Genomic DNA, 144,179 nt, shown 5'->3' on the forward strand with positions numbered 1-144,179 from the left:
AGTCTATGAAGGTTGAGGGATGAAGAGACCTTGGTCAATGCAAGTAAAAAGGTATGATGGATTTACATTTAAATTGTTCAGGTGAGAGGCTTTTGAAAAAGTGGATATCCACCCCATTACAAGTAAATTATTTTCCATAGAATCATTCCCACCTTCATTATTCAAGGTGGTGACTTCACTCTTGGAAATGGAAGAGGGTGAGAGTCAATCTACAAAACTAAATTTGCTGACAAGATCTTCAAACTTAAGCACATAGGACCAAGTATGCTAATTTATATTTTCTTTTTATTTTGAAATCTATCTGTTACTAAATGTGTGTACAATTACTCATGATCCAGGTGGATATTGGTGACCACCCGCCTATTCCACTTAGACCCCCACTGTTGTTACTTTTCAGTTTCCTTAATTGTAGCACAACTTACTATTTTTGGCATTTTTTTAGTTCCTAAAATTCTAGAGTTGTTTGAGGGACTAAAAGACATTTTTAGGGAAAATGGAGAGGCCGAAAAAGTCCCAAACCTATCTATTGTTTATTTTCAGCCTCCTATTTGAGATATTCAAAACTAGGTATTATGATAGCCCAATGGAGATCGTATGCCAAAGTTACGACCCCAAGAAGTTGATGTACTAATTTACCCAAACGGGGCCCACAGTTTTGGTGCTTCATCTCCTAGGGTTAGGTTTTTGGATGTTTAGGGTTTTCCATTGTTTCTCAATAATAAATAGGCCTTTGAGCCTCATTGTAACATAGTTCATAGGCATGTAGCCGCCACATCTCTTCTCGGAGATAAGATACCATCCCTTAAGCTAGTTTATTTCCATTTCTATATGTAAGCATATTTTAGTTCTTTGATATTAATGAAATGAAGTTTAATTTCTGATGCATCTTTATGTTTATGTGTATATCTGTATTTTGTTGCATTCCTGAATAAGTCTATATCAGTTGTATCAGAGCAGTCTGCTCTTTCTCTGCTTTTATTTGCATGTCCTCGACGAGGTCAGGGTATAAATATTTATGGCTCGAACTGGTTGAACCTTTGCAATAACGACCTCTTAAACCCTGACAACCTCCCATGGCGGAAGAAAAGAAAGAAGGGGGGTAGGAGATCCTTTCAAAATATTGCTCCAGGAAGTAGTCAAGTGACAAAGGAACACGATGATGGATAACTTTTACCAAATCCTTCAGCGACTACCCATAGACTATGCATCTTCATCCTGCAGCCACTCTGGAGGCGCCACTCCTTTTAAGGTACAAGTTAACTTTAACATTCCCACATTTGAAGGTCAAATAGATGTAAACGTCGGAGATAGATGGTTAAATCTATTGGAAGGATATTTTTCAGTTCATGACTTTTCTAATCGGGAAAATATTACTTTTTCACTCCTCAAAGCCACCCAACATTTCAAGGACTCGTGGGAAACTTACTATGAACAAAAGGACGAGAGGGAATCCTCACTTTTTTCAGCTGCACCCACTTGGAATTATTAATTCTTAGACGCCATCAAGGAGCAATATTACCCTTTCAGGAGCTATAAAGAAAAATACATAAAGTGGACTACGCTGCGGTAGGGAAGGGATGAAGATGTGTCGTAGTTCACAAATTTTTTCCATACCCTTCGAACAAAGTTGGGTATCAAGGATTCTTAGCGACCTTGGGTACTCAATTACCGCGGATACCTACACAAGTTCATCCAAGACAAGATGGAGTTCCTAGACATCTCCTCGCTTGGCTCTACCTATCGATATGTTGTCAAGATCGAATAGAAATTTAAACAGAAGAAGCGAGACTTTGGATCTCGGAATCTGAAGCAAGGGAAAGGTGCCCCCCAAACCGTAGAACAAAGGACAAAGCCAAGGTGGGGAAACCTAGGACAACCCTTCGAAGCCACAAGAAAATAACAACACCACGAAGACAAAGAAGGACACAGGGAAATGGTGTGAGTTCCATAAGAGCCCCACTCACAACACAAGTGAGTCTCGAGCCAAGCAGTCACTGGTGGTCGAGCTAATGGCTTCTGAATCAGATGCATGTTTTGACTTTGAGTCAGAAACCGACAAGGGAAATTACAAAGGGAAGCATATTATCGATGCGGAGCTTAGTGCCACCATTTCCACCGCCAAGATCGAGAAGGGTGAGCCTGAAGATCCAGAGGAGGGGGAGAAACTCTTACACTCATAGATGTGGGTGAAGGGTTCTCTGTTGCAGTTCATTTTGGAGAGCAGGAGAAAAAAAACTCATTTCAATAGAGGTTGTAAAGTGGTTGGGCCTACTGTGTTGATATTGCAACAAGATGATGGAGCTTAGTGAAAAGAGTCGCCTTCACTAAGTGGGCCCACAGGCTATTTTTGGCGCAAGTCTATTTTTTAGACTATGTCTATTTTTAGACATATGGATCATGTCTATGGATTGCAGGTTGCTGTTTATGGATGATTGATCAAGTTGGGAAAAATAGATGGACTTCTATTTTTTGATGAAAGTGTGAGTGATCACAGTGTGAGTGATCAAAGTCTATTTTTAGACTGGCTGTCAAAAATAGAAAAGTCAAATATTATTATCTCACAATAATATTTGGACTATAAACTTAATCTTATTCTCTTGGAGCACTTTAGTTTGAGCTACAGAGGTGGCACATGCAGCTGTCAGAAGGAAATACGCTTTTCTTATGAGTCAGTTGAGTTGTTGCATGCATGACTTCAGTTAGAACTCAATCAGTTGAGTTTGGTGGAGTTGATTGTGGAGTTGATGGAGTTGTGTTCAGTTTAGCTTTGTTAAACTGGTTGTATTTAGTCTAACTGGCAAATAGACTAGAGATGAGTTGGGTGAATTAGTTATTAATTAATTCACAAGTTATTAACTCATAATACAACTAATGAATACATCAGTTAACTCAGTTGCATGTCAGTGCATGTTCAGTTCAATAGGGGCAAGTGGTAGAGAATCAGATTGTGATCAGTTATGACTATAGTTGTGCACCAGATCTTGCACAATAAAGGGATTGAGTATGCCAATGAGTTTTCTCACGTATTTGCCCACATTATAGCTTGTGCTCACGTCCAACAAAGAGTGAGTGACTATTTTTCAGGTGAAAAACGAGTTTGGTAAGCCATTCTCATCAGTTCTTGAGCAGGTATTGAGCAGTGGAGGCAGGCAAGCAGTGGAAGAGATTTGGAGATCAGATCTGAGTTGTATTGTGTGTAACAGAGGTGGAGATACTTGTGAGAAGTATTATGCTGTGTAATGTTACATGAATCAATCATTAATATACAGATAGTTGGGGTTTTTAGCGAGATGCTTTCCCCGGGATACATACTGTGTTAATGTGTGAATGCTCTTGATGTTTTATTGTTATTGATGCTGCTATATTGATGATCAACGTAGAGGAGCTTATGTATTGTGTATGTTTTCCGTAATAGTACATGATCAGGATAATCTCTGTTGAATATGTGTTAAATTATTCAAAATTTCTACATGGTATCGGAGTTGTTGATCATCAGACCTACTATTCAGGAAGTGTTTACATTCTATTTCTTCAGGCAAAGTCTGTAATCGGGCCAGGTAGCCTCTGGATTCATCCTTCCTTTGGAAGGTGAGATATCCGGTGAATGCCCATACAGTCAATCTCTGTACGAGAAATATTGTGTTCTCACGAATCTTAGATCCGAGGCGGTTGAGTTGGTTGCTGGTGGAATTCGAATTTGCAGCAGTGTTTTCTTGGTGACAATGCAGCAATGTCTTTCAACGGATTGCGATTGGAGTATGCTCTTGAGGGCAGCTCAAACTATATTGCATGGAATGACAGGATGGAGGCAGTATTGGATGATAACGGGCTGAAGGAGTTCATAGATACCGATATCCCAAAGCCTACTGATGCTGCTGAGGCGGAAGTTTGGCAAAAGATGACCGCAAAATGTCGAAGGATTCTGTTGGAGGGCGTGAAGGATCACATTGTGTCCAGCCTCCATGGAAATGCTACTCCATATTTGATGTGGAAATCATTAACAGAATTATTCCAAAGCAAGAGTGATCAGAGGAAGCTGGCGCTCAAAGTAAACTCAGAAACATCAAATGCGAGAAGGGTGACAGTATTCCCAAGTATCTCACGAAGTTCACTCAGTGTCGAGATGAGCTGGGAGGTGAGGGGGTTACTGTCGATGATGAGGACTTGGTGAGCTTGGCTCTCCTTGGTCTTCCGAAGAGTTGGAATTCCTATCAGGACTCTGTCAATGGTCGGGAGAAGTTGCCAGGATGGGAAAGACTATGGTCAGATCTTGTGCAGGAGGAGATCAGGCGGAGTACCAGGGACGGATCTTTGTCAAAGGGAGCTAATGAAGAGAATTGTGCTTTGGCTGCCAAAGCAAAGAAAGGTATGAGCAAGAAAGCTTTTCAGTCTGGTGCGAAAGGCAAGAAGCAGGATATGTCCAAGGTGAAGTGTTTTCACTGTCACCAACACGGACACTATGCCACAAATTGTCCGCAGAAGAAGAAGAACAAGCAAGCTGCTGGATCTGCAGGGGGAGAGGCCTTAGCTTCTCAGTTTGAGCTTGATTTTTCGTTGATCGCATGCTTGGTTTCAAGTGTTATGGGATCAGTGTGGCTCTTGGACAGTGGTGCATCTTTTCACATGACAGGAGATAGAGATTTGTTCTCTGATCTGGAGGACAAGGATCTTGGAGTGCACATCGAGATGGGCGATGATGGTAGATACAGTGCGATCGGTATCGGTACCATTTCCTTTGAGAGGGAGTCTGGTAAACCCTTTGTATTGAAGGAAGTCATGCATGTTCCAGGATTGAAGAAGAATCTCATCTCAGTGGCGATGTTAGAAGACAAGGGGTATGATGTTGTTTTCAGCGAGGGAAAGGCCTTCTTGCGCATCAAGACAACCGGTGAGACCGGGAAGATAGGGGTTCGAGTGAGGAACCTTTATCAGTTGCATGTAGATGGATGCGTAGCAATGGCAGGCAAGGCAGAAGGATTGGTGAGCCGGGATGATGGCGAGTTGTGGCACGAGAGATTGGGTCACCTTCACCATGGAGCCTTGAAGATACTGCAGCAGATCACTACAGGGCTTCCTAAAGGCACACTTGCGCAGTCAGATTAGTGCAAGGGGTGTACTTTGGGGAAGTTTGTGAAAGCCACCTTTCACGAGAAGGATAGTCGCGCCACGACGATCCTTGAGAGAATTCACACAGACTTGTGTGGACCTTTCTCAGTTGCTTCGACAACAAAACACAGGTATTATGTGATTTTTGTTGATGATTTCTCTCGTAAGTGCTAGATCTTCTTCATGCAGAAGAAGAGCGAGACATATTCAAAGTTCTGTGAATTCAAAGCACTGGTCGAGAAGGAGTCAGGGAAGAAGGTGAAGGCTCTTACGAGAGATAATGGTGGTGAATACATCTCGGATGAGTTCAAGGATTTCTACAAGACAAAAGGGATTCGTAGAGAGCTCATAGCTCCCCATAACCCACAGCAGAACGGGGTAGCTGAGCGGAAGAACAGAACGATTGTGGGTGCTGCAGGGGCAATGTTGCATGATCAGGGCCTACCCCTTCACTTGTGGGCGGAAGCATGCAATACAGCAGTTTATGTGCAGAACCGTTGTCCTCATAGGATACTTGGCCTGAGTACACCTGAGGAGGCTTATTCTGGTAAGAAGCCTGATCTTTCTCATTTGAGGATTTTTAGTGCTAACGTTTACATGCATGTGACGAAGGATGCCAGGAAGAAGTTGGAGCCGACCGCAGAGGTTGGGATATTTGTGGGGTACACTGATACGCCCCACAACTATCGTGTGTATTTGCCAGACAGTGGTAAAACTGTTGTGCGACAGGATATAAAATTTCAGGAGGAGAAAGCCATGAAGTGTTCGCTTGAGAGGGAGCTACACTTGCATGCAGATGAGGAGCTATTAGTTCCTAAGGATGAGCTTCAGGACATGGATCAGCCACAGGACGAGGTTCATGGAGTGGAAGAGACCACTCATGCAGCGCCAACCATCAGAGGGCGAAAGCGCTTAACAGAAGCTGAGCGACTGGCTCAAGATGCAGAGAAAGTTGTAGGACCACCTACAGCTCAACGCAGGCAGAGACAGTCACCTGATCGGTACACTGGATACATGGCTCTTATGAGCAAGTGTGTTGTGACTGAGCCATCCTCTTTCGAGGAAGCTGTGGAGGATCCCGCATGGGTAGACGCCATGGTGGAAGAGTATGATTCTATTGTCAGAAACAGTGCATGGGAGATTGTTCCTAGACCGGAAGGGAAATCAGTGGTGGGTTCGAGATGGATCTACAAAGTTAAGCAGGCAGCTGACGGGAGTGTGGAGAAGTACAAGGCAAGATTTGTTGCCCGAGGCTTTTCACAGATTGAGGGGATCGATTATGAGGAGACCTTTGCACCTGTCGCAAGGTATTCTTCCATACGGACGATTCTTGCTCTCTCAGCGCAGATGGGATGGCACATTCATCAGATGGATGTGAAGACTGCGTTCCTCAACGGAGTCATTGAGGAGGAGGTGTACATTGAGCAACCCGAAGGATTTGAAGTCTTCAGCAGCGAGTCGCATGTGTGCAAGCTCAAGAGAGCGCTGTATGGGTTGAAGCAAGCACCACGTGCTTGGTACACACGGATATACAGCTATTTCACAGGACTTGGATTCTCCAAGAGCAAGGCGGATCCGAACCTATACCAGATTGTGGTGGAGGGTAAGTTGCTTATCATTGTACTGTATGTTGATGATTTGATTCTAACGGGTGATGAGCTGTTGATACTGTCATGAAAGAAGGATCTTGCTACAGAGTTTGAGATGAAGGATTTGGGCCTCCTTCACTATTTCCTGGGATTGGAAATATGGCAGCGCAGTGGTGGACTGTTTGTTTCTCAGGGCAAGTATGCTCGGGAGATACTGGAGAAGTTCAACATGCATGGCTGCAAGCCTGTTGATACTCCTCTTCCTGGAGGTTGGAGGAAGGAGGATGCCACTTCGGAAGAAGAAGTGGATGCCACTGTTTATCGACAGTTGGTGGGGTCGCTGATGTATTTGGTCAGTACACGACCTGATATATGCTATGCAGTTAACCAGCTTTCACAAGCTACGGTTAAGCCTACCAAGCTCTTCTGGAAGGCGGGCAAGCATGTATTGCGCTACTTGAGAGGCACATCGGGATATGGTTTGTGGTACAAACAGGAGGATGAGGTGAAGCTATGTGGCTTCACGGATGCAGATTGGGCAGGGAGCCCAACAGATAGAAAGAGAACATCAGGAGGGGTCTTCAGTATTGGATCGACAGTAGTTTCTTGGTACAGCAGGAAACAAATATCCGTGGCACTCAGTTCAGCGGAGGCGGAGTATATGGCAGCAAGTTTGGCTGCATGCGAGGCTATATGGATGAGGAAGATCCTAGTTGGTTTGTTCGGTTCTCATTTGGATCCTACTGTGATTTACTGTGATAACCAGAGTTGCATTAAACTCTCGGCTAATCCTGTATTTCATGATATATCTAAACATATTGACATCAGGTACCATCATATCAGAGATTGTGTGCAGCGGAGGATCATGTTACTTTCGTACATTCCAACGGAGGATCAGGATGCTGATATTCTGACGAAGGCTCTCACCAGGAGCAAATTCGAGTACCATCGAGGCAGGATAGGGGTTGCTGATAATCCATATCTTGTCGAGAGGGAGTGTTGAGATTGCAACAAGATGATGGAGCTTAGTGAAAAGAGTCGCCTTCACTAAGTGGGCCCACAGGCTATTTTTGGCGCAAGTCTATTTTTTAGACTATGTCTATTTTTAGACATATGGATCATGTCTATGGATTGCAGGTTGCTGTTTATGGATGATTGATCAAGTTGGGAAAAATAGATGGACTTCTATTTTTTGATTAAAGTGTGAGTGATCACAGTGTGAGTGATCAAAGTCTATTTTTAGACTGGTTGTCAAAAATAGAAAAGTCAAATATTATTATCTCACAATAATATTTGGACTATAAACTTAATCTTATTCTCTTGGAGCACTTCAGTTTGAGCTACAGAGGTGGCACATGCAGCTGTCAGAAGGAAATACGCTTTTCTTATGAGTCAGTTGAGTTGTTGCATGCATGACTTCAGTTAGAACTCAATCAGTTGAGTTTGGTGGAGTTGATTGTGGAGTTGATGGAGTTGTGTTCAGATTAGCTTTGTTAAACCGGTTGTATTTAGTCTAACTGGCAAATAGACTAGAGATGAGTTGGGTGAATTAGTTATTAATTAATTCACAAGTTATTAACTCATAATACAACTAATGAATACATCAGTTAACTCAGTTGCATGTCAGTGCATGTTTAGTTCAACAGGGACAGGTGGTAGAGAATCAGATTGCTATCAGTTGCGACTATAGTTGTGCACTAGATCTTGCACAATAAAGGGATTGAGTATGCCAATGAGTTTGCTCACGTATTTTCCCACATTATAGCTTGTGCTCACGTCCAAAAAAGAGTGAGTGACTATTTTGCAGGTGAAAAACGAGTTTGGTAAGCCATTCTCATCAGTTCTTGAGCAGGTATTGAGCAGTGGAGGCAGGCAAGCAGTGGAAGAGATTTGGAGATTAGATCTGAGCTGTATTTTGTGTAACAGAGGTGGAGATACTTGTGAGAAGTATTATGCTGTGTAATGTTACATGACACAATCATTAATATACAGATAGTTGGGGTTTTTAGCGAGATGCTTTCCCTGGGATACATATTGTGTTAATGTGTGAATGCTCTTGATGTTTTATTGTTATTGATGCTGCTATATTGATGATCAACGTAGAGGAGCTTATGTATTGTGTATGTTTTCCACAATAGTACATGATCAGGATAATCTCTGTTGAATATGTGTTAAATCATTCAAAATTTCTACATATTGACCATGCAAAAACTGTAGTCGTACACCATAGGGTGGCTCACCAAGGGCGATATATCTGCATCAGCCAACAGTGTCACCTTCCCTACAACATCAAGCCCTTCATAGATGAGGTACTATGTGATGTTGCTCCTCTTGAAGTTTGTGATGTATTATTAGGGAAACCATACTTGTGAAAGCGACATGTTTTGTATGAGTCTAGGCCTCACAATGTTATTATTACTTTGGGTAATAAGTTGTACATGATACTAGAGGCAACACCTCCTATCATCATTTCTTTGATCACTGCGAAGTAATGCAATAAGATAATTTCCCAAACTACAAAATTTATTTTCCTTATGATTCGCCCTCAGGGCAAGAAGAGGATTGTGGCCACAACCTCTAGATAGGGCTCCTCCGCACGATAGCAACAGATGGACAAGGTTGTGGATGAGTACAGGGACATTTTCACCTCACCCATAGGGGTACCTCTACACTATCAGGTCAAGAACTCCATCATATGACCCCGAGTGCACCGCTACCTAATGGACGGATCTATCGATGCTATGTTCTAGTGAATGATGAAATCAAGAGGCTAAATCAGGAGCTATTGCAGAAAGGGCACATCAGGCCAAGTTCAATTCCCTATGGGAGCCGATCATGTTAGTACAAAAGAAGGACGGGACCTGGAGACTCTGTATTGACTATTGGGTGTTGAACAAGATCACTTTTCACAATAGGGACAATCCCATGGATTGATGACTTTCTGGACCAACTTAAGGGGGCCAAATGTTTCAGCAAGATTGACTTGAAGTCTCGTTATCACCAAGTACTGATCGAACACTTTGAGGTGTGGAAGAATACCTTCAATTCCAAGGAGGGACTTTTCGAATGGATGGTCATGCCTTTCATGTTGACGAATGCCCCTGAAACCTTCATGAGGCTGACATAAGACATCTTGCGACCCTTCACTAACTCATTCATGGTGGTGTATTTGGATGACATTATGATCTTTAGCTATAGTTGGGAACATAAGCTCCACCATATTCGACAGGTCCTCCAAACCCCGCGACAACAAAAGCTATGTGCCAATTTGGATAAATGCACTTTTGGTATGACCTAGGTTCAATATATGGGGTACATTATTGATAAGTGGGTTGTGCATGTGGACCTAGCCAAGATACAAGTCATTTGGGATTAGAAAGCCCCAACCACTCTAATAGAGCTCCGAAACTTTCTGGGTCTTTCCAACTTCTACCGTAGGTTTGTGTTGGGGTTGTCTCATATCACTTGGCCTTTGATTCAAGTCACCAAGGGAGGAGCGAAAGAAAATTTCTTTTAGTCTGAATCCCAACATAAGCCATTTTTTGAGTTGAAGCATCGCCTCTAATTTGAACCAGTGCTCACATTACCTTACCTGTATCAACCATTTGAGATCGAGATAGATGCCTCTGACTATGCTATTGGTGTAGTTCTTACTCAGCAGGGGATTCCCATGGCATATCACAGTGAGACACTTTTAGACACAGTCTAAAAAGATCTCACCTATGACAAAGAGATGTATTCCATTGTGCAGGCCTACCAACAATGGAAGCATTACATTTTGGGAAAGGAAATGGTCATCCACACAACCCACCGATCCTTGTAGTTCATACAGACAAAGGGGAAGTTGCAAAACGATCACCATAAAAAATCGTCCACATACCTACAAAAATTCCTTTTGAACATTAAGTACAAGAAGGGCAGCGCCAAAAATGTTACAGATTGCCTCAACCAACCACCGGTCATGGTGCTGACCACTGTGATCGACTCTTGTGTGCATGAGACTTGGGGGTGGCCGCATGTTTACAAGAGTGATCCAGAATTCGGCAACACATACCAGACGCTCTTGGAAGGCAAGAAAGTTCCAAAATTTCACCTCCAGGATGCACTATTATACCACCTTGGACACCTTTATGTTCCTTCAAGCATGCATGCCAAGATGATTTTGGAGGCACACTACAGTCGATTCATTGGACATTTCGGGCTAGAGAAAACATTGGCAGTGCTACATAAGTATTTTTGTTGGCCGAACCTTCGGCAAGATGTTGGGACGTACATCAGATCCTGCACTACATGCGCCATTTCCAAACCAACCATCAAGAAGCAAGGCCTATACACTCTGCCTACTCCTAGTCGACCTTAGGAATCCATCTCCATGGATTACATGTTAGGCCTTCCTTATAATAAGCATGGAAATGACTGTGCTTTTGTGGTCATCAACAAATTCTCTAAGATGGCCATTCTGGTGGCCTGCAAGAAGAGTATCACAATAGAAGCCATTGCTAAGCTATTCTTTGAATGAGTGTGGGTACACTTTGGGATCCCATAGTCCATTATTTCATATTGGGACAACAGTTTCCTAAGTAAATTTTGGTGAAGTCCTTGGTCGATGTTGGATACCAAGCTCACTCAGTCCACGACTTTCCACCCCCAAACTGATGGCCAAATAGAGGTTGTCAACAGGATGATCATAACATTCTTCGTATGTAAAACTCAAAGCATCCACTGACATGGGATGATAACCTCCCTTATGTCCAACACAGCTACAATGGAGCTCTCCATAGCTCAAATGGCCACAACCCCTTTCAGGTGGGGTTGGGATTCCAACCACTATGTCCCATTGATGTGGCCATACAATTTGTAGCTACTCAGGTAGATTCAGCTCATGTCCAATCCAAAGCTGAAAAAGCTAACAACTTCATTGAGTGCATTCAACACATCCGCCAATAGGTCCATGACATATTGGACAAAGCCAATGTTAAGTACAAGCAACATCATGATCAACATCAGGTTCCACACAAGTTCTAGGTGGGAGACAAAGTTTGGTTACATTTGCAGAAGGAGATTATCGTTGGGTCCCACCACAAGATTCACCCACTCCGATATGGGACTTACACCAACACTTATGTTGTAGGTAAAAATTATTTCGAGCTCAGCATTCCACCATTGCTTGGCTTGCACCCAATGTTCAATGTGGACTGCCTTCAACCATACTTTCCACCATTACTAGACACATCATACATTCCAAAACAACTCACCCAATAGAATTAAACCCATACTGCATGGAACATGCCACAACTGATCAGATCATGGAAACGCAGATCAAGAACACTCACCAACAGAAGATCCAACTATATCGGGTTGTCAAAGCTAGCCAACTCCTAGGCAAGTGGCTCTCTAGGGGCCAAGTTCAACAAAAGTTTCACCATCCTGTGGAGGTACTCAACGCAATGGGAACCATTGCTTCCTAAGGGGGGAGGACTGATCCAGGTGGATATTGGTGGCCACCCCTCTATTCCACTTGGACCCCCACTGTTGTTACTTTTCAGTTTCTTTAATTATAGCATAACTTACCATTTTTGGTAATTTTTCGGGTCCTAAACTTCTGAAGTTGTTTTGAGGGACTAAAAGACATTTTTAGGGAAAATTAAGAGACTGGAAAAGTCCCCAAATGGTTTACCTAATTTGTTTTTACCTCCTCTTATATATCTTCGAAACGAGGTATTATGATAGCCAAATAGAGATCGTATGCCAAAGTTATGACCCTGGGAAGTTGATGTACCAATTTACCCAAATGGGGCCCACAATTTTGGCACTTCATCTCCTAGGGTTAGGTTTTTGGATGTTTATGGTTTTCCATTGTTTCTCAATAATAAATAGGCCTTTGAGCCTCATTGTAACATAGTTAAGACACATGTATCTGCCACATCTCTTCTTAGAGACAAGCTACCATTGCCCGAGCTAGTTTATTTCCATTTCTGTATGTAAGCATATTTTAGTTCCTTGATATTAATGAAATGAAGTTTTATTTTTGTTGCATCTCTGTGTTTATGTTCATTTCTGCATAAGCCTAGATCAAGTAAGTACATGATGTATGCAAATCATAGATACCAAAAATAGTGAAGGAAATATGCTTGAAAATTTTTGATAAAAAAATATGCCATTTTACATAAAAATGGTTGAAACACAAAGAATGTGAGATTTCACTCTAGGGAAATTAGAAAATTGCCTTTGTATATTTATTTATAAATTTGACATGAAAATGAATTAATGTCTATTTTGATACTCTAGAATTGACCAATCTCTAATGTCATACTAAAGTAGAACATAACCTCATCTAAACAAAACATCTAAAATGTGAACATTAATGAATTAAGTAATTAATTTTACATTAATAAATACCCACCCAAAACAAAATTAAACCTCTTACCTTAATTGCATGATATGAAATAATAGAATAAACAATATCTAGCATATTATTGATGATGATGATGATGATGATGATGATGGTTAACGTCCGCTAAGACCAAATAATGATCTATCGGACCTAAAAAGACAAATTATTTATTTTGATTTAAGATTTTATTCCTATGCTCAAAAAGCTTGGAGAGAAGCCTCCCGAGTTCATTATAATTTTGGCATTGTAAAAGGCTAGGAAGGTCAGTATTGTAACAAAGGTTGTGAAATTGAGATCTAATGTGGTTGTATGCAGGGCACTCTAAGAGGAAGTGGTTTTCATCCTCGATGCTCCTATTCTCACAAATATGACAGATCCTTTCCATCCATGGCATTTTAGGAACTACCCAGCGGCCAGTTTCACTATGGAGCTCATGAGAATTCGTTCTAATCTTTGCTATATTAATTTTCTTTTTTGAGCTAGTTAGAATAGAGAGATACTTTTGATCTTCAAGGGTGGGGTTGATGACCTTCTTATAATAACTTAATTTTCTTTTAGACGCTAAATATTTCTCACACCACAATTTTTCTATGATCTTAGAAGTAATAATATCTTTAATGTTATTTACGTTTTGCAAAGCATCATTCTCATTGATCTCCCAATAGTTTAACCAGGCCCTTGTGTCCTTATGCCATCCTCGGTTAAGCCTTAGGTGATTTTGACTGGAATTTAAAGCTAGCTTAGGAAGTCTATGATTGTCTATGTTATTGAGCTTGTGCTTGTACATCAGAAACCTGAGCATAGCTAGGCTCTCAATAGAAGAAAGACCTGCTTCTATAAGGAGAATAGGATAGGGTGTATTACTTTTAATTTTCAGGTTATAAGTTATAAAACGCTTCTGGATTTGCTCAATCTTCCTCCATGATTCTCTGGAGATGCTGCAGCCCCAAACTTCACAGCCATATAAGATAATAGGAGTGACTAAAGTTTCAAAGAGGAACTTCTTTTTATCCCACATTACGAGGTTTGCTGTTTTACAATTATTTTCAAGACCAAAGTAAGCTTTCCATCCCCCATTGATCCTTTTCTCAATGCTATGGTTCCAGTTGAGCTTGTGATGGATATCAATTCCTAGGTACTTGTAGGAATACACTTCCTCCAAGTTATTATTGTCACACGTAAAATTAGCGCAAGTGTCCTTCTTAGATTTGATAATCATAACTTTTGTTTTGTCTGTGTTAACAGTCATACCCATGGTAGAGAAGAAATCCTTAAGAAGCTTGAGTTGCTTATCAAGATCAGAAGGGCACCTTGCCAGAAGAACAATATCATCAGCATAGAGAAGAAGGATAATGACTATCCCAGCTAAGATTGTGCCACCACATCCTGCTTCTTCTAAATAACCTTCGAGCTTATCGATGCAAATTCCAAATAGAGTAGGGGAGAGGGGGCAACCTTGTTTAACTCCGATGTTACACTTAATATCTTTTGACCACCCCTCATCGTTCTTTAGCTTGGCAATTACATTCTCGTATAGCCTTATAGCAGCAGCTCTTAACTCAAGAGGAACCTTTAGCTCTTCTAGCCTATTCCAAAGGTTGTATCTAGGAACCATATCGAAAGCCTTTCTAAAGTCTACAAAGCAGCAAAATAAATTGGATTTATCATTACGACATTCCTCCGCAATGATCCTTAGCGTAACAAGGTGGTCTGTTGTTGAGTGATGCCTTCTGAAACCTGCTTGGCCTTTAGCCCGCTTACCTTCACTTTCAAGCCATATGCTTAACTTTTTTTCCAGAATACTACCATATAATTTGGCTAAGAGAGGGCTGATCATAATTGTTCGATAATTAGAGGGGTTATTTGTATCTCCACTTTTAAAAATAGGGATAATGAGGCTCTCAGTCCAGGGTTTAGGGAACCCTTGCCTAACAGCTTGATTGAAAAGCTTGTGGATGTGGGGGATGAGGACAGGGCCTCCAATTTTTAAGATTTCTGCCTGGTAACCTTCAATGTCCTTAGCTTTCCCATTCGCGAGGCGATTAACCCCAAACTTAATGTCTTCTAAAGAGAAGACTTCTTTCGTTGTGAGCAGGGTTTCCAAATTATCCGTGACATTAGGAGATTCATAAAGCTTTTTAAGATAAGAATTCCAATCGTGAAGAGCAATTTTATTATTATCCTTAGTCTTCCTAGTCAGAATCTGCCTCCAAAATTTCTTAGGAGCTACCTTAGAGAGGTGTAAGAGATTCTCCTGTTTTTGACGAATGTACTGCCTCTTTTTCCTTTTAATTAGGGCTTTGTATATTCTTATCTTGTCCATTTTAAGAGAATCATCAACAGCTTCCTTAATTGCTCTCCTCGCATTTTTACAATCTTTGTCATACCAAGGATTGGTTTTGCTATTTCTTTTATTATTTGAGACTTCAATTGAGAACTTTTTAATAGAATATGAGAGGGTTGTAGTAAAATTATGGTATAAGTCTTCTATGTTATCTATACTAGATAAAGGAGGCAAATTAGTTTTTAATTCATTTAGAAAAAGGTCCTTTTTATTTTTATCAAATATTAAGTTCTTTTGGTTGTAAGTATTATTTTCTATGGGAACTCTATGCATGACAAAATTGAGGGTTATAAGTAAAGGCCTATGATTGGAGTCAGGCTCGTGGTCGTTTAAGATGTCAAAGTTTATCATTTCGTTGTATAATGGAAGATCGGAAATAACGTAGTCTACCACACTGCTACCAAGTCCATGGATGCAGGTCATCTTGCTGGAATTGGGCCACTTTTTTAGACCGTTGCAAATTATTGAATAGAAATATGTGGAAAACTACAACCATGATGGATCTCATAGAAAGAGACCTAGTGGTGTCCCACTTAGATATAGAGAAATAGTATAGAATGTTCCTTGTATTTGAGAATGAAAAAGTTGAAGTGACTTGCAAGTGAGTTGCAAGTTAGAAGAAACATAGTGTATGGTGAGTGAGGAAAACAAACTAGAGGAGAATTGAGAATCTCAATCCTAGAACTTCATACATGAGGAAAATTCTTATGGCCATAAAATATATGAAGAGAAGGAAAGTAAACCTCTTTTTTTATTTAGTGTAGAGAAGGGCATGTCTTGGAGTGTGTCATAGAGAAATCCACTGATCTTGAATCACATGTTTTTATAGAGAATGATAAGATTGGAATGGTGTGTTTTCCAAATGGGGATGGTGAGATGGAACCTCATTTTGGTTTAAATCATGACAAGGTGCTTGAAGTAGGGTGTTTTGATAATGGGAATATTGGTATTCTCATTGAATACATGGATGGACAACAAGTTAAGGAGGCACATTAGGAAAGATGAAATATCTTATCGAGAATGAAATGAATGTGTTATGTTTAACATTGTATTGAGCCCTCAAGAACTCCCCTTAAATTTTTAGAAAAAAAGGTCCCCCATTAAACTAAAAAAATTTGTGATTTTTGTTATCATTTGATCCTACCTTTCATGATTTTCAATTCTTTTTTATTTTTTAGCTCTTTTTATTCGCTTTGATTCTCCATCATTTTATGATTGATTCTTTTATTCTTCGTAATTTCTCATTTTTAAGGTTTCCATCATCTTCAACTCTTTGAATATTTTCTAATGATATAAAATCTCCCTCATTTCGAGTTGCGGATGAAAAGTTATAGCCCTCAGGATTTTTTCATTATTGTCTTTGATGATGTGGCATGCTGACATGAGAAGTAACGTGGCTTCTAATGTGGATGATGAAGTGGCATGCTAGCTTGGAATGTTGACTAAGTAAGATTATGTGTCCCCAAATCCACATAGAAAATCATTCTAATGAACGATTTGACATGGAAAATGATGTAGACTGATGACAATTACTTTCATTTATTATTATTATTATATAAATTGGTAGAGATCCATTCAGACATCCGACATTCAGGGTCTCAAGTTTAACTTTTTTTAGATTTCACCTAGATTGTTTTTCACCTAGTTAGGGTGGTTTCATACCTTGATACACTCAGATGTCTTATTTATGGATTTTTATTTTATTATTATTATTATTTATTTATTTTTCTTCTCTGTATATATATATATATATATATATATATATATATATATATTTAATTTTTTTTTATTTTTTTTATTAAATTTACTTGAATTTATTTAGATTTATCTACATATATTTTATCTCGGTTTGGTTCACACATGTGTGTGTATTTTATTTTAATTAATTTATTGTTGAAATGCTTAGAAAAATTGACAAAGATAAATGAACAATTTGGATTTTATTTTCATAGTTTTGTTTATTTTTAATTTTCTTGTTTGTTTTATGGAAGTACAAGTAATCATTTGAAAAGCCAAAAGAAGCATACAAAGTGAGATGATCAGAAAACTTAGAAGAGGGGTTTGCAAAAAAATAATGAGACATGCAAATAAAGTTACGTAGGTAGCGAATTCAATTTTTTTATGCAACAAAAACCTATAAGTTGGGGGAAGATATGGAAATGAAATAGGAGCAGAATAAGTAACAAAAAGGAGATAAAGGAAAATATCAGATTTTGATATTCAAATGCAAAAAAAAAAATCTAAGAATTTAACATCTTTGTATATTTATAAATCGGTTTGAGGAAAATGCGAAGAATATATTTTTTGTTTTTTTTTCCTATTCTCTATTATTTATATAACTCTTTTCAATAAGGAAGGGATTGGAAATTATTCAACTATAATCAAAACTGGTATTTTTAATCAGAAGTTGTAGAAGAATTTTTGAAGAACTGGAAAATGCGTTGGAGAATTCCATCATACAATTTGAGGAATGCATGCAATATAATTGTTTATGTGAATGCTTATTTCTTAATTTTTCTTACATTTGTCTTTTTCCAATACTTTCCTTTTATGAATATCATAAAGAATATTTCCTTTCTATAAAACGAATTATATACACTTTTTCTTGACTTATTCAATTCCAACTTTGGTCTGAATCCCTGAGTACATTTATTTTTTCAAAATATGATATTCACCATGTAGTATTGGGACTTGCTCTAACTTATGAGATAGGCTATTTAGTTTATTTTTTACAAGTTAAATTAGCATTGCATGCAAATAGACAAAAAAACCCCAAAAGAAAATATTGATTGCTAAGCTCTCTCAATAGAGCACACACTATTCAAGTGGCTAAGTAATCCCACATTTCAGTTAGAAAAAGTTACAATCCCAAATAGTTGCAGTTCTCATACAGGTCTGCATATGGGTAATTTTCCCCTTTTGTGTTGTTGGTATAAGCAAGTTTTCCAAACACTAGCAATTGGATAATAAATAGATAATACTAATTATTAAATATTTGAAATAACTAGATTAGTGTCAGGTAATATATATATATATATATATATATATATATATATATATATATATATATATATATATATATATATATATATATATATTAGTTTTTCATTTTACTAGATTATAGTAGTGTAGGGGATCAAGCCTTTATACCAGTGAGTATCGCCACACCAAATGAATAGGGGTCTAGTTGGGACCCACATAGAGTGATATTTTTCTATCTATCAACACATGGATAATCTTTATGACATGTTAGATAAAAATTGTGGAGGCTATAATGACATAACACATCTAAACATGCAAGAGGTTGTTGAAGTTAGTGCCATTGATTAGGTATATACAAGTGTTTTGATTGGTTCAAATGGTTTGTTTAATCTTGTTTCAGTAAATGAGAAAAATCCTTAACCATATGCCATTAAGAAGAAGCCATGTTGCTTAGTGAAAATACTAAGGAACTTGTAGAACCAAATTAGGGCTCAAATTTGACTTGCTCAACTACAAGTGGATGAGAAAACCCAAAGTAAGGACTTCATCAAAACATGCATATAGATGAAGCAGGTAACATGCTTATATTTCCCCATAAACATTATAACCAAATATTCTTTAATTGTTTGAGCATAAACTATGTACCAATGCAAGACCTCATTCTAAGCTTTAAGAGGAATTAACCATATTGGTAAAATTTAATAATGTAGTAAGGTAATTCGTTAAAGATTAATCGCCTTTGGCTTTTTCAATCATCAAGGCCCCATAACTTGTTTTCTATCTTTGTGCAATTTCTGAGTCAATAATTGATCTGCTTGAAAACACAATCTTTTCAAGCATAAAAGAATGTGTAGAACATTGAGAACAAATTTGGTGTCGTGAACATTAATTTGAGGAAATTGCAAGATCAATGGGTAAGAGATCATGTTTTCCTACATTAACTAGCTGAACATTGTATGATAATGTAAGTTACTTTTAGGATTTTCTTTATACTTATTTTATTGTACAAAAAACTTGAATCACATCAAAAAGAATGAAATTGCTCATTTGTAGGTTCTTTCTTTCTTCTGGTCATAGTGGAAATTATATTTGCACTATCAAAATGTATAAAGTTGGAATTCCTATTGTGGTCTTCTTTTACTACTTCAAATTGAGTTATATTCAATGAATATATTATGTATCTATGCCATTTCTCTCCAACCAATATCAATATTTGAAACTACTAGGAACCTCGGCGACAAGTGTAGGCCACATATCAAAATGTATAAATTTGAAAGTGATGTTGTGGTGTTATTTTACCAATTAAAACTAAGTTATATTAAATGACTCTTCAAAGATCTTCTTTGCTTAATTTGAAATTATTCATTCTGCTAATAGATAAATCCATTTCGAAATAGGTTCAACTTTTCCTCTTTTCGATGATTTAGGTAAGGGTTCCCAGGGTAGTCGAAAGAGTTCATGTTCCAATTCCTGCCAATGATCAGAGATATGGCACCCATAGTTCTCTCCAACCAATATCAAGATTTGAAAGTAATAGGAATCTTGGTGATAGGTGTAGACCACATATCGAAAGTAGTTTATGAATAATTAATGGTCTTGTTGGGATTTTTGATCTACTTTCCATGAGCACAACACCAGTAATAATGGATATTGCAACAATTTTATTTTCATTCAATTGTCTTCTATGATAGGCTCCATCATTTAACATATAATAAATCGGCTTATGTGCACAATACGAATGAGTGTTTCTATTCTTGATTATTGAAAACATGGTAGTCACTTATATCATGGTCACTAGTAATACCTTAAGGTGCCAAATTTACTGAAGTTTCATAAATATCTTGCTCATCTACCACTTACATCTTTTCATTTATTTATTTCTTGTAGTCAATAATTTAATATCTTTGAAATTCAAGAACCTACCATGAGCACATTACTTTTGCAGCAAAGGGCATTGCAACATTTACATTTTAATTGATTTCTCTTGTCATTAGAGGATTATGCAATCAATAGGATTTAAAAAATTTGTTAATATATAAATATTGAGATGTTGACAACCCCTAATAAATGGCAACACTATTTTCTTAAAATGCCAAATAATTAGCATGTTATAGTTGCTCTGATTTCTTTTCCATTTGATGTTTATGTAAATATTGACATCTAATAATATGAAAGACAATATGTCATTAACATTTAAGCCAAATTTCCATGTTGTTGACAAGGTTACATATTGCACGACATGTTTCTCTCACTATGACTAGATGTATCAACAATTGAATGTGAAATATCATTTATTCTAATTTCAATTTGCATGGAGACAATCATATTATATTTGTTCAGAACATATTTATAATGGAAATAGATTTCATGTTGTTACATTGGTCATATGAAATATAAATTTAAGCATGTAATTTGGAAGTCATTGGATGTAGAAGTGTATATATAACCACCATTAGATCAAATCTTAAGTTTGATCTAGAATTTTATTTACAGATTTTACCTTGTTCATTGGAATTATGATGTATGGTTCATTAGCTTTACGACCACTCTTCCAAAAACATGGGGTGTAAACTTTGTTGCACTTGCATGATCTGGATTGGACAATTATATTATTTTTCATCCATCTTGATTCTTTAAAAATAGAAAAATACGAGGAATTAGCTCAAGAAAATTTTTATTAGCAGGTCTTAATTTGGTGAATTGTGGTATGAAACCATTTGGAATAAGTTTGAGGAATTAAATGGAAATTTTAGGGGGTAAATTTTTTTTGCTTCAGAGTTGCACTCCCTAGTGCTATTCTACTCTCAGATACATTTCCAACAGTTCAGAAACATCTTAAAAAAATTCCCTATGCAAAAGGTATGCCACCTGGAAGTTGACCTTCTTATTTTGACCACCATGATTCAAGAGGATGGCATGTCAACCCCTATTATTCATTAAAAATAGATTAGCCATCTGATCATGATGAAAAAGGATCTAGAAGAGTCGATATTGTAACTCCATTTAAGGTTCAAAGGATTCAAACTTAACCACTGGTAGGCTATCAATTTGTGATGTAACCAAGCCACTAGGAGAAAAAGGGGTTCCATTCTATTGGAGTGCATTTTGTTCCATAGATGAGGAAAATAGTGGAAAGTGGAAAAACCTCACCTTCCAACTATGTTTTCTCCCAGAAGGGTTTCCCAGATAATATTTTTCTTTCATTGTGGTTTGTAAGTTTTTTTTGTTGTTCTCTACTTTCCATATTTTATCTATTGCATGCTTAAGCATAACATAATAATTAATGAATCTATAAATATAAGGATAAATTTAACCCTCATAGTGTAGATTTCAGTTTTTCAATTTTTATTTTTATTTTTAGTAGTGTTGGCATTGATGTCAAATGGTTATGAAGAATAGTACATGGAAGAAGAAGTGATTTTCTCCAATGAAGAAGTGACAATGACTTAAAAACAATTTAAACTCATATCAACAATATTTTAACTCAGATAAGCAAAGTGAATACATGGAAACTGAAGATTTTTTTATGTCCATTGTATATAAATGTTATTATCATCCTTCAGTATGATGTATGTTGAGTTTAAATGTTCAAGAAGGCATTATATGGTGCAATAATATATGTTGAATTTACATTTCCAAGTTATTTCAACTTTTCAAATATTATTTGTCTTGACTTGATCCTCAAATTTGAAAATGAAGAGGTAGACCACAAAGAGCCTTGGAATACAAAGAGAAATCCATTCACTTCAAATTCTTGCATTGGAATACAAACCGTCAACAAACTATGTATATAGAAAGATGTGTTTTAAATGAATATGCTGCTAGTAAATTTGAATTTCTATGAAAACAAGTTCATTCATTTCTTGGTAAAGAGAGAAAGATGAAGAGGAGAAGAAGTAAATAAGAATTGAGGAAGAGGAGTGAAGGAGATAAACAACTGAAAAGAGGATAGAGATTATGTTCATATCAAAGACAAAGACTAGGGAAATCAACAAATTTGATTTATAATCTTATCAGGACATTGGTTTTTCCTTTCAGGTAGTAGTTTGATAAAGAGAAAGTTTGAGCCTGTAGAAGAGGGAGTGGGTGCTCCCAGCAAGTTGTATCTTGTAGTATAAAATCGAGGTAGAATCCTCTAGAAAATTGATGTAAAATAAGGAGTGGGTGATTTCCTTTACATCAACAAACAAAATACATGGTTTTTTCTTTATGGGTTTCCATATATATATGGTCTCTCAATGTGTCGCATGAACTATTTGTATGTATTCTTGTGAATTTTTTTATTTTTATTTTTATTTTTTATTTTATTTATTTTTTTATTTTATTATTATTATTATTATTATTTATTATATATATATATATATATATATATATATATATATATATAGATATATATATATTTTTGCTGAAGCAAGATTCATACCTTATATTCTATTGAAACATAGAAACAAATTACATAAATTACAACAAACCCAAAGGACCTGGGGTACATAGAGTTAACTATCCACTCAAGGCTCGGGGCACTGAGCCAAAGGCTTAACAACTGGGCCATGGGCCCACAAACCTAGCTACGAGTCTTTCAAAATACAAATACACATCTGGACCGTCCGATCCGTCTTTGAAGATCTGACGGATGAGGTTATATCGGAGTGAAAAAAGGCATATTCTTTGATTCTAAAAACGGACCCGATGAGGAATTAGAAACCAAACTATGTGGATTTCGGGTCCGAAAGGGGGAATAAACTTTGCGCACGTAGTCCGCCCGAAATCCATTGATTCCAGCCTAGAAGCTAAACATGCATGGACGATAACATTGAATCCGGACCCGAAATCAAATACCGCCATAATTTAAGTTTAGTTTAGGTCCGATGTGCAAGGTAACCACCTTGCAAGTTGCCTTGCGAAATCCATAGGATTGTCGCGAATCTACTAAACTGCAAGTACTTTAAATCAACACCTTACAGAGAAAAATCTTCGGTAGAGAATTCAGTTTTAAATAAGAGTGCAAGGTGCAAATTGACTTTCGCCTGATGACGAGTCTTGATAGCTCCCTTTCACAGCCTCAATACCCATGCATCTCTTCTCCATAAAAGATCAAACTTCCTCTGAAATCTTTAGTCAACATGCTGTCAGTTTCCCCTACTTTGATGGAGCTCCTTGTCCTCATTCACCTATCTGAGACACTCTTCCCTCAATCTGCCTTGGGTATTTCTATCCAATCATAAATTTTATTTCTCTTGGTCCAGCGCACACCCTCATTAGCAAGTAAGTCTGCTACTTTGTTGGCAGTATGACGCACATGGGTAAAACTTATGGTTCTCATGTTCTGTAGGTGAGAATGAATCCATTGATATACTTGCAGAAGTCACCAATGTTTCGAGACATTGTCTGAAGCAGACCCATAGCAAATTCTCTTAACTGAATTAATAATTAATTTAGAATTAGCCTCAATTATGATATTTTGAAGATTCGAGTTCTTCGAGATTTCTAGACTTTGCTCAAAGGGCCATAAGATCTGCCATATTGTTGGTGGCTTTACCCAAATGGCTATGAACGAGGGTTTTTATGTACCCATTTTCATCTCTTATTACTCCTCCATATCCCGCCATACCCAGATTTTCTTTAGAGGCCACATCTATATTGCATTTTAGGAATCCCTGAGGGGGTGGCTGCCAGAAATCCTTATCATAAATTATATGACTTACATTCCTTTTTTTGTCCTGTGGGGTAAGCCCCTGAAGACCCAACCGCAGAAGAATATGTACATCATTATCTTTAGGTCAATCTTCAAGGGGTTTTTTAATGAGGGTCCCTACTGTATCCTTGAGTTGTCTTAAAATCTGAGCCATGATGTTCTAGGGAGAGACTTTCATGTTCTTGAATATTCTGTTTTTGAGCTCTTTCCAGACATCCCATATTAGAAATCTTGGAACTAATTCCTAATATTTGTTGATTGTTTCATTGTCAGAGAAATTTCTCCTCCACTTCTTCAGAGTGCTCGTAATGTTGCCCAAGTCCCTATCTGTTTTTCTGAATATAGAAGCTACTCCATTCCACAAGGTGGAAGTGAAAGGGTAGATGTTGAGTAGGTGATCCATGGTTTCTTCTTGTGATTCACATAGTTGACATTTGGATGGACCATATACCCCTCTTTTCCTTAGATTCTCCCAGGTCAGAATTTTTTTATGCTGCACTAACCACGTGAACAGTTTCATTTTCATCCAACTTTGGTTTTGCCATAGGTCCTTCCATACTCCCTCAGGGTTTGGGAACTCAAGTCCTAGGGCTGTACACTTGGCCTCTTTGAGGTTAAAGTTACCTTCATTGTTATTGCCCCATCCTAGCTGGTTTGAATCTGTTGAAGTCAAAAATTTTCTTTGTTCCAGGATGTCCAATAAAGCCTCTGTCTGTGCCTTTAACAGGGAGTCCTTACTGTAAACCAGGGTCTTCCATGATCTCCATTTTCATTCCCTTATTTCCAGATCCCAGAAGTCCTTTACCCTGTGTAACCCCTTGTTGTCAGTATCGTTCTTAAGACTGGCAAATTATTCTTTTAACAATTTAGGTTCCTGTTGCCAGTTATCTTCCCAGAACCAAGCAAGGGTTCCATCTTTGATTTCCCAGAAACTATGTTTCTGCACAATGGCTCTATTTTCCCACGCTTTGTTCCATATGTGGGAGCCTTTCATGATTCTAGACATTCTAATGTGGTCCTTATCTTGCCAATTGTTTGCATATTTCTGTTTCCAAATTTGTGCCCAAGGGGAATCTGAATCTTTTAGCCATCTCCACCATAGCTTAACCCCTAGAACCTTGTTTAGCATTTCAGGATCGTCCAGCCCCAAACCACCATGGGTCTTGGGTTTACAGATTTTTTCTCAGACCACCAAGGCCCATTTTTGTTTTTCCTCCCCTTTGCCCCAAATAAAGTCTCTTTGGATATTTCTGCATTGTTGCATGATTCCTTTAGGAGCTGGAAGGGCTGAAAACATAAAATAAAGAGTGGGTGCTTTCCTTTACATCAACAAACAAAAGACAAGGTTTTTCTCTTTATGGGTTTCCATATATATATTGTCTCTCAAGGTGTCACATGAACTACTTGTATGTATTCTTGTGAATTCATTTTTTTTTCTTTTTTTCTTTTTTTCCTGAGTAAGACTAATTCTATTAACAAGGAGGAGAAATATTTACATAGAGACCGAAGTCAGTACACTGCTCTGATAAGAGGCAGAATTTCCAAGAAAAAACAAGTAAGAAGACCAAGTTCAGAACCCACGCAAGGGACCGGGATGATACTCTTCTGGTTCTTCATAGTGAACAAAACAACAAAAAAACACAGGAAATCCACAACATAGTTAACATAGCAAACTTGCCCGGTGATAGCCATAGCATAACCAAAAAGACCATCGCCAAAGAGAGCATGCTAGTCAGCTTGTGGTTCTTCCACAATTTGGCACCATCCGAATTCTGGCTCACCCATAGCTGGAGCAGCGTTCTGATCAAAGGGTATGGGATTGACAGGCAGCATCTCTGCATCCTGAGTGCTGCAACCAGGAGCATTCTGAACTTGCTGAGGCACCGTACCAATTCCAAGATGAATCGAAGGAGAAGGACCAGAGACTGCCCCCGAGCCTCCCGGATGAGAGTCTGAGTCCTCCATCTGTGTAGTCTCATGGAAAACCACTGTTATGTGGGCTGTTATCCGAGGCCGATGCAGGGAACTGTTAAAAGAGAAAATTGCAGAGCCGGTCGAGGAAGGAGGCCCACGGTAGTGACTGGAGGCACGACGCCGCCCTCTCCCGCTTCGAGTGTCAGGGTATCGACCAGTAAACAATTCACTAGAGGGGGCAGGCGAATCCGAAGACGAGCTTGTCGGAGCGCGCTGGGGTTGGCCTCTACGGCACCCCATTCTTTGTCAAAGTCGAGCCATCTTTGAGGGAGCGTTAGAAAGGTTGCGGACAGGCTGGGCAATTATAAGGTGAGCGGAGCAACAAAGACACAGAGACTTGGGTGAGAGAACCTACGAAAGCCTTTCGCCGCGGGAACCAATTGAGCACAGAGTGATATTTTCCAGAGTGAAAACAAGCGACCTTTGAATTAACAGGACCAATCTCCCACCCCTCAGTATCAAAGACTAGGCCTAAGACCAAACGATTGGTGTGAAGGAACTACTTAGAGACCACCCACCAAAGCCAAAGGTAAGACCTGGGACTAGGTGATGAAAATCTGACACAAAGACCGCCAGACTATAGCCCACAACCCCCTAGAGGAGAGAGAGGAACAGCAGGAGCTGCCCCTGGATGGCCGAGCTAAGCTTCAGAAAGGCTTTCCTCGGCAAGGGCCAAGAAACTACAGAGAGAACCATAATTTGAGCAGAAGTGAGGGGATGAGCCCAAAGAGACAGCTTGAAAGGTTTCAACGCAAACCTAGAGCAGTGCCTCGCCTTAAACTTGCCAGACCTTTCTCGAAAAACCACTTCCATAACTGCAGCATTGATGATCGTCGTCATCTCTTGCAGGTTGTAGCGTGCAGAGGGAAGAGCCGTTGTAGAGGACAGGAAGAATGAACCAGGGCCACCTGAATGAGAGCTGTTATGACTTGCCTTGCGCGCATGCCAAGCGCTCTCCCATTTACAAGTATTTAACGCTACGTACTGGGTGGGCAGGTGTCGAGCTGCCTCGCCCCACCCCAGTCTTTTCACTTTGAATGCCGCATCAGTCACCCGCATCCGGGGGAGCTGCATCCTTTTGGACCAAAATGGTGCATTCCTGGGCTTGATCATGATTCTGAATGATGTCTATAGTTCTTGTGAGTATAGTGTGCTCCGCGTCCACTCCCAAATTGGCAAGAAGATCAGCAACCTTGTTGCCATCCCTCTTGACATGATTGAAGATGATGGCTAGATTATTATGGAGCAGTTGTTCTATGGCTTCCAGTCTAGCCTCAAGCCTCCAGTTATTGGCTATTTTCCTTGCATGAGTCCCATTTTGAAGTTGATTATCCATGTTGATAAGAATTTGGGAATCGCCTTCAATTTCTAGGGGCTGTAAATTGAGTTCCTTGGAAAGGAGAAGCCCTTGCCAGAGACCCTCTAGTTCCGCTGAGTTGTTAGTATCCCAGCCTATATTCCCAAAGTAAATATGGAGAGGTGTGCTTTCATGGTTTCTGAATATACCCCCTAATCCTGCATTTCCGAGATTACCCTTAGAAGCGCCATGAAAACTGAGCTTGATTGTGTTCTTTGGGGGAGGAGTCCAGGAGTCCATTTTACTGTTGTTGCGCACGTACAAGGCTTGAATTTGAGTTCCCTGCGGGAGTTGCAGATTCCATTTTTCCCAAATGGCCTTCTCGTTTGCGGTGGAGGGAAAGTCGTCCTGAGCCCAGTTGAGAAGCGCCAAGGTCTCTTTGAGGTTATGGCAGAAGTTGCCCCATATGTTCTCTTGCAGAGTACTTTGATCCTTAAATATGCGCTTATTCCTCTCCTTCCAGATAGTCGAGAGGAGGAGACCAGGAATTATTCTCCATAAATGGTTGAGAATTTCACTTTTGTAAGGTTCTGTTGCTACTGGTGCAAGGAGTCGAGAATGTCTTCCGACCCTCTGCATTTTCTTTGACATCGAAAGCTCGCCTTCTCCCACAATTGATTGGCAAGAGAACATGAATCTAGGAGGTGCTGGATAGTTTCCTCCTGGGATTTACAGTTGACGCACATTGAGGGTCCATGAAAGTTCCTACGTCTGAGATTGTCCCAAGTGAGGATTTTCCGGTGCCCGACTAGCCAGAGGAAAAGGGAGACTTTGGGCCAAATGCCTGAAGATGAAATTCTACTCCATATGGGATCCAGGGGCTCCGGATTGGTGCAGATGATTTTGTAGGCCTCTTTTGTGGTAAAGGATCCTCTGGGTGAGTAGACCCGTCGAAGAATGTCCTTGTCCTCCGAGTATCTGATCCTTCAATTTTGGAGCTCCCTCTCCAGATGCTGCTGAGTTTGGTGATTCGCATTCTCAATTATTCTATTACTGTGCTTCCATTGTCTATACCCCTGTTCTGTCTCCTGAATCCAATTCTGCCATACCTTCCTGTAGCTGCCCTTCCCTGTAGTGGTCTGGAGGCTGTTGTAGTGTGTTGTAGAGGTTCGGTAGCTGATTCCATGCGTCCATCCAGAACCGCACTGATCGACCATTTCTCACTTCCCAGAAACTGTGTTGTTGGATCATTAGGTAATGTTGTTTAGCGGCGTTCCATATAAGTGAACCTTTTTCAGTGGGTGTGTATCTGATCAGTTCTTCCTGTGGTCTATGGTTGGCGTATTTGGCGGTCCAAATGGTTGCCCAAGGCTTGTTGGGAGCAGATAGCCATTGCCACCAAATTTTCGCGCACATGATTGTGTTGCTGTGACTGGGGTCCCTTAAACCTATGCCCCCTTTTTCTTTAGGCTTACAAACTGTGGTCCACCTTACCAAGGCCCATTTGCGATTAGTACCTGTTGCGCCCCAAAGGAAGTTGCGCTGAAGGGCCTTTATTTTTTTGATAACCCATTTGGGCGCAGCCAAGATTGAGAATAGGTAGAGCGGCATAGCCTGTAGGACAGCTTTGATTAGCACCAAACGACTAGCAATGTTCAGGGTTCTATGAGTCCAGAGATTGAGGCGAGATTCAAGCTTCTCAAGGAGCATACGCCAAGAAGCATGCTTAAGGGCAGAATCAATGAGGGGGGCTCCAAGGTATTTAGAAGGAAGAGAGTCTATGGAGAAGCCCAGGATTCGAGCAATGGCAAATTGGGTGACAGGGGGAGTGTGGAAGAAGAAGATCTGTGATTTAGCCTTATTGATACTGGTGCCTGAAGCCTCAGAGAAGTCATTCAGTAGGGATTTGAAAAGAGAAGCTTCCTGAACTGAAGGGTACCCAAAGAGCATATTGTCATCCACGAATTGTTGATGAGAGACAGCAAGTAAGTTGTGAATGGATAAACCTTTGAGTTGCTGGGAGAGGAGGACTTGCTTGATGTGGTGACCCAGGCCTTCTGCCATTAGCACAAAAAGGAAAGGGGATAGAGGATCTCCTTGCCTGATTCCTCTAGATGGACTAAAAGGACGGGAAGGGATGCCATTTATAAGGATGGAGAAGAAAGTTGAAGAGATAAGGCTCATAACCCATCGCACCCACATAGGCGAGAAACCAAAAGCTGTTAACATTTTTTGTATGTATGTCCAATTGAGCTTATCAAAAGCTTTTGAGAGGTCAAGCTTGAGAATCATACCTGCTTGTTTGGAATGCTTGAGGGAGTGTATGATTTCATGTGTGAGGATGATGCCATCCAGAATCTGTCGTCCTTCCACGTAGCTCGATTGTTCCGGCGAGATGAGCATGGGTAGTAGCAGCTTTAACCTGTTGGCGATGACCTTGGATATCACTTTGTATATTACATTGCAGAGTACAATTGGAAGAAATTTGTCCGGGGTTCTAGTGATTTCTTCTTTAGGGACAAGCACAATGAAGGTAGAGTTGAGTGAGGGTAAAAGCCAATGAAGAGTGCGCGATTCCTCCACCACAAGCCAGACTTCTTCTTTTATCAGCTCCCAGAAAGTGTGGAAGAACGTAGTGGTAAAGCCATCCGGGCCAGAGGCTTTGCCCTCCTTGAGCTGGTTCATAGCTGCATCCACCTCCTGTTGCGTAGTTGGGTACAGAAGGAGTTCATTATGCTCTGCTGTAATGATTTTAGGCACATTTTGAATGATTTTTCCTATAGCTTGCCACCTATCCGCATGCAGCTCTTGATGAACCTGCTGGAAATGTCTTAGGAACTCCTGCTCAATCTCTGAATGGTTTTCCACTCTCTCCCCTTTTGAATTCTGAATGAAAGAAATGGTATTGTGCATTCTTCACTGGATTGTGGTTCTATGGAAGAATTTGGTGTTCCTCTTGCCTTCTTTCAGCCATCTAATCCGAGACTTTTGCTTCCACAGTATTTCCTCCTGCTTCCTTCTCTCCTTCAATTGATTATGAATATGTTGTTCCTGAGCCAGGGTCTCTTCATTGTGTCCCTCTGTGATGATTTTTTGCTGGAGCTCTTTCATTTCCTTCTTTAAATCCTGCTGTGCTTGAAATATGTTGCCGAATGTCTCTTTGTTCCAGCGCTTGATTTGAGCTTTAAGAAATTTGAGCTTTTGCTGAAACTGAAACATTTTTGTGCCTTCTGGCTGAGGGAAGGAGGTCCATGTGGATCTGATGAAGTCTTTGAAAGCGGGGTGGGAGAGCCAAAATGCTTCGAAGCGAAATGGTCGCCTAGTGGCATTACCCGGTCTTTGCCACTGGAGGGAGATAGGCCAATGATCCGAGCCTGAGTAAGGGAGAATTGATGCAGAAAGATCTCCTCCAAGATGCACCGCATTGTCAGAAATGAGGAATCTATCAAGTTTGGATGCGATTTGTTGCCTCCCTGTTCTTCGATTACTCCATGTATGCGTGCCGTTGCAGAATTGCATGTCAATTAGAGAATTATTTTGGATGAATTCTTTGAAGTGGGCATCTTCCTGCTCCAGCCTAGCTCGCCCTCCTTGCTTTTCTTCTAGCCTGGTTATCATGTTATAATCGCCCCCCATGATCCAAAGAGGGTGGACTCTGTTGAGATTGAGCGCTTCTATTGTATTTAGAACCGCGATTTTGTTGCTAGCTTCCTGTGGGAAATAAACGTTGGTTAGATGACCATGAATGTTGGTACCTATAATGTGAAAGGTGGCTTGAATAATGTGATGAGAAGCATGGATGTCTGTCAGCACTATCGCTTGAGTGTTCCATGCGATAGCCAGTCCACCCGAGGCCCCTGAGGCATCCACTGCAACCGAGTGACAATCTGGCCATGCCCTGGAAAGAATGTTTCCAAGAGTGATACTGTTACACTTCGTTTCTTGGAGAAAGAAAATCTGCGGCTGCTCCTGCTTTATCATGTTTTTTATTAATCTGAGTTTCCCCGGGCTATTGAGCCCTCTTATATTCCATGAAATAAGTTTCATGATTCACTACTGGGGGAGGGCTTGTAGTACTTAGTTAACTTAGCATACCTGCCTGAATCTACCAGGATTTTCCCTATAGCAATAGTTCGTTGGAGATTTGTTCTTCTCCCTCGCTTTTTAGAATCTTTAGGGGGAAAGCCATTGTTATGAAACCAGCTCAAGAAAAGATAGAAAAGATAGATCAACGCCTTAGAATTCAGCCTCTTCGAGGGGGCAACCTTCTTTACATTATGTTAGTGTCGGTCTTGAGCCCTCCATCAGTGATCAATAACTCTTTGCATATGCATTTATAGGTGTCTCATCAGTGTCAGTTTTGCATCCCACTAGGCATGCCATAACACTGAATGGAGGAGCTGGTCTTTGTTCCCTTCTTGGCTTTGCTGGATCAGGTCATACAACAATGTAATTGAGTCATACTTGTTTTTGTTTTTGTCTTGAGGTCCCATGGTCTTAGGTCTAGGGTTTTGAGTCAAAATCTTTTCAAGGTCATGAGTCATGGTCAGCAAGTGCCCAGCAAGCCGGAAGGAGTTTTGTACATATGTTTCATTATCATTTTCTTCAGCTACAGTTCATTTTATGCCTTGGATTTAAAAACCCTGTTTTTAAGTCCAAGGCCATGTGGAATTTGAAAAAATAAAGAAATTCTCAAAAATTTGTAAAAGTGCCGGCAGTAACCCTGGTTCCTTCGCTACAGTCCCTCAGGCGGTCAACCTGCAAAAAGAACGGAGTCAAACGCATCAAGAGAGCTCATTTCAGGACAAAAAGACTCTAAACAGTGTTAAAAAGCAAAGCAAGTTGAAAACATTAGAAAGTGGGTTCTAAAGTTAATTTTTTTTTAAAGTGACCCTATAAAAGCTAATTTCCCTCTCAATTCACTCTTATTGTGCATTTGAAAGTCAAAAAATTTGTGTTAGAGGCAAAAGGAGGCAATTCGGGCAAGTTTCTGCAAGTTCCAAGGTTAGAAGTGGTGCGCGACCATTCTGGACAGGTGCGCAACCACCTGGGTGCGCGCGACCAAACGGAGGCCAAAGCGCAGTGTTAAATAACACGGGCGCGACCAAACGAAGGGGCGCGACCATTCTGAGGGCGTGCGCGACCAAAATTCTGCCCGCCTTGAAACTCTCCCAAACGCTCAAATTCACTCAAATTTACTCAAATTTTTAAAGGTATGCCTATTCCACGTGTTGTGTGATGGTGTTGAGGTTACAAAAGAAGATTATGATGATGATTTTATGCCAAGAATCCATAGAAGATAGGTTGAATTGACTTGATGTTTTGCATGCATATGTTTGACTGTTTGTTGTTTTTCAAGGCAACTTTTTCCTAGTCCCTCCATTCATTTTCCCAAAGTTAAATTACATATGTTAACATGTCATTTTCATTAATCTCATTTGCAAGAAAAGCTCAAACCCTACCCCCAATCCTATGAAACCCTAACCCCTTCTAAACCATTTCAAAACCCTAGTTTCCCCCCATGTGTCATGTTCAAACCCTACACTAGTATATACAACAAATTTACATATGTAAATACACAGCAGAATGAAAAGAAACAATATAAAAACAAAAAGAAAAAATGATAGCAAGGCATGCTTATGAATATCACACAAAAAACAGTGAAAAATGTAACTTGCATAGCCTTATAAAAACAAAAGAAAAATGACCTCTTGCTGTGTAAATGTCAAAGATTAGTAGCTGTATGGTGCTCATGACAAAAATTCATTAAATATACAGCTGCATAGTTATCAAAAGAGCAGTTTTGCTGTGCTAGGGTTTGCAAAGTGACATGGTATTTATCTCCCTATCCCTAAACTCTGTTTTCCCTTACCTTTCCCCTCATAAAAACCTTGATTCAATTGCTCATTAATCCCCTAAAATCCCTATGCAATTGATACCCTTCCCTTTTGACAAAGTATGTAATTGAAGACCCTAATTCACATATGACAAAAGTATGAAAGCTGCCAGCATTGTAAAGGACTGCTGTTATGAAATATGGTTGGCAGCATTGTTGATGGGTTCCTACTCCCTAACCCTAATTCCCATATCCCTCCATCTCCCTAATTCCCTTGATACAGTCCCTTTCCCATTTCCTTTTCAAATTGTCATAAAAACCCTTCTCTTCCCCTTGTAATCAAAATAACAAAATCCTGTTTCCCATTTAGTATCAATGACCATTTCAAAAGCTATGAAAAAACAGAGTATGCTCTTAAAAGACATTCAAAGTCAAAATTTAAGGAGAGCGGCCTGTTAATGGTTTATAAATGATGCTGCCCTATTCCCCTATGCCCATGACATCATTCCCTCCATGATGAAGATTTTCATTGTCCTTTCCCTTGGTGCTTAAAAAACACAAATTTTCCCTAATAAAGTATTAATTCGCAAATGACGAAAGATGGAATGACATGTTTAGCATTGGGTGATGATTTCCTTCAGAATTCCCTGCTTATATATATATTTTTCCCTTTCCAATATGTAAATTCCCTCCCCTAACATGTCCCTCATGATGTTTCCCCTTGAAAACAGCATACTTCACAGCATTTTGCAGGCAGGGCAGCGGTCATCTTGACTTGTTTATTCCACCTTGCTCAATAACACCATGTCAACCACTGAGACTAATGAGCAAGGTGATGACCGGTCTTCTTCTACAGAGGTTGAGACACAGCAGAGGCCTCGTAAGGGTGGCAAAGGTGGTCATCATAGTGGTTACATGTTTGCAAGGCTAAAATGAAAATTCTCCAAAGGAAGCTGTCTGAGGCCCGGAAGAGGAAGAAAAGGACAAACCCACTCCGTATCTTGGCTGAAGCCTCCCTCACTCATCATGGTACTGATCAGCCTTGATCTAGCATCAAAATGTGAAAATTTTGAGAATTTTGGAGCATTTTGGAAATTTTTGGTAAAATTACAGGTTTTGCCCACGGTTTGGTCTCACCCGGGTGAGACCATTTTGGAGGACTGCTCGGAATTTTGAAAACTTGGCATTTTTGGAAAGGGCATGCAAAAAGAAAAATTACCAATGCTTGGGAGAAGCCTGGTTTTGAGTTTTGAGCCTCCAAAAGCTCAAAATACATCAAAAAAATGACTTTCTGCCCACTTTTTGAGTTGCAGAAAGTGACCTTGGGAGAAATGGTTTTTGAGGGGTCAAATCAACACCAAATTCAGAAATTCCACTTGGGATGGAAAGTAGACAGGCCAAGCTTTCCAATGAGCCATCTTGCACCTGATTTGGACCAGTGGAACCCACTCAAAAACAGCTGTGAAGGGGCGCGACCAGAACTTCCAGATTTGCCAGAATTCACATTTTTGGTCAAAAAACACTGTTTTGACTATGGTTGACTATTTTTACTTGTAGATGATGGATAAATGTAATATTTTCATGGCACTTTGGTAGATTTTATCTTTCTTTACCCTTCTAGAAGCTTCCATGATGTAAAAAGTGAAAAATTAATGCATGGATGAGTTAGCTAAGTAATAGAGGCAAGTTGTTTGGCTGCCTATTTTCTAGTTCTTAGTTTAGAATTTGTTCAAACTGCTCCTAGAAAGCTGAGCTTGACCCCTAGAGGTGGGGAAAGGAGTTAGATGGTCTAGATGGTCTATATTATGCTCTCTCCTTCTCATTTTGATGGTTGGACTCTTGTGTAAGGAAGCTTTATTGTATATTGTGCATCTATTTCTGCAATTGAAGGCAAGGAAAGGCAGGGTTTTACAAACATCTTTGAGGATTCTTGTGGATCTGATTGTTGATGGTGTGTTCTCTACATGTTCTTGTAAGTTTGTTTATGTGTTTCACATCTCTCTTATGCTTCTAAATTGGACAGATGAAGTGGTAAAGTTTGAACTCATGTTTTGACATGCTCAGCTTTTTAGTTTGTTCAATTTTAATGTTTTCTACTGTCTAGAGAGGATTCGAATTGTGTGTTTGCCCTCTTTAGCTTCTCCTCTATCATCTCTGATCATCCATCTCAGATTAAGACATCAGCACTCATTCCTACCTTGCCCCTTAGATCCCCCTGTGAAAACTGTGCTCAATCCCCGCACCTTGAATTGCACTTCCACCAATTGCCACCAAAACCCCCACAAATCATCAAATCAAACCCCCTATCAATTTACTAGCCTAAAATCTTTATTTTTAATTGGTCAACCTAAACATATTGAAAGATCTATCAAATCTGACCCGAGCGAGCCTTCTCATACCTCGTAGGGCTAGCTACGAGGTGAAATGGTTTGATGTAGCCTTGAAGATTTACTTTTCTCAGCCTAGGGTGAAATCTCAAGCGCTAACACATTACATAAATGAACAATTCTTTGATGATACAAATGACAAAACCTCCTTTCTATATATAGAAGTCTAAGGAGTCACAATATAATCCAGTCGACCTAACAATAATAATATAAAGCCACAAAAATAACAATAGAGGGATTCTATGGGGCACATAAATAACAATATGGGGTAATAGGGGCACAACAATATAAATAAGGGGTATAACTACAATAGTAATGGGGTAATCACTAGTATTATAGGGACCCAACATGCCCCTCTCCTTCAAAAAAGTGTTGTCCTCAACGCTTGAGTAGTTTTGGATACTTCTGCATAAAATTCTCATCCTCCCATGTGGAATCTTCAGCGGATAAGTTCTTCCACTTGATAAGATACTCTGAAATTGATCGATTTCGTAGCTGTCGAGTTCTTGTTTCTGTGACTGCTTCCGGTTCCAATATAATTTTTCCTTCCTCGTCAAGTTCTGGCAATATTGTTTGAACTGGGAGCTTGTCGCCTATAACCTTCTTTAAACATGAAACATGGAAAACTGGGTGCAATCGAGAAGCTGCAGGAAGCTCCAATTTGTATGCCATAGTACCAATCTTTTGCAACACCTTGTACGGACCATAATACTTTGGTGATAATTTATTATCCTTCTTAGCTTGCTTTAGGGACATTTGCTTATATGGTTGTAGCCGTAGGAATACCCAATCACCTACATCAAAACTTCTTTCACTGCGATGTTGATCTGCCTGTTGTTTCATTCTATTTTGTGCCAACACGAGGTTATCCTTTAAGAGTTGGAGGACTTGTTGTTGATGTTCGATGTGATGTTCCACTGCCTGAACCTTAGAATTTTCTCTTAAATATGATGTGATGGATGGTGGTTGATACCCATAAAGTGCCATAAATGGGGTCATTTTTGTTGCTGTATGGAAGGAAGTGTTATACCACCATTCAGCCAGAGGCAACCATTTGACCCATTGTGTCTGTTTATCAGATACAAAGCAACGAAGATATCCTTCCAAACATTTGTTTACTATCTCAGTTTTCCCATCAGATTGAGGATGATAAGATGAGCTATGAGCTAACTGAGTACCAAGACAAGAAAATAATTCTGTCCAAAAATTTCCAGTGAAAATGGGATCTCTGTCACTTACAATAATCTTTGGGTTTCCATGTAGCTTTTGAATTGTTTCCATAAATGCAGTAGAAACTGTACTGGCTTTAAATGGATGTGATAATGCACAAAAGTGTGCATACTTGGTAAGTCTGTCAACTACCACCATGATGACACTCTTTCCCTCAGACTTGGGTAAACCTGTGATAAAATCCATTGAAACCTCCTCCCAACGTTGGCTTGGAATGGATAAAGGTTGTAATAGACCCGGTGTCTTAATTGTTTCAACTTTATTTTGTTGGCAAACCAAACATTCCGCCACAAACTTTTGAATATCTGATTTAAGGCCATCCCAAAAAAATTCCTTCTTAACCCTGTGGTAAGTTTTTAAAAATCCTGAGTGCCCTCCTAAGGGAGAAGTGTGCAATTCCATAAGAATCTTTTGTTTTAGCTGGGAATTCTTACAGAGGTATAAGCGATCTTTGTACCATAACGAATCATTTTTCCAGCTAAATGTATCAGACGTACTGGAATCTTGTTGTAGCTTTCGAATAAGTGCCCACACTTCTTCGTCATTCTTCCATTCCTCCCTTGCTTCGTTTATCCAATCTGGTTGGATAATAGAAATGGCACACAACAATGCTTCCACATCCTCATCCTTTCTTGAGAGTGCATCTGCCACCACATTTTGCTTCCCTTTTTTGTAGATGATTTCAAAGTCATAACCCAACATCTTTGTGACCCACTTTTGTTGCTCTTCAGAGGATAATCTTTGTTCTAAAAAGTATTTAAGGCTATCATGATCCGTTTTTACCTTGAAGTGTCTTCCCATTAGGTAGGGTCGCCATTTCTTAAGTGCATGGAGTATTGCCAACATTTCCTTCTCATAAATAGCTTTGCTTAAAAACTTTCCCTTGATTGGACGACTTTCAAAAGCAATGGGTCTTTCATCTTGCATTAGAACAACACCAATTCCATTTCCTGAAGCATCACATTCCACAATAAAGGTTTTTGTGAAGTCCGGTGTAGCTAAGACCGGTGCTTGGCACATTGCCTCTTTAAGATGTTCAAAGGCCTTTGTTGCTTCGGAGTCCATGAAAATGCATCTTTCTTCAATAATGTTGTTAGAGGTGCTGCTATTCTCCCATAATTCTTAACAAACTTGCGATAATACCCTGTCAACCCAAGAAATCCTCGCAGATGCTTTATGGATGTGGGGATTTTCCATTCCTTAATGGCTTTAATTTTGCTAGGGTCTACCTTAACTCCTTCATGAGATACAATATGACCCAAATATTCCACCTCCTGGACTCCAAAGAAACATTTGGATCTTTTTGCATATAATTGTTTCTCCTCCAATAGTTGTAGCACCCTGTCAACATGTTCAACATGATCCTTCCAAGACTTGCTGTAGATTAGTATATCATCAAAAAATACTAACACAAATTTTCTAAGGAATGGTTTGAAAATTGAATTCATCAAACCTTGAAATGTTGAAGGTGCATTGGTAAGGCCAAAAGGCATGACCAAAAATTCATAATGACCCTCATGAGTTCTAAATGCCGTTTTCGGAATGTCTTCAATCTTCATTCTGATTTGATGATATCCCGAACGAAGATCCAACTTGGTGAAGTAAATTGATCCATGCAATTCATCCAGTAATTCATCAATGACAGGAATGGGGAACTTATCTTTAATAGTGAGCTTGTTGAGCTCCCTATAATCCGGACACATGCGCCATGATCCATCCTTCTTGTGCACCAATACTACTGGAGCAGAGAAAGAACTTTGACTTGGTTGAATTATACCAGCCTCTAGCATTTCTGCAACCATACGTTCAATTTCACTTTTTTGGACATAGGGATATCTGTACGGCCTGATGTTTGGAGGAACACTTCCTGGAATCAGATGAATAGCATGATCATGATCACGCATAGGTGGGAGACCTTTGGGAGTCTCAAATACCTTGGAATGATTGTCCAGGACTTTTTGGAGATCTGGAGAAATAGATGATTCCAATGTGGAAACATCTAGCGAACATAATTGTGCAATTACACCTCTTTGCTCCTTTTTTAGAAGCTTTGTCATACCATTAGAGCTGATTATCTTTCCTGGTTTCCCTGCAATACCCCTTAATTCAACTTCCTTTCCTTCCGTAGAAAATTTGATGAAAAGTTCTTGAAAATTAAAAGCTATTGTACCCAAGGATTGTAGCCATTGGACTCCTAGTACAACATCAGCACCTCCCATTGGAATGGAAAGCATTGGGCTAGTCAATACATATTCTCCCATGGATAGCTTGATATTATGGCACTTTCCAGAGCAATTTATTGTTCCTCCATTTGCAATCATCACTTGACACTCTGGTGCTGGATATAGGAAGCAATTCAATTCTTTTGCTACCCTACAATGAATAAAATTGTGGGTGCTTCCTGAATCAATCAACACTATTACCTTTTTCTTCTTGATTTGTCCTTCTATCTTGATGGTTTGAGGAGTGGTAATTCCCGCCAATGCATTACAAGATATGGTCGGATTTATTTGTTCTTCATCTAGGCTTTGTTCCTGGAGTATATCTTCTTCTTTTGACCTTTCTTGCTCCTTTTCTTCTTCCTCTTCACAATCTATGTAGAATAATTTCTTCTCAGCACACTTATGACCTTTAGTGTATTTGCTATCACAACTGTAACAAAGCCCTTTTGCTCTTTTTTCTTCCAATTGTTGTGGTGTCAACCTTATAGGTTGTGGAAGACTAGGGCAACAACACTTCCGTCTTTATAGTTGTGAGTGGTATGCTTCCTGGTTGCCATAATTTTGCTTTCCATTTTTCTTGCTAACCTGAATGCCTTCTCTAATGAATCAGGTTCCCAAAGGCGAACATCATGTTGGATATTATCCTTTAAAGACCCTATGAACACATCAATCCTATGCTCCTCTGGAATATCTTTTACCCTTATGTTCAATTTTTGGAACTCCTCAATGTGCTCCATTACTGAACCCTTTTGTTTGAGACTTATCAATTGGCTAAAAAAAGTGTTGCTTTTTGTATCTCATAATGTGCTATCAATTCTTCCGTAAAAATTGCCCAAGTGATAAATTTTTTACGAGAGCAAAGCCATTGATACCATACAAACTGATTTGGTTCCAAATATACAGTTGCCATACGTACCTTTTGTGTGTTTTGCACATTATTGAGATCGAAGAACTGCTCCATTTGTAATATCCATGTGGCGGGATCCTTGCCATCAAACTTCCTCATATCGATTTTTGGAATATGGTGGGTCTTCGATCCAACATTAGCATCTATGGAATCATGATTAACATTTCTTTTGTTCACATCATGAGTTTCCTTTACAACCTTTTCACCATTAGTAAGTATTTCTTGTAGAAAATTTGTCAAATCTGTCTTCAATTTTGCCATGTCTGTCTTCAAATCTGCCATGTCTCTCTTCAAATTCATCTTCGAATCATCCATCTTAGCTTCCATGCCCTTTATCTTAGATTCTACGCCATTTATCTTAGATTCCACGCCACTTACTTAGCTTCTGTTAGCTTTTGTGAGCGTGACATTTGTTGCACTTGTTCTTGTAATTTTGATATATCATGTAGCATTTCTTCCTCTTCTTCATGAGTCATGCTAGAGCTTTCAGGTTCCTTACTAGGTGTTTGCATTTTCTTTCCTCGGGGCATCAGTTACCGATAATAATGCTTTACTATGCCCTTTGAATTTCGTTAAACCAAGCTTACACAAAAATTTAAAAAAAAAACTACACACCTTTTTTCACTTTATAGAAGCCTGATATTGAATCTGATGTATCTCTGTAATTTCGGATCATCCAGTTCTGAAATTATGACCTGTAGTAGCCTTCTGCGTCCTCTTTCCAATGCCACAAGTCTGACCCAAATTGGATTCTCCAAGGAAGAGTTATGTGAAATCTCCCACAGTGACTTGCTTTTAGACTAGTTCAGTAGAGCGAACTTGTACGACGTGCCACGAGTCACTGTTTCAACCTTTGAATCTGAAACACATATAAAAGAAACTACAGTCCGTCCTCTTTCTGTACCTTCTTACGAAATTTCAATCCGATCCCCAGAGAGAAAGTTATGACGATTTTCCCCAGGTCACCTGTTTTGAATGTAATTCAGGAGTCTGCAAAAAGACCAACTTCCTCAGATCATATCTCCACAAATATCGCGCGAAAAGCTCTGAAATTCGGACCCAAGGTTCAGCGCAATTTTTTCTCAAATGGGTTTTTTTTGTGACTTCTGAAACGTCACAGAAAAAAAAGTTATAGCGAAAATTCCACGATGACCTGTTTGGAGCAGCGAAACCCTAGAATCCAAAGCTCTGATACCAAATGTTATGAAACCAGCTCAAGAAAAGATAGATCAACGCCTTAGAATTCAGCCTCTTCGAGGGGGAAACCTCCTTTACATTACATAAATGAACAATTCTTTGATGATACAAATGACAAAACCTCCTTTCTATATATAGGAGTCTAAGGAGTCACAATATAATCCAGCCGACCTAACAATAATAATATAAAGCCACAAAAATAACAATAGAGGGATTCTATGGGGCACAGAAATAACAACATGGGGGTAATAGGGGCACAACAATATAAATAAGGGGTATAACTACAATAGTAATGGGGTAATCACTAGTATTATAGGGACCCAACAGCCACCATCCCAGTGACTGCCCGGTTGGATGCCAAGTTGTTGTTGCTGGTAGGCCCTAGATATAATGACTTCCAATTTGCTGATCTGGTGCTCTAGAATCTTATCATAGTCCTTTTTTTTGCAGACCTGCTCGAGCTCCAGAATGTCAAGACCACTTAGGTCAATGCTCTCAGGTTCTTCATCCATTTGTTGTGCCTGGTTCTTTTCATCTGCAATGATTGCTAAGCTTAAGGACTGACTGGGATCACCGTCAACATCCATTTCTTTTGCTTTCCAATCTGAGATCTTGCTGGCCTCCTTTGGGGTGTCAGTGGTAATAATAGGGGAGCGGGATATGGAGGGGGAGCCGGAGGGATGAGGGATAGCGAAAGAAGAGGAGGGCTTAGGGTTGGGCGTCGAATGCAGAGAATGGTCAGCTGAGGTTTTAGCAAGGACCTCAAAACTATTGCTTGTTGAGGGAAAGGAGGCAGTGTCCTGCTGGGGTTTCTTCCCTGTGGAGGGTTTCTTGTGTGTTCTTTTATGATTAGCAACTTTGATGAAGCCATCTTGGTCCGGTTTGTCTGAGGGAGCAGAATTTTGGGCCTTGGCATTTAGAGGACAGTCTCTAAAGAGGTGCCCCAAAGCATGACACCTTCGACAGCGAAAGGGAACATGTTCATAATCCAAAGGTTGAACCCATTCATAGTCATCATGGAAAAGACTTACCGAGTCCGGGAGGGGTCTGTCCAGCCACATGAAGACGCAGATACGGGCATAGGAGGTGTATCTGCGCAGCTTCGTCTCTTCCGCCGATTTTATGAACTCCCCCAACCCATTTCCTATGTCTTTGAGTGAATCTTCATCCCAGTATTCCATTGGAAGTGAGTACATCCTGATCCATACTGGAGCCCAACTGAGGTCCTCCTTGTCCGGGTTAAATCTCTCCACCCACTCTCTTAAGTACAGGCCCACTGAGTTGAAGAAGTAGGGTCCTTCATCCATGATTTGATTTCTATCTTCTATGCAAATGAAGATCGCAGTAAAGAACCCCTTCGGTCCTAGTTGCAGGGTAACATGGCCTTTAGGCTTCCATTTGGCTGAGATCCAACCTTGCAATGCCTTTTCTGTTGGCCAGAAGCCGATAAATTTTCCAATAAGCGCGTGGTCCTTCATAAACTGGATTTGCCCATTGATCCTGTGGCTTGGAAGTTCTATCTTGGGCCTTTCAGCAGCCACTGGTTTGCATGTCTTCGATGTGACCCTAGGCCGTTCCTCTGACTCTGGTTTCCCATCTGGTTTCTCTTTGCTCTCTTCTGTCTGGTGCGTGGACGCATTTGTCTTGTTTTGCAGTGGAGAATCTTTGTTGACCTCATCTTCTTGTACTGGCTCAGAAGGCAGAGTTCTTGGTTGCGCTGGATGCTCACGAATGGACCAAGGGAAAACTCCATTACCGCGTTGGTGAACCAAGGGAGAGTTGTTACTTTTTGGCAGGCGATCATTCTGAAGGGGGCAGGGTATGTGCAGGTCGCGCAGTCTGCGCCGTCGCAGGGTTTTTCAGAACCCTAGATCCAGAGCTCCTTGTGAATTCATTTTTATGTGTTGAACTCATATATAAATCTTTCAATACATAAAATAAAGTGTTAAAAGGCTAAATACATATATAAATATGCTAAGTGATTAAATAAAGAGATATAAGGCTGCTAAAATATTTTGAAATTGGTCATTTAAAAATATATAATCATTGATTCACCCCTATCAATAATTACCTATTTTCAACAATTGGTATCAGAGCCAATGCCTTTTGTATCAGCCTAACAATTGTAAGTTCAAGATCTAAGCTATAAGAATGTCTAGTTAGGAAGGGTGTTCAACAAATAAATATCCTTTGTTCAATGGTATTAATGATACCTTCTGGAAAATAAGAATGAAGACATATCTAATGTCCCTTGATGTAGATTTTTAGGTTGTAGTGGAGAATGGCTATGAAGAGATACCTATAATAGGTAACCAAGAAGGAAAGCTTGGTTTTATGTTCAATCAAAAGTTGTGAATGTCATCCTTAGTGGGCTAACTGAATGAGAATTTATAAAAGTAATGTTGTGTAAGACTTCCAAAGAAATGTGGGATAAAATGAAAAACATCATGAAGGAGATGGTAAAGTAAAAATGTCTAAATTACAAGTCTACAAAATGAAATTTGAGTCATTGAGAATGAACGATGATGAAGACATATTAAAATTATTTCTTTGATTTGATGAAATTGTTAATGTTATGAAAGGTATAGGTGAAAAAATGGAGTCTACCATAGTCCAAAAGGTGCTAAGATCACTCCGTGCCAAGTTCAATCCTAAAGTGTCAGTTATTGAAGAAATGTGTAACATTAAACAAATAACAATGGATCAATTTCTTGGCTCCCTAACAGCATACAAAATGAGAATTAAAAAAGGAAAATAAACCACACAAGATGCAACATTCAAGGCATATAAGAAATCTACAAAAGATCGGGAATTCTCACGCTGAGACTCAGATGAAGAAGAAGCGAATTTGATAATAAGATTGAAGGAAGGGATAGGTAAGTATAAAGGAAAATTTCCTTTTAAGTTCTTTAATTATGGAAGAGTAGGGCATTATGCCTCAAAATTTCCATATAAGAAGGAAGAGAATAATTTTAAAGGGAAAGAAAATAAAAAATAGAGTGAAGAAAGAGAAAAAAAATTAAAAAGAAAAGATTTTCTATAGAAGGAGAACATAATGAGTGTGAATAAGGTGAAGTAGACCTTGAGGGGGAGCTTATTAGCGCCCTAGAATAAATTTATAGACTCAAGAAGAAGAATAAGAAACAAAGAAATATTGTTAAAAGATGTTAAAGAATAGCCTAAGTTCGAAGAACTTATTTAGTTAAAAGTTGAATTGGAGGAGGCCAAAAAGGTGGAAGACATCCTACTAAAATAGTTAAAAGAGAAAAGAAAAGAGTGTGAGAAGTTGGAAGAAGAAGTAATTACCTTGAGAAAGAATCTAGAGAAAGCACAAGCTGAATTGAATATGAAGCTTAAACATATAAAGGGGTCTGAAAAGTTGGACATGATACTTGATGCTTAAAGATATCCACTTATGAAAGTTTATTTAGGATATGAAATAGAAACCAATTAGAAGAAGAAAAAAGATTAAAAAAACCATGAAATTTGCCAAATTTGTCATAAGAGACATGTGAAAATTCCCTTGAAACACAACAATTGGAATTAATTCTCCTAAATGATTAACAATTTATTAATTTTAGATTAATATCAAATTAATCACACTACAATTTCTTCACAAAAAATAAAACACCGCGGAAGAAAAATTACGAGCTCATAAATGTTATCGCACACAAAAAATTAACACCATTGTGTTTGGACAAAATTCCTCGAAAAAACCCAATGTGGGAAAACTGGTGAAACAGATGCGGGTTTATTTTACTATGCAACAATTAATTCTGAGTACAATCATAGGAAGCCCAACTGGCTATCCAAACAACAAGATCTGATATAAAATACTTAGAGAGAAGAGTTATCTCCCTCCATAGGAAAACCCCAACCTCTTAAAACTAATCATCTAACCTTTGTGTAGGCCAATTTTGCTTATGCCGATCTATGTGGCTATGCTAGGAAAACTCGCACGATACTCTTGATTTTTCAGGAAAAAATCGCTTGACCATATTTGCGACCCGTCAGAAAATTTCGCGCGACTCTTGCAGCTAATTTGGGCTAGCTGTGTCTTGGAATACTTCAGTCACTCGCCTTCTACCTCTCCGTAACTGGAAATCTTCCTCTAGATCACTACCTGTGCTCCTCTAAGACTTTCCACTCGATCTATCAAACTGTCTAGATCACTTAGTGTCTGCAAAATCTCACTTGTGCATCCTTCTAGCTCAAAATTTTCTCCCTTGCTCAATCTCTACAACTGGGTAGCTTGATCTGCCAAGGATCTCGCACATTAACTATATTCTCCATCTACCCATCGACCTCTTCTTATAATCTCTAGTTGAGACTTCAACGAACAAGATTAAAACTTAATCAATTGTTGAGATTATTTCTTAGTCGATCTGTGTGAGTTTCTAGAGGATTCACACTTTTCTCAATTAATTTTTATTAATTAACCCCTTTTCTTATGTTAGACTTAGGAAAAATTAAATAATGGTTAATTAATTTAATTGACCCATTTCTAGGTGGAATTTCCAGAAACACTTCTTGGGTTTTCGAAATCGCATGTGTTTTAGCCTCTCCACAAAGTTTGGAGACTAGAACACCTCCGATGCTACAAATACTAACACTCCCTCTTAGCGAGGAAGGTGTTCTAGTGTTGCACAACTACTACAACACCATGTCTTTATACCACCATCTGTCATGCTGTTGATGCTTGACCATTGTGACTTCCTACCACTACCCACCAACTACTGCACAACTCTAATGTTGCATCTGTGTTTTTTCTAACACTACTATATCATTTCCAACTCTGCATCTGCACTACAACTCCCTCTCAACTGTTGTTGCTGCTACTGCAACTACTACAACTCAGAATCATCCAAAATACAGAATCAACTATGATCAGTAATGCATATGTCTCCCGAGTCCTTAATGTTACTAGCTCATTCACTACCTACTCGGGAATATGTGCTACTACTGAGCCTCCTTCTTTGTTGTTAACATTGCTCTACGCTCCTCCACATCTGGTTGCTACTAATCTACAACCATCACTCTGGAGTCTGATTGCATCATTAACACTGATCCATCGTGCTATTTAATACGGTAGGCCCTTGTAGAAAGGTAATGATCCATGAGGTGGACCCCTAAATGGACCCTACCCATATCTCTATAACATTGGGGCTATAGTTCAAAATCACCCCACCTATTCCCTAGATCTATAGTTGTAAACGTGGCAAACTGTCACTGTTAATTGAAAACTGAAGGTGATATAGAAATTGTAAGTGAAATTTTATATGTGTTTCGGGTAATGGATCATGTTACTAAACACTTAAACAAGTAATTTTTAAACAGAATTAACAGTCAAATAGAGACAATAAACCATTTCAGAAACACATAACAAAAAAACATGATAAAGGAGTTCACCCCTCTTCTAGGCTACATCTCCTGGTCCAACTTCCAATGCAGCGCCTCTTTCATGATGCTCAAAAATACGTGTTTACATGAATTTGTAGTGCTTAGAATGCAAAACAAATGTCTCCAATGGATACAAAACTGTAAAAAATCCTCATCTAGGTTCTTTATGCACCTCATTTGGCCAAAAATTGAGAAATTTATGCCTGTTACAAGTTTTTACCCAATTCCATAGCTAATCATCCTCCAATTTGACCCAAACCTGGCTTGGGCACCCCAAACCCGGAACCAGCGCGCAAATCTGGCCTACAATCCCACCTGATGGGAAAAAATTTCGGACAGTTAAACTATCCACTAATGCCCAGTTTTTCGAAAATTAAGGTCATATAAGGGCCACATGTCCAAGTTTCGGGGCTAACAGCCTACTCCTGTCGGCTGGGCCCCCAACTACTTGACACGCAGTCATATTGGCCCCATAAAATGTGGAGGTGGTCATTATTTTCCAGTGCTAAAGGCTTTAATTATCAGGTGCTCCTTTCTGTTTGGTAGTGTGATCATGTGATGACCATGTGGCCCAAGGTTGGCCCCCTCCATTCTCCATGCACCCGATCCTATAGAGGGTCATGTGACCCTGGGGCTGGTCCCTTTACTCCTCCGCCCGAGGTTCTTTTGTAAGGGCTCTCGGTCGATGTTTCGTGGGCGGTGACCACAGGGTTGGGGCTAAGCCCTGGCCCACGGTCCTACCCCTGGATCCTTGTGGGTGCGGTGACCAGGGTTGGGGCTTAGCTCTAGCCCTACCTCCAAATCGCCAACATTAACAATTAAATTAAAGTCGTGAACATAGATTATCAAGTGCCATGGTGATGGTGTAGTGGTGTGGCATGTGGTTGGTTGATGCTAGGTCGTGGGTTCAACTCTGGTGGGTTGCTTGGCCCAATCCATAACAAAATTTTAATACCCTTTCTAGAGGCCATGTGGTAGCCAACCATTAGCCCACATGGCCCTCCTTCATTGGCCCACATAAACGAACCTCTAACCAATAGAATTTCACCATTCACAAGTCAATCAACAAGAGACACTTGTCAACATACCATTGGCTTAACTATACATAGCCAACTGCCCAGTCACCTGCTTAGTTAATGTATGGACTGCTGGCTGGGTGTACCTTAAACCCAACTTTTAAAATTTTAGTTGTTTGGCAATTCGATCATAACACGACATCGGAAGCATACAATATCGGTTTTGAGTGAAATGAGTTGTGTTGGATTCATATCACCGAGATCTATCCAATCGTATAGGTTTCGAGCATTTTTTTAACACTTTGAATTTTGAGCACTAAATTGATCCCTTGGATCACTCCTCCCCATTGGAAGCTTTTGTACCTCCAAAAGACTACTTTCATTCAACAAATAGATGAGGATATAGTTCCCTAACCCTTCTAACCTCAATTGATTTAGTTTTTCTTGGATTTATGCCTTTGAGACCAACACGAAGGTACTCCACATTCCCTTGTTTTGAAGTCCTTGTCCTTCTGTCAAGGATGGTATCCTATTGAAATTATTTAAGAAGTTCTAGTGAGAAATTTTCTATCGAAGGAATTTGAACATGTTCTCCTTGATCATCAATCAAAGGAGGATCATATAATCTCAAATTCTCAACATTAACAACTACATACATTTTCATATAAGGAGGCAAATCCAAACGGAAGGCATTGTTACCAATATTTTATAGAATCTTAAAAGGTCCATACCTTATTGGTTTCAACTTTTTACCTTCTCCTTTAAGCCTCTCTTTTCTAATGTAAAGCCAAACTTCATCTCCAACTTGAAAATGATGGTCAACATGATGCTTATCATGCCTTGTATTGTACTTGGCTTGGCTTTTTTCCAGCCATTCTTGAACCATTTGATGCACCAATTGAACTTGTTCAATGAACCGCTTGGCCTTATCAATGTCACTATGACCATCAATAGCAACATCCTTCCCAAAGATAAAATCTAAAGGATATTTTCGTAAGTAACCAAATCATGCCTCAAATGGAGATGTTTGAGTCGATGAATGATTTTCCTAGTTATAAGAATGTTGAATGTAGTGTAAATGTTCATCCCAAATCTTAGGATGTTTGCTGCAATAACCATGAAGAAGATGTACTACCATTATGTTCACCACTTCTGCTTGACCATCATTTTTTTGATGGAATGTTGTGCTCTTTTTCAACTTCGTGTCCATGAGTTCCCATAATCTTGAACAAAAATTCCCAACAAATCGATAATCTCGATCAGAAATAATGGATTTCGGCAATCAAAAATGTAGCCATACACGTTGAAAGAACATTTGTGTAGTCTGTTCAGTCGTAACCTGCTTCTTACAAGACATCAAAATACACATCTTGTTTAAACGATCCACCACAACATAAAGATAATTATGGGTTTTTTTAGACATGTGCACTCCTCCTACAAATTCCATACACTACAACAAAACCAGCGATTAGCGTCCCTTTTTACTTCTTTTTTTGCATCTAGAGCCCATTTTTGGTGCTATTTGCATCCATTTATCAAATATGGTGCAAAACTTGAAAAGTTTGCATCAAGTTTTGCACCAAATCTTACACCAAGTTTAGCACCAGGTATTGCAATAGGTTTTGCACCACGTTTTGCACCAAATTTTATGCCAAGTTTTTTGTCATCCTTTACACCAGGTTTTGTTCCAGGTTTTGCATCAAGTTTGGCACCTAATTTTGTTTGACATACTTTTGCATCCTCATTTGCATCCACTTTTTGCACATACACTTGCATCAAATTTTGCATCGACTTTTTCATCCTTTTTTGCATCCTTTTTTAAATCATTTTTTGCATCCATTTTTGCATCCATTTGTGCATCCCTTTTGCGCCAAGTTTTACATCGAGTTTTGTGTCTAGTTTTGCATAAAATTTTGCATCTACTTTTGTTGCATCCACTTTTCCCTCTTGTTTGGCATCCATATTTACATCCTCTTTTGCATCTATTATTGTACCCACTATTGCATCTAATATTTTTGTGCCACAATTAGTGCCTAGTTTGGCACCTCCTTTTGCACCCACTTTTGATTATAATTTTGCATCCACGTTTGCATCATCATTTGCGTCTAGGTTTTCATCAACTACTACATCTATTTTTGCATCCTTTTTTGTATCCAATTTTGGACCGGGATTTGCATCGGGTTTTGTGTCTCGTTTTGCATCTACTTTTGCATCGACTTCTATTGCATCCACTTTTGCACACAATTTTGCATCCACTGTTGCACCCATTTTAAATTTCACTTTTTGCATCCCTTTTTACATCTTCATTTGCATCATACTTTGATTCTTTTTTTGCATCTATCATTACATCCACTTTTGTTATGCCACAATTTGCACCATGTTTTGCACTCACTGTTGTATCCACGTTTGCTTCCAATTTTGCATCCATGTTCACATCCTCTTTTGCATCAAATATTGCATCTATTTTTGCATCCACTTTTATGTCAGGTTTATGCATTGGGTTTTGCATCTCGTTTTGTATCTACTTTTGCATCTATTTACATTATATCCATTTTTTGCATCCAATTTTGTTTTGCATGTTGCATCAATGTTTGCTTCCACTTTTACATCCATTTTTGCATCTTATTTTGCATGTTTTTTGTCTATTGTTACATCCACTTTTGTTGCACCATATCTTATGCCTACCATTGCAACCACATTTGCTTCCACGTTTGCATCCCCTATTGCATCCACTTTTGTTTCATCCATTTTTGCATATACTTTTGTTTCCATTGTTGCATCCACATTTGTTTCACCACAATTTGTGCCAAGTTTCACACCTACCATTGGACCCATGTTTGCTTCCACTTTTGCCTTCATGGTTGCATCCAAGTTTGCATTGACAACTGCATCTACTTTTGCATCCACTTTTGTGTCAGGTTTTTCATGTTGTTGTGCATCTACTTATGTTGTATCCACTTTTCATCCAATTTTACTTCTATTGTTGCCCCCATTTCTATGTTCGCTTTTGCATCCCTTTTCCAACACTCATCATATTTTCTGCATTGATGATATTCCTTATGGCATTGACAATTATGAACAATTGATGACAATGTCAATAATATTGACAATGATGAAAATGAAGATGATGGCGATGACATGAATTGTGATTGTGATGATAAAGACGATAGTGGTTACAATGACAATGATGATGATGGCAATGATTATGATGATGACGATGCTAATGACGTTGGCGAATCTTCCCAATTTTAGATGTTGTCATTGTCATAATCATAAGCATTATCTTTGGTGTCATGATCATCATTTTCATCTAGGTCATCATCAAAAACAATAATGGCATGAATGATGATGATGCATGATTACAACAATGTCGATAGAAATTACATTAATGATGATGATGGGGATGATAAAAATGACAATGACGATGATAACGGTGGTGATGATGATCATCATCGATCATCTGTCAAAAATAGAGTTGTTATTTCTCTTACGTATATCAATGTGTCCTAAACAACCCTTTTCTAGCACTGATCACATTTTTTTGGTTGATGATATTTCTTACAACATCTACAATTATGAACAATTGCAAACAATGTCCATAATGATGATGATGATGGCATGAATGGTGATTATGATGATAATGTAATGATGGCAATAACAATGACAAGGATGATGGTGATGATGATGACAATGATTATGATAATGAGAATGACCTTACAATCTTATGGATTCGTGAACAATTACTAGTTTCAATACCATCTTCTGGATACGTATTACTATCATTCTTCATGCATTACATTTCCATCGACATCTCTACTCTGAGTAGTGGATGGCATGTCATCAATGTATGCTAATTTCATCAATTCCTCAAATTTTTCACGTGGTAGTGCTCTCTTCAATTCTTCTCTTCTTCTCCTAGTATGGTTTAAAGGATGAATTGGATCATCTCGTTGAATTCTTAATGGTCTAGTTGGATATTGATCATTAATAGGTGTATCATCAACATCGTTTACCTATAATTAAATGCAACCATTATTTAATGTTAGATAGCAATTACTGTATAGAACATGGATCCATTTCAAAGATATACGCAATAAATTACTCAACAAAACAACATTATACATGTATACAATAAATTAAAAATATTATTTTTGAACACATTATTTTAAAAACAAGCCACATTAATTTCATATTCTTAGATTTTCTATCTTAGGAAAATCCAAAAAAACAATTGTCTCAAATTATTCATCTATGCATGTAGTATCATCATGACCAACCTCTTGTTCATTGTGTTGATTTTCTATTTCATTTACAAACTCCATTGTCATATCCTCTTCCACCCATTTCTTTTTGCGTGATTTAATTGTACGGCGTAGGCCACGTCCATATGCAGGTATTTGTATTGGTCTATCAAAATGATTAAACTCCTCATTTTTTCTGATTCCATTGCCAACCTAAAATAATTGATACATGCATTATTTTTTCCAAGGTTAGAGATTAGACTATATGATGTACTTATATCGTCCATTAATTTATAACTGAACTTATTTATAACACCCACAAAGTATAACAATTGTATCAAAGTATTCATTCCATGTATTATCATCATGACTAACCTCTTGTTCATTCCCAACTTTGGTTGAAGATTAAGATGTCATCTAAATACACCACCACAAATGCATTGGTGAAGGGTCACAAGATGTCATCCATCAACTTCATGAAGGTTGCAGTAACATTCGTCAACTTGAAAGGCATGACCAACCATTTGAAAAGTCCCTCCTTAGATTTGAAGGCAGTCTTCCACAAATCAGAATTAACCAAACTTCAAGTTAATATTGCTGGAATATTTTCCCCCCTTGAGCTGGTTCAGAAGGTCATCAATCCATGGGATTGGGTACCTATTATAGACAATGATTTTGTTTGGCACCCGATAGTCAATATAGAGTCTCCAGGTCCCATCCTTCTTATGTACCAATACAATCAGACTCCCACAAGGTGATGAGCTTTTCCTAATGTGCCCTTTCTGCAACAACTCCTGAATTTGCCTCTTGATCTCATTCTTCTCCAGAACACAACGTCGATATATTTATCCATTGGGAATGACGTGCTTGGGGTCAGATCGATGGAGTGCTTGACCTGACAATGGAGAGGTACCCCCGCAGGTGAGGTGAAAATGTCCTTGTACTCCTCCATGACCTTGTCCATCTGCTACTACTGTGCGGAGGAGCCATGTTTGGAATTTGTGGCCACAATCTTCTTCTTGTCCTGAGGGTGAATCATAACGAAAACAAATTTCCTAGTCTGTGAAATGATCTTACTACATTTCTTTGCAGAGATCAAATATATGGTGGTAGGCGGGGCTACTCGAGCTAAAGGAGTTGGAGACTTTTGGCTAGTCTAGAGAATATCACAAAACAACTCCTAAACTTCAATGCACTCGCTTTCCAACACATAATAAGAAAGGGCAACAAGTTGGTAAACATGCTTGCCAATGAAGGGCTCAACTTCACTTTAGAGGTCATGGAATCTCTATGGGAACAAATTTTTGTTGCTCAATGGAAGCATGAATGTCAGGACATTGTTGAACAAGACAAAGTTCCCTAAGGTGGGTGCACAACATTAATTTTCCTGATTGACCATGATCTGTAGTAATCATATGAGAGGGAGGCAAGATGCCCACACCTAGCGACCTGCATGGCATATCTGCCACCACCATCACAATTCTCAGTAGAGGATGATATTTATGGTATTAGAGGCATTTGTACGAAAGGAGGTGGGCTACTATCATTTCGTAGATCTCACACTCTTCGAATCGAGCACACATTCATGTTTTTGTGTAGGTGAGTACACCACTGTCATTTAAAGAAGAAAAGCATATCATGTTGGATCATTAAGAGAAAAATACAGCCAATTCTCGAAGCCTTTAAAATAGGGCATATGGTCATGGGGTCCTGCAACACTCTATCAATGACTCTAGCTTGCAAGCGCCATGTAATCGTCGACGTTTGCACTTGCAATCAACCCCTTAGGATCTCCACTTTCGGTTATCATCCATGCCTCTCCTTTACAAGGATCTCTATCAATCAAGTTTGGTCTTCTCCTTTACTCCCCTTGCAACTCACTTCAGGATTGGTTCTTTTCCACAACCTCCCTTCTTGCTCCGATTTGGAATTTCGGATCTTGTCTCTCTGTCCCCATGCTTGGCTTTATTTTTGTTGCAGGTTTCCTCACCTGAGCCTCCTCACAATTTTAACCCCCCCCCCACTTTCAGTTAGAAAGGTTAACCTCTATCTAGTTTATTTTTACCCACCATCGACTTGTTCCTCCTTTCAATCGACTTTCTGCCGCCCCTACCTCTCACTCAGTCATGGTTCGATGTTGCACCACCATCTCCACAGAGGCAGAACATAGGGGCAGATCGAGTCAACCCCCCTCTCCTACTCCTCCCTCCCTGCATGCCTCCCATGCTCAAGATTCCACCGGAGCCATCGTGGACCATTATCAACGTCTCGTTCTTGAGGTCATGTAGTGAGCTATCGCTTACATCAAAGGGCAAGTTCGTTGGGCTAGAAGATACGTGCCAAATCATCATGTGGAGCGAGAAACACAAGATTATATGCATGATAACAGAAACTCCACCAGGGCGAGGGCCTCTGCTTAAGAATATTAACCTGTAATGGCATACTGAGACACTCATGGGCCGGGTACTTACTGACAGGGTTGACACCTAACAAGAGCTCCTTATTTGATGTTAGAACTCCTGGACAGAATGAACAACATGGAGAACATGTTGAATGACATGGATGACAACCTCAACCAAATTCTATCTACTACCCAGGCTCCAGCAACCACAGAGATGAATCTGACCCTCGAGCTCATACTTAACACCCTGTAGAATGACAACTCAAGTGCAACTCTAGGAAAAATGATAACTCTCTCTATATCGTCTCTATTCTTCTACTTGTTTCAGAATGTATTTTGGTCTCTTAGTTTATGTAATTTTGTCTATGTATATCCTTGTTTTTGGTTTAAATTCCCAGACTCTCAGGTCAGAAAGAATGCGAGCAATATGAAAATTGTGTTTATGTGCTATTGCTTTGACCTCCCTAACGATAGACCAAACCAATCCATCTATGTTATAATCACGTTTTTTCTCGCAGTAATATAATCTAAATCCTCTAATCTTACAAAAATATGTCATTATTAGCTCAAGGCTGAACTCTTATGGGATTAATACCCTTACTTACCGGATTTTATTTTAAAATACTCGTTTATCTAACTTACTTGCTACATTAACCCAACTACCTTGTTATTTACTGCGCTAAGCGCATGAAATAACTCCATTCTTTCAAACAATTCTATCTCTTTATTTATCCTGTAAACTATTTATAACAACATTCTTTAACCCTACCTTATACCTTTATAAAAAGATTTAATTATCATTATAAATCTCCATCAACAATTATATTTTTATAATATCTTTCCTCAATGATCTTATTACCTTGAAATAAAAATTAAAAACTATCCTAATCCCTAAATATAAACCTTTCCCTTTCCCTAGAATGGAAAATGGTCCTTCACACTCTTATAACCCCTAAAAACATATTCTTTTAAAATATATAGCTATCTCAATTATCACTCCCTTTTAAAAAACACCCTAACATCATATTCACCACTTTTAAAGATTCTCTGCAAAGATTCACCACTTTCGAGGATTCCTTGGGATTGGACTATTCGACATACATAACAAACAACTAAAATGGTCCAATATCAATCAAAATATCCACAATATGACATATTCCATAAATAACTAACACCCCTGAAAAAAAACACTTTCCTTTTAAACACACCGAGATTTGCAATGTTTAAATACATTGTAAACTAGTCTGACCCCTAACCAGAGTTTGATAAAAGTCTCCTAATATTATTAAATTTATTTAAAAAAAATAAAATAAAAAATATCTCTATTTTATAATAACTTAATTAACATTTGACCAACTGAAAATTTCGATCACATGATGTTCCATTCCCGAACCTCGTCCCCCCAAAAGAGGGATTTCTATCACGAGTTGTCTGATTGTCAATAACTAAGAATTTCGCAATAAAATAGATTAAACCAAAGCCCTGCATAGTACCGTGAGGCTTTAAAATCCCTTTTAACAAAGTCGTATCCACACATCTCCATTGATTCAGCCTTTAAGCTCTGGAATCTCCCCCTTCTTCTTCATCTGCCTTCAGCTTGCATTCTTTCAGTGTTACCAGCGGCAAAAATGAGTTTTGCAATGCGACGATTGGTGGGATCTGCACTGAAGAATGTATCATCTTCTTCTTTCAAAACTAATGTTATGCCGAGAAGGTTTTATTCGAGTGGTGGAAGTCCGCCACGCAAGGTTGTTGTGTTGGGAGCTGCTGGGGGTATCGGGCAGCCATTGGCTCTTCTGATGAAACTCAATCCTCTGGTGTCAAAGTTGGCACTCTATGATATCACTGGCACTCCAGGTGTGACTACAGATGTTGGCCACATCAACAACCGTGCTGAGGTGGGTTCCTCTTTTCCTACCGCGTTTTTTTCGTTCTCTATATGCTGGATCTGTTCTCTCTGCGAACGATAGAGATGTTTTGATTTTAGTTTCAAGGGATCTCCATTGGGATCGATCGTACGATGACCCACTTGGTAGGATCTACTTTTCGTTAGTGTTTTACCTGTTATTAGTTCTTTGATTTTACGTTTCTGATATTGTCCATGGTCAGATAATTTATTTATTTTGGTAAGCGCCTATTTTTTTAAAGGAACCAGGCCTTATACCAGGCTTAGACTCCACTGCTATAACCTGTCAAGGTCTCTGGGATTCTTCGAATGTGGAATTTATTCTTTTGGCCACATTTTTGCAGGAAATATGCCTTCTGGGGCTTTTGAACGTGGGTTTGAGCCCTGAAAGCGCAATGATTTAATTTCTTAAACACAACCCAATTCACGTTAATGGTCAACTCAATTCACTTTCATGGTCAGTTTGTAAATGTGTTTGTGCATATTTTGATTGATGAAAAAAAGCACCTAGATATTTATTTCGTGGAAATCCATGGCTGCATCATGTGCACCTACTCGATTAGGGTTTTTAATTTTATGGATCTAGGTGACATTTGGCCCAACAATCCATTGAAGCAACGCCCATCGCATTGTCATTCTAAAACGATTGTATTGTACACCGTGAATATTGGATTTGACTATACCTGACATTCTTTGGTCCATTTCAAAAGAGGCAGATATTGAGGGCTACATTATTATTATTTTTGATTGTTTTCTTGTTGGAAAATGTCTTTCTGTTAACATAGTGGGTTTTGCCCTCATTGTAGATGCTACAAACATAGAATCTCTATTCCACCAATTTCATGCAGGATTTGCACCTGACCTTGTCTGTTGAATCTCAATATGGTAGTTAACTCCGATGGTGAGATAATTCCGCAACATACTTCTAAGAGGGCACTGAAAGTGCTATGATTTAACTACTTGACTACAATCTGCCTGACATTTATGGCTAGATTGAAATTTGGGTTGTGCTTATTATTATTATTAGCAGTAGTAGTATTTGTTATTGATAGGAGAAGGTTGAAATTGAGGTTGGGCTCACTATTATTGTTTTTGTTTGGTCAAGGCCTTTTGACTGGCGTGGGTGAAACACCTTAATTGCATCTATTCATCAAAGTCACGCATGACTTGCAGGTGGGCTCATCTGTGCAAACCTCAATAGCACAGGGGTCATCATTAACAGCACCTCTGCATTATCATTGAACTGGTGTTTATCACGTTGACCCGACTTCATATTTTGGAATGACATGGGCAGCCGCATTATCATGGGAATATGCCTCCTGGGTTTTGAACCTGGGTCATCCTCATGACAAGCACCCTACAACTTGCCACTAAACCATAGCCTAATGGACGAGGTAGTTCATATTTTTTTGATGAAAAGTGTTGAGCCTCAGACCTGCACTTCTTTTCACATCCTCTCAGCCTCCTTTTCCATTCATTTCCTTCCTTTGTCACTCATTTCCTCCATCAAATTGCTTAAATCATTGTATTTTAGGACTTTTACATGGTTTATTAATTATGCTAATGACTGTGTTGTTGGATTAGAATTTTGGTTCAAGACCTGCACTTTCCGCATCTCACACAGGGTTTCCGCAGCTGATCCCGGTTTCCATAGCCAATCCCGGATTCCGCAGCTGTTTTATTAAACGGCATGATCCAGGTGTCCTCCGGTCAGAAGAGCCACATGGGCAAGTGCGTGGAACCAAGGACATGGTGTGTGTCCTTCCAGCTCAGCCAAACCAGTCATAAACACCCATGGTCAACGAGGGGGCAACTACAGTCAACAAAGGTCATTGGCGGTGGCACGGCTCTGCGTGTTTGGTTTTAGAGCACGTGAAGCACAACTGGCCTCTTCCTCATCCACGAAGATGATGGGGAACACAAATCCAACAAGAGATTTAATGCCCACCACGACTGTTGCCTAAATCCGTGGACTGTACTAGATTACGTGTTTTTCACACAGCTGATAGAATAGCGTAGTTTGTGTTAAGTTAGTTTTGTTTTCTCTGCTATAAATAAAGCGTCTCTGAACGCTGATTAGCTAGCTGCTGATATGTAATTTTGAACCCCACTGTACTTTCCATTTTGCTACGTAATATATGAGAAGACTGTTCTCCATTTGAGCGTGTAATTGATCTTTTGAGCTGGCTGGAGTAGGCAGAGGGCCCCTGTTTACTTAAGGCCTGTACAGTGCTTTTCATTTCTTGAATTTATTCTTATCAGTTTATGTATAATAGTTGTACAGAATTCTTTTGATTGCTATGTTTTGATCATGTACAATAGCTGTATATAACTTTGAATTCTGCTCATTTATATTTCTGCACTTTTCCATGACTGATCAGTGTGTTTTTGCAGATTTCTTAGGTGCCCGGGACAGTTTCTTTTCTTTCTTTTTTACAGCTAGTGGCATTTGTGATCGTCTTATCTAGACTGCTGATCTTTATTTTTTATTTCCATTAGTATCATTGCTTTAGTTTGCACTTTATTTTCTGCTCATAGCTTATCAAGTTGTTTATCTTTTAATGGCTCTTTTTATCATATTCAACTAATTTTTCGTGGAGCCAGAACACCAATTAGTGCAGCTTGGTTTATTTTGTTTTAAGACTCACATTGCTAACTTGCTCATAACTCTTTCTTATATGATCAATCCAGCTGAAGGCAGAAAAAAAATACTTGGATGCAACAAAATAACAAATGGATTAGTAAATGGGGTATTTGCTTGAACGCATGTCCCATAAACAACAAAGAGATAAAAGCTTTTGTTATGGAAAAGTTACACAAGCGTACTTGAGATAAGGAGTTAGGAAGAAAGAAAAGGTACTATATTGAAGTGTTTAATCCCACTCATAGTTGTCAACCAAAAGCATACATAGAGGCCAATATCTATTGGAGAGCCAAAATTCTTATTGCTCAGTTAAGCACTGATTCTCATCAACTCCGTTGTGAAATAGGGCGTTGGAAAAGGCCAAAATAAGTGTGTGAGGAAAGAGTATGCATTTTTTGTTCTTCCGGAAAAGTGGAAATAGAAACACACTTCATTTTAGAATGCGAGGCCTTCAAAGACAACATGGAAAATTATGCAGATATGCTTGCAACTAGACCTTGGGATATTCTATTTAGCGAGGGGTTTGTCGAGAAGCTAGGAGCATTTATTTTGAAGCTTCAAAGAAAAAGGCCGAATACATCAAGCAGATGAAGAAACAATTTGTCCTATAGGCTATTTTTAGCCTTGTGGACGTTAAAATAATTTCTTCTTCTTCTTCTATACATACAAACGTTTTTATGAATAAATTTCATTATTAACATTTTTCATATATTTACAAATGTTTTTATAAATACTTTTCTTTTATTTTTTTATTTAAATTTTTTATTAATTAGAAAAATTGCATTTTCTTAAATTTATAGTGGGTGGACTGTAGAGGTCATCATTTGATGTTTTGAGCCATTTTAATACAATTAAAGATTCAATGCGATTTTTCCGGAAAATCTAAGCATTATATCATGAATCACAGAAGCATAAAATCTGAGATAATAATTATTAATTAATAATAATTAAATTAGTTTAGATTTATTTTAACTAATTAAGCCAGTTTAAATCTATTTTAATTTTGGATCTATTAAGCGTTGGGAGGGATAAAATCTCTTTTCACTCGAAAAGAGATTTTCACCTCAAGAGATTTGATCCCTCTCGGCACTTGGTAGATTCAGAGTCAAGATGGATTTAAGCTGACTAATATGATGAAGAGGTTTCAAACTTGTCATCAAGAAAAAGTATAGAAATTTGTTATTGGTACGTTGTTAATATTAGTTGTTGTGGTGATAACGATGTACGCAACTTTGATAACATTTTAATTATTCTCACACCTCTCCTTCCATAATATAATCATTAGCATTTGCTTAACCTGAAGAATAAATAAGATCATTGTTATTATTTATTTAAAGTTTTTACAACTCTATTTTCATGGTGGATAAAATGTTTAGTTATCATTTTTATTTGGTTTTAATTTTCATAAAGGAACATCGTTATGTAGTGATAAGGTTTGAAGAGTAGGCACTCTATGAGATAAAGTTTACTCTAATGAGGTTCAGATGTTTTGACTCTTGTTAAGTCATAAGTTATTAGTATATGTGGGTTGTGAGTTGTTGGATATAATATTGGTGTTATAGTGGTGGCCTTAAAATTTGATTGTGGGCCTTGTCGATATTCCTCCACCAAGTTACATATTCACCATGGTTAAAAAACACACACATATACACACATTTCTTATTTGGGTTTAAATTGCTCATAAGATTTGTTTTTTTAATTGTATTAGGAGAATTAATAGAGATGTCGTCTATCATTGAGGCCAAAAGTTGGACGTGTTGCTCCTATACTCCTATGCCCAACACAATCATCCATAAACCATGCTAGGTGGGCTAACCGAGCTTTGAACTTGGGCGAGGCCCTAACATTAAATTCCCAATAAGATTATGGCCCATTATGCTAAGGCTATAAGGGTAGGTGATCCCCATGAGTGAGACTGTCAACTCATGTGTGTCTTGACCCTTGTTAAGTCATAAGTTGAGGAGAATCAATAGACCTATTGCCTGTTAATTAGGAGGCATGGAGTCGTGCTAAAAGCCCTGCCCCTATACTCTCGATCCTAATGCAATCGCCCACAAACCACATTAGATAAACTAACTGAATTTTGAACATGAATGGGGTCCCAATATTAATCAACAAATACTTTTCAGTGTGGAATGTACACCTTTCAACTGTATACATTTACTTAATAATGACAATCAACTCAATTTAAACATACATTTCATTTGTCCATAGGGTCTTAGTTAGACAATGATTGAGTGCGTTGTTAAGGCACTCCTAGATGTTAAGTCATTGACTCAATTCCCCACCCTATTGAAGTGTTATTCTTAGACATAACCATGATGTAACCTCATCGATGCCAAACTTAAAAAAAAAAAAAAAAAAACGTACACTTCATCCATATAATTCCTGCTAATTACCCATCCACATATATATGAATGAATGAAATTTTAACGTCCACAAGACTAGATATAGTCTATGGGACCACTAGCTTCCTTGCTTTTTCCTTTTGCAATTCAGTCATCTTATTATTCAAATTAATGATGAGCTGACCCAACCTTCTAACAGTCCCCTCACTGAAAAGACAATGCTAAGGAACCGATGTTAACATACTGTTGTAACTGTCTCTGATGTCTTTGAAAGCATCACATTCCAAAATGAAATGTTTTTCCGATTCCACTGCCCCATAAGTGCAAAAAGTACACACCCACTCTTCCCAAACTTCTTTAGGTCTCTTTTCCACTGATCCGTTTTGCATCGTAATTGATGCGAGTTAGTTCTTAATTGAGCAATAAGAATCTTTGCTCTCCATGTAATGCTAACTCTGATGTACTCTTTTTGTTGGAGGTCACACGCGGGGTTGAATTCTTGATCATAGTACTTCTTCTTTCTACCCAACTCTTTTCCCCATATATACTTACAAAACTTCTCCATAACATAACTCTTTAAATCCTTACTATTTGTGGGACATGCATTGAGGTAAATATTCCATTTTTGCATCCATTTGTTGTTTTGTCTCATCCATGATTTCTTTCTTTCACTCATTCCTTCATTGAAGATAACTTTAGGCCATCTACCTTCTCCCATTTGCTCAATTCTTTGAAGATACCTTATGAGATGCACCATAGCAATTGCTTCGATGGAAGTTGCTCCTGTTTCACTCAACATTATCTCATAAGAAACCGAATTTTTTATTTTAAACTTGCTCATGATCAAGCGTTTTTGGATTTTCTCAATTTGATTCCATTTTGAGACAGGGATGTTGCTAGCCCACAATTCACACCCATAAAATATCACTAGACAAACTAAGAGCCCAAAAAGCACTTTAATTGTTTTCCAATCTCATAACTCTGCTTTTCTACATCTGTTTTAAAGAGCATATAATGCTTTCCACCCTCCTAAAATTCTCTTCTTTATGTAGTGCTCCCAATTAAACTTGTCGTTGAAATCCATCCCTAGATACTTGTATTCATTTACTTCTTCAAGAATATTGCCTTCACAACACAAACAAATCATAATATTGAATTAAAACTTCTGTGATCTATATCAAATTTTTAAACAATATTTTCAGTGATAATGACATCAAAATTAATTTATCTACAAATAAATTTATGAATTTTGATGTAATTATGACCAAAAACAATGCTCAAATCATAATATCTTGAATTCCACAACGTAAACGAATGATAGAATAGCCCAAGAAAAACGTTTGACTCATCTTGAATTTCATAACTTCAACAAAATTAATAGCGGAAAGAAATGTTGACGAACCCCGTCGCTTCAAAATCAATCGCGACCACAGCATAAAACTTGTTCCTGAAGGTTTCATCGCGATTAGAAGAAACAAAAGAAAAATTACAAATCACATAAAAACAGGGAGATTCGGAAGACGGTTTTCACATTGTTGTTGGCACCATTGGAAAATTGAGCCAGGGTTCGAACAAGGGTTTGTAGGTTTCTCATCTCTTTAAGAGTCGTTTTATACCAGACTTTGCCAATTTAAACAGCAGATCTCTGGAGCTTTCAGGCACGGAATTGTCCCAGCAACTTGTGCTCTGCCTAATGAAAAATGAGGTAACATAGATTTTGGTCGTAATTGAAAGATTTATTTTCACAATTTTGAAGGAATAATATCCTATTTTGTGTCTTAGTTCTGGGAATTTCTACTGTTGCTATGAATATTCTATCAATGTAGTTTTCGGGATGAATAATTTGAGCTCCGTTGACAAGTTTTCGGTTGTTTTCTCTGTCTGCGGATTTAATGCCTTATTTCGTTGTCTAGCTGGTCGAAAGCCTTAAATTTGGTGGCATCACATGTTAACCTGTAGCTTTTTTCCAAGGGAAAAGAGCGCGTAATTTATATTCATAAAATGAAAAAAATTACATGTTGTAGATGCTTGTAAGCATATGCAGATAGCTGTCCATGAGAATGACTGATACAATAAAAAGAAAAATAAATAAAAAATACCGCAAGCCTATACTTTTCTACCCTTTTTCTTCTCCACCCTACGCCAACCCTGAGAGTCAGGAGAGGGAACAATGATAGCCTGCATGGACTCCAGAGTGTTCACTGGTGGATCCTTGTCGGATTCAGAGCCTTCAGATCCATAAGATCTTTTGATGCCACTTACATCCAGCGGAGGATTTTGCTGCATTTGATTATGGGGTGCTTCCATATGAGGGACTGGAGTATTATCATTTTGTGTACCCTTCTGTTCCATATTTGTATCAGGTTCCTCTTGGTTTACTGCCTGTTCTGACAGTATGTCCTCTCGGTTCCGTATGCTGCCACCCATTGGGCTTTTTTTTTCTGTTCTTGTTTCCTTTAGGATTCTTTTTGACCAGGGGACAAGAATATTGGAGGTGTCCTGTTTGCCTGCAACTGCGGCATCTGAATGCGGTGTTTTCATAGTCAAGGGGCTGAATCCGCTGAGTGTTGTTGAAGTTTAGAGAAATATGATCAGGCAACCCCTGACTCAGGTCCACTTGACTCAGGTCCACTTCAACGCAAATTCTGGGGAAGGAGAAGATTCCTCTGCTAACTCTGTCCTCATCCACTTTTAGGAATTTCCCTAAGGTATTCCCAATGGCAGTTAAAACTAAATGATGCCAGAAGTGTAATGGGAGATTATGAAGCCTCACCCATACAGGCATTGTTGAGATTTTCATAGTGTTTGCATCAAAATCAGCGAACCAAGGGGTAACAAAAAGACCAGCATTACCCCAAAACCAAGGCCCCTCAATGATGATACTATCCCTTTCTTCTTCTGTATGGAAGCTAACTATGAAGAAACCTTTTGAACATAGATGTATATCGCAGTCTGGTGTCCAATTGGAGTAAATCCACTGATGTAAAGCATCGGATTTTGGCCAGAATCCATTGAATCTACATATTACAGCAGTTTTAGTGAGGTCAGAGTGTAGTTCTGTTACCTCTGGCATTGTAACTTGGAGCATTGGGGATTCCAGTTTTTGATCTACTATATATGGACCTGGTTGCTCTGTTGGTATCACTGGTTTGTTCTGCATTTTTTCTTTTCCCTTGACTGCATCACGGAAGGAAGCTGGCGTCTTTGATCCGGATCCGTTGCATCCACCGCGCAGCCTTAGGTTAAGAAATATGGTTGTATCTTGACAGATCCCATATTCCTGAAGAGTAAGATGGTCCTGTAGGCTACGACCTGCACAAATCAGGTTCTGGTGATTTGAGGGTATTCCAAGTTGATGTTGTATTTCTTTTTTAAGCTCTTGTATGTTTGATCCCATACTGAGTCTCATGCAACGGTGGCTGCCCCCAGTTGATTTTATAAAGATTTGGATCCTATTTTCATCCTGGCAGTATGGTTCAGCCACTTTGTGGGAGAGCTTCTGTGGATTGGATGTGTTCTGTATAATATCCATCGCTCCCCTGTGTTTTTTATTTTGTCCGCCCCCTAGGGTCACCAGATCTTGTTTATTCGAGTCATTTTTGGCATACCCTGTCTCAGCTCCCCGCTCTAAGGAAGCCTCTGTGGTCAGCCCCCTTACTATTTTACTGGGTTTCCTCTGTCCAGATGATAGCCAAGATGTCGTCCGGCCCACCTCGCTTTTCCCCTCACACGCCTGCTTGAGTGAGGACGCAGCCGAGCCAGGCCAAAACATATACCGAACAGTCCGAGCTGACAGTTTTGTTCTGGGCGGGCAGAAGAACCAAGCATCCGCCTCTCTGCTCCGAGACTGTGGGTTAATGCGAGACAGAGGGCTCCGGAGGATAATGATCCGGCCGAGAAACCCAACATCACGCTGGTAAAAATGAGGAAGGAAAAACCCAAAATGTGGAAGCGGATATTTTAAACTTACCTCAGCCGGCCGAGGATAACAGTTCAGCTTATAGGGCACAACCGGCCAGCACAAGTCCTCTTTCAAACTATCGAGGTCCTTTGGAAGGGGCTCTGCGAACAGGAGGGAGAATGGCGCCATCGATGCAGAGCTCTGCTGAAAGGGTTCCCGCTCCAATTTCTTTCTCAGAACTAGCCAAAAAATTCTTATATCATGTTAACCTGTAGCTGCTAGAACCGGGTTGTTATAATATTATAAATCTTCTCGTTTTTTTGTTTTTTTTTTGGTTTTTTATGTTTTCGGTTTCACAGTGGATTTACTCAAATTTCATGCTTTAGTTCGAGCCTATTTGTGAAGAGTTCCTTCTATACAGTTATTACTCTGTTAAATATTGCTTATCCAAGCTTTCTGGCAAGGTTATAATTACAATTTTACAACTATATTCACTTGGTTTATCAGAGGATCTACTATTCCAGTGCCCATCTGGAAGCAAATTGACACATGCCCCCTTATAGGAAGTTGCACTGTGTCCAAGTAATGATTAGCGATGTTATTCTGTTACACGATCTAAATTACATGGATTTCCATTCCGAGCAATGATGTTGTGGGTACAATCAAGCTCACAAAGGGATAATTTATAGTCAGAAATATTGCATAATTTCAATAACATTAATATGGCATTCAAAGCAAGGTTTCTTTGCAGAGCCATATTCAAATAATTCAGAGAAAGGTCAATAGGTCTTCAATCGAAAGTCTCACAAAGTTTTGAATCCCCAAGGATTCGTTCCTCGTGGGTTGTCTCACCTTTGCTACTGAGCCATATCATATGGTTAGGGCTAAGTGCAAGTCGTGGGCGACTTCGGTGGAATAGATGCCCCACCTGTAACATCTCCCCCGAAGATTCTCTTGAATGTTGTCAGCCAGCAACATTTTGTTATAATACTCCAAAAACGAGAAAGGGCATGAACTCAGAGAGGCCTCTTTTTCATCCTTTCGAAAAAATAGACTGAGAACAAATTTGTTCTAAACTACACTAAATTTAGAGTTTTAATTTAGAGCGAATTATTAACAGTGAGGCTGTCCATGATACAATAATCTGTATCCATCACTACACAAAATAATCTTTATTCCTTTCTATGCAGAATATAGTAGTCGAGGCCTTCTGGTACATACAAGATCAAAGAGGAAAAGCAAAAATAAGCTCCCAATATATCTTTAACTAATATCCTCAATTGTAGATTGATCGATAACAATGGACCAAAGAAGTTTTGTAGAACACACAGTGGAGGAAGATCTCAGAGTTTTGTTTTTATTGTTCTCTTACCCATATGATACTCTGTTTATAAATTCATGGTAGGTTTCCTGAGCATGAAATTATTGCCCTGCCAGTGTTATAAGTATTGGGTTATTCAATCATTTTTTGCTTTCAAGTTTCCTCTTTCTTTCAGGTAATATATTCTGGGGAAACCTCTTGGCGCTTCCACTCACTTTGAGGATGGTACTCAGGGTAAACCCTGGATTCTTCAAGGCATAAAGCCAGGCCAACAACCCATAAATAGATAATATATATCTCATCAGCAATCAGCTCACTAAGAGCAACATGTCACAAATCTGGATTTGAACAATGTGGGGAGTAACAACTTTTTCTCCCAACCACTCAAGCTACACCCAATCGACTTGTTTTTAAGTTTCTATGGCAGCTTCATCCATTTCAGTAATTTATGTATAAATTTTCACTTTTCTGTTCTTGATTTAAATTGGGATAGGTTTATTCTGTCATTTCGAAAAATCTGCAAGTGTAAACGGACAGCAGGTATTCAGGATTTTGGATATCCTTGGTTGCTTAGTTTTTGAAGTGTTAACTTTTAAAGCGTTTTCAGAAATATTCGCTTGATACGATTAGATGAACTAGCTCCTTCTTGGCCGTTGCTTTATTTGTTTGTCTATGCACTAAAATTAAAATACCCTTCAGTGATGTATATGATATTTTTGATATCTTTTGTTGGTTACGCCAGGATTCTGCTAAGTTCTTTTAGATCATGTTTATGCTTCATTTACTTTAGATTCTATTATAATATATTAATGCCCATTCTTGTCTGTTGCTTCTCCTCTATAGTTACAGTTGAGAATTACAATAACGCAATCTTAATTTAAATAAGAGTATTGCTGATTTGTTAATCAGGAATCTTCTCCTAGACCAATGAGGAGAGACAACGCCAGGCCATAATTTGGCAATACGTTCGACATAGTTTGCAGTACATTACCAGTTCCGTCGATTCCAGAATTTATATTGTTGGTTGCCTTTCACCAGTTGGCCTTTTCTACTCTGGTAATTCTTGAAATATTTGGTGCAACATTGGCTTTCATGTTGTATATGATCTACGACTTTTGAAATATGCCATGTAGATTCCTTCGGAAGAAATTTTATGGTTGAGCCTCTGTTCTAACAGGGGTTCCAGATTTTTATCCACTAAAGATCTTCTGGGTTTTGGTGTTTTCAGTTGACAAAATCAAGAACTAACTCCCAAAGGCAATTGCATGGTTTGATTCTGGGACAGTAGTTCTCCAACTCCATCAGAACTGAACACTAAATATAACCACAAAAGTCAAAAGTCATGGCACAGCAATCCTTAATATACAGTTTTGTGGCCAGGGGAACATTGTACTTGCAGAGCATACATCATTTTCGGGGAATTTTAGTATTATTGCTGTCCAGTGCCTGCAAAAGCTGCCCTCAAACAGCAACAAGTTCACATACACATGCGATAACCACACATTCAATTACCTCGTGGATGATGGATTTGGTATATAACTTCCCATGCGTATTTCAAAATTATTTTTATGAGAAGCATTATTTTGCACATTGTGTTTTGGTTTTATCTGTTGATCTTTGTATCGAGAATGTATCATGCATGGGAGGAGTGGATGCATTGTATAACGTAGTGTATTTGCATTATGATTGTATCGTACATGCTGATAGGTAGCTGCTTCACATCACCTATCTTATGGTAGCAGTCAAATTGCTGCGCAGAGGTGGGCCCCTTGTCCCACAAACAAGGGGTTTCAATGTTTCATACACCAATTTGGTGTCTGGCTTAGTTTTTTCGTTTGTGCATAGTTTATGATATATACACAGTAACTTCTATGTTGTCTTCTGGTTAGTTCTGATTGTCTCGGTAGTGAGAAAGGTTTATAATTATTAATTTCTGATGAAGTGCCATTGTATTTTGCAGTGTTTCTTGTTGTTGCAGATGAAGCTGCAGGAAGGCAGGTGCCTTTTCTTTTCTTGGAGAGAGTAAAGGAAGATTTTAAGCGGCGGTATGGAGGAAGGGCTGAGACAAGCATGGCGCACAGCCTTGATAAGGACTACGGGTATGAAGACAAATTTAGTGTTGCGTACAACCTTGACAGGGAATTCGGGTATGGATAAACGGTTTAACGTGTGCATCATTTTTACTGTTTTTTCATCTTTATGTAACCTCTTTTGGTTTCTCTAACGCAATTGCAGGCCAATACTGAGAGACCACATGCAATATTGCATGGACCATCCAGAGGAACTAAGCAAGTTTTTTAAAATAAAGGCTCAGGTTTCAGAAGTGAAAGGAATTATGATGGACAATATTGAGAAGGTATGGATAATTGGAACCCTGAGCAAAATGGCAAACTGTTATTTGTCAGTGATAAACAAAACTGTTAGTATATCAATAGCTCTAGCTTATGATTCTGAAATATGGGTCCCATGTTGCTCTTGATCCTGCATCATCTTATTCCCTCCCTCATCCAATTCCCGCCCATGCAACGTGTAACATAGGGCCTCCACTATATGCTATTAGCCTATTTTCCAATTTGGTTTCTTTGATTACATTAGAATCTAGTATATTGTTACATATTATATAGATAGAGATATGGAGAGGGGGGAGAGTGTACTGGATAATGTTTTCCTTCTATCAGGAATGGTATATTTGGATTCAATAAATCATCTAGAATTGGTTTTTATGGCATTGTTGAGGACTTGATATCCATGGCAGGCAATTGTAAATATCATCAGCAATCCTGTAAATTCTACTGTACCAATAGCTGCTGAGGTTTTTAAGAAGGCAGGGACCTATAATGAAGAGAAACTCTTTGGTGTTACTACTCTTGATGTTGTCCACGCAAAGACGTTCTATGCTTCAAAAGCAGGAGTTCCTGTTGAAGATATTTAAAATTCTGGCTTGTTATGCTTAGCTACTCTCAAATATTTAGTATTCTGTAAAATATTTTTATTTTTTATAATTTAATCATGAAATATGCATCCTGGGCAAACATGCCAGGCACTTTCCTCGTTTCAAGGATGGTATCATAGGGCTCAAGGCCATCAGAAATATAGTCAGCTCAAGATGTCACTTGAGGGAATTGAACCCGGGTGGGAAGGATAACAGTCTTTGCACACAACCATCTGGGCTAGACCCAATACATGATATGCTGCAGGATCTTACCAACATCATGCTTTTTTTAACATTAGATACAATTCTCAGTTTTATGTTTGTTGTTGATGTCATCCTATGTTGTCTGCAGAAGTTGATGTTCCTGTTGTAGGTGGACATGCGGGTGTTACAATTCTTCCACTTTTTTCACATGTATATGACTTTGTTGGATCCTCATCTTGAGTTTGTTCTTTACTCTTGGATATTAGAAGATTAATTTATCAAAGATAAAATGAGATCATAATTACCTACCCTTCAATACAGTTAAAAAGGGAACTAACACTTTTTTGTTTTGATAATTTTTTTTTAGGCAACACCAAAGCCAAACTCTGTATTGTCTGAGGAGGACATTAAAGCCTTGACAAAGCGCACACAGGATGGAGGAACTGAAGTTGTTGAAGCAAAAGCAGGGAAAGGTTCAGCCACACTGTCTATGGCGTAAGTTTATGTTTTGGTCCTCTATAGTGGCTAATATGCATTCATATCTTTTGAATGTTTTTTTATTCTTATGTGACTGTCTAGAGTGCTGAATTTTTCATCTTGATGCAGTAGTTGGAGTCAGATAATATTATCATGGTGTGTGCTTCATGATTTCATGCTTGGCATGCAACATGATTTCATGCTTGATAAGTACCTAATCTGAGATTCACTGTCAGTGAGAATATGGCATGAAGGAGCTTCTTTCTCTTTATCTGAATCTTGTACTTCATACATTTGCATGTCTCAAATCTTTTGCCTTAAGCTTAGGTACTTATCCTACATGAAATCATGTAGCATGCATGTCTCAAATCTTTTCCCTTAGGCTTTCTCATTTGTGTGAAACTCAGCGGGTGCTTTTAACCTGTGAGGTTTGACCGATGGATTGTTGCCTTTCATTTACCTTAGTTTGATTGAAATGTTCAGAGTTAATCTAGATTCTGCATACAAAGATCCTTCCCTAAGAAAAGCCATGAGTCTCTTCAAGGATGTTATTCCTTCTTAAACATAAGATATGTCAAATGGATCCCGCAAAAGTTGTGTGCTTGATGATGGGTAAATCTGGGTATGAGATTTACAAATTTGCACTTACATGTATGCCTGTGGTTGCAATTCACAGATAGGCGCATAGCATCCATTCATTACCTCATCTTGAGCATTTGAGCATGGTTCATGCAAAAAACATTGCTGGTCAGTTAAATCCATTAGTTGAAAACTTGGAAGTGAAGAGTAGTGTTGTAGTCTTCTCTATGTTGATGAATGCTTTGTGAGACTTCAAAATGTTTAGACATGCAATTCCTTTTTCATCTTGCTCCTGTGTTCTCAAATTTTTTTTTTCTACTGTTTTTTAAGGCCAAATATAAACCATGGGATATATATTTTTCCTACCGTGTTTGTTTCGTTCTCTGTATGCTGGATCTGTTCTCTCTGCGAACGATAGAGATGTTTTGATTTTAGTTTCAAGGGATCTCCATTGGGATCGACCGTACGACGACCCACTTGGTAGGATCTACTTTTCGTTAGTGTTTTACCTGTTATTAGTTCTTTGATTTTACGTTTCTGATATTGTCCATGGTCAGATAATTTATTTATTTTGGTAAGCGCCTATTTTTTTAAAGGAACCAGGCCTTATACCAGGCTTAGACTCCACTGCTATAACCTGTCAAGGTCTCTGGGATTCTTCGAATGTGGAATTTATTCTTTTGGCCACATTTTTGCAGGAAATATGCCTTCCGGGGCTTTTGAACGTGGGTTTGAGCCCTGAAAGCGCAATGATTTAATTTCTTAAACACAACCCAATTCACGTTAATGGTCAACTCAATTCACTTTCATGGTCAGTTTGTAAATGTGTTTGTGCATATTTTGATTGATGAAAAAAATCACCTAGATATTTATTTCGTGGAAATCCATGGCTGCATCATGTGCACCTACTCAATTAGGGTTTTTAATTTTATGGATCTAGGTGACATTTGGCCCAACAATCCATTGAAGCAACGGCCATCGCATTGTCATTCTAAAACGATTGTATTGTACACCGTGAATATTGGATTTGACTATACCTGACATTCTTTGGGCCATTTCAAAAGAGGCAGATATTGAGGGCTACATTATTATTATTTTTGATTGTTTTCTTGTTGGCAAATGTCTTTCTGTTAACATAGTGGGTTTTGCCCTCATTGTAGATGCTACAAACATAGAATCTCTATTCCACCAATTTCATGCAGGATTTGCACCTGATCTTGTCTGTTGAATCTCAATATGGTAGTTAACTCCAATGGTGAGATAATGCCGCAACATACTTCTAAGAGGGCACTGAAAGTGCTATGATTTAACTACTTGACTACAATCTGCCTGACATTTATGGCTAGATTGAAATTTGGGCTGTGCTTATTATTATTATTAGCAGTAGTAGTATTTTCTATTGATAGGAGAAGGTTGAAATTGAGGTTGGGCTCACTATTATTGTTTTTGTTTGGCCAAGGCCTTTTGACTGGCGTGGGTGAAACACCTTAATTGCATCTATTCATCAAAGTCACGCATGACTTGCAGGTGGGCTCATCTGTGCAAACCTCAATAGCACAGGGGTCATCATTAACAGCACCTCTGCATTATCATTGAACTGGTGTTTATCACGTTAACCCGACTTCATATTTTGGAATGACATGGGCAGCCGCATTATCATGGGAATATGCCTCCTGGGTTTTGAACCTGGGTCATCCTCATGACAAGCACCCTACAACTTGCCACTAAACCACAGCCCAGTGGACGAGGTAGTTCATATTTTTTTGATGAAAAGTGCATCTATATTTTTAGCAGAATCCACCGCTGGATCATATGCCTCTGCTTAATAGGACTTTTTGATCTGATGGATCTAAGTCATACTTGGCCTAATTACTACTTAGAAGTTAGAATAGTCTCATTGCATTGTCAATTTGTTATTTTGTGAGGATTGAATTGATGACCCTCTGCATATTGGATTTGCCTCTATATCCAACCTTTTTGGGGTCGTTTAGATTTGCCTCTTTATCCATGAGTAGATTAAATCAAAATAGTCTTCGCAGCGTAAATTAAACTAAGGTTGAATAAACTCCCTAAATTGGCTTGTGAGATGCTAATTATTTATCACAGCATCACTTTTATACCTGGATTGGATAAGACTATACCCTGATTGAAATGTCGTATACCTGGATTGGACAATATTATACCTTGATTGAAACGTGGGTTGGTATAGGTCTTCAATCTCCTACGAGCATAATCATTGCTTTTGGTGCTCTATCTCCTCGGTAAAAGCCAAAAGGTGGATTTTACTATAGAATACAAATAATCCTATTCTTGTTCACTATGAGGAGGACATACCATTGCTTGGGTCATGGAACAAGGATAACAAGTTTTACTTCTTTTGGAACTTTGCGATAATAATTTCTTTTCTTATTTTTTGATCTACATATTTATCATTTAATTTGGTACTGCCATATTGATTTTATCATGCTTGTGTCACGACCTTGTCAGTAATTCACAGCAGTGTGACCTGGGTGCAGGTTGCAGGATATATGGGAGAGGAACAACTTGGCACGGCATTGGAGAATGCAGATGTTGTGATCATTCCTGCTGGTGTGCCTCGAAAACCTGGCATGACCCGTGATGATCTCTTCAACATCAATGCAGGGATTGTTAAATCTCTTTGCTCTGCAATTGCAAAATACTGCCCAGAGGTAAGTTGTCATGATTTATGATCTGCTTTGAAGTTTTTGTTTTCATGCGATTTTCTTATTGACTATTTCATAGGAATAAGCATGACGTTCATTGTAAGTTGCTTTGTCGAAGGCTTTGTATGTTTGAGATCTATAGAGATGGCAATATATACAAATAAATATTTGCAAGAATCTTTAAGCAAGTTGTTGATCTAGATTTACATACTGTTCTTGTATATAATCAATTCTACTAGAGAGGTTAACGAAGCTTGAAGACTTCTTTGAGTCAAACAAATAGGTGATTGACTCATTATTGACTCTTTATTTAGACAAATTGCAGCTAACTTTTACCCATAAGAAGGAAATACTAATTGAAATGAACTTAAGAGTAATTAGCTGTGTAGTCCAATGCAAGTTTGCAGCCACTGTTAAAGCCCTGTTATTCTTGTTTCTCCTCTTGTAGTTAGTAACTTAGCTTTTGGACTTTTGAGAAAATTGGCATATGAATATCAATATAAAAAATATCCTTGGTCTTCTATTTAACTGTGAACAAATCCACTTGATCACGAGGTATCCTCTATGACATTATATATTACATACAATTAGTATGTACTACCATTAGTGTGGCAAGTTAATAGATAAAGAAGTATGTTTCACAATTATTTGTTTTGTTCATGTACTGGTGTGTGTGCACAGTATGTATAGTATATTGTTACATATTATATAGATAGAGATATGGAGAGGGGGGAGAGTGTACTGGATAATGTTTTCCTTCTATCAGGAATGGTATATTTGGATTCAAGAAATCATCTAGAATTGGTTTTTATGGCATTGCTGAGGACTTGATATCCATGGCAGGCAATTGTAAATATCATCAACAATCCTGTAAATTCTACTGTACCAATAGCTGCTGAGGTTTTTAAGAAGGCAAGGACCTATAATGAAAAGAAACTCTTTGGTGTTACTACTCTTGATGTTGTCCGCGCAAAGACGTTCTATGCTTCAAAAGCAGGAGTTCCTGTTGAAGGTATTTAAAATTCTGGCTTGTTATGCTTAGCTACTCTCAAATATTTAGTATTCTGTAAAATATTTCTATTTTTTATAATTTAATCATGAAATATGCATCCTGGGCAAACATGCCAAGCACTTCTCCTCATTTCAAGGATGGTATCATAGGGCTCAAGGCCATCAGAAATATAGTCAGCTCAAGATGTCACTTGAGGGAATTGAACCCGGGTGGGAAGGATAACAGTCTTTGCACACAACCATCTGGGCTAGACCCAATACATGACATGCTGCAGGATCTTACCAACATCATGCTTTTTTTAACATTAGATACAATTCTCAGTTTTATGTTTGTTGTTGATGTCATCCTATGCTGTCTGCAGAAGTTGATGTTCCTGTTGTAGGTGGACATGCGGGTGTTACAATTCTTCCACTTTTTTCACATGTATATGACTTTGTTGGATCCTCATCTTGAGTTTGTTCTTTACTCTTGGATATTAGAAGATTAATTTATCAAAGATAAAATGAGATCATAATTACCTACCCTTCAATACAGTTAAAAAGGGAACTAACACTTTTTTGTTTTGATAATTTTTTTTAGGCAACACCAAAGCCAAACTCTGTATTGTCTGAGGAGGACATTAAAGCCTTGACAAAGCGCACACAGGTTGGAGGAATTGAAGTTGTTGAAGCAAAAGCAGGGAAAGGTTCAGCCACACTGTCTATGGCGTAAGTTTATGTTTTGGTCCTCTATAGTGGCTAATATGCATTCATATCTTTTGAATGTTTTTTTATTCTTATGTGACTGTCTAGAGTGCTGAATTTTTCATCTTGATGCAGTAGTTGGAGTCAGATAATCTTATCATGGTGTGTGCTTCATGATTTCATGCTTGATAAGTACCTAATCTGAGATTCACTGTCAGTGAGAATATGGCATGAAGGAGCTTCTTTCTCTTTATCTGAATCTTGTACTTCATACATTTGCATGTCTCAAATCTTTTGCCTTAAGCTTAGGTACTTATCCTACATGAAATCATTTAGCATGCATGTCTCAAATCTTTTCCCTTAGGCTTTCTTATTTGTGTGAAACTCAGCGGGTGCTTTTAACCTGTGAGGTTTGACCGATGGATTTTTGCCTTTCATTTACCTTAGTTTGATTGAAATGTTCAGAGTTAATCTAGATTCTGCATGCAAAGATCCTTCCCTAAGAAAAGCCATGAGTCTCTTCAAGGATGTTATTCCTTCTTAAACATAAGATATGTCAAATGGATCCCGCAAAAGTTGTGTGCTTGATGATGGGTAAATCTGGGTATGAGATTTACAAATTTGCACTTACATGTATGCCTGTGGTTGCAATTCACAGATAGGCGCATAGCATCCATTCATTACCTCATCTTGAGCATTTGAGCATGGTTCATGCAAAAAACATTGCTGGTCAGTTAAATCCATTAGTTGAAAACTTGGAAGTGAAGAGTAGTGTTGTAGTCTTCTCTATGTTGATGAATGCTTTTTGAGACTTCAAAATGTTTAGACATGCAATTCCTTTTTCATCTTGCTCCTGTGTTCTCAAATTTTTTTTTCTACTGTTTTTTAAGGCCAAATATAAACCATGGGATATATATTTTTACCCTGAAGACCTCCAAATCATTTGGAAAAGGAGGTGCTGCAGCAAAAGAGATGGGTTGAATTTGTTGTTTGGATGGACTCTATGGTATGTAATCTTAGTTGGATTTCCATTATACTTTTAAACCATATTTTCATTTTATTTTTTAGTACTATTAGATATTGTATCTTACCTCATTTTATGGTTAACATTGTATAACAAAAACATGCGTTGTGTTATGTAATTAATACTAACATGTAATATTGATTTTTTTTGTCAGAATGCTATAGGTAATGATTGCCAAGACGATGATCCAAATTATGTTCAACATATATCAGGAGATGATGAGGATGAGGATGAGGATGATGGTGGTGAAGGAGGAGATGATGATGATAGTTGCGGTGTTGGTGATGATGTGGATCAGAGTAATGAGGATGGTCAAGATGATCATGAGGATGATCTTGGTGGTGGTAGCTAGGCATGCACATGCATTGTTTTTTATGAAGAAATTATTGTGTAGAATGACATTGTTATGTTTAGATGGGTGTTGTGAATTTACCCTATATCAATGAGACATTTTGATTTTGTAATCATACGATGAGTTTGATTTATGTATGTTGTTAATTTATCGTAGAATAACGATATTCATGAAATATTTTGATTTGTTAATCATATTTGAATTTTAGTTGTTTTGATTAAAAATAATACTGATTTTATTAGTATTATGTTGCTATTTTATACATGTTTTGAAAATTGTTAATGACACATTGTTTTTTTTTTGGATGGATGTTGTCAATTTCTCTTAAATTTCTTTACAAATGATTTTGAATTGTGATATCTGCTTTAATGATATTTAGAAACTATCATATATTTCACTATGAATCTATAAAGGGGTCATATATGTAAAGAAAAATATACTCTATATAAGAAGTCAAATGCGGATGTAACCATGGATGCAAAATTGAAAGTAAAATTGGATGTTAAACTAGGACTTAATACAAAATGCAAACAATTGACATACAAAGTGTTTTAAATTAGAAGTGAAAAATTGTGCAATAGTTGACACAAAGAAGGGAACAAAACATGGCATACAAAAGGATATCAAATTGGGCAAAAACAAGGACAAATAAATGGGCACCAAATTAGATGCAAAAAAAGACAACAACTAGATGTAAAATAAGATGCAAAGTTGAGCGTTAAAAAGAAACAAAAAACGTTACAAATTAATATGCCAAATGATGATGCAAATAATGGTGTAAATTTGGGATGCAAACTTGGGTGCAAAAAAGGAAAAAAAAAAAAAGATGTAAGAAAAGACATAAAACAAGATGCAAAATGGGGCCGAAAAAAGGTGAAACCAAGGATGCCATATTGGATGTAAAAAATGATTCCTAATCACATGCAAATTTAGGCTCGAACTCAGACACAAAATTATATGCAAATGTGGACACAAAATGCGGCAAAAAAAGATGCAAATTTGGATGGTGAAAACGATGTAAAACTAGACACCAAAAAAATGCAAAATTGGATGAAAAAGTCGGTGTAAATAATAGTGCAAAATTGGACACAAGTAGACACAAAAAAATGGTGCAAAAAAGGGCATAAAATAGCTTAAAATTGGATGCAAAACTTGGTGCAAAAACAAATACAAAAGTAGATGTAAAAAATGGCTCTAAATTGAATGTACCATTAGACACAAAATAAGATGCAAAGGTGGACACAACACATGACTCAACATAAGATGCAAATATAAATGCAAATTTCGATGCTCAAAATGATGTAACATTAGATGCAAGAGATGGTGTTAAAAATGATGCAAAATTGGATGAAACAAATGACGCAAAATATGGTGCAAAATGAGATGGGAAAAATGGAGACAAATCAAACGTAAATGTGGATGTAAAAAATGGTCCAAAAAAAGATGCAAAAATGGGCACAAAAATGGATGCAAAATTTGGTGCTAAATCAATTCAACACATGGTGCAAAGATAGGCACCAAAGCTGGTGCAAAAATAGAAGCAAAAACTAGTGTAAGACTAGATACAAAACCTGGCGTAAGACTAGATGCAAAAACTGACACAAAATGGATGCATAAAAAGACGTTAAATTGGATTCAAAATACAGTGTAAACTTGATGCAAATGATGGTGCAAAAATGGAAGCAAAAAATGACACAAAATAGGAAGCAAAAGAGAATGAAAAATAGATGCAAAAAATGACACAAAACTAGAAGCAAAACCTGTCATAAAATAAGATGCAAATCTTGGTTCAAAATTTGACGCAAAAAATGATGCATAGTTTGGTGTAAAAAATGATGCAAAATCTAGCGTGAAAAAGGATGCAAAATCAGGTGCAAAAAAGGATGCTTTAAAAATTGTACAATAGAGCCAGATTTAGCGCCAGGTTGCTCATCACAATTACAAATAAAATGCACTAAAATCTGGTGCTAAATCTGGCGCAAATCGTTGGTTTTGTTGTAGTGATAGAAACACTTTTCCATTGATGGGAAGGAACAGGAGGTGGAGTATACAATCCTAAATTTCTATTGCTAGGCTTACTTGTAACACATAAAGAACATCCTCCTACATATCATGATACACTTTCATTCATTCAAGGCTGATAACAATACCTTTGTAATTGTGACATCGTCTTGCCTACACCGAAATGGCCAACAATAAGATAAGTATGCACTTCCCTTATGATGTTGACTCTTTCACCCTGTGGAATGCATAGCTTGCCAAGATGATACTGTTAGGTCCCTATAATACTAGTGATTCCCCCATTACTATTGTCATTGTATCCCTTATTGTTATTGTTGTGCCCCTGTTGTCCCCATATTGTTATTATTGTGCCCCATAGAAGCCCACTATTGTTATTTTTGTGCCCTTATATTATTATTGTTAGGTTGACTTTGGTTATATTGTGACCCCTTAGACTCCTATATATAGAAAGGAGGTTTTGTCATTTGAATCATCCAAGAATTGTTCATTTTTGTAATGTAAAGGAGGTTGCCCTTTCGAAGAGGCTGAAATTTAAGGCGTTGATCTATCTTTTCTATCTTTTGTGAGCTGGTTTCACAACATTTGGTATCGGAGCTTGGATTCAAGGGTTTCACTGCTCCAAACAGGTAATCGTGGAATTTTCGCTATAACTTTTGTTCTGCGATGTTTTAGAAGAGAAAACAAAAAGCCATTTGATCCGAAATCACTCTAAACCTTGGGTCTGAATTTCAGATCTTGTCTCACTACATTTTCGGAGATATGATCCAAGGAAGTTAGGGTTTTTGCAGGATCTCGAATTATATCTCAAACAGGTGACCTGGGGAAAATCGTCATAATTTCGTTTCTGACATCAGATTGAAATTTCGTAAAAATTTATAGAAATAGGATGGGCTGTAGTTTTTGTATATCAATTTCAGATCCTAAGGTTAAAAAAATCACACGTGGCACTTCGTACAAGCTCGCTCTAATGAACGAATCTATAATCAGGTCATCGTGGGATATTTGGCATAACTCTTCATTGGAGAATCCAATCTTGGTCGGACTCGCAGGGTTAGAAAGAGTACTCAGAGGGTTATTGCAAGAAGAAATCTCAGACCTTCAAGATCCAAAATTACATATATACATCAGATTCAATATCGATCTCCTACAGAGTGAAAAAATGTGTGTAGTTTTTTTTAATTTTTTGCATAAGTTTGGTTTGAAAGATTAGTTTGAAGGAGTTCAAAGGGCATGGTGAAGAATTATTATCAGTAATTGATTCCTCGATGCAAGAAAATTGAAACACCTAGTAAGAAACCTGAAATCTTTAGAATGTGTTATCTCTTAGATTGACCTCAGGCTGAAGGAAGGCTATTCTAGGGTAACCACAAACTACGCTTAACCTAGTAGCTAGCCCTACTAGGTCGGGAGAGGGATCTCTCCTTATGGATCTCGGTTAAGATGACTTGATCATGAACAATATTTTATGCTAGGTGTAGTAGCTCAAAAGTTTTGATAGATTTTGTTGGTGTTTTTCCCAGATCAGGAGGAGCTGGGAAATTTGGTTATGGGAAACTAAGTCAAAATTGCAGGGGAATCTATGGGGCAAGGTAGGTATGAGCTTCAGCACCTTAGGCTTGATGGGGTGAAATGCTAGACTGGTGAGGAGCTAAGAAGGGCATGAGCAAGTCATGAATCCTTCCTAAACAGTAGAAAAGACATGAAATACTGGTGTTTTCCCAAGGCAGAGCATTAAAACCTAATGTATTCCACCTATCTGACTTGAAAACAACCAATCAGAAGCAATTATATGAAAGAGGCATACATAAATAACATGAGAACATAATAACAGAGGAAGAAGCACATGCTAAAGCCCATACCACATGGGTCCCATAAAAATAGCCGCAATGTTATTAGTTTCCTGCCAAAACTGCTACAAAGTGATATGTGTTTAGTACATGAGCATCCAGCTGAATCCAACCTTTACAAATGACAAAGAGAATACATGATATAGACATCTAAACCACTCATCCTAGCCATTAGGGGTCGAATCCATGAGAAGAGGAGTTGTTTCAACCATTTCTAAACAAGGAACTGCAATCTAGGCCATCTAACAACTTGCCTCTAAAAGAGTGGAAACTGATTCATTGCCCTGAAAACAACCTTTAATCTAATGAATCTACCCTCTGTGACTATTTACCTACCATAATTACATGTCATGTCATCATTTACATTAGTAAAACATCCTCCATGAGAGAAAATCCACTAACACAGTCAAAAACTCAGAAAAATGACCATCCTGTGCAAAATTGCCCAACGCGCAGTGCCACTGGCCAGAAGCGCAATGCCACTTTCAGGTCCCTTTTGGAGGCCTTCTCGGCATCCAAATTGAGCCAATGATATCTCATTGGAAAGGTATTCAAGTATACTTTCTAGAACACTTGGAATTTCTAGATTTGGAGCTCATTTGACCCCTCCAAAAATTGATTCTCCCAAGGTTGCTTCTGTGTGTCCAAAAAGTGGCAGAAAGGTCATTTTTGAAGTGTTTTTCTTAAAATTGCTAGGGTGCATGTCCTTGATGCCCTGAATCCAAAAATGCAAGCCATTTGTCCATTTGGTGCCCCTAAACAAAAATTTCTCCAAACCTGTCCAAAATTGGTGAGCAACACCACCATCAAGTGCTTTGATGAGCCAAGGAGGCTTCTGCAAGCAACCTAAGCCTATCCCCCTCCTTTGTGTGATTTTATCTGTTGCCTAGCTCCGTCTACTGAGGTGTCACTGAGTGTGTTTGCCTCCTCCTCATTGTCTCGGTCTTTTTAATCCATGTTTGCAAGGCTGAGGTGTATGTAGGGAATAAGTGAAAGTGTTTTTAGGAATGAGGGGGTGGAGCTTGTGACTAGGAAAGGAATGGAGTAGGAAATGAGAGGGTCAGCTTATTTGCTTGAGAATTTGCTCTTGAGGAAGAGGGACAAAGGGAATAAGAATGATATGGAATAGGGGTAAAGGGAAAAAAGGGATAAGGTGATAGAGGAATAGGGATATGTGAATTTAGAGCTGGAGGGATAGGTGATAGGATGAACAATGAGGATTTAGGGTCTTAGGCATCATTAAGGAGAATTTAGGGTTTCATATTAAACATGGAAAATGATGCTTAAACATTGGATTGTAAAACCAAAACTAAAGTGATGGATGTCCACATACTTGTAATGATGGAAGGAGAGAGAAAATTAGATTTTCCTTGAGGGTTTGAGAGTTTTTAAACTGTCCTTCCAAAAGCGCAGTGCCACCCTGCCAAAAGCGCATCGCCACTTTCAAAACAACTTTTGAATGCCTTCCCAGTGTCCAAATTATGCATGGGATAGCTCTTTGGAAATATGGTCAAGTTGATTTTCTAGAATATCTTCATTTGCCCTGTGAAAAGCTCAATCTCCCAAGACTGGTCAAAATGTGCAGAATGAGGCTGCCAAAATGCATAGTGCTATTGCAATAAACTTTTGAAGGTCTTCCTCAACTCCAAATTGAGGTCATGATAGCTCATGGGAAGTATATTTGTGTCCAGTTATCAGTTGACTCATCAAGTAAGTCATTTTGTCATTCCATCTAGGAGAAAATTGATTTTACCAAGGTCACTCGAGAGGTGCATCAACCCTCCTGAGGCAAATGGTGTTTTCGACATTTCTCCCAAACCATGAAACCTGTGTGAAAAATGAAAGAGGTTTTTCTTCTTGGTTCAATGATGGACAAAAACCTCTCTCACGTTTGTAAAATTCATCTTTAATTTCTCATAAACATCATTTGAATAAAACCTATCCCGATGTGTGGAATAGGGGATTTGTAGAAATGAAGGGAAATGAATGGGATGAGGGGCTTCTAATTTGTTAAGAAAAATTTGGGAAGTAGGGAGGGATGTTAGGAAGTATGGGAAAGTGTAATTTCAAAGATTGAGTGAGGGGAAGGGGTCCAAAAGGGCAAAACACAGGCCTAACCTAGAAAAGTATCAAATTGTAGCAATAAGCTAAGGTTTGTGGGAAAATGATGAATTTGAGGGATATCCGTGATGGGAAGTGTTTAAGAAAGTATATTAAGGATAGGGGAAGGTGTATGAGCATAAAAATACAAGTTTTGTTGATGATTTAACCATCCAAGAAAAATTACCTTCAAAACCCTAGGAGAGGGAAATGAGCCTTACCTAAGCACAACTGAAGCACAAACAAAGTGTAAAATGACCCATTGGAACCTGAAATGATGATGAAAACTCTTTGAATGATGGTACACTCAGCCGAATGGTGACATGGACCAATACTTGGAAAACTTTGGAAGGAGTGAAAACAAATCCTAGACCTAATACCTAGTGACCAAATTTTACTTGAAGATTCATTGAAATGACAAAATTTGACATAATCATCATAATAATAATCATCATCATACTGATCAAACTTAGGGAAATTATCAGTATAAAACACATCATAAATCATACATGCCATCTCAACAAATCTCTCTTCTCCAAGATGATCTATAAAACAATCATTATCAGATCTATGGCAACTAAGATAAGAAAGAAATTTTTTTGGATCAGCCACGTGTTCTTCTTCAATCAGCGAGCCATGGTCTTGAACATCATACTCATTCCTTGTGGTGATCGTTTGCATCATCTCTTCCATTGCACTTACCAAAATGTCGAGCTTTACCTCTAAAGATGTCGATTCCTCTGGATCTATGTTCTTCCTCTCTTCTTCCTTCAACTTTTCCCTTCTGATCAACAAATTAGACTCTACATCTACTGCACTGTTCCTGCATCTCTTCAAGTGTTGCAAGGTTCCTTTCTCTCAGCTGAAACTCCATTTCCGGATCAAAGGCATCCGGGTAGTGCAAGAAAGCAGATCCAGGAGGAGGCCTTATATTAGTAGGCATCAAAAAATAGACTTGGTTAAACGTGGTAGAAAACTGCTATACTGTCTCCCCTGGCAGTCTTCTTAGCTGGTTATACTCTTCTAGAATCAAGAAATGGTTATGTCTGACCATCCACTTGTCAAGGAAAACTTTGACAAATTGCTGGAAATCTGAGATGCTCGCATCAGGCAAGGTTTTGAATGAGCTCTTTACTTTTCCTTGCAAAGAAAGAGCAAAAAGCCTAATACTGACATCCTCTTCATCAACTTCAAAAAGGTCAAGAAAAGACTCAAAATTTAGTACATGTCTCTCAGCAGTGATTTTGTCACATTCACCATCAAATCTTGGTAGATATAGGTAATGATTTTTAGGGAAAGCATGGGATATAGGAGGTAAAATCAGATGCTTGTATCTATCTGGAACTTTACAAGGTATAGGAATATGTAGAGAAGGTGTAGAATCAGTCTTTGTTTCTTGAGGATCATCAGTTTGAAGACGATCATCATAAGATTTAGAAGAAGGGTCTTGATCAAGATCAAAGGCATGTGAATATTTTGTATTCACAATCTTCAAAGGGAAAGAATCAAATGCAGGTCTAGGATCTTTTCTCAAATACAATATACATTGTAAAAGCTTCTTGACATTCTCGGGAAAAGAGAAGAAATAATTTATAACAAAGAACATAATGTCTTGGATGAAATTCCAACTTGAATACCTGATCTTTCCATATTGTCCTTTCATGTTTTTGTTGGTCAGGTTCATCCTCCAGTGGAGTCCTTGGATCTGATCTTGAAACTGATTTAGAGTCGCCAAGTGAATGATTTCAGCCTTCCGGTGTTTGATCGTTGTCCACCATCAACAATCAGATCTAGATATGAACTTGATACATTTTGCTGAGGAACATAAAACTAATTCCCTAGTATGGTCGCCACTATGTTATATCCTGGATTGACCTTAGGCTGAAGGGAGGCAATTCTAGGGTAACCACAAACCATGCTTAACCTAGTAGCTAGCCCAACTAGGTCGGGAGAGGGCTCTCTCCTTATGGATCTCAGTCAAGATGATTGGATCAAGAACAATATTTTATGCTAGGTATAGTAGCTCAAAGGTTTTGATAGGTTTTGTTGGTTTTTTTCCAGATCAGGAGGAGCTGGGAAATTTGGGTCTGGGAAACTAAGTCAAAATTACAGGGGATTCTATGGGACAAGGTAGGTATGAGCTTCAGAACTTTAGGCTTAATGGGGTGAAATGCTAAACTAGTGAGGAGCTAAGAAGGGCATGAGAAATTCATGAATCCTTCCTAAACAGTAGAAAAGACATAAAATACCGGTGTTTTCCCAAGGCAAAGCATTAAAACCTAATGTATTCCACCTATCTGACTTGAAAATAGCCAATCAGAAGAAATTATATGAAAGAGGCATACATAAATAACTTGAGAACATAATAACAGAGGAATAAACACATGCTAAAGGCCATACCACATGGGTCCCATAAAAATAGCTTCAACTTTATTAGTTTCCTGCCAAAATTGCTACAAAGTGATATGTGTTCAGTACATGAGCATCTAGCTGAATCCAAACTTTACAAATGGCAAAGAGAATACATGATATAGAAATCTAAACCACTCATCCTAGCCATCAAGGGTCGAATCCATAATAATAGGATTTGTTTCAACCATTTCTAAACAAGGAATTGTAATCTAGGCCATCTAACAACTTGCCTCTAAAAGAGGGGAAACTGATTCATTGCCCTCAAAACAACCTTTAATCTAATGAATCTACCCTATATGACTATTTACCTACCATAATTACATGTCATGTCATCATTTACCTCAGTAAAACATCCTCCATGAGATAAAATCCACTAACACAGTCAAAAATTTAGAAAAATGACCATCCTGTGCAAAATTGCCCAATGCACAGCGCCGCTGGCCAGAAGCACAATGCCACTTTCAAGTCCCTTTTGGAGGCCTTCCTAACATCCAAATTGAGCCCATGATGGCGCATTGGAAAGGGCTTCAAGTCTACTTTCTAGAAAACTTGGAATTTCTGGATTTGGAGCTCATTTGACCCCTCAAAACGTGATTCTCCCAAGGCTGCTTCTGTGTGTCCAAAAAGTGGAAGAAAGGTCATTTTTGGAGTGTTTTTGGACCTTTTGGTGGACCAATTTTGCAATTCTGAAAATTGCTAGGGTGAATGTCCTTGATGCCCGAAATCCAAAAATGCAAGCCATTTGTCCATTAGGTGCCCCTAGAAAAAGTGCAGTGCCACTGGGCAGATTTTCTGTGTGTGCAATTTCCAAAATTTGAAAATGACAAAAATTTCTCCAAACCTGTCCAAAATTGGTGAGCAGCACCACCATCAAGTGCTTTGATGAGCCAAGGAGGCTTCAGCAAGCAACCTAAGCCTATCCCCCTCCCTTGTGTGATTTTCTCTGTTGCCTAGCTCCGTCTGCTGAGGTGTCACTGCCTGTGTTTGCCTCCTCCTCATAGTCTCAGTCTTTTTGATCCATGTTTGCAAGGCTGAGGTGTATGAAGGGAATAAGTGAAAGTTTTTTTAGGAATGAGGGGATGGGAGATGAGCTTGTGACTAGGAAAGGAATGGAGGAGTAGGAAATGAGAGGGTCAGCTTGTTTGCTTGAGAATTTGCTCTTGGGGAAGAGGGACAAAGGGAATGAGAATGATATGGAATAGCGGTAAAGGGAAAAAAGGGACAAGGTGATAGGGCAATAGGGATATGTGAATTTAGAGCTGGAGGGATAGGTGATAGGATGAACAGTGAGGATTTAGGGTTTTAGGCATCATTAGGGAGAATTTAGGGTTTCATATTAAACATGGAAAATGATGCTTAAAAATTGGGTTTGCAAACCAAAAATAAAGTGAGGGTTGTCCACATAATTGTAATTATGGAAGGAGAGAGAAAATTAGAGTTTCCTTGAGGGTTTTAGATTTTTTAAGTTGTCCTGCCAAAAGCACAGCGCCATTGTCAAAAGCGCAGCACCACCCTGCCAAAAGCACAGTGCCACTTTCAAGACAATTTTTTACTGCATTCTCAGTGTCCAAATTAGGTGTGGGATAGTTGTTTAAAAATATTGTCGAGTCTACTTTTGATAACATCTTGAATTTTTCAATTTGGAGTTCATTTTCCCTATCAAAAGCTCAATCTCCCAAGACTGGTCAAAATGTGCAGAATGAGGCTGCCAAAATGCATAGTGCTATTGCAGTCAAATTTTTAAGGTCTTCCTCAACTCCAAATTGAACTCATGATAGCTCATGGGAAATATCTTTATGTCTAGTTATCCATTGAATCATCAAGAAAGTCATTTGGTCATTCCATCTAGGAGAAAAATTGATTTTACCAAGATCGCTCCAGAGGTGCATCAACCCTCCCGAGGCAAATGATGTTTTTGACATTTCTCCCAAACCATGAAACCTGTGTAAAAAATGAAAGAGTTTTTTATTTTTGGGTCAATGATGGACAAAACCCTCTCTCACGTTTGTCAAATTCATCTTTTCTTGCTCAGAAACATCATTTGAATAAAACCTATCCCGATGTGTGGAACAGGGGATTTGTAGAAATGAAGGGAAATGAAGGGGATGAGGGGCTTCTAATTTCTTGAGAAAATTTTTGGAAGTAGGGAGGGATGTTAGGAAATAGGGGAAAGTGGAATTTCAAAGATTGAGTGAGGGGAAAGTGGAATTTCAAAGATTGAGTGAGGGGAAAGGGTCCAAAAAGGCAAAACATAGTCCTAACCTAGAAATGTATCAAATTGTAGCAATAAGCTAGGGTTTGTGGGAAAATGATGAATTTGAGGGATATCAGTGATGGGAAGTGTTTAAGAAAGTATATTAAGGATAGGGGAATGCGTATGAGCATCAGGATACAAGTTTTGTTGATGATTTGACCATCCAAGAAAAATTACCTTCAAAACCCTAGGAGAGGAAAATGAGCCTTACCTAAGCATAACTGAAGCACAAACAAAGTGTAAAATGACCCATTGGAACCTGAAATGATGATGAAAACTCTTTGAATGATAGTACACTCAGCCGAACAGTGATATGGACCAATACTTGGAAAACTTTAGAAGGAGTGAAAACAAATCCTAGTCCTAATACCTAGTGACCAAATTTTACTTGAAGATTCACTGAAATGACAAAATTTGACTTTGACACCCCAAGACCACTTTGTAAGAGCATGTTTGATCGCTGGTGGAAGGCTAAAAAGACTGAATCTAACAACATGAATCATGAAGAAGAGGAAGAAATGCAACATGATATATCAAAATTATGAGATCAAGTGCAACAAATTTCACTCACACAAAAAGTAACAGAAGCTAAGATGGATGGCTTAAACAAAGATGTAAAAGCTAAGATGTATGGCATGGAAGCTAAGATGGATGGTTTAAAGAAATGTGTAGAAGCTAAGATGAATGACTTAAAAGCTAAGATGGATGGCTTAAAGAAAGATGTAGAAGCTAAGATGTATGGCGTGGAAGCTAAGATGGACGGTTTAAAGAAAGGTGTAGAAGCTAATATGAATGATGTGGAAGCTAAGATGGATGGCATGGAAGTTAAGATGGATGGTGTGGTAGCTAAGATGGATGACATGGAAGCTAAGATGAATGATTTAAAGAAAGGTGTGGAAGCTAAGATGGAAGATTTGAAGATAGATTTGACAAAGTTTCAACAAGAAATTCTTACTAATGGAAAAAGGGTAGTAAAAGAAACTCATGATGATAACAAAAATAAATGTTAATCATGATTTCATAGACTCTAACATTGGATCGAAGAACCACCATGTTCCAAAGGTAGATATGAGGAAGTTTGATGTCAAGGATCCAATAACATGGATACTACAGATGGAGCAATTTTTCGACCTCCATAATGTGAAAAACACACAAAAGGTACGCATTGCAACTTTATATTTGGAACCAAATCAATTTGTATGGTATTGATTGCTTTTCTTTCGCAAAAAAATTGTCACTTGGCCTATTTTTATGGATGAAATGATAACACATTATGAGGATACAAAAAGAAACACTTTTTTTAGCCAATTGATAAATCTCAAACAAAAGGGTTCAATGATGGAGCACATTGAGGACTTCCAAAAATTGAATATAAGGGTAAAAGATATTCCATAGGAGCATAGGATTGATGTGTTCATAGCGACTTTAAAGGATAACATCCAACATGAAGTTCGCCTTTGGAAACCTGATTCATTGGAGAAGGCATTCAGGTTGGCAATAAAAATGGAAAACAAAATTATGGCATCAAGGAAGACTACCATTCACAATCATAAAGATGGAAGTGTTCTTTCCCCTAGCCATCCAGAACCTATAAGGTTGACACCACAAAAATTGGAAGAAAAGAGAGAAAAAGGGCTTTGTTATAGTTGTGATAGAAAATACACTAAAGGCCATAAGTGTGCTAAGAAGAAATTATTATACATAGATTGTGAAGAGGAGGAAGAAAAAGAACAAGAAATGTCAAAAGAAAAGGATATACAATAGGAACAAACCCTAGAGAAAGAAAAAATGAATCCGACCATAGCTTGTAATGCATTGGCTGTAATTACCACTCCTCAAACTATCAAGATAAAAGGGCATATCAAGAAGAAAAATGTAATAGTGTTGATTGATTCGAGCAGTACCCATAATTTTATTCATTGTAAGATAGCCAAGGAATTGAATTGCTTCCTATATCCAGCACTAGAGTGTCAAGTGATGGTTGCAAGTGGAGAAACCATAAATTCTTTAGGAAAGTGCCATAGTATCAATCTATCCTTGGGAGAATATGTATTTAATAGCCCAATGTTTCCCATTCTAATGGGTGGTGTTGATGTTGTACTAGAAATCCAATGGCTACAATCCTTGGGTACAATAGCTTTTAATTTTCAAGAACTTTTCTTGAAATTTTCTTTAGAAGGAAAAGAAGTTCAATTTAGGGGTATCACAGAGAAACCGGGAAAGATAATCATCTCTAACGAAATGGCAAAGCTTCTAAAGAAGGAACAATGAGGCATAATTGCACAATTACATTCACTAGAGGTTCCCACATTGAAATCATGTATTTTTGCAGATCTCCAAAAAGTCTTAGACAATCATTCCAAGGTATTTGAGACTCCCAAAGGCCTCCCACCTATTCGTGATCATGATCATGCTATTCATTTGATTCCAGGAAGTGTTCCTCCAAACATTAGTCCTTACATATATCCCTATGCCCAAAAGAGTGAAATTGAACGTATGGTTGCAGAAATGCTAGAGGCTGGTATAATTCAACCTAACCAAAGTTATTTCTCTACTCCAGTAATATTGATTCACAAGAAGGATGGATCATGGCACATGTGTCCATATTATAGGGAGCTCAACAAGCTCACTATTAAAGATAAATTTCCCATTCCTGTCATTGATGAATTATTGGATGAATTGCATGGATCAATTTACTTCACCAAGTTGGATCTTCGTTCAGGATATCATCAAATCAGAATGAACGTTGAAGACATTCTAAAAACAACATTTAGAACTTGTGAGGGTCATTATGAATTTTTGGTCATGCCTTTTGGCCTTACCAATGCGCCTTCTACATTTCAAGGTTTGATGAATTCCATTTTCAAAATCTTAGAAAATTTTTGTTAGTATTTTTTAATGATATACTAATCTACATCAAGTCTTTGAAGGATCATGTTGAACATGTTGACAGGGTGCTCAAACTATTGGAGGAGAAACAATTATATGCAAAAAGCTCCAAATGTTTCTTTGGAGTATAAAAGGTGGAATATCTGGGTCATATTGTATCTCATGAAGGTGTTAAGGTAGATCCTAGCAAAATTAAAACCATTAAGGAGTGGAAAATCCCCACATCCATAAAGTATGTACGAGGATTTCTCGAGTTGACAAGGTATTATCACAAGTTTGTTAAGAATTATGGGAGAATAGAAGCACCTCTGTTGGGTCTTGAAATTATCATTCATTTCCATTACACTTTCACTATTATGTCCATTATATCACCTCCATTCACTACCATGTCACTACATTCATCTCACTTTCATTATCATTGGGTCACATTTATGTTTTTCCAAACTTTATTAATTCTTGGCCTTTTTTAAAGTGAATTTGTGGTTAAAAATTAGAAAATAATGTGCATATGATTATACCTAACAAGTGGGTTGAGATTGTTGACATGTGTAGGTCAAAAGGAGGCTTCTAGAAGACCTTTATGTGGCACCCTAAGGCCGAATTCGAATTTGAGTGGAGAGGATCATGGTATCATGAGGATATGTGTCACATTTCCTATTTATATTGAAACTCTAAGGAGACGTGTGTCTTATCATTTCCTATTTTGATTAGGACTTTAGAGGTAGAGGGAGAGATTCATGGACTCTCATTAATGAGATGACTTCTCATCTTTTTGTATAAATAGGAGATATCTCTCCTTCATTTGATAGCTTTTTAGTCTTAGAAAGCTTAGAGCTTAGAGCTTGGTAGCTTTTTAGCTTGGAGTTTTTGGAAAGCTTTTGGTAGCTTTGGAAGCTTTGGAGAGCTTTGTAAACTTTTGGAATTTTGAAGAATTTGAATAAAGCTTTGATGTTCTCAACATGGAAGGAGATGTGAAGTAGATGTCATGGAGCATATTAGAATGTAAGGTAGAGTAGATTTTGTTTTGTAGTTTTGCTTTGATTTCATTCAAGTATGTCATTTTATTGTTTTCAAGTTTAATAGTTTATATTTTCCATTCATGCAATTTTAATTCATGCAAGTGTGTTCAACCGGTTGATTATAGATTTATCTAACTCTGTAATCTATGCTTATCAAAATAGTCCAAGAAAGTATTTTCCAATTGGTGCTTAGAGCATTAGAGCACATGGTAGATTAGTTTTCCTTTACATGTTTTTGTATTTGCTTATTAGAGTAGTCACTCATTACATAAATATATGTTTCCAAAGCCTTTCGTTGATGGTTTATCCCCAAACTAAATGGTGAAATGTTGTGTTTATGAATGAGATTTCTTCTTGTTCATTAGTTTAGAGTTAAATAGCTTAATGCCATTTTCTTATCAATTTAGTAACTCATGATTTAAATAGATATTTCCAAAAGCCCTTCGTCGATGGTTGAACCTAACACTAAGTCGTGAAATGTTTTACTAATGATTGATTTTTTCCTTGCATTTCACTTTTTGTTTTAGAACAATCAAGTATTGAATCCCTAAAAAATGCTATCACAAGGAGGTAGTTCTCCCAAAATTATAAGCCAAGTGATAAAAAACTTCACTTAGTTGTTATCATTTTTTCTTCCATTTCATAGATATTTTGCCGGCTTAGATTAATCTAACTGTTCAAAGTTTTGATTTGTTCATTTTCTCCTTTCTTTAGAAATTAGATTTTAGCATTAAAATTCATTAGATTTAATTGTCCATTAACATTTAGAGATTTTCATCTAGAAGCATAACTTTTCCTTCTTAGATTAATGTTCTTAAGCATGAGAAACAAAAACCCCAAAAACAGCATAAACTATAAAACAACGAAGTAAGAGAAAGGTTAACTAAGCACATATAATGCACCACACTTCATCAGTTTACGATACCCGGATTGATAATTTATGTAGAGCAATTTAGGACACTAAATTGACTAGACATTTTGGCGTCGTTGCCAGGGAAGTGTAATTAGGAGACCTTATTTCTTACATCTAAAAAAATTAATAATTTCTCGAGTATGCTCTCCTCATACACTTTGTGATCTGGTAGATCAGCAAAAAAAAAAAAATATGTTAAAAAAAAAAGAGAGAAAAAAAAATTCATCATTTTATTTGATTCAAAAAAAAAAAATACAACTGCTTTGATAGGTTCAGCTGTCCAAGATTGACTGCTTATGGTTTGTAGTGACCCTCAAAACACTGTGTCCTGTTTTAATAAGATTTTGCAAATTAGTTGTGGGGTGCAGCCCTATTCTGCAGCTAACTGTGTGTTCTGCAGCTATTTCCAAGGTTTAGCATGTTACAGGAATCCAATGAAGAAACTGACCACATGGGCATCTCCAGAATCGTCCCGACATGGATCCTATCCTAGTCACCCAACCCAGATCGATAAAAAACTAGCTTAAGACCTCAGTCAAAGCCCTATTTTTAGTACATTTACCTTGAATTCTTTGTTTTCTGAAATTGAGAACCATTAATCATTTCACAATTTCAGAGAAAAAAAGAGGAAACAACCAATGGCTATCTCTAATCCTAGTTTCCAATGTGGCCTCAATAGAAAATCTGCATTCCTGTTCAAGATTTGACCTTGAAATAAACCTACAAAAACATTTAAAATAAAAATAAAAATAAAAACCTGCAATATAAACAATTTGAACATGGGACAATGCTGGTATTTGGAATGGCAGGTATCCATTTTATTTGTCATGCGTCTATAACTTGGATATTTGTATCCTACATACTTAAAAAAAAATGATGATTTGAACAGTTTTAAAAGTGATCCTAAGTAATCTCCAATCTGGTCAAAAACTAATTCCTCCTCAGAATTCTCTTCTTGCAACATACTCCCCCTCCTCAGCATCAAAATCCTCAGACCTTGATCTCTCAGTGCGCTCTCATTTTCTGCTCATGCTAGCTGTAATAACCTGCTTGAATTCGTCAACCATTTTCTTAATCTGCCCAGGCTCAAGCAACAAACCTGAAATCTGAATGCATTCATTTAGTGAGCTTAACATATTTGTAAGGACCTCTGTTTCCGGTTCCTTATGTAATGCTTCAACAAGGGATGAAATAATATAGTCCGAGAGTTGCTTAACATATGACTCATTACATCCCTATGCTTGTCCTTTATCCATGGCCAATTTTCCAGCTCGGAGCAGTTCTGGCATGCCTGAAACTGCAGCCATCCGAACTTCCTCATGAAAATAGAACTTCAATAATGGAACAAGATCACCGAAATTGACTGGTTCATACGCTGTGATTACATCTGAAAACAATTTTTTCCTCTGAAATTGATTTTACAGCCGAATGCAATAATTCACAAAAACGCAGAACAGTAAAAATGTCAAACTTTAACTGCACAATTCAGCCAAATGAAAACCAATTAGGAAAAATGAAAACATGGGTTTTTCAGGGACAGGGTCAATTAGATAACCCAGAAATGGTTTTAAGAAATTCGCAGTGGTTTGGGAGAATTTCTCGGTTCTCTAAAGCCTCTTTTTGCATGTCGCGTGAAGAAAAACGAATTTGAATTAATGAACAGGCTGTTGATTTAATTCGGCGTGCTTGGAGAGGGGAATTCTGATTTAGGAATCAATTGTGTTTCTGGAATTCAATCTTACTCCACCACGTCTCCCGCCTTTAATGCCTCCCGTCTTTAACTCGCACTTCACTGTTACATTGTTTTAACGGTTAATTACATGACGTGAACCAGTTGGATACGGCTCTTCACAACCGATTGATAGACGTGGCGAAGTCCCATGATTGAAATCCATAACATTCTTTTGGAGTTGTACTTGTCTGATGATCTTTGTGCCCCATATTTTTCCCGATCTATTGTCCGGAGTATGGACACTTCTGCAGTTGGAAGGCTCCACCAAACATTATATGAGCAGCAAAGGAAAAATCATTATCTGCTGAACATAAATGGAAAAATACAAATCCTCCGCATTTTTTTCATGCATATGGTCTCCCTACTTCGTATACCCTCCATGTTTTCGTCTTCTTTCCACAGTACTCTGATATTCAATTTCCATCGCTGAAATTGTTTTGCTTCATATGCCACTACCATTTATAGAGTTCCTACACGCAGACAATGAAGAAATTTTTTGAAAAAATAGCAGAAAAGCTCATGAATAATTGGTCTTGTGCACCAGCTGCAATCTTGGGCTTTCTCCCTGGTACTTGGCTGCATAAAATCTTTTTTTTAATAACTTAAATCAAAAAATTGATGGTTGGTTGTCTTTTAGCTACGGAATGAAGCCTTGTTCCGCAGCTAATCGGCTGTTTTGCAGCGATCTCCATGCTTTTTTATGTTACAGGTGTCAAGAGAGGAAAAGGACCATATGGGTAGCTTCGAAAACATCATAGTATGGATCATATCTTATCCATATGGCCTAGATCAATGAGGAGGACTCCGGTCAAAGGGAAGTCAAGGTGTGTGTTATCACTAAGTCGCCGCATGTCAAGGAAAAAAAATAAAAGATTCACAGGTAAAAAAAAATTGAATCAATGAAATGAGTAGGATATTTGCTCACTTTTCTGAAGGTATTGATTAATTCTGCACTGATGATGAAAAATGAATAGCTAACTTTTTGTTCAAGATTTTTAGCTACAAAAATTGTGCATGTTCCGCAGCTAAAGTCATTCGGCAGCTAAACATCAATTTGCAGCTGAAAAACCTCACTGTTCAAATTAGCCTAACTTTCTCATACGAAATCAGATTTCGATGATTCAAGTGTCGTTGGAAAGATCTCGACAAGATATACACAATGAGAAATCCATCATTAGAGTTTGAAATAGTAAATAATGAAATAAATTGCTGAAAAGAAACAACAATTAACTTGAGGCACTAATTCCGAAGCAGGTATAATTCTTTTGATTTTCCTTTGTGAACTTGTTTCATTAATACAAATTCTTAGTTTTGTGTGTAAATATCATAACTAGAGAGATTGGCCATCTCTCTCCTTTGATAATATTACATTCTATTGCAAAAGAAGTATTAGTTTTTTTTTGCAGGTTCCAGGAAGAAGAACAAATGACTACAAGTGAATGGTGTCTCTCTAAGAGACCAATTTGTTTCATAAGAGGATGATCAGCAACAAAGAGGAAATATGCTAATGCAAAGTCAAATCCAAACACTTGCAAAACTTTCAGATACTATTGTCTCCATCACATCCATACTTCATAATAAACCATTCACCTCATTTCCCTTCATATTTTCTATTTACATTCACATACACTTTCCATTGTTTTTTTTGTCTACTCCTAACCCACAAATAAAAGCAAGAGGCTCATTTACATGCTTATTGCCGAGGCTCATTTACATGCTTATTGCCCATTGTCATTTCTACTTTCCATTGCCATCTTCCATTTTCATCTTCCCTTTCCTATCATTTTCATTTCGCAAATAAGCCCTGCTTCAATGCAAATTATTGAGTCCATAGTCCTTTGAGTCTAAGTTCCTTGCAAAAACACTTTGAGGCTTGCATGCCTTAATCTCAAGTCCTCATGCCGATAAACAATGGAAATACATTAATGTCCCTTATTCATCAGATCTTCTAGGTGACTCGACATCAGCAAAATTATTTGTACCTAGCAAGATGTGTTTGGGCATCTTGACTCTCATTGTCATCAATGGTGAGAGTTCTCGTGTTGACTAGTGGAATCCATTAATGGCCACTAAGTCAACAATTTTTTGCAATGTTCGACATCAGAACATCTCTTCACATAGTAGGAATTGTGCCAATGAGTTTTGAAGACATGAAGACTATTATTTTCAGCATTTTGGAGCAAATTCGACAAGTTTTAGTAGAAGCAATAAAAATTCATCTTGACTCTTTTATCCATGAGTCTTTTTGTTCAGCCACTTGAAGAAGATTATGATCAGAATTTTGTAGCCACCACACATAAAACTCATCCATTTCAAAGGGTAAGTTAAGGTACGTCATTTTCTAACTTTTGACCCGAGAATTCCATAAAAAGCTAGAATGATAATTGTTGGAAAAACATTTCTCTTCCTCATTTCATAAAATTGCCAAGACCATCAGTTAGGGAGGGGGGGGATAAATTCATATTCATATCTTGCCATGTTCATATCATATTCAGAAGGCCACATACTTCCAAAATATATTAACTATTACATTGTTATTATGAGCATACAGTGGCTTTTAAAAAGTGCTTAAAGGATAATTGGATACAAACACAATCATGGTTGTCACACAAGAACCAACCATCATGCAATCCAATAATGATATACTTTGCAACAAAAATGAAATTATCATTATGAAAAGTTCAAAGATCAAAATAGAATGCAACAACAAAACATGGTTGTAACACAAGAACCAACCATATTGCAATTCAAGTAAAACACTTTGCAGAAGTATGAAGTTATCAAATGATATCATGCAAATTTAAGCCAAAGATAAAGGATCAAAAGAATTAATGTAATATATATTGCATGAGGACATGCAATAGTTTCAGTTTGGGGGTATGTTGGGTTTTGAAATTGTCATTCATTTCCATTACACTTTCACTATTATGTCCATTATATCACCTCCATTTCACTACCATGTCACTACATTCATCTCACTTTCATTATCATTGGGTCACATTTATGTTTTTCCAAACTTTATTAATTCTTAACCTTTTTTAAGTGAATTTGTGGTTAAAAAAATAGAAAATAATGTGCATATGATTATACCTAACAAGTGGGTTGATATTGTTGATTTGTGTACGTCAAAAGGAGGCTTCTAGAAGACCTTTATGTGGCACCCTAAGGCAATATTCGAATTTGAGTCGAGAGGATCATGGGATCATGAGGATATGTGTCATATTTCCTATTTGTATTGAAACTCTAAGAAGACATGTGTATTATCATTTCCTATTTTGATTAGGACTCTAGAGGTAGAGGGAGAGATTCATGGACCCTCATTAATGAGATGATTTCTCATTTTTTTTGTATAAATAGGAGATCTATCTCCTTCATTTGGTAGCTTTTTAGTCTTAGAAATCTTAGAGCTTAGAGCTTGGTAGATTTTTAGTCTTAGAAAGCTTAGAGCTTAGAGCTTGGTAGCTTTTTAGCTTGGATTTTTTGGAAAGCTTTTGGTAGCTTTGGAAGCTTTGGAGAGCTTTGTAAACTTTTTTAATTTTGAAGAATTTGAATAAAGATTTGATGTTCTCAACATGGAAGGAGATGTGAAGTAGATGTCATGGAGCATATTAGAATGTAAGGTAGAGTATATTTTGTTTTGTAGTTTTGCTTTGATTTCATTCAAGTATGTCATTTTATTGTTTTCAAGTTTAATAGTTTAGATTTTCCATTCATGCAATATTAATTCATGCGAGTGTGTTCAACCAGTTGATTGTAGATTTATCTAACTATGTAATCTATGCTTATCAAAATAGTCCAAGAAAGTATTTTCCAATCGGTGCTTAGAGCATTAGAGCACACAGTAGATTAGTTTTCCTTTACATGTTTTTGTATTTTCTTATTAGAGTAGTCACTCATTACATAAATAGATGTTTCCAAAGCCTTTTGTTGATGGTTTATCCTCAAACTAAATGGTGAAATGTTGTGTTTATGAATGAGATTTCTTGTTGTTCATTAGTTTAGAGTTAAACAGCTTAATGCCATTTTCTTATCAATTTAGTAACTCACGATTTAAATAGATATTTCTAAAAGCCCTTCGTCGATGGTTGAACATAAGACTAAGTCGTGAAATGTTTTACTAATGACTGAGTTTTTCCTTGCATTTCATTTTCAGTTTTAGAACAATGAAGTATTGAATACCTCAAAAATGCTATCACAAGGAGGTAGTTCTCCCAAAATTGTATAGCCAAGTGATAAAACATTTCATTTAGCTATTATCATTTTTTCTTTCATTTCATATATATTTTGCCGGCTTAGATTAATCCAACTGTTCAAAGTTTTGATTGGATTCATTTTCTTATTTCTTTAGAAATTAGATTTTAACATTAAAAGTCATTAGATTTAATTGTCCATTAACATTTAGAGATTTTCATCTAGAAGCATAAATTTTCCTTCTTAGATTAATTTTCTTAAACATGAGAAACAAAAACCCCAAAAACAACATAAACTATAAAACAACGAAGTAAGAGAAAGGTTAACTAAGCACATATAGTGCACCACACTTCATCAGTTTATGATACCTGGATTGATAATTTATGTAGAGCAATTTAGGACACTAAATTGACTAAACAACCTCTAACAACATTATTGAAGAAAGATGCATTTTCATGGACTCCAGAAGCAAAGAAGGACTTTGAACATCTTGAAGAGGCAATGTGCCAAGCACCAGTCTTAGCTACACCAGACTTCACAAAAACCTTTATTGTGGAATGTGATGCCTCGGGAAATGGAATTGGTGATGTTTTAATGCAAGAAGAAAGACCCATTACTTTCAAAAAGTCGTCCAATCAAAGGAAAGTATTTACACAAAGTATTTATGAGAAGGAAATGTTGGCAATACTACATGCACTTAAGAAATGAGGACCCTACCTAATGGGAAGACACTTCAAGGTAAAACCAGATCATGATAGTCTTAAATACTTTTTAGAACAAAGATTATCTTCAGAAGAGTAGAAAAAATGGGTTACGAAGATGTTGGGTTATGACTTTGAAATATTCTACAAAAAAGCGAAGCAAAATGTTGTGGCAGATGCACTCTTAAGAAAGGATAAGGATGTGGAAGCATTTATTTGCACCATTTCTATTATCCAACCAGATTGGATAAACGAAGCAAGGGATGAATGGAAGAATGACGAAGAAGTTTGGGCACTCATTCAAAAGTTACAACAAGATCCCAGTACATTTGATACATTTAGCTGGAAAAATGACTTGTTATGGTACAAATATTGGTTATACCTATGTAAGAATTCCCAACTCAAATAAAATTTCTTAGGTAATTTCACACCTCTCCCTTAGGAGGGCACTCAGGATTTCTAAAAACTTTCCACAAGGTTAAGAAGGAATTTTTTTGGGATGGCCTTAAATCAGATATTCGAAAGTTGGAATGTTTGGTTTTCCAACAAAATAAAGTTGAAACAATTAAGACCCCAGGTCTACTACAACCTTTATCCATTCCAAGCCAACATTGGGAGGAGGTTTCAATGGATTTTATCACAGGTTTTCCCAAGTCCGAAGGAAAGAGTGTTATCATGGTGGTAGTTGACATACTTACCAAGTATGTACACTTTTGTGCATTATCTCATCCATTTAAAGAGAGTACAGTTTCTATTGCATTTATGGAAACAATTCAAAAGATACATGGAAACCCAAAGATTATTATAAGCGACAGAGATCCCTTTTTCACTGGAATTTTTTAGACAAAATTATTTTATTGTCTTGGTACTTAGTTAGCTCATAACTCATCTTATCATCCTCAATCTGATGGGAAAACTAAGATAGTAAACAAATGTTTGGAAGGATATCTTAGTTTCTTTGTATCTGATAAACAGACACAATGGGTCAAATGGTTGCCTCTGGCTGAATGGTGGTATAACACTTGCTTCCATACTGCAACAAAAATGGCCCCATTTATGACACTTTATGGATATCATCCACCATCCATCACATCATATTCAAGAGAAAATTCTAAGGTTCAAGCAGTGGAAGATCACACCGAGAATCAACAACAAGTTCTCCAACTCTTAAAGGATAACCTCACTTGGCACAAAACAGAACGAAATAGCAGGCAGATCAACATTGGAGCGAAAGAAGTTTTGATATAGGTGATTGGGTATTCCTACAACTACAACGATATAAACAAATGTTCCTCAAGCAAGCTAAGAAGGATAATAAGTTATCACCAAAGTATTATGGTTTATACAAGGTGTTGCAAAATATAGGTATTATGGCATACAATTGGAGCTTCTTGCAGCTTCCCGAGTGCACCCATTTTTCCATGTTTCATGCTTAAAGAAGGTTATAGGTGACAAGCTCCTAGTTCAAACAATGTTGCCAGAACTTGATGAGGAAGGAAAAATCATATTGGAACCTGAAGCAGTCAAAGAAACAAGAACTCGACAGCTACGAAATCGATCAATTTCAAAGTATCTCATCAAGTGGAAGAGCTTACGCATTGAAGATTCCACATGGGAGGATGAGAACTTTATACAGAGGCATCCAGAACTATTAAAGCGTTGAGGACAACACTTTTTTGAAGGAGAGGGGCATGTTAGGTCCCTATAATACTAGTGATGCCCCCATTACTATTGTCATTGTATCCCTTATTGTTATTGTTGTGCCCCTATTGTCCCCATATTGTTATTATTGTGCTCCATAGAAGCCCACTATTGTTATTTTTGTGTCCTTATATTATTATTGTTAGGTTGGCTTTGGTTATATTATGACCCTTTAGACTCCTATATATAGAAAGGAGGTTTTTTCATTTGAATCATCCAAGAATTTTTCATCTGTGTGAAGTAAAGGAGGTTTCCCCCTCAAAGAGACTGGTTTCTAAGGCGTTGATCTATCTTTTCTATCTTTTGTGAGCTAGTTTCGTAACAGATACAAAAGTTTATCATGCACATGGTCATCCAATTCCTCTACTTGGTTGCCTTGACACAAAGTTTCATATACATCTTTAAAGTCATCATCTAAATCATATTGTTCAACATATCTCTCATGCATGATAGAATTAATCTTAAGAATAACTAAATCATTAACAATTGGTCTAGAAAGCATGTGAGCAACCTTCTTATAGATACATTTCTTATACCTTATCACGAAGTGGAATTGTTGCAAGAAACACATCCATCTGAAGTGCCTCACTTACTGTAGCTTAGTTTGTGATTGCAAGTATTACAATGGTTGATGATCAATGTGAATGATAGTTTATTTTCCCATCAAATAGTGTTTCCACTTTTTCACACTTTGCACCAATGCATACAGTTCCTTGTCATATGTAGGATAGTTAAATACCACACCATTAAAAGTTTCAGAATGGTAAAATATGGGCTTACCATGTTGTATCAAGATTTCTCCCATGGTATAGTCACTTGCATCTGTTTGTATCTCAAATGGTTGTCTTAAATTAGGAAGTGAAAGAATTGGATATATACTTATTTTCTCCTTCAATGCATTAAAATACTTTTGCTGCTTGCCTCCCCATTAAAAACCATGCTTAATTCTTGTCAAGGCATGTAATGGAGTTGGAATTGAAGAAAAATTAGAAATAAACTTTCTCCAATATTGGGTTGCTCCCAAAAATATTCTAACCTCAGTTACATTATTGGGCTTGGGCCAATCTACAATGACTTTGAACTTTGAGGGATCTATCATCAATTCACCCCCTCCAGCAATATGTCCCAAATAAACTAATGAGGTATTTCCAAACTCACATTTAGACATCTTTAAAGACAAATTTTCCTTCTTCAAGACATCTAAGACTTGTTTCACATGCCTGACATGTTCTTCACGAGATTTGTTGAATATCAATATTTCATCTAAGTAGACAATTACAAAATCATCAAAAGGCCTTAATGTAGAAAATCCTATAGATTCACAAGCTCATGCAATGTACTAAAGCACAGGACAAGAATCTACTTCTACTTTGAACCAACGGAAGCCAATAGATCGATTGAAAATAATATGAACAAGAAGAAGATAAATCAATGACACATAACACAAGATGTATATGGGGAAACCCACTGCTCAAAACCCCGCTATATGTATTGCATATATCAAAAATATGAGTGAAGATAGAAATCTTGTTATCGCTAGAATAATTCTGCACAAGTATGTTCAACTCTCTCAGCTCACACGCTAGCTCTTGGCCAACACTTAGGCAATTCTGCAGCTCTCCAAGCCCCTAATCCATTGCGTAATTCTTAGGATGAATAGCCCATATTTAAAGGGAATTCATGCTTCCAAAAACTAAGCAATCCAAACATAGTATCAATCTCTGATGCATGCATGATATTTACACTCCAGTAAATAATACAACTGATAGTACACTGTCCCTGCACTCTAGTCCCAACCAGGCCTTTCTCAGAATCAACATGCATGAGTTTCTCATGAGGGAATATTTAGTTAATGGGAGTAGCACTAGTGGATGCACTAGTGCACCAACTGACTGTTAACTTTCTATTAGTTCCACAAACAATTTGGAACTAATTTAACTTAACTTAACTCAGTAGACTAAGTGATCTAATTTCCAACTCAATTTAAACTCATACTAGACCCATAAAACTTAGGGAGAACATATACATGACTTCAGAAATACTTCCAACTCGGAATTCCTAAGCTAATTAAGTTAATTAAACTTAATTAACTATTTACAAGTTTCTATAAGGATAGAATTTGATTTTAATTCTCAATTTAATTCAATGAAAAATTAAATTGGAATTTCTTATTGCCATTTCTCAACACTCCCTGTCACCAAGAAATGGATTATTAGCTACCCCGATCCTGTCTCTGTGAAACTTCAATTTACATCTTGACAATGCCTTTTCAAAAATGTCAGCATCTTTCTCCTTCGTGGGAATCTACTCTAACAACATAATCTGCCTCAATACACAATCTCTGAGATGATAATATCAGATATCAATATGCTTGGACCGATAATGAAAAAAATATTTTCAGAGAGTCTGAGACAACTTTGATTATCATTAATTCACCGTTGGATCCATATGCTGACCAAACAAACCAAATAGGATCTTCCTTGTCAATTTGGACCCACATGGCGCATGAATCGCAGCCATGTACTTTGCCTTTGCTGAACTGAGTGCAACCGATCTTTGTTTCCTGTTGTACCAAGAAACTATTGCTGACCCAATACTGAATATCCCTCTTGATGTGCTCTTCCTCTCGAATGGACTCCCTACTAAATCTACAACGGTGAAGCCTTGAAACTTCACTTCTTCTATCCATCTATACCATAATCCTTACTGAGAAGTGCCCCTGATGTATCTCAATATATGCTTTACCACCTTCCAATATAGCTTAGTAGGCTTAACCATCGCTTGACTAAGCTAGTTAACTGCGTAGCACATATTCGATCGTGTGTTCACCAACTACATGAGTGAACCCACAAGCTTCTTGTAAACAGTAGCTTCCACCACTTCCCCTGAAGTAACAACCTCCTTCCTCCAGTTACCTACTAGAGGAGTCTCCATGGGTTTGTTACTCTCCATGCGAAATCTCCTGAGTTTCTCGTTGGCATAATTTCCCTGAGACACAAAGAAGTCCCCATCTCCCTTCCATATCTCCATGTCTAGAAAGTAATGCATGAGCTCCATGTCCCTCATCTTAAACTCTCTTGTAAGGCCCTCATTGCAAGACTTGATCAGTTGATCCTCATCTGTCAGTATGAGGCATCAACATAAAGTACAATGATTAATAGTTTACCTTCCACCTCTATGTGGTACAGGTGTGCATTCGCTTCACTCTTCATGAAGCCCAACCCGGTGAAGTAGCTATCTATCCTAGTGTAACAAGCACAAAATTCTTGATTTAGCCCATACAACACTCTTTTGAACCCAAACACATGTGACTCATGGTCAAAGGTCTTAAAACCTTTAGGCTACTCTATGTACACCTCTTCCTCAATCATGCCATTAAGGAAGGTTGTCTTTACATCCATCTGATGTATCTTCCAACCCATTTGTGCTGATAGTGACAATGTAGATTTTATCGACGAGTACCTTGCAATAGGAGCAAAGATATCATCATAGTCAATCCCATTTCCTTGTGAAAATCCATGGGCAACAAATCTAGCCTTATGCTTCTCCACACTCCCGTCTGCAACTTTCGTTACCTTGTAGAGCCAATGGGAGCTCACAACTGACTTGTCCTTCGGTCTCGGGACCACATCCCAACCATTGTTACAAACTATAGAGTCATACTCCTCCACCATGGCATCAACCCAAACCGATCGTTGCACTGCTTCCTTAAAGGAATAGGCCTATGTCACAACACATTCACCCATAAGAGCCATGTATCCCGTGTACCTCTCAGGTGACCTCCTATTCCTGCGCAAAGAAGTGGGTTCTCCCACATTCTCCCGTGCATCATCCAACAATGTTTCACCCTCTTCTATGCACTTTCTTCCCTCTTTGGAAGACTCTGCCTAAGTGGATGCCTCCACTCCCAGATCCTCTCCATGTGGCTACTCCACATCAATCTGAGGCTCCTCAACCTTAGGAGCTAAAAATTCCTCATCTGTATATAGGTCAAGTTCCCTCTCAAGGGAAACTCAGATGGCCTTCTCCTCATCAAATCTGACATCCTTGTGAACCACTGTCATCCTATTGGTTAGCAGGTACACCCGATAGTTGTGAGGTGTATTAGTGTACCCCACAAATATCCCGAATTTTTTTGTAGGCTCAATATTCTTCGGTGCATATTTGGTCACAATGAAATATACGGATGACCCAAAAATCTTGAAGTGACAACCATCTTGCCTTTTACTAGAATAAGCCTCCACTAGTGTCTTCATCTCAAGTATCTCATGTGGGCTATGGTTTTGAACATAAATCATTATGTTGCATGCCTCAACCCATAAGTTTAGTGGTAGGCCCTGATTAAGCAACATCGCCCTTTGCTACACCTACTATGATTTTGTTCTTCCTCTCGGCCACCCCATTCTGCTAAGGGTTATGGGGTGTCGTCCACTCTCATTTAATCCATTCCACTGAACAGAATTTCTTAAACTCGTTTGATACATAGTCACCACTGTTGTCACTCCATAGAGCTTTAACCTTCTTGCCCAACTCTTTCTCCACCAATTCTTTAAACTCACAAAACTTTGCAAAAATTTGACCCTTTTTTTTACATGAAAAATATCCAGCATTTACGAGAATAATCATCGACAATTATAACATAATACTTGTGTTTGGTTGTAGATTATGTCGAGAATGGTCCACACACATCTGAATGGACTCTCTCTAGAATAGCCTCGGCTCAACTGTCTCTTTCGTGAAAGGAATACTTGGTGTATTTTCCCAAAGTACACCCCTTACATGTATCAACTTGCTCAAGCGTACCTTTGGAAATTTCGATAGAGATCTGCTGCAATATCTTCAAATCCACATGATGCAAGGGGCCTAATTGCCTGTGCCACAAATCACCAACGTCTCATCTCTGCACCCTTTCTTCTTTTGTGTTCAAAGCAGCACACTCCTCTACCTACAACTTATATATATTCTTCACCTAAATCCCTATCTTCTTTACTTGACTTGTGGCTATGAGTCGAAAGAATTCCTTTCCTTTCGAGAAGATCACATGATATCCTTTATCCTCAAGCATGGCAATGAATTCCAAGTTCTTCTTTAGCCCAGGAACATACATAACAATATTCAAGGTGAGAGGAGCCCCATGCTCTCTCTGAAAAGTAATTGTGCCCAATCCAGTAACACTATACTTCCCGTCGTCACCCATCTTGATATGCGTATGGAGATCTTTCTCCTCCAAGTCACTGAATAACTCTTTGTCACGAGTCATGTGGAATGAAGCTCCACTGTCTAAGTACCATAAAATTCCCATCATTGATGACACCATTCACGCAATGAGGGAAAAGTCCAATTCAAATTGAGAGGCCAAAGCCTCACCCACCACTCCTCCTGAGGACTTCTTCTTCGACTTCTTGAGTGAAAAATTTGTGGTGAAATGGCCCAGCTCATGACAATCAAAGCACTTAAATTTCGTCATGTATTTATTCTTACCTCCATGATAAGAATCCCATTTGGAATGGGAAGCTTTCCCTTTTCCTTTCTTCGCCTTAATCACTAAGGTACAGTTCTATTCATAATCAGTCTTTGATGAAGAGCCATCCTTAGTGTTCCTCCTGATCTCCTCCTGCATCAAATCCTACCACAGTCATTCTCATCAAATCCGACCACAGTCATTCTCAATCTGGAAGCTTCTCTCGACCATTGGAAGAGTCCTGATAACTATGCCAAATATTTGGGAGTCCTAGAAGAGCAAGAATCACCATATCATCCTTGGCAACTGTGATTCCAACACTTCCAAGTTCATCACGACATTGAGTGAACTTGGTCAAGGATTTTGGAATAGTCTCACCTTTCTCCATTTCGATTTTTCAAAGTTTGTCCTTCAGTGCCAATTTATTTTCTCACTATTGTTCTGATACAAGTCTATCAATTCTTTCCACATAGAATATGGAGTTTCATTGCCATGGAGATTCGAGACAATGTTGATCCAGGAGGATCTCGAGACACCAAGGGGATGGATAAAGGCTCGAAATTCAAAATGGCAGAAAGGAGTAGTTGATGGCATCAGTTGAAAGGGCTCGTCTTCCTGATCGCGATGGTGTGAACGGTTCGTCAATCTGAGCTCGTATGCAAAAGATAGAGCCCCTCAAAGATTGGTATTGCAAAGGAAGAATGAGGCCCACAGTGCACCACATGGAACCCACATGGCAACTTGACACTTGGCATCCCTCCAGTGGCCTTCTAGACCTGCACAAGAAAAAAAAATCATCTTTGAGTTATTAAATAACTATATGACAAAATTTGTTTATATAATTATTAAAATAACTATATGTAAAGTCAAACCCAAAGTATATTAAACCATATAACAATATGGTTACACATGACCAAAACCCAAATATTAAATACCATATGACAAAAAGAACCCAACGTATAACAAATACGTGGGAAGATAACAATTAAATACCATAAACAAATATGTGGCACTATATAATATGGTATATGGTTACATATATGGTTATAAAACCATATAAAACAACCAACGTGCATATATCAAAGGGTGTGGAACCAACGGTTACCCAAACCAATGTATATTAATGGGCACATATCCCGTGACCGTTGCAAGTTGGGATACGGCATTGACCACAGCGCGTGGGGCTTGGGTAAGGCGACCACGTATGTGGTCCCGCCACCCAAAGCCACCCATACGTACCTACAATAAAACCAAACTGCCAACGATTTAATGCGTATCGGTTGGAATTAGGGTCTTGTTAAAGCAATATGGTAAAATTAGAAGAGGGTACAGGATTTGACAAACAGATATCCCTAAACCAATTCCTAAGTACTACCATGACACCAAACAGATTATTTAGTAAATTTGCCTATGAATTTATATAAACTCAGATTTATACCAGAGCTGAGAGGAGAAAGACTGGCACGAATTGTGAGATAGGAGCTGGCACGCAAATTGAGGCAGTGAAATAATTTTTTAATGGAGGGCAAAATTTTCAACTTCTCAGAAATTGAAAAATTTTATATGGATTTTACACTTCTCGTCGCCACGAACACGATGGTGCTATCTGTTTTTCAATCTAAGGTTTGCATTTTCAATTCATTTCTAGAATGCTCGCGGAACCATGATTTCAGCAAAAACACACAACAGAACCATGATCCATGAAATTTTCCCACGGAGGTAAAATTTCACTTTATTAGAATATGGTCAAGTTTATATTTGTTTTTCATGGTTTTCCGCAGGGATCCTAATGGTGAAATCAGATTTGACATCTGAGCAACGGATTTTCAGTGCATTTCTGAAACAGAATCTTTGAGGAATCCCGAGGGAATCTAAAAGATTCCTTGTGCTCCGAATTTTAAAATTCTAAGAATTCGGATTTTGGGCAGTCGTTTCAGCACCACTCGACGCCACAAATCTGATGGTGTATTCAGATTTGTCTTTTTCTCATTTCTTCTTTCAGTCACTTTTCTGAGTGCCAGTGCAGATATCCATCTTCATGTGCGAACAATCTTCTTCTTGCGATCGATGTTGTGAGATCGATGTTTCAGCAAGCTTCAGCACTTTGATAACCTTTCCTTCAGATGGCCCTTGGTGGTGAGGTATATGATGTGTTCATGTACTTCTTATTTCTGCATTATGTTGTACAGATCCAGGATTAATGATTGATGCAGGATCTTGTTTATTTCATGTTGTCATGATTCCTTGCTTTATGTTATGCAGAATCTTTCTATGTGATGTACTTTCTGTTATGACTCTTTATGTTATGCGGAATCTTTCTATGTGATGTACTTTCTGTTATGACTCTTTATGTTATGCTTTGAGATCCCTTGTTGTATGTTGTTGGGATACTCTTAATGTTGCCATGCATGTGTTTTGCTTTGACATCCCTTTTGTGCCATGTTGGCGGGATGCACACCATGCTTGTTTTGTGTCATAATGATAGGAGTCTTTTGATTGAGAGTTCTAGTTGTGGAACATCTCTTAGAGCCACTCCTGCGTGAGGGCATTCTTCCTTGTATGATCGAGACATCATCTCTGTGTACATCATCTTTATTGACAACACATAATGCAGCGGCCTACACCATCTTGACACCAGGGCCTAGAGACGTAGTCCCTCCTGGACGAACTCCGTTATCAACGGCTTTTGTTTTCATGTGCTGATGATTGTTATGTTACTCTTCTTTACAGCATGCAGATGTATTCATTAATGTTCCTTTAATTGCAATTTTAACACATCACAAAAGTAAAAGGTCTTGGAAAGGTCCTTCTTCACACCCGAACCTAGATCAAGTGGTATCAGAGTAGGTCTTTACGTGTATGTGAATTGCAGTGTGAACAACAGAACCTGCAATGACAGAGAACGAAAGAGCAATGTATGAGACCATGGTTAACATTTCCAAGAGAGTGGAAATCATGTATGAAACTCTACAGAAAGAGACAAAGGAAAAGGAGCGGCTATAGCTTCAGTTGCAAGCCACAAAGAAGGCCATGGAAGAATTGAAGCAAAACAAACATAATCTTCAAACATAGAACGATGAATTGAAGATGCGTCTACATGAAGAGAAAGAGGAAAAACAAAGTTTGCTACGACAGCTGCAAGCAAAGGACGAGGCCTTGGAAAAGCTGTAGCGTGACTCATGTGAGGTAAAAAGTAGTTCTCCATCTTCATGTATGTTTCCTGATGATGATTTCGCTATGTTTGAAAATCACACCACAGGAATTGGCTCCAAATTGTTGAAGAGAATGGGGTATGAAGGAAAAGGCTTGGGCGTTAATGGCCAAGGCATTGTTAACCCCATCAAAGTAGAGGAATTACCCCGTCAAGCAGGACTTGGGTATGTCAAGAAAGAAGTTGGAGAGTGCTCAAAGGTGTCAGAGTCGTCCGAGACATCGTCGAGGAAAGAGAATGATGGGAAAGCATCCCCATCATCCCATGGCAGTTTCCATCACAGGGAGAGAGTTGAGGCAAGCTCTCATCACCATGCTGACATCAGAAACAACAAAGGAAGGTATAATCACTTTCGATCTTCGAATGTTCATTTTGATTATGATCATGTTGTTAATAATGAACGAAGATCAAGGCATCAAAAAACATGTACTTTTTGTGGTTTACCTAACCATACCTTTTCCAAGTGTTGGAAAAGAATGACAGCACTCATGAGGCGTGAAAGACCCTCTCAACAGCATGAAAAGAAACAAGTTAAGCATGTATGGAGGAAGAAAACCTATTGCAGTCATTGCGATAGAAATGGCCATCAGAGAGCCACTTGTTGGAGGCTCCATCCATAGCAACGCCTTAAAGACAAAGTGTCGGTGCGTGAACCAGGAAGAGCAATTGTTCGACAAGCAAAACCGCCACAAGGAGGTGATCCATTCACATTGATCAGTGAAAAATGGTTTCTAGACATGTTGTCGTTTCATGGTCATTCTTTTGTAAATCATTTGTTGCATTTTAAAGTGTAAAAGTGATGATGTGTTTTCCATCACTTGGTCAGCAACAATGATGTCTGGTCATGTTTGAGTCATATTTTGAGTTGCATGTTAAAACTCTGAAAGTGATGTTATGTTTCCATCACTTGTCGAAACAATCGTGTCTGGCCGTATGTATGTAAATCATGTGTTGCAGTGATGAGGTGTTTTCCATCACTTTTTGAAGCAACAATGATATGTTGGCCTTGTTGTCATATATGGAGTATTACGTCCATCTTATTGTAAACTTGACCACCGAGGATGTGTTATAAACTCGTGGCAAGTATGGGACGTTTGGGTCTTTAGTTTGGTCATGACATTCAAAGCATGTCATTTGCAAACATTGTACTACAAGTTGCAGAAGTAAAAGGTGTTGGTTCGTCTCTTAGGTTTTGAAGAATAATTTAAGGTGAAGGAGATGGAAGCAAAACCTTTTCGGGACACGTGTGATGCAGATAGGGTACAGAAAGAGAAGCAGATTATTGTTCATGCTTTTGGAGGACCAAAAGCTCCTCAGTGGGGAGAATTGATCCAGGAGGATCTCGAGACACCAAGGGGATGGATAGAGGCTCGAAATTCAAAACGACAGAAAGGAGTAGGTGATGGCATCAGTTGAAAGGGCTCGTCTTCTTGATCGTGATGGCGCGAACGTTTCGTCAATCTGAGCTCGTATGCAAAAGATAGAGCCCCTCAAAGATTGGTATGGCAAAGGAAGAATAGGGCCCATAGTGCACCACATGACATCCTAGTGAGCACATAAGACCCACATGGCAGTGTGACACTTGGCATCCCTCCAGTGGCCTTCCTGCACAAGAAAAAAATCATCTTTGAATTATTAAATAACTATATTTAAAATAACTATACATAAAGTCAAACCCAAAGTATATTAAACCGTATAATAATATGGTTACACATTACCAAAACCCAAATATTAAATACCATATGACAAAAAAAAAACCAACGTATAACAAATACGTGGCAAGGTAACAATTAAATACCATAAACAAATATGTGGCATTATATAATATGGTATATGGTTACATATATGGTTATAAAACCATATCAAAGGGTGTGGAACCAACGTGCATATATCAAAGGGTGTGGAACCAACGGTTACCCAAACCAACGTATATTAATCCGCACATATCCCGTGACCGTTGCAAGTTGGGATACGACATTGACCACAGCGCCGTGGGGCTTGGTTAAGGCGACCACGTATGTGGTCCCGCCACCCAAAGCCACCCATACGTACCTAAAATAAAACCAAACTGCCAACGATTTAATGCTTATCGGTTGGAATTGAGGTCTCGTTAAAGCAATATGGTAAAATTAGAGGGTACAGAGTTTGACCACCTGACCTCTCTCCTAACCAATTCTTAAGTGTCACCATTGCACTAAACAGATCACTGGGGAAGTCCCTCATGAGTTCATATAAAGTGAGATTTTTACCAGCGCTGAGAGGAGAAAGACTCCACGAATTTCGAAACAGGAGCTGGCACGCAAATCGAGACAGTTTAATAATTTTTTAATGCAGGGACCATGAATTTCGCTGAAGGGCAAAATTTTTAACTTCTCAGAAATTGACAAATTTTATATGGATTTTACACTTCTCATCGCCACGAACACGATGGCGCTATCCGTTTTTCAATTTAAGGTTTTCGTCTTTAAGTCATTTCCAGAATGCTCGTGGAACCATGATTTCAACGAAAACAAGTAGCGAAACCATGAGCCATGAAATTTTCCCACGGAGGTAAAATTTCACTTTGTCAGAATATGGTCAAGTTTATACTTTTTTTTTCATGGTTTTTCGCAGGGATCCTAATGGTGAAATCATATTTGACATATGAGCAACGGATTTTCAGCTCAACTCTGAAACAGAATCTTTGAGGAATCCCAAGGGAATCTAAAAGATTCCTTGTGCTCCGAATTTTCAAATTCTCAGAATTCAGATTTTGGACAATTGTTTCAGCACTACTCGATGCCACAAATATGATGGTGTATTCGGATTTGTTTTTTTCTCATTTCTTCTTTTAGTCACTTTTCTGAGTGCCAATGCAAATATCCATCTTCATGTGCGAACAATCTTCTTCTTGCGATCGATGTTGTGAGATCGATGTTTCAACAAGCTTTAGCGCTTTGACAGCCTTTGCTTCAGATGACCCTTGGTGGTGAGGTATATGATGTGTTCATGTATTTCTTATTTCTGCATTATGTTGTACATATCCATGATTGATGATTGATGCAAGATCTTGTTTATTTCATGTTGTCATGATTCCTTGCTTTATGTTATGCGGAATCTTTCTATGTGATGTACTTTATGTCATGACTCTTTACGTTATGCTTTGAGAACCCTTGTTGTATGTTGTTGGGATACTCTTAATGTTGCCATGCATGTGTTTTGCTTTGACATCCCTTTTGTGCCATGTTGGCGGGATGCACACCATGCTTGTTTTGTGTCATACTTATAGGAGTCTTTTGATTGAGAGTTCTAGCTGTGGAACATCTCTTAGAGCCATTCCTACATGAGGGCATTCTTCCTTGTAGGATCGAGACATCATCTCTGTGTACATCATCTTTATTGACAACACATAATGCAGCGGCCTACACCATCTTGACACCAGGGCTCGGAGACATAGTCCCTCCTGGACGAACTCCGTTATCAACAGCGTTTGTTTTCATGTGATGATGATTGTTATGTTACTCTTCTTTACAACATGCAAATATATTCATTAATGTTCCTTAATTGCAATCTTAACACAACACGAAAGTAAAAGGTCTTGGAAAGGTCCTTCTTTACACCCGAACCTGGATCAAATGTGGTCTCAAACTCCATCAAGGATTATCCACCTCACCTTCGCCATACACTTCTTCCATTCAGCCAAATTCTATGCATCCAGTGCTGTTGGCATAGGAATTTCTTGATCAAAGAATTCCTTCAAGCCATTATCCTCTAGCACAATCACCATTCTATCCCTCCAGGCTATAAAATTCAAGTTTCCTTCCAAGGCATACTCGAGCCACAAACTGTAGAACACCATCAACTTATCTTGAAGTATGTATTGCAAATTAGAACTTCACCTGTAACCCAAAACTCAAAAATTGGAAATCTCCTCTAGTATACTGTCTTCAGCTCCAATACCATGTATAAAGTCCTATATATTCACAAGCTCATGCAATGTACTAAAGCACAAGACACGTATCTACTTCTACTTTCAACTAGCGGAAGCTAATAGATCGATTAAAAACAATATGAACAAGAAGAAAATAAATCAATGGCACATAACAAAAGATGTATCTCGGGAAATCCATTGCTCTAAACCACACTATTTTTATTGCATATATCAGAAATATGAGTTAAGATACAAATCTTGTTATCACTAGAATAATTCTGCAAAAGTATTCTCAACTCTCTCAGCTCACAAGCAAGCTCTTGGCCAACACTTAGTCAATTCTGCAACTCTCCAAGCCCCTAATCCCTTGCGTAATTCCTAGGATGAATAACCCATATTTAAAGGGAATTCATGCTTCCAAAAACTGCACAATCGAAACATAGTATCAATCTCTAATGCATGCATGATATTTACACTCCAGTAAATAATACCACTGATAGTATACTGTCCCTGCACTCTAATCCCAACCGAGTCTTTCTCAGAATCGACATGCATGAGTTTCTCATGAGGGAATCTTTAGTTAAGTGGAGTAGCGCTAGTGGATGCACTAGTTCACCAACTGACTGTTAACTCTCTATTAGTTCCACAAATAGTTTGGAACTAATTTAATTGAACTTAACTCAATAAACTGAGTGATCTAATTTCCAACTCAATTTAAACTCATACTGGACCCCTAAAACTTAGGGGGAAGATATACATGACTTCATAAAGTCTTCCAAATCGAAATTCCTAAGCTATTTAAGTTAATTAACTATTTACAAGTTTTTATGAGAATAGAATTCGATTTTAACTCTCAGTTTAATTCAATGACAAATTAAACTGGAATTTATTGTTGTCATTTCTCAACACTTAAGATATCATTCATAACTCATGAATGTTGCAGGAGAATTACAAAGACCAAATGGCATAACCAACCATTCAAACAAACCTTGCTTTGTTTTTAAATTTGGCTTCCATGTGTCTCCTTCATCAATCCTAATCTGATGATAACCACTTCTCAAATCCAACTTAGTGAAATACACAACATATTTCAATTGATCAAGGAAATCATCAATTCGAGGAAGAGGGTAACGATTTTTTACCGTAATCTTGTTCAAGGATCTCAAATATACACACATGTGCCATGTACCATTTTTCTTTGGTACTAGAACAATTGGTGACCTACATGGCGATGTGCTTGGTCTGATAACCCTTTTGTCAATAAAACCTTGGATTTGTCTCTTGAATTCTGCATTCTCCATGATTGACATCCTATACATGCCAATTTTTGGAAGAGGAAAATCTTGTTGCAATTGGATCTCATGTTAGATACCTCTTTTAGGAGGCAATCCTTTGGGCTCGTGAAATATCTCATTATATGTGTTAACAACCTCATACAAATGAGATTTTAACTTTGCATCACATCCTTCAAAAGCTTAATTTTCAACATTCTCTTTGGAATTGATCATCGAGAGTACAAAGTTCTTACTAGCATTGACTAACCTCTTCCTTTTTCCAACATTCACAAGTGACAAATTCAATTTCTTGTTATGTCCTCTAAAAATGTAGTCAAATCCATTTTTAAACAAGTGATATTTGTTCTCATGGTGATGAAATATGGCTCTCCTATCATATAGATATGGGCTTCCTAGAACAATATCACAAATATCAAGTGGAATGACATCAAGCAGTGATGGAAAATCTTAATTTACATTTTTTTTCACATGAAATTTTGCATTGTCATAGATCCAACCGAAAGGATATGGTTTGGGATGAGGAGTTGTTTCCAAATTCAATTTCTTGAGAATGTCTTCAGAAATGAGGTTTGCTTGTGAACCATAATCAAATAGTGTATATATCTTGGTATGTTTTGAAATAACTCTAATGTGGAAAAGCTCTATTCTTTCTTTTTCGTGTTGATTTTCATTGAGGCTACTACTTGAAGAACTATTACTTGCAATAGAGTCTTTACCTTTGAATCCCATCGTTCTGATCTTTGTTTCATCCCTATAGTCAGATCCTAAATCATGTTGTGTAGTTGCAACAATATTTTGTTTCCCTTTGTTGTTAAACTTTTTGGGTCTCATTTCAGGATGACGTTTCCAATAGTGGTCTTATCATGGCCTTATTTTGAACAATGTTTACATGCGAGTTTTTCTCCCTCTTTCTTGACTGAAGCATTCTTCTTTCCTTTCACTTTTAATTTCCCCTTTCCTTTATCTCCACTCTTAAATGGCTTGTTGCTACCCTCTTAAGGAGCATTCTTCCCTCTTGCTTCTAAATGAGTTATCTGTACACAAACTTCATCTAGTTTTGTAGGGCTAAACATGAGAATTGTGTCTCAAATAACTATGCAATCCTTCAATATATTTTAGTAGAGTATATTGATAGGATAAATAGATACCCAAAATCAAAGCTCTTTTTTTAAATTCTTGAGTATAGCTTTGCACATTTTGACCTTTAGCTTTCCTAAATTTTTTCCAATCAATAATAGCTTTTTGCATGTATGCTAATGGATAAAATTTCATTTTTATTGCAACAACAAAATCATTCCAAGAGGATAAAACCTTACCATGTTTCTTCATGTCCTCTTGAGTTTTGGCTTCCAACCAAATAAGTGTCACACCTTCCAATCTAAGAGAAGCAAGTTGAATTTTGGTCTCATCATCCTTGATTCTTTGTATTCCGAAATACACTTCAATCTGACAAATACAATTATCCAATTTATTGGCATTTACCTCCCCATTGTACATAGGAAATTCAAAATTTATATCAAGCTTAAGCAAAGGGCTTTTACCATGTTGTTAGAAACTTATATATTATAGAACAATGGAACACATAAAATATTGCAGAAACATAAACACAAAAAACATATAAAACAAGAGAGACAAATATACATGGTTCACCTAATTTGGGCTACATCCATGGAGAAACAACCAGTTCTTCCTGTTGAAAAGTGTGCAACAAGAAATGCTTGTTGAGAATGCAACAAGATGATGGAGCTTAGTGGAAAGGAGTCGCCTTCACTAAGTGGGCCCGCAGGCAAATTATGGCGCAAGTTCTATTTTTGATCACAGTGTGGATGATCACAGTGTGGGTGATCACAGTATGAGTGATCACAGTGTGGGTGATCACAGTGTGGGTGATCACAGTGTGGGTGACCACAGTGTGAGTGATCACAGTGTGAGTGATCAAAGTCTATTTTTAGACTGGCTGTCAAAAATAGAAAAGTCAAATATTATTGTCTCATAATAATATTTGGACTATAAACTTGATCTTATTCTCTTGGAGCACTTCAGGATGAGCTACGGATGTGGTACATGTAGATCCCAGAGGGAAATATGTGGTTACCTATGGGATGACTAATATTTGCATGCAGAACTTCAGTTAGAACTCAAGTGAGTTGAGTTTAGTGGATTGGAGGTGCAATTGATGGAGTTGTGTTCAGTTTAGCTTTGTTAAACTAGTTGTATTTAGTCTAACTGATCAATAGACTAGAGATGAGTTGGGTGAATTAGTTATTAATTAATTCACAAGTTATTAACTCATAATGCAACTATAGAATACATCAGTTAACTCAGTTGCATGTCAGTGCATGTTCAGTTCAGCAGGGACAGGTGTTAGAGGATCAGATTGCTATCAGTTGTGACTATAGCTGCGCATGATGATTTTCACAATCAGAGGGATTGAGTATGCTAATGAATTGGCCAATATCAAGATTTGTAGCCTGTGCTCACGTCCAACAGAGTGTGAGTGATTATTTGCAGGTCAAATACGAGTTTGGTAAGCCATTCTCATCAGTTCTTGAGCAGGTATTGAGCTGGAGAGGCAGGCAAGCAGTGGAATAGATTTGGAGATAAGATCTGAGCTGTATTGTGTGTAACAGGTGGAGCTAGTACTGGATTGCTTGTGATAAGCATTGTACTTTGTAATGTTACATGATTCAATCAATATAATATACAGATAGTGTGGGGTTTTTAGCGAGATGCTTTCCCCGGGATACATACTGCGTTAATGAGTTTGATTGATGCTTCTATGTGTGCCTGTGAATGTTTCTGCTTCTGTAAATTGATGATCAACGTAGAGGATATTATTTATTATACATGTTCCGCTTATAAGTGTATAATCAGGATAATCTCTGTGAATATGTGTCATATTATTCAAAATTTCTACACTTCCTTTATATTATCCAGCAAAATGAAGAAATACAACCTATAGCAAATCCTCTGTAATTTCCTCTTCTCTCTCACACAATATCCTCTCTCTTTCTCACTGAGAATACACATATACATAACCACACTACAATTATGTCATATATAGCGAGGCAATACCTTCTAGGGAAAAAAAACAGTGAATTAAACATAACTTCTGTCGTCAGATCATCCGGCTAATGAAAAGCTCAAATTGACTAAGAAATTACAATATTTTATAAGACATTTTTACATCTATTTTTAGCTTCAGGGGCACTTCCCCTGAACCCTTGCTAGGGGGTCATAAAAATCGTCGTCACCCCCCCTGTACCCCCATGGAAGTGATCAAACGAGTGACTTTGTTGCCACATTGTGAACTAGGGTACAATGCGGTGATTCCTCTGAATAAAGAAGAGAATCAGGCTCCACACCCAACAATCTCTAACTTGGAGACTAATCATATCAACTCCACTGCTGCTTCATTTGCTAGACAAGGAATCCACTTTGGACCTGGCTATTTCTCATATTCATCATAATACTTGAAGACCAATTGAAACCAATCAAAATCTCAATTTCTCCCTGGTTACAACTTTTGTTAACATATCTGTAAGATTTTGGCTAGTGTGTATATTTTCTAGCTTCAAATGTACATATTCCAAAACTGACCTTATGAAATGGTACTTGAGTTGTTTATGTTTAGTATTGGATTGAAATGCAGAGTTATTTTCAAGATGAATGACACTCTAGCTATCAATGTATAACCTGTCCAACTCCTGCTTCTTACCCAATTCATCCAAAAACCTTTGTAACCAAATCATTTCTTTCCTAGCCTCTATAGCATCAACATACTCTACTTCTATCATTGAGAGTGCAACAAAACTTTGCAATTTTGAAACCCAACTGATATTTTTTCTACCTATAGTAAACACATACCTTGTGGTGCTCCTCCTATTATCTCTATCACCTGTCATACATGCATCAACATATCCCTGTAGAGAAATGTTTGAATGACCAAAGCATAATGTTTGATATGTCGTACCTCTCAAATACCCGACAATCCACACAACTTCCATCCAATGTTCTTTTCCTGGATTGCTCATGTACCTGCTTACAACTCCCATTGCATGTATAATATCAAGGCCTCGTCCAGACCATTTCATACATTAAGCTTCCAAATGCTGATGCATATGGAACTTCAAACATATAATCCATCTCTTCTTGGGCCTTGGGACACATCTCCTGACTTAGATTGAAATGGCTATACAAAGGTGTAGTAACTGGTTTTGCGTTCTGCATATTAAATCTTTCCAACACATTTTGTATGTACTCACTCTGAGACAATGTTAATTTGCAATTTTTCCTGTTTCCAATTATTCTCAAACCAAGGATTTGTTTTGCAGCACCTAAATCCTTTATTGAAAATGAATTTGCCAATTTTTCTTTGATCACATTTATTTCTTGCATGTTAGACCCTACAACAAGCATGTCATATACATACAATAACAATATAATATAGATGCCATCATTTTTCCTTTTTAGATAAACACAATGATTAGAGTGACATCTAGTATAACCTTGTTTAGACATAAACCTGTCAAATTTTAGATACCACTGCCTTTGAGCCTGTTTTAATCCATACAAGCTCTTCTTCAACCTACACACTAATTTTTCCTTCCCTTTGAACTCATATCCTTGTGGCTACTGTATAGATATCTTCCTCTAAATCCCCATGGAGAAATACCGTTTTTACATCTAACTGCTCAAGATGCAAATCTTCAGCTGCTACTAGACTTAAAATAGTTCTGATTGAAGTCATTTTAATATCGGGAGAAAATATTTCATCAAAGTCTATACCTTTCTTCTATATAAACCCCTTCACCACAAGTATAGCTTTATAACTTTTTCTACCTCCATATTATTCCTTCAACTTGTAAACCCATTTATTATGCAATGTTGTTTTACCTGCAGGCAACCTGACTAAGTCCCAAGTCTGGTGATGTACCAAAGATTCAATCTCTCCTTTCATGGCTAGCTCCCAATTCTTCCTGGTTTCTACCTGCACTTATTCTTCATAACATTTTGGTTCACTAGAAACAGTCAACAATACATAATATACTGAAGGAGAGTATTGTTGAGGGGGTCTACTTATCCTGGTAGATATTCTATCACCACTTTCAAGTGTTTGAGATGCCTGTTGCTATTGTGGTTGTTGTTGTTGTTATGTATATTGATAATTATGATTTTCAGGCACCTTTACTTTTTCTGTGATCTCATCAAGCACTATTTATTCTATGTTTTCTTTTTCCTATTTCTTTTCCTGCATCTGATCCTTATAAAAAACATTTTCATTGAATATCCCATCTCTACTCCTAATGATTTTTTGATTTTGATAATCATATAAGAAATAATAAAAATCATTAACACCATATCCAATAAAGGAACATTTCTTTAATTTTGTCTCAAGATTTGTTCTATTTTCTTTATTAATGTTGACAAAGACTTCACAACCAAAAGTCTTTAAAAATGAGTAGTTTACCTTTTTACCTGTCCATGCCTCCTTTGGAATACCTCCATCCAAGGAACTTGAAGGCCCTCTGTTTATTAGATAAACAACAAAATCTACTTCATCTGCCCAAAATTGTAAAAGAAATCGTGCATGCAATCTCATGCACCTTGCACGCTCCATGATTTTCTTGTTCATCCTTTCTCACACACCATTTTCTTGTGGTGTTCCTAAAAATATCTTCTCTCTACAAATTTCATGCTATGAACAATACTTATCAAACTCTTTGTTGCAATATTCACCTCCATTGTCTGATTTGAGACACTTCAACCTTTTTCCTGTCTCATTCTCAACAAAAGCTTTCCATTTCTTGAAAGTATCAAGTACATCAAATTTATTTCGAATACAATAAATCCAAATTTTTTCTGGTTGCATCATTAATAAAAGTAACATAATAATGAGAGCCACCGATAGATGATACCTGGAGCAGGTACCCATACATCTATATGCACAAGCTCTAATTGTTCTCTCTTCTTTTCCTTCCCAACTCTGAAGAATCTAACTCTCTTCTGTTTTCCATAAACACCATTCTCACAGAATTCCAAATCAACATGCTTCAAATCTGACAACAATTTTCTTGAAGAATCTGTATCCCCTTCTCACTCATCTTCCTGAGCCTATGATGCCACAATGTTGTATCTTCTCATGTAGAGGTTAAATAATTAACGGAATTAGAAATACCATTGCATATATACAATGTTCCAACCTTTTCTCCTTTTTTCTATTACCAGGGATCCTTTAGTGACCTTCCAAGTTTTATCTATAAAAGTAGTTACAGAGCCTTCACTTGCCAACTGCCCTGTTGAAATTATATTTTTATTCAAATATGGAACATGCCTTACCTCCTTCAATAGCCATTGGTTTCCATTTTTTTGTTTTATGAAACATTTACCCATTCCAATGATTTTACAGGGTTTATTATCACCGAAGCAAACCTATCCAAAATCTCCTTGAACATAATCATGGAAATGTTTCCTATTAGCTGTGGCATGGAATGAGGCCCCTAAATCTACCACCCACGCATAAATAATATTTTCTAATGAAAGAATCATAGCATCTTGCAACACATCACCTGTCACATTCACTTCATGATTGTTTTCTTGTTGCGCATCTCCTTTTCCCTTTTGAGACTTATAGTCTTTCTTTAGGTGTTGTTTCTTCCCACATTTCCAGCAAATTATCCCCGATCTAGACTTAGATCTACCATTCCTTGACTTACTGCAATATCTTGGGCTCTTTCCTCTTTCCATTTTTTCCCCTATTCTCTGCAGTCATAGCATTACCTGATCTCTCAATGGAGCTTTTCCATCGCATTTCCTTGTTAAGGATTGCACCGACAACATCATCAAACTTTAAAGTACTAGATCCAAAAATAGAGTTGATAATGGCCATAACTAAACCATTCCAAATTTATGGAAATAAGCATAGAAATAATAGAACCTTAACTACATCATAAAAAATTTCCCCTACAGAACTTAACTGACTTGTAATCATATTAAATTCATATAGTTTTGCCAATGTTGACATTAACTCTATGTTGTTTTTTCCTTTGAAATATTAAAGGCTATCGATACTGCTAGGCATAGTCATATTGTTCCAAGTTCCATTCTGTTGAGAATATCCCATTCTGTGTCTGACATACCCTTTAGCTTCTTTGTCTTTTTGGTTAATGGTAGGTACATATCTTTTAGATATAGATAATCTTCCATATGCATCTTCCACAGATGGTAGTTTTGGCCGTTAAATTTCTCGACCCTAGACCTACCATCTTCCTCTATTTCTCCCACTCGAACCAGGAATCCTTCTCTCCTACGAGTTTATCAGCCAAATAGACCTTCGGATTTGATATCAGTTGTTAGAAAATTATATATTATAGAGCAATGGAACACATAAAATATTGCAGAGACATAAACACAAAAAATGAATAAAAGAAGAGAGACAGATCTACGTGGTTCACCCAATTCGGGCTACATCCACAAAGAAACAACCAACCCTTTCTTTATATTATCCAGAAAAATGAAGAGATACAACCTACAACAAATCCTCTGTAATTTATTCTTTGCTATCACACAATATTCTCGCTCTTTCTCACTCAGAATACACATATACATAGCCGCAATACAATTCTATCATATATAGCGAGGGATTTCCTTCTAGGGTAAAAAAAGCCTAAATTAAACATAACTTCTACTATCATATCATCCGCCTAATGAATGACTCAGATTGACTATGAAATTAAATTATTTTACAAGGAAATTTTACATCTATTATTAGCTTCAGGGGCGCTGACCTTGTATGCCCACCTGGGGGGGGCTCATAAAAATCATTAGTGCCCCACCCCTAGTCCCCCCTCGAAGTGATTAAACAAGCGGCATTTCCGCCCCATTATGAACTGGGGTCTAATGCGGTGATACCTCTGAATCAAGAAGATAATCAGGATCCACACCCAACACATGTCCCTTTGGAGAATTTGGAGGTGTATGTGAAAGGGCATAAGAAGTAGAAGGTGAGGATGAGGATGGAGGTGAAGGCGGTGGTTTGTCACCATTCCCTCCATTCCCTTTTGGAGGCTTGTCTCCTTTTCTAGAATCTACTTTTCGATGATTTGAGCTCTCCCTATGCAACCTTGCATATCTCTCTTCATAAAGAACCTTCACTATTTCAAAGATCTCAAAGAAATATTTTCTGAAAATTCTTTCATCTTGAGATAGCCCATAAGAACCTTCTTCATGTGCCATGATTATTAAATCTTGAGGTGTGTTTGTTCTCCTTGAAATAATTTGATATCTTGGCTCCAAAAGTTCTCCTCCTCGTCTTTTAAGCTTCAAATTTGTAAGTATTAGAAAAACACTTGCAAACAAAATCAAAACTTTACTAAAACATGATCCTTTGATACCAAAGTGATATGTAATTGAAAACTGAAGGTGATATACAAATTGAAAGTGAAATTTTATATGTGTTTTGGGTAATGGATCAAGTTACTAAACAATTAAACAAGTAATTTTTAAACATAATTAACAACCAAACAAAGATAGTAAACCATTTAAGAAACACAGCAACAAAACATGATAAAGGATTTCATCCCTCTCTTGGGCTACATCTCCTAGTCTAGCTTCCAATGCAGGGTCTCTTTCATTATACTAAAAAATGTGTGTTTACATGAGCTTAAAGTACTTAGAATTAAAAACAAATGTCGCCAAGAGATCTAGAACTGAAAAAAACCCCCATCTAGGTTCTCTCTGCACCTCATTTGGAAAAACATTAAGAAAGTTATGCTTGTTACAAGCTTTTACCCAATTCCATAGCTAATCATCCTCCAATTCGACCCAAACTTGGCTTGAGTGCCCCAAACCCAGAACTGATGCGCAAATCTGGCCTACAATCCCACCTAATGGAAAAAATTATCAAACAGTTAAACTTTCCACTAATGCCCAGTTTTCTGAAAATTAAGGTTGTATGGGGGCCACGTGTCCAGGGGTTGGGGCTAACCTCCCGCCCCAGCTAGTTGGGCCCCCAACTGCTAGATACGTAGTCATAATGGCCCCATAAAACCTTGAGGTGGTCGTTATTTTCCCATGTTGGGGGATTTAATTATTGGGTGCTCCTTTCTTTTTGGCGATGTGGTCATGTGATGAGCATGTATCCCTGGGTTGGCCCTCCATGGGTTAGGCCCTTTGTTCTATACAGACCCAAACCTATAAAGGATCATGTGACCCCAAGACTTTCCCCTTTACTCCTTCGCTTGAGGTTCTTGTCTAAGGGCTCCCGATGCATGTTTTGTGGGTGGTGACCATAGGGCTGGGGCGTGGTGACCAGGGTTGGGGAGTAGCCCCAACCCTACCTCCAAATGCGGAAACATTAACATTTAAATATAAGTCGTGAACATAGATTATCAAGTGGCATGGTGATGGCGTAGTGGTATGGCATGTGGTTGGTTGCTGCTAGGTCACAGGTTCGACTCCGGTGGGTTTCTTGGCCCGATACCTAACAAAATTTTAATGCCTTGTCTGGAGGCCACGTGGCAGTTATCCATTGGCCCCCGTGGCCCTCCTTCATTGGCCCACATAAACGAACCTCTAACAAATATAATTGTGTCATTCATGAGCCAATCAATAAGAGACACTTGTCAACATATCATTGGCCAAATTGTACACAGTCAACTGCCTAGTCACCTGCCTAGTTAGCGTACGGACTGCTGACTAGGTGTCCCTGCAACCCATGTTTTAAACTTTTAGTTGTTTGGAAATTCGATCAGAACATGATATGGGGAGTGTGCGATATCGGTTTTGATTGAAACGAGTTGCGTTAGATTTAGATCACCAAGATCAATCCAATCGTACAGGTTTCGAGCATTTTTGAACACTTTGAATTTTGATCACTAAATTGATCCCTTGGATCATTTCAATTTGGTGTTGTTGCTTCTGCTAATGGTGCTCTTCACTAGAGATCGCCTTAACTCTTCCTGCTACAAGTCTTCCCACATCATGTCCCATTTAGGAAATTTGTCTCGGCCTAAGATACTTTTAAAAAATACTTGTCACTCCTCTAAGACATTGTTCGGTGCCAAACATACAATCTCCATCGGTTGAGGTGCTTCCCCAACAACTGCAAGTTAATCCTGAACTTCCTTTATCCTAGTGAGGAAGGGATATATGCCTTCATGCTTTTGCATCTTGATGCTTCTTAGCTTCTCCTGAAGTGACATATTCTGCCACTCCGAAGAACTCATATATAGCTGGTCAAGAGCATCCCATATCTCCTTGACAATATTCTTATCAAATATATGTGAGACTGTATTGTCCCAGTCTCCATCCACAATCATCCACTTCACCTTTTCCATCTCTTTCTTTTTGGGTTTCCTACTTCTATAATTTCAGATCAATACTTTCGTTTCCTGGGGGGGTTTGGTCCACTTTGTGGGAACTCATGGACACTAAGTTGAAAAAGAGCACAACTTTGCATCCACAAATCGATGGTCAAACATAGGTGTTGAACATAAAAATGGTACGTATTCTCAGAGGTTATTGTAGAAAAAATCCTAAGTTGTGGGATGAATCCTTAAATTATATCCAACAAGCTTACAATCAGTCCTTACACTCTTCTACTGGTAGATCTCGTTTTGCAACATGTTATGGATACTTGCCAAAATCACTTATGGACTTTATGTTTGGTGAAGAAGATAAGGAGGATGGACATCGAGATGCCAAAAAAGCAATCAAGTTCATTCAAAGAATCCAAAATATTCGTGAAGTAGTTGGTGAGCATCAGTATTGCAGCAATAATGCTACAACTCCTAGGCTTCCTACTTTACTTTTATCAACCTGGTAGTTCGTAACAAACTTGGAAGCGACGGTGTTGTATGCAAAAGTACTAGTTCTTACTACAGGCTGTCACTTGGTCAGCTGGTGCAAGATCACTAGGAGCTCAAGCCAACTTCTATGAATTCCAGAACAAGCTTTATGTGTGATGAAAGAAAGGAAAGCTCACTCTATAGAGGGTACTCTACTTGCAGAAAGAGAAAGAAGACTGAAATGTAAAGTAAACCTAGCAAACCCTAATTAAACAACTAACCCTACTTTTGCAGAAAGAGAGATGAAAGCCCATGAAATGAATGCCATTACCTACTTAGGAAGTAAACAACATCTATTCAAGCTATTTCTAGAAGGAAATGAGAAAAAAAACATCTTTTTGGATTTTTATGTATTTTTATATGAGATTGTCATGCATGTAATTTATTTGTTTGTGGATGTGTCAGCGATTAGGTGGCGATGGAGGGCGACTTTGGGATTTGCAGAGGTGTAGGAAGGTGTGGATGGGTCCTATGAAGCTGCAGGGGATCTACAGGAGGATGCTGAGAGTAGTTTTGGAAGTTTTGAAGGTGGGAAAGTGGGTGGAAAGGGTAGCTGAAGGCTAGGATGATGTGTTAAGGTGTCTAGGGCTCATCAAGGATGATTAGGAGAGAGAAAGATGGTGGACTTGTTCAAGGAAAGAGAGGAAAGTTCATGAGAAAAGTGTAGAAAATTAGGGTAGATTTATGAGGGACTGTGGATGACCTGTGGAACATGGAGAAAAGAGAGATGGTGATGGTTGATTTATTGTGAGGAGAAAATTGCTGCAAGAGAACTATAACTCATCATGAGATTAAGCAAGAAAAGAAACTAGCTACACCAAAAAAATAGAATTGAGCATCAAGCTAATATAAATTCTGATCTAGAAAGTAAATGCTAAACAATGCTATGTGGAAAGAAATCATGGAAGGAAATGTATTGTAAAAATAGAAATGAGCATGGCAAAATGGATTGGAAGTAAAGCATTAACCTCTTAATCAAACTACAACACTAGAAATCCTATGGAAAAGGCAAATCTGTGTTTTTGTGGCAGCAAGAGGGTCTTGGCCTCAGTTCATGATCCTAAAGGGAGGAAAGGAGGCCAAGGCTTTGTTGATGGCCTTTTTGTATCTTTTTCCTATCACTGTTCAACCTGATACAACTAACTAAAATGGAAACAACCTTCTAAGTCACCAAAAGAAACCTATTCTTAACCAATGAGGAAATCTATCTAACAACAACTAATTCATAAACTGAAACAAAACATATAAATACAAAACAAGAGATGTTGGGTTGCTTGGATTGGGCCCTAACCCAAGAGCTTCAACCCTCTGAGGTAACTCAGTGCTGGCTCAGAAAAGATCTCATCTTCATTATCAAAATAATAATAACATTACATGAAACTGTCCACAAAAGTAAGCTCGAAATGAGCAGAGCAAAGTTGCAACAAAAGTTCAAAAATTTGACTAACATCCAACAACCTAATGAGGCCCTAGGCCTCTCTACTTATACAACTGGAGCTCCCAATAGCTCCCTTAAAATCAGGGAGGCTTGGCTCCCCAAACTTGAGATAGACAACAATTATCCTCCACTTGCTCGACTGCCTATTTGGTGCATTGATGTGGCTGCTTGTGCTCCGAGCTTTCTGAAGGATGATTCGAAGTAGGGAGCCATAAATGAGGGGGACACCCTCCTATAAATCCTCTCCCTTGTCTTCTTTGAATATTTGCTGCCAAATGTTCATTAAATCTTTGACTTTGTCTCCAAAATTGACCAAAAATATGCATTATGCACACATTAGACTCCATGGCATAATGACCAATCCAACTCACTCTATTAGCATAAATATAATTAAAAACATGCAATAAACTAATGAGAATGGTGGATTAAGCTAAGTTAGGAGGCAAAATGAGCCCATATAATTACCTATTTATGGGGCTCATCATCACCTCCCTGCTGAATGTGTTGCTCATCCTCTGAGCAACTAGTCCATCTCCTCATCTTTGATGGCCTTGATGGCCTCCCTAACATCCCATGCTTCTGATGTGAGATCCTCTTCTTTATCATGGAATCCTACCTTTCTGTCCACCTCTTCCCATTGCTGTTGCTCTTCTTCCTCTTTTGCGCCCTCTAGCAGGCCTAGCAACAGTGGGGGACTCAATTTGAGGCCAATCCAATTGACCCTCAAACTCTGCATAGAGTGCTTGTATAGTGGCACTCTCCTCAATGCTTCTTTCATCCTTGTTGGGGAGTGATACTCCCTGATCTGCAAGCTGTGTGGCAGTGTATTCCACCTCCTCATACAAGCATGAATACAGTCATCTCCAAGTAATCTTTCCATGTCCTCAAAATGTGCAATGGCCTGAGCCTGATCATTGATATATTTAAGGGCAATTTGAGGATTATTTGCAAGCATCTGGTGAGTGCTGATGAGATCCATGGGGTCTGATGGCTCAACCCTTATCATTAAGGGTTCATTTTTCTCCCTTGCCATCAAATTTTTGATCTATGTTGCCCTTTTCTCCTCATGATTCATCCATGATGCCATGGCCATGAGTTGCAGGTCCCCTAGCCTAGCATTAGGGTCCCACACATTCATGTCTGTGAGGGCCATGTTATGCAAATAGAACTCTGATATCTTTGCCTTGTCTTCTGAAGAGCTTTGGTCACATTAGTCCATAAATTGTCTGTAATCTTGAAAAGGCATTGTGCCTCACTGTGCCAAAGTCTTGATCTAAAATTGTAGCCATTGGTCCTTGAGGTACAATCCATATGATTTTTCTGGTGTTCTGCACTGTAGTGCCTCCATAGACCAGCTGGCCATGCATGCCAATTGTGTTTCTTTTTCTTGCAACTGTCTTCTTAACATCTCATTTTCTATTTCTAAGTGTGTTCTGGTGATTGCCTCCCTATGTCTTACATCACTTAACTCCTTGCCAATTTCTCTAAGCTTGTTCTCCATGTGGCCAATATCCTCTACCCCCTTGGATTTGGCGATTTGCATCCATCTATGGCTCCTTATCCTTTCTTTTTCCAACTCAAAGAAAAGTGGGACTGCAAATTTCTGTGGAATGATTTTCCCCCCCTCAAGAAGATTGTAGTAAGAGCCCAAACTAGGCTGGGGGTCAGGTTCTTGTGCCTCTGCTATTTCCTCCTTCCCCTTTGGCTGTTCTTCTACCCTTTTCTCAAGTTTTTCGGTCTCCTGTAGCTTTGTCAGGGTCTCCTGTAGAGCAGTTTGTGCCTCCTGTAGGACTGTTTTTGAGTCCTGTAGTTGCACTCTTTCCTTCCAGGTGGAAGATTTGGGACTTCCTCTTTCATATGTGATGGGGGTTTTAGAGGGAGATTCTTCCTTTTTGACAGTGGGTGAATCTTCAATTATGATAGGCATTGTTGAAGATGGCTATGGCTTCCCTGTTTTTATCCTTGTTTTTTTTCGAGCCCTGAAATACATTGATGTTTGCCTCTTCCTCTTTTGTTTGGGTTTAACTGGGGTGTTGAGGGCAGCAAGAGCAACTACTGCCTCCCTTTTTAGGGTCTCAAGAGACAATTCTGTCTTCTCTGCCCCTTTTTCCTCTCCTTTTGTCTTCTCTATCTCTGCTGTTTTTGTTTCCTCTTGCTCTGTTTTGGTTTCTTCCTCCTCTATTTTGGTTTCCTCCTTCTCTGTTTTTCCTTAATTTCCTCCCCTTCTTCCCCTTGTTTCTCTTCCCCCTCACTTTCAGAAGGATTGAGGTCATATGTGAGGGCCTTTATATCGTCTTCTTCTGTCATATTTTTGAAGATTCCCCATGCTATGGGGATTGTGAAGGTGTGGAGGGTTTCTTCCACTAATAGTTTAATTAACCCATGGTGAGCTAACTGATCTAGACCCCCCGTCTTCAACTTAATGCTGGAGTCTATAAGGGACTGCAAGAGAAAATAGGGGATGCTGAGTTTTTGGGGTGTGGGAGTGTCCATGCCATATCTCAGCTCATGGAGAAGTCTAAAATGGTAGCCATAAACTATGCTTTACCTCCTTTCACAGGAAATATACTTGATGATTTGGTAACTGACCTCATCCCAAGGGTAAGGTATGTTTGTTCTTCTAATGCCATTTTTGTCTTCTACAGGATGTTCATTTGGTTGGAAGAAGTTTTTATTGGCAACTTGTCCCATTGGCTTTTCATCTTTGCTCCAAGGTAATCCAAGTGGGAGGCTGGTAACCCTACTGATAAATTCTGGGGTGATTTCCATAGTGAGACCTCTAAAAGTAACAGTGGCATGGGTCTTTGAGTGAGATACTAAAGAAAGGGCAAACTCCTGAGCCATTTCTTCATCAAACCCTCAAATTTTTTTGAAAAATGGCATCCAATTTGCTTTGGTGAAAATGGCTACCACCTCGAGATGTTCATGGAGCTTGATTGAATTTGTGGGTTCCTTCCTCATGAATCCCCCTGTCATTTTGCTTATACCCCTTTTGAACTCCCCAGGTAGAGATAGAGACAATTTTTTTTGAAGAAACTGTGTTGTTGTTGTCGTTGTTTTTTTTTTTTTTTTTTTAAGAAAACAAGCAGAAATGTTTTTATGGAATTCTTCTCCTTCTATAGGCTCAATTCCTTCTTGAAATTATATCATTACTTGCACATATTAACATTCAAGGTGGGTCTGTATAAAACCTACCTCTTCAAGCCAGAATTTGAGCAAAAACCCTATGTTCTCTTCAAAATAACTGGTTATTGCCCCTCTTGTAGAACTGACTGTAGGTGCTCTTGTAGAACCTGTTACTGCTCCTGTAGAACGCCGATAGTATAAGGATGGATGAAAATGATAGAGAATGATGGTTTCAAGGCTATGGAGGTGGTATAGAGCTAGCTGTAGCTAAGTGGACGAGTGATGAGCCCCAAAAATGGATAATTATTTGGGCTCATTCAACCTCCTAATTCGACTTAATCCACCATTCTCATTAGTTTATTGCATGTTTTTGATTATATTTATGCTAATAGAGTGAATTGGGTTAGTCATTATGCCAACAAGTCTAATGTGTGCTTTGTGTAGCCTTTTTGGTCAATTTGGAGAAATTGAAGGTTTTAATGAGCACTTGGCAGCCAAATTCGTGGGAGAACAAGGGAGAGGATTTGTAGGAAGGTGTCCCCTTCATTTATGGGCCCTTACCTCGAATTCTCCACCATCAGCTCGAAGTTCAAGGGCCACCAAATCAACTAGCACAAGGGTAGCCAAGCAAGTCAAGTAGGACTGCTGTTAACTACAAGTCTTGGGCAGCCGAGTCCCTAAAGTTTAGGAGGACTGTTGGGGTCCTCAATTTGTATAAATAAGAGGGCTTAGGGCCTCATTTCAGTTAGTCATTTTGGTTAGCTAGTGGTTAGTCATTTTGTAGCCAGAAGTTAGCTAGTTTGTATTTCGATTTTTAGGCAATAGATTAGCTTTTCTTTCAGCTCATTTTCAAGTTCTCCTTGTGGACAGTTTTGATGTAACTCTTCTTTTCATGCTCAATAAAGATGAATCCAGCTTTGCACCAGCTCTAAATCTCTCTTAGGAGGCTATAGATCTTGGGGTTGGGCCCATCTCAAGCGCCCAATACCTCCTTTGATTATCTTTATGTGTCTTTGCTGCATTCTTAGAATAAAATCTGCTATTTAGATTTAAATGTTGTGTTGTTATTTAAGTTGCTCTTGATGATTAAAAAGGTTCTTCATGTTAATATTTACTTGATTGGTTAATCACAGGGAATATATTCAGAAAAAGGCTACCAAGTACTTTGGATCTAACCTCCCCCTCAGTGGAATCATGAGCTGGGACCAATGTGACTTTGCTGCCAACAAAAACATTGTCTTTTTGCTTCACCATGCAATTAGTAGTGTTGGATTTTTAGTTGTCGAACTTGATATCAGTTTTGATTGCATGCTTCAGTTTATGATTGCTTAGTTGCATAGTTATTTCACGTATTTCATTTCGAATAAACTTCTGTTCATTTCCTTTTGCTGTTAGGTCAGATTAGAGTGAAGTAACTAGGTCATAGGTTTCATAAGTGTTTGTTTGTTCAGTTTGAAAAACCGCTTGCAGAGTACCTATTATCCTTCCATACCTGCCCATACTCCATCCAACCTACCTGCTTCACCCTTCACTCAGAACCCTTACCTTACATTTGCCTCATTCGCTTACTTTGCCATGATTCTCATCTTCTTGTACAACATCGTTTCATCCCTCCTTGAACAAATCTCACCATATACGACACTCCTCAACTCCATCCTCCAAGTCTTGAACTCCCCTACACCCCTATTTCACCTCCATACTCATTCCTCCACCTTTTTCCCTCCATCCATGCTTCAAAACCACATTTCTGAACATCCTGTAGAAATCCTAGAACATCTTGTAGAACCCCTGCAGACTTCCTGTAGAAGCTCATAAACGCGGTTTCTTGGCAGCCAAACTTTGTGAAACTCTCTGGAAGGGTGTTAGGGACTCCTTAGACCCTCTCTGAACCTTCCTGACCTCTTCCAAGCATTTCTCCTCCTTGATCCACCTCTGCACAAGAAAAAGCCAGTTAAAATCACATGCATGATAATTCTAATAACTTATTCCAAAAATACAAAAAGATGTTTTCTTCAGGTAGAGGTAGTCTAAACACATGTATCTTACCTTCATAGAATTAATGGCATCTCTTTCAGTAGTTTTCATTCTCATCTTTGCATCAGTAGGACTCGCTGGTAGAATTAGGGTTTGCTAGGGTTTGCATTTCCTTTTGGCTTTCAGTTTCTTTCTGCAAGTAGATTAGCTTCCTTTGAGTTAGCTTTCATCCATCAATTAAAAAGCTTCTTCTAAGAGCTCATAGAAGTTGTCATAAGCCCTTAGCGGACTTGTGCTATCTGACCAAGTGACAGCTGCAACAAGAGCTAGTACTTGTGCATACAGCACCGTCGCTTCCAAGTTTGTTACGAACTACCAGGTTGATAAAATTAAAGAAGGGAGTTCCAGGAGTTGTAGCATTATTGCTACAATACTGGAGCCCACCAACGAGGATGAAATGGAAGAAAAGGTGGTGAAGGAGTTTCGAGGAGGAGTACTTATCTCTTCTTTGAGATATTTCCGGTGATGGGGTGGGTTGGCAAAAAGGTACATTGCCATATTTGGACCGTTGGTCCCCACTGCTTTGTCATCATGACTCCTCATGACTCCTTCTCGCAATCACTTCCCATCATTGCATCGGAGTTTGTGTACCCGCCACTACCTGTCCTTTGGATTTTTTGTGAGTTGACTAGGCACATGTGTGGTGGCATATCTGGATGAGAGCAGTCAACTGGATGAGGGTGGCCAATTAAATGGACACCTTTTATTATTCAACCCTAACCATCTCATTCATTTATGCATATTTTTGAATTACACAGATGCAACAGAGGAGAGGGTTAGACACTTACCTGCAAGTCGAATGTTCATGCTGTGGTGCATCTTGGTTCCTTTGCTGCTGCATGCTCGTATTTCAGTTGCTGCATGCCTGTATCTCCTCTGCTGTATGCTTTCTGCTCCCTGATGTGTGGCTTGTTTGCTTTGTGCAGGTACCCTCTGGCTGGATCTGGCTTCAGACATCCTCTTCAATCCTATGGCTGCACCTATTTTGCTGTTGTGGCTTGATTTTAAGGGGATCAGTTGCTACAGGAAATCCTACAGGAGCTCCTGTAGTTGCTTCTCCCTTTAAAATTTTTAGCTGATTCTTGTGCTGGGAGCTGTGAGGATGCTACCAGAGATGTTGATGGCAATGGAGAGGTATTTGGTGAGTTGCAAGTGAGATTTGGAGGTGCTGTTCCTTTTATTTTTTGTTTTGTTTTTCTAAAAATTGGTTTCTGTGCTTTCTTAGCAGGAAGGAAAGAAATCAATGATGATGAAGGGGTGCAGGTGTGGGATGGATGGCCAGGAGGGTGGATGGCTATAGGAGAGCCTACATGCTGTACATGAAACTTCCCAGCTCCTCGAACTATTTTTAAAACCCATTTCAAGCTCTCTGCAATTTCTACAGGAGCCTCCTGTAGAACACACAGGGCCTCCTGTAGGATACAAAGTCTTTGGAAAAAAATACAGTGAGGTGGAAGAAAGGTCAGAACTGATGGAGAAGAGTGTGTAGGAGGTGAAATAGGCTTTGTTGCATCTTCTCTTGCTTCTTGTGGTCCACATGTAACCTGCAATTCATTTTAAAAGTCAATTTCCTCTTCCTTCTTTTCTCTGTTTTTTTTTTTTTTTTGAAAGACAACTAGGGCGCCTCAAGTTGGTTTTCACCCTAATTGCCTACCCTGGCGTCCAAGGGAGGTTTTCACCCAGGGATCTTATTATTATTATTTTTTTTTGTCATCACTGGGCCGCCTCAAAAGAGGTTTTCAACCCAATGATGGGACTCAAGTGCCTCATGGAGGTTTTCACTTGAGTCCTTATTATTTTTCTTTTTTCTACTTCTTCAGTGAGTGGGTGGAGTGGAGGCTACGACCTGCTCCACTACCATCACTATCTTATTCAGATCCTTAATGAACTCTTGCTTGGAGAGGGGCTTCTTGTACATTTTCAACCTATGTCCATTGACAAGCATGGGGATGGCTTCCTCATCAATGGTTCTGATCAGAACTGAACCATTGTCATTGCATTTTTCCACAGTGTAGGGTCCCAACCATCTTGTCCTCAGCTTGCCTTTGAAGTCTTTATACCTTGAGTCATAGAGCAGTGCCCAATCTACTTCTTGGAATTTCTTCTCCTTGATATTTTTGTCATGCCATACCTTCCTCTGAAGCTGGATTACCTTGTGTGGAGAAGGGCCTGTAATCTCTATTCATCCAATCCATTGAGCTGGAGTAATATTTCCCTCTATGCATGGTTGAGGTCTAGGTCCAACTGAGCTGCCATCCTTAGTGTATTGTATTCAAATTCCATTGACAGCAAAGCCTTCTTCCCATAGACCAGTTCATAGGGTGTGAACCTTGTGGTGGTCTTCCATGTTGTGTTGTAGGCCCAGGTGGCCTCAACCAATCTATCCGCCCAATCTTTTCTGCTACTGCTCCCTACCTTGGTTAGAATTCCTTCCAAAGCTCTGTTAGTGACTTCCACCTGCCCATTGGCTTGTGGATGGTAAGGGGTGGAAGTCCTGTGCTTGATTTATGATGTGTGAGCAGGGCTTCAATCAAATTGGAAGTGAACTGACAGTCATGATCTGTGACCAGTTCTCTTGGATACCAGAACTTATAGAATATGTTTTCTCTTAAAAACTTAGCTACTTTTTCCTCTATTGTTGCCTTGATTGCTTTTGTCTCTGCCCATTTTGTCAGATAATCGGTGCACACAATGATGTATTGCTTCTGTTTTGAAGGAGGGTTGATAGGACCCACAAAGTCCATGCCCCACTTCTCAAATGGCTCAAAATTCACTTGAGGTTGCATGGGCATCTCATCCTTTGGAGTAGGTTTCCCCATCCTTTGGCACCGATCACATTGGTTGGTATATCTCTTCACATTTTGATGAAGAGTGGGACAATAGTAGACTACTTGCAAGATTTTGAAGGCAGTCCTCTTTGCTGCAAAATGGCCTCCACAAGGCCCGTCATGACAGGTCAGGAGAATGTCAAAAACTTCCTCCTCCCTGACACATCTTCTCAAGATCTGATCTGGGCCAAGTTTGAAGAGATTGCCCCCAATCCATGTGAATGGGGCGCATTTTCTCATGATCTTGCTCTTCTCTTTTTAGGACAAGTGTGGTGGGAACTGTGTTGAAACCAAGTAATTTGCTATATCAGCAAACCATGGAGAGAGTACTGGGATAGAAAATAGGTGCTCATCGGGCATTTGATCATCCACCTTTCCTTCCTCCCTTGTAGGCAAATTTACTCTAGACAAAAATTCAGAAACAAGATTTTCTTTACCAGTCTTATGAAAAATGGTTAAATCAAACTGCTGCAGTAAAAGAAACCAACTAATAATGCGAGAATTTACATCTGGTTTATTCATTAAATACGTAATTGCAGCATGATCGGTGTGTAAAAAGGTTTGATATCCTGTGATGTAATGTCTGAATTTATTTAAGGAATGCACTACAACTAGGAGTTCCTTCTCAGTTACTATGTAGTTTAACTATGTCTTTGACAAATTTTTACTTATAAAGTATATGGCATAAGGTAACTTTTCATCAACTTGTCCCAAGGCTGCTCCTATTGCTTTGTTCGAAGCATCTGTGTGAATGTGGAAATGTAGGGCCTAGTTTGGGCCTCTCAAAATTGGGGCAGTCACAAGTTTGATTTTCAAGGTATCTAGGGCTTCTTGAAAGTTCTTAGTCCATATGAACTCGACATCTTTTCCGAAAAGACCAAACAATGGAGAGGCTACTTACTGAAATATTTAATGAATCTTCTGTAATATCCAGCTAAGCCTAGGAAACTTCAGACATCTCTCACATTTTGAGGAGGTGGGACCCTTTGGATGATGGCAATTTTATTGGGGTCCACCTGCAATCCTTGTTGAGATATTGCATGACCTAGCATGGTCCCTTCAGTCATCAAAAATTCACATTTTTCCGGACTGAGGGACATGTTCATTTCAATACACTTGTCCAAAACTTTTCCTAAGTTATATAAAGCTTCCTGAAAGTTAGAACCATAAGGGGTAAAATCATCCATATATATTTCCACTGCATCATGAACCAGTTCAGAAAATATACTCAGTACTGTTCTCTGGAAAGTGGCTGGAGCGTTGCACAAACCGAAAGGAAGGACCCTATATGCAAAGGTACCCCAAGGGCAAGTGAAGGTGGTCTTATCTTGGTCTTCCAGGTTTATTTGAATTTGATTGTACCCGTTAAACCCATCTAGGAAGGAGAAATTTTTTTCCCCGCCAGACCATCTAACACTTGATCTATGAAAGCCAAAGGAAAATGGTCCTTTTTAGTGGCCTTGTTCAGTTCTCGATAATCAACACAGATTCTCCACTTACCATTTTTCTTTGGCGCTAGCACCAGAGGAGAGACCCATTCACTGTCAGAGATGGGGTAGATGAATCCTGCATCAAGTAATTTTAGCAGTTCTTCCTTAACAATGTCCTTAGGGGCTGGATTCATCCTCCTTTGAGGCTGCCTGACTGGTTTGCAATCTTTCTTAATGTATATATGGTGAGTACAAACGGAAGGATGCACTCCCTTCATCTCCTTATAACTCCAGGTGAAGGCATCTAAATGTTTTCTCAATAAGTTGCACAGTTCCTTTTCCTAGGAGGTGGATAAGGATGAATTGATTTTCAAGGTTCTTTCTGGGCCAAACTCTACATTCTTAACATTGAGAGAGGTTGGGTCTGCCACATAGAGATCAGTCAAGGGATTGTCTTGGGTTTCTTTCACTAGATTTTCTAATGGAAAAATACTGGGGGGTGGATTCTGAATTAAACTTTCAATGATATCATCCTCATTTTGCAGTTCCCCCCCATGACAGTTTCTACTGCACACAGTGGTGCAGAAATGACTTCATCCTCATCCTCCTCCTCCAACCAGAGAGGTAGATCATGTTCTAGCAAGGGTTGAGCAAGAGGGTATAGGATTAGCTGCTTGGAAATATGCACGTTCTTGATGGGCATGTTCCCAGCTCGACAACTGATGTAGGCATCGACAGTAGCCAACCAGGGTCTCCCCAAGATGAGAGGGTACCCAGTGAGCTTTGCCTTCGGCTGGAGAACTAAGAAATCAGCAAGGTACTCCCAAGAATCAATGGAGACCATCACATCTTCCACAATCCCTTAGGGGTCATAGTGGAGCGATCTGCTAGCTACAGTATTGTCCTGGTCTTCCTCAAGGAGCCCTAGAGGTTGAGTTTGAGCATGGTGTCCTTTGTCATCACATTAATGGTAGCTCCCAAATAAATCAAGGTATGTTGGATCATGGTGCCATCGATGTGGACATCAACTACTGGGCTTCCAGGGTCCAGATACTTTGGACAGATTACCTGCCCCAATATCAGGTCGGATAGTTGTCCTATGACATTGATGGTTGGGGCATCTCTCTGGCACCTGCCTGGATGCCTAAAACACTTATCTTTGATCATTCTATTGTATATAGGCACATCTTTTATGGCTTGGAGAAGTGGTATCTTTACACATAACTGTTTCAATTCTCCCAGAAGTTCAGTTTCTTCTGGGGTGGGCTGTGTTGTCCCGGATAGTCTCTCAGGAAAGGGTGGAATTGCTTTTGGTTCACTTTCCTCTTTATCTTCCTCAACCTCCTTAGGGGGAGGCTGGCTATCTAGGAGAACCTTCCCAGATCACAGGTTAATCTCCTGAATCTCCACAACATAAGTTGGGCATGATGGTTCCCCACTATATACTTGCCGGGCTTGTCTGTTATTCGGGTTCGGGTTTGGTTGAGTAGGCATTTGGGGTTTCCTTGGTGGAGCAGGAGGCAATGGTTGTGGTTGAGCAAGTGGTGGAGGCAAAAGAGTGGGAGGAGAGTTGTACTGGGGCCTCCATCCCTGATGAGATGCATTCCACTGAGGTTGTGGCTGAGCATAGGAGTGAAATGAATGAGCGGCTAGTTGGGCATGATATTGAGATGGATAGGACCAAGGAGGAGGTGTGGACCAGGAAGGATGAGCAAGAGGGCCCCAAGAAGGTATGGAAGTGGCTTGGTTGGGGTTGTAGTATGCCTGAGATGTCCCTTGCATTCCTTGCTGGTATGGTCTAGGTCCATGCGGTCTCCTTTGGTTCATGAAATAGAGTGGTTCAGTGGCTCCTTCGACCCCTTGGTATACAAATTTAAGTCCAGGTAAGGAAGGGCACTTATCTATAGAATGATCTTCTTCACAGACTGAACAAACCTCCATAGAGTTCAATGGACATTCATTCCTAGGATGCCTTCTGGTGCACCTAGGACAAAAAATGGCCAAAGCCCTCTCTGCTTCCTCTTATTTCCTTTTGATATGCAAGGTATCCATTTGCATGGCAAGAGTCTGCAGCATCTCACTCTTGAAGTCTTCTAGCATGTTTCCAAGTTCACCATTGAGGGATGAACTGGATGAGGAGGTACTGGCTATGGGTTGACTCCCCCTACCCTTCTTTCTGGCTGCCCTAGAATGGTTCCTAAAAATAGTATTTATGTCTTCATAAGGTAGTTGGTAGATGTCTCCCCCAGCCAGGAGATGGAGGGTGTCTAGAAGGTCTTCCAGAATTCCCCTGAGCAGGACCAACTTCAGCGATTCAGGGTCAAGTGTGCACCTGGCCTTTTATAACTGAGCTGGAACCTCTCCTCATAATATTCCAAAGATTTATCACTTCCCATGGTCATTCGGAAAATTTCTTCCTTAGTGTCTTTTTACCTACAGTAGTCTTGATATTTGTTATTAAAGGCTTGCTGCATCTGAGCCCAGGTTGTGATACCATTGCTAGGTAACCCCATGAACCAGCACAATGCTGCATCCTTAAGGGTAGAAGGAAATAGTTTCAAATTTTTCTCATCTTCTGCATCGTCATAGGTTCGACAGATAACAACAAGCTCAAACAAAAAGGTGTCAGGATCTTCTGTAGTCAATCCATGGAAGTGAGGTAGGGCTGAAGGGCTTATGTTCTTCATTTATTTTCCCCATTGGTCTCTTGGATGGGAAAGGTACCATATACTCTTTCTCCATTCCCCCTAGCATTTTTGTTTTCAGTCATTGTCTCGGGAGGGATGTTTTCTTCTTCGTCTTTCCCTATAGGTTCTTCAAATATCTCTGGTTGTTCACCTAAAGGTTCTTCTTGATCACTGCCACTGAAGAAGAGAGAAGGGTGGCTATGTGATGTGGTGGGGCTGTTGGGTAGGAATTTTCCTGAATTATCTCTGTTCCTACGAGGCATGAAAGGAAATCTCTTTTTGGGTGGTTTTTACTTTTTTTCTGCTTGTACCTGCAAAACTAAAATTGATCGAACAAACAAATTAAAACTAACTGAAATGAACTTGTTGAAATGAAATCACAGAACTGAAAAAGGAGAACAAATGAAATGCAGAAAGGAAATGACCAATCTACTTTTGCTGAAATGGAAATTGCAGAATTGAAATGAAAGCAAGGAAATGACTAATCTACTTTTGCTGAAATGGAAATTGTAGAATTTAAATGAAAGCAAGGAAATGCAGAAATTGAAAGAAACGACTACTCTACTTTTGCTGAAATAAACTACTTAGCAGAATGTTGCAGTAGGAAATAGAAGAAAAGCAGTAATCACAAAATACTCTAATGCTTCCCCAGTAACGGCGCCAAAAAGTGGTGAGCACCAGTATTGCAGCAATAATGCTGCAACTTCTGGGCTTCCTACTTTACTTTTATGCACCCGATAGTTCGTAACAAACTTGGAAGCGATGGTGCTATATGCACAAGTGCTAGTTCTTACTACAGGCTGTCACTTGGTTAGCTGGTGCAAGATCACCAGGAGCTCAAGCCAACTTCTATGAATTCTAGAAGAAGCTTTATGTGTGATGAAAGAAAGGAAAGCTCACTCTATAGAGGGTACTCTACTTGCAGAAAGAGAAAGAAGACTGAAATGTAAAGTAAATGTAGCAAACCCTAATTAACCAACTAACCCTACTTTTGCAGAAAGAGAGATGAAATCCCATGTAATGAATGCCACTACCTACTTAGGAAGTAAACAACATCTATTCAAGCTATTTCTAGAAGGAAATGAGAAAAAACATCTTTTTGGATTTTTATGTATTTTTATATGAGATTGTCATGCATGTAATTTATTTGTTTATGGATGTGGCAACGATTAGGTGGCGATGGAGGGCGACTTTGGGATTTGTAGAGGTGTAGGAAGGTGTGGATGGGTCCTAGGTAGCCTCTGGTGGCCTTCTGGAGGCTTTCCTTGCAATCGGACTTCAAAAAGTCACCTATAGGAAAATCTACACGAGGCTGCAAGGGATCTACAGGAGGTCTACAGGAGGATCTATAGGAGGATGCCGAGAGCAGTTTTAGAAGTTTTGAAGGTGGGAAAGTGGGTGGAAATGGTAGTTGAAGGCTATGATGATGTGCTAAGGTGTCTAGGGCTCATCAAGGATGATTAGGAGAGAGAAAGATGGTTGGACTCGTTCAAGGAAAGAGAGGAAAGTTCATGAGAAAAGTGTAGAAAATTAGGGTAGATTTATGAGGGACTGTGGATGACCTATGGAACATGGAGCAAAGAGAGATGGTGATGGCTGATTTATTGTGAGGAGAAAATTGTTGCAAGTGAACTGTAACTCACCATGAGATTAAGCAAGCAAAGAAGCTAGCTACACCAAAAAAACAGAACTGAGCATCAAGCTAATCTAAATTCTGATCTAGAAAGTAAATGCTGAACAATGATATGTGGAAAGAAATCATGGAAGGAAATGAATTGCAAAAACAGAAATGAGCATGGCAAAATAGATCTGAAGCAAAGCATTAACCTCTTAATCAAACTACAACACTAGAAATCTTATGGAAAAGGCAAATCTTTGTTTTTGTGGCAGCAAGAGGGTCTTGGCCTCAATTCATGATCCCAAAGGGAGGAAAGGAGGCCAAGGCTCTATTGATGGCATTTTTGTATCTTTTTCCTATCACTGTTCAACCTGCTACAACAAACTGAAATGGAAACAACTTTCTAAATCACCAAAAGCAACCTATTCTTAACCAAGGAAGAAATGTATCTAACAACAACTAATTCATAAACTGAAACAAAACATATAAACAAAAACAAGAGGTGTTGGGCTGCTTTGATTGGGCCCTAACCCAAAAGCTTCAGCCCTATGAGGTAATTCAATGCTGTCTCAGAAAAGATCTCATCTTCATTATCAAAATAATAATAACATTACATGAAACTGTCCATGAAAGTAAGCTCGAAATGAGCAGAGCAAAGCTGCAAAAAAGTTTGAAAATTTGACTAACTTCCAACAACCTAATGGGGCCCTAGGCCTCTCTACTTATAAAACTGGAGCTCCCAACATCTCCCTTAAAATCACGGGGGCTTGGCTCCCAAAACTTGAGATAGACAACAATTATCCTCCACTTGCCCGGCTGCCTCTTTGGTGCATTGATGTGGCTGCTTGTGGTCTGAGCTTTCTGAAGGATAATTCGAAGTAGAGAGTCATAAATGAGGGGGACACCCTCCTATAAATCCTCTCCCTTGTCTTCTTCAAATATTTGCTGCCAAATGTTCATTAAATCTTTGATTTTGTCTCCAAAATTGACCAAAAATCTGCATTAAGCACACATTAGACTCCATGGCATAATGACCAACCCAACTCACTCTATTAGCATAAATATAATAAAAAACATGCAATAAACTTGAGAATGGTGGATTAAGCTAATTTAGGAGGCAAAATGAGCCCATATAATTACCCATTTATGGGGCTCATCAGTAGTGTAGGATCAATTGGAGAAAAGTCAGGCCAAGTCCAAAATGCATCATGACAAGCATTGGATGGATCATCACTTCCAGTTTAGTGATCAAGTATGGCTATACATCAGCAAAGAAAGGATGAAAGGTGAAGGTAAAAAGTTGAAACATACAAGGTATTGTACTTTTAAAATTGAGTAAAATATTGGGCACAATGCATTGCAGTTGAATTTTCCTCCATACATGCACATATATTCAATTGTAAATGTTGATAAATTGAAGTTTTATGAACCTCCAATGATCATGGATCAAGAGGAAAATGATCAAATTCCAACAATAGATGATTTTTCACCTGAATGTATGACTGAGTTATAGTGTAATAGATCTGATCCAAAAATATATGAGAATACAAATATACCTAGAAATAACAAGATAGAAATAGATAGAAATGCTTCTTTATTGATATCAAACCCTTGAGGTAGGTCAACACCATACAATCACTCCTTAAGGAAGGAAAACACTCCACAAGCCATATGCTTGTTCATACAATATTCCTTAATCTCTCTCGATGGGGAGTCTCTAGCCTCTATATAGGCCTCATACATACAATACCATGGGTCATTACCATGGTTCCCTCAATACCATCTTTCTAATACAATGGACTTATTACATTATTGTAACTACTTGTGGTCCCTTACGTGATACCACTTTATTTATAACTATGGCCCATCCCATTATTACATTATTCCCTTGGGTACCTACCTCCATACCCCATACTATCCCCCCTAGGTATACTACACTCCACCCCCCTTAAACATGTTTCGTCCCCGAAACATAAGAAGAACACAAATAATAAGATCTACTCAAAAGATTAGTCCACTGGTACCATGCATGTGCATCTAGCCATCCAAGAGAAAGGTGAACCTTCGATCTAGCTGGTGCCTCGCTCGCTTGAGATGGAAGTTGACCCTGGCGGCTCTTTTGTGTTGATGTGTTGTGGGTGGATCGTCGCCCCTTTCCATCTATCATGCGGGGGTTGTTGTCGTTGTGACTAATTTGTTGCCATCGTGTTAATTGTTTTATTACGAGGTGATGTGGGTGGTGATATGCTGAAGTTTTAACCAATGGTGTATCCTTGCTTTAGTTCACCACCTAATTGAGCCTGAATGGTATCTGGTACATGTTATGCCATCTGTTGTTGCTACTTATCTTCTAATACTACTTCAACCACATATTCCTCATCTGATGTATCTGTACCTGTAACATTTTCTGCTTCAGCCTCCTTGGACTCTACCTGTTATTCTGGTACCTGGTTTGATGTTTGTGTTTGGTTGTCGACCATTAAGGGCTCATCATATGATGTGTTAGTCCTTGGAACATCTTTTGCTTCAGCCTCCTCAGAATCTACCTGTTTATTGATGGAAATATCCTATAATGTAATTTTCTTCTTTTTATACCAGAGCTTCAGGAATTTCTTCTGCACATTAATATTGATAGTTCCCAGAGATTCCATCCAAGGGTGTCCCAAAACAACATCCACATTATCCATATCTGAAGCATAAAAATTAAAATGCAATACATACTTGTCTATAGAAATCTTCAAATCTTTATAAACTTGCACCTCCTCATTATTAACCAGTGCGTGCTCCATTTGTTTTGTGGAACTTGCAATTTTTTTTTTCCAAATTGACATTTATAAGATTTTGTTTGCAACTAGGATTTATAGACACGCTGATCTTATCCTTTTGAATATGTCCATAACCTGTAATAAGGAGATACCAGTAGAAAATAACCCCTTACATGTCTCATTCCCCTGTTTTCTAGCATGAGACCAATTGTCCAAAAGGATGTTTTCAAATTCTTCATCTAAAAATTTGAACTGCTGGGTGCCAAGTGGGTGCCACCATATGGTAGCCTCTTCTTTCAAAGTAAGCCATAGGAAACTTGTCCAATTTTCTGGATGGTTTTCCTTAATATATTTTATGAATTCTTCAATAGTAGGACCATTATCTTTTCCCATAAAAATAAAATCTTTGCTAGGTTTTTTGGTTTTCCTTTTTCCAGTATGAGATCATTTGTCCAACAATAGTTTTTCAATTTCATCAGCACTACATAACTTCAGAAACTCACTGTCAAGTGATTTACACCATATAGTAGCCTAATCTTACAAATAATACCCTATTTTGTCCTTCCAATACCCTGGAAAGTCATTCTTCTTCTCTCGTATAAAATTTTCAATAGTCGGCCCATCATTTTTTCCTAAAAACATATTGTTGGCGAAAATTTAAAATTGCCACAGTTCAGTAAATATTGCTCAGAATCCTTATTATATGACCTATTTTTGGAAATTGAACGACCATTTTGCATCTACCCATGTGATAGAAATCCTGATGAAGGCACTAGAGTTTCCGATTCGCGCGACAACTCTTCCGTCGTCACAAAAATTTATGAAAAAAAGAGCTGAATTTAAATCAGTGATATCTCCCTCATTCGGACTCCGATTCGACTAATTTTTTTTTATAAATTGGGTATTTTTTTGCAAAGAGCCCAGATATGCATTTAGATTCTACAAATTTTACCTTATAATGTATATATATGATATGCAAACACACCACCCCGAAATTGTCTGCAACACAGCTAATTTTTAAATCAGTGATATCTCCCTCATCCAGACTTCGATTCGGCTGATTTTTTTTTTCAAATTGGGTATTTTCTCACAAAAAACCCAGATATGCAATTAGATTCTACAAATTTTTCACTTGAACATACAGATATGATCTACAAACTTGTCGCCCTGAAAAATGTTTGCAACACAACTAACTTTTAAATCAGCGATATCTCCCTCATCCCGTGTTGGCTTGAGGGGTTCTGACCTAGGTTCAGAGTTAATTAGCCAAACAAATCCCTACACTACTAGCCCTTTTGCCATCAACACATGGAGTGCAAACTGAAGTCTCACCCGAAGCAGTATGGGGGGATGCTGGAACCAAGTTTCCACACCCTTGAGATGTCTGAGGTGTCGATTTAGTCCAACTATGCCTACCTTCGCGCAGGTTGCTTCACACACTGTTCTGACCTATGAGACATTTT

At 38.4% G+C, this 144,179-nt stretch overlaps 1 protein-coding gene and 2 pseudogenes across 2 annotated transcripts; 2 read left to right on the top strand and 1 right to left on the bottom strand.

Annotated features, from left to right (window-relative positions):
- Window positions 1–30,297: 30,297 nt before the first annotated feature.
- On the bottom strand, window positions 30,298–42,913 carry LOC149199193 (uncharacterized). Its single transcript, XM_089400484.1, has 3 exons — window positions 42,890–42,913; window positions 41,613–42,782; window positions 30,298–31,092 (listed from the first exon to the last, which is right to left on the bottom strand). The coding sequence occupies exons 1-3, from the start codon at window positions 42,911–42,913 to the stop codon at window positions 30,298–30,300; spliced, it is 1,989 nt and encodes a 662-aa protein (XP_089256610.1).
- A 12,933-nt stretch (window positions 42,914–55,846) lies between these two features.
- LOC149199194 (malate dehydrogenase 1, mitochondrial pseudogene) lies at window positions 55,847–56,528 on the top strand (annotated as a pseudogene).
- Window positions 56,529–62,441: 5,913 nt separating this feature from the next.
- On the top strand, window positions 62,442–75,642 carry LOC149199195 (uncharacterized; annotated as a pseudogene). The gene is made up of 13 exons (XR_016253755.1): window positions 62,442–62,821; window positions 67,248–67,394; window positions 67,567–67,869; window positions 68,299–68,485; window positions 68,574–68,694; window positions 69,094–69,260; window positions 69,621–69,684; window positions 69,842–69,969; window positions 73,031–73,220; window positions 74,058–74,226; window positions 74,588–74,649; window positions 74,806–74,933; window positions 75,568–75,642. The product of XR_016253755.1 is annotated as an uncharacterized LOC149199195 (transcript).
- The last annotated feature ends 68,537 nt before the right edge of the window (window positions 75,643–144,179 follow it).

This window comes from Pinus tabuliformis, chromosome 2_1, assembly GCF_031772625.1.
Source record: "Pinus tabuliformis cultivar Carrire ecotype Pingquan chromosome 2_1, CPIR1, whole genome shotgun sequence".
NCBI lineage: Eukaryota > Viridiplantae > Streptophyta > Pinopsida > Pinales > Pinaceae > Pinus > Pinus tabuliformis.

Coding starts and splice junctions, on each gene's coding strand:
- LOC149199193 (XM_089400484.1), bottom strand. CDS start 42,913: ATGGAGTTTTCCCTTGGTCCATTC. Junction 42,783..42,889: donor AGTTTTCCCTTGGTCCATTC/GTGAGCATCCAG, acceptor TCCACGCACCAG/ACAGAAGAGAGCAAAGAGAA. Junction 31,093..41,612: donor ACATTCTGGAGCTCGAGCAG/GTCTGCAAAAAA, acceptor TATTTCCCACAG/GAAGCTAGCAACAAAATCGC.